Raw genomic sequence first — 144,179 nt, 5'->3', positions numbered from 1 at the left:
GCCTGCACAGGTCTGGTGACTGGCTTAGCCCAAGTGATTCCCTCCTTTGTTCGTTTATTTTCTTGACTGTTTGCACAACATAGTTGTCCATGGTGTTTGCGGGCAAAGCAGCAGGTTTCTTTTTAGACATCGTCTATATATATAGCGCTGTTAACAAACAACACAGGGACGACAACAGAGTCTTACTTGTGGGCGCGTCTCTGATGGAACAGGGGGTCGAGCCCTGCCCCTGCCTCCTCCTGCCGATGAGGGCCGTAGAGGGCCCGCCCTTTGCCCGGACTTCTCCCGGGCGGCTCCCGCGCGCGACTCGCGGGTGCGAGGGGCGTTCCGTTCTTTCAAGCGCCTCCGGGCGCTCGTGCGGCGTCACTTCCGCCGCCGGGGCACCTGGGAGTTGTAGTCTGGTCGGGCGCTGGAGCGCTATGGTGCTGAACGCTGGTAGCGCTAGCCGTTTCCCTCACGGCGTTGGTAGGGCGCTGGAGCGCTAGAATGCTGAGCGCTGGCAAGCTGTCTGCTGTACTCGATGGCCGTTCACCTCACGGCTTGTGAAGATGTCCCGCCGGAGCTCTGGGCGCTCCGTTCTTTCAAGCGCCTCCGGGCGATCGTGCGGCGTCACTTCCGCCGCCGGGGCACCTGGGAGTTGTAGTCTGGTCGGGCGCTGGAGCGCTATGGTGCTGAACGCTGGTAGCGCTAGCCGTTTCCCTCACGGCGTTGGTAGGGCGCTGGAGCGCTAGAATGCTGAGCGCTGGCAAGCTGTCTGCTGTACTCGATGGCCGTTCACCTCACGGCTTGTGAAGATGTCCCCATTCAAACAATGGATAAACATGTTTATTTTAGGTTTAATTCAGGAAAAAGCAAACACTCATAGAGAATGCAGGTTTATGTAAAGCTTGCAACATATGCAAATCAGTCTTGATCCTGCGCTCAATGGGAGCAGTCCAGCCCAAACTGCCAGGCCAGGTCCTCCCTGGACTGGAAACAAGCATCCTAGATCCGGTTTCGGGTTTTCAGCCCTCATCAGCCAGGATAGCTTGATTCCAGTGGCATGGAGAGCACAAGACCCACGTCTGGACATACCAGTCCCACTCGGGATGACAAAAGCAAAAAGAACAAGATGGACAGAATGCAGAACAATGTCATACATTCACATCAGTACAGAGATCTGGACCTAAATCCATTGTTTTTTTCTCACCATGCCATTCCAGTTTGGACCCAGCCATATGCAAATCAGTCTTGACCCTGCGCCCAATGGGACCAGTCCAACCCAAACTGCCAGGTCATATGTATTCAAGTGTACTTTCATTCGAGAAGTGAACACAAAGCAGTACCCACTGAACTATCCACATAAAATATTGCTCTTTGATATGCATGGTACACGTTCTTTGCAGCACGCATATTACCCCTCTGCACTACCTTAGATGAGTTAAACAGCCACTAGACAAAACACACTCCCATCTCTCTCCAGCAGGTACATTGATCACCAAAGTTATCTTGACACTTGTATTGTTGACCAAAACTTGCTGAATATACAAAGAACTTTGCTGTGTTTTTAAAACTCCTGCACTTGTACAAAACCGGTCCCCCCAAATTAAACTGGCCCCTACCCTTCCAGTAGCCCTGGGAAACGCATGATGCCTGGAACGGCCAGCCCGGCATAGTTATTTTTTTCAATGCAATACTGCAGATATGTATACTTATTAGATATAAACGTCATGGATCACTGTTAGTGTAAGATACAGAGTCTTCCTGAATATCCTTTGAATTGGGTTCCTGCATGAATGACACACATGAGCATGTTTGGTACACAAAAGAAGGTATCTGGGTAGACCTCTGAGGTAAGCACATTAATGTTATTCATAAGGACCCTCACACAGGACCACTTACCCTTTTGATCTTCCTGTACAATTCCTGCCTGTGCTTAACTATGCATAATCTTTTGGCAGATGTTTTAAAGTTTGCACCTTTAACATAATCTTTCTAACAAGCAATATAATGTTTTTAACTTCTAGCCAATTTTGGAAATTTTTTAGGGCCATGCCGAACAGAACAGAAGTAAAGGCAGAATGCATTCATGGCATCTGCAGTCCTGTGACTTTGAGTTGAAGAGAAGTTGTATTGTGCAGAGATGGGTTTGGGTCCAGGCCGGGGAAACTCCAGCCGAACCCTTACTGAGGCAGAGGTTCCTGTTTTGTGCCAGAGGTTAAGCTCTCCTCTTGCTGGTTCAGAGACACGCTTGCCATAAGTGGATTGGAAGCAGCGTGACCCAGACGGTGCCTTGTCAAGGCAGAGGATCACCCAGCTCTTTAGAGTAGGAGCCATGTGTTCTGCCTCTTCGTGACCTTTCTACTAGTCCCAGATTTGGCGGCACTGTCTAGTCCCAAGTCTCTTGTGTTATTCAATGTGTTTCCAGTTTAGGGCGCACAGGTACTCAGTTCAGTGTAGTCAGTTTGTTAAAATAAACTAGTTTGTGTGCCTGTAGAAAGAAGGGAAGGGAGAGGAGGTTGTGGGCACTCCAGACTAGGGTGGCCAACTGGCATGGGTGCAAATTCAGGATGGTGAGTGTAAGAGTTCAGGACAAGGGGTCAAAATTCAGGACAAAAATTTGGGGCAACAGGTATGTTTTGCAGACACATCAGTAGATGTCATGCAATAGTATATAAATAAATAGACAAGTCACTTCTCCTGCCCTGTCACTTTCTCCTGCCCGGTCACTTCTCCTACCCTGTTACCGCTCCTTCCCTGTCATTTCTCCTGCCCAGTCACTTCCCCTGCCCAGTCACTTCCCCTACCCCGTCACTGCTCCTGCCCGTTCACTGCTCCTGCTTGTTCACTGCTCCTGCTCGTTCACTGCTCCTGTCTGCTCACTATCCGCTCACTGCTCCCGTCCGCTCACTGCTCCTGTCCGCTCACTGCTCCCGTCTGCTCACTGCTCCTGCCCGTTCAGTGCTCCTGCCCGTTCACTGCTCCTTTTCTGTCGCTTCTCCTGTACTGCCACTGCTCCTGACCCGTCACCTCTCCTGCCCAGTCGCCTCTCCTGCCCAGTTGCCTCTCCTGCCCAGTTGCCTCTCCTGCTCAGTCGCCTCTACTGCTCAGTCGCCTCTACTGCCCAGTCGCCTCTACTGCCCAGTCGCCTCTACTGCCCAGTCGCCTCTCCGGCCCAGTCGCCTCTCCGGCCCAGTCACCTCTCCGGCCCAGTCAACTCTCCGGCCCAGTACATTTTCAGGGCCAGTCAACTCTCCGGCCCAGTCAACTCTCCTGCCCAGTCACCTGTTCTTTCCCATCACTGCTCCTGCCCAGTTCACTCTGTGTACAACATTGACAAATTACACAAGGTGGCAAGTTCCCCACAGTACTCTGCTTGGGGAAAGCTCTGTAATCACTAACTAGGATTTTATTTATTTTTATTATTTTGAGTTTTATATAGCGCTGGCATGACACACTCACATCGGCTTGTTCTGGAGCATCTTAGATTTCCCAAACTTCCCCGCACACTCACAGGGGCTCGGGCTGGAGTACCTCTGGTGTACACGAGTCTTATGGCAAACTCACATAGACTTGCAATTCAGCACTTCGGATTTACACAAATCTCATGGCACACTAGTGCTTAATTTGAGCCGGTGGTTGCCGGCACTTATTTTTGGGCACCAAAGAGCAAGAGACTGAAAAACAAACAAAGCAGAAAGACAGAGGAAGAAAATGACAAAAAACCCACCATAAAGGGAGAAAGCAGGAGTGTGTAAGGATGAGATAAAGGGACAGTTAGTGTCTGGCAGCAGAATAAAGAGGCCTGAGGTGTTTCAAGACCACGCATCCTTGGCATTCAGTTCGCTGATATTTAATTGCACCGGCCGCGGGGTTCAGAGCAAAGTTTTGGGCACAGGCACTTATTCTATTACAAATTAAGCACTGTGGCACACCCAGGGGGCTTAAACTGGAGCTTTTCAAAATGACAGAGATGTTATGGCACACTCGCAGAGACTTGCAACAGAGCACCTCAAATGTGCGCGCATTCCATGGAGAACTCGCCAAGGTTTGCACTGGTAAAACTCTGATTTACATGGGTATTATGGCATGCTCTTGCCGACTTGCACTGTGGCACCTCAGATTTACACAGATCTCATAGCACAAACACTTATCCTGGAGCACCCCCAATTTGCACGGATCGTATGGCAGACTCACAGAGATTTACACTGGGGCATCTCTAGACTGCACTGACCCTGTGACAGACTCACAGAGATTTTCACTGGGGCATCTCCAGACTGCACTGACTCTGTGGCAGACTCACAGAGATTTACTCTGGAACATCCCCAGATTGCACAGATCGTATGGCCGACTCACAAATTACTATGGAGCATCCCCAGTTTGCAAGGATCGTATGGCCGACTCACAGAGATTTACTATGGAGCATCCCCAGTTTGCACAGATCGTATGGCAGACTCACAGAGATTTACTATGAAGCATCCCCAGTTTGCACGGATCGTATGGCAGACTCACAGAGATTTACTATGAAGCATCCCCAGTTTGCACAGATCGTATGGCAGACTCACAGAGATTTACTATGAAGCATCCCCAGTTTGCACGGATCGTATGGCAGACTCATAGAGATTTACTATGGGGCATCCCCAGTTTGCACAGATCGTATGGCAGACTCACAGAGATTTACTATGAAGCATCCCCAGTTTGCACAGATCGTATGGCACACTCACAGAGATTTACACTGGGCATCTCTAGATTGCACAGACCCTATGGCCCACTGACAGAGGCGTGCACTGTCCGGAGCACTTCATATTTACACAACTCTAATGGAGAACTCACCAGACTTGCACTGGTACAACTCGGTTTTACACAGCTCTTATGGCAAACTCACACTCGGCATCCTCTGGCGCTACTCCGGAGATATCTATTGTCTCGTGGGTGCAACAATTATATGACTATGGTAAAAGCAAGCTGAGCACCTTCTTAAAGTTTGAGAATAATTTATCACAAAAGTGAACTCTATTTCAGAAATGTTGCAGTGAGAAAACAAAGGGATCCCGATAAAAGTCAACAAAGAGCTCAGAAGCCCTAGAGAGCAGTCCCCTCCGATGACTTCTGTGCGAAGTCCAGAGGTACACCCCTGTATCACACTCTCTGTTACTGTGTTTGCGCAGGACTTTAACTTCAGGTTTAGACATTTGAAGTGGGATAAAACAAAGGAGAGCTGGATTACTGTTGCGGCTATCGATCACTTTTGGGCATTTTCACCAATGCAATTACCACCAGCAAAAGTCTGGGGGTAGTGGATGATGATTGTATGCACTTTTAACCAAAGGGAGCTCAATTGATTCACAGTGAGAGACAGTGAAGATGTTGATACTTCTCCAAGCCATAAAGCAGCTAAAAACTATTCAGTTCCAAGAGCAGCGCTATACGAGTGCAAGTTCCTTCCACCCTTCATCATTCATTTATTCATAAGAGGGACGCGAGACGGCTGGGGGCGGAGGCACACATACATAGATCGAGTTAAATGAAGATAAAGAGGTAGCCATAGAGAGGGGCAGTGCGAGAGAGAAGCAGAAGAGAGAGAAAAGAAAAGAGAGAGGGAATAACAGGAGTTCTAAAGCTACAGGGGCGGAGCGGGGAAGAGCGCTATGGGATAATAAAAAAACTCAAACAGAACGACAGAGATAATTAAACAATGAAAGAAAGAGATGTGGAGAGGGAAGAAGGAGACTGAGAGAACGACAGATGGAAAGAAAAAGACAGAGTCCGAAAAACGATTCAAGAAATAGGGTTTAGTTGTCTATAAACAGGGACACTTGCAATTATGTGGCTAAAGAAGACCAAACTTGGCCACAGCCGGCATATTCTATGGCTGTATTATTTACAGCATAATCCTTTTCAAGGCAGTAATACTAAGTGAGCAAAGGGTGCGCTTTATTTGTAGCAGCTCAGCACTTGTATGGAGGGATTCACAGTTGAAAGGTGAGCAGTCAACCCTACCAAGCGTTTTCATCCTTTTGAGGTAGAAATTTTTTTCTTTGAAAAGTGCTAATTATGCAGCATATTGTGCATCATGTGACAAGTGGGGCAAACAGATAATTAAGCAGAAAACACCATGGTCGTGGAATCACTCATTCTAGTGGCCTGTGGTAAAAGAGACAGAGGCAGCAGCTAAAATCGCCCAATAATTGCAGAGACAGACAGGAAGTCTGCGAGAGGGTGCGTGACAGAGAGGACGAATAGCAGATTCTATAGACAGAGTGACAGACAGAGAGAGCGCAAAGGGGGGAGATGGCTTAAGCAGAAGATACTATAAACGGAGACAAGCTGACCTAGAGAGAGATTCCGGGTCCCCGGACTGCGCCAGGGCCGGGTGGGCACAGAGCAGTCCAAGCGCCTGAACCCACAGAGCCAGCCACCAACACATCTGACCACTAATCCAGCCTCCTAGGCTTGCAGACTCACCTGACCTGAGGGCTGGGCCTGGCCAGCAGTTAAGCTTCAGAGGTCGGTAGGCGCGAGCGGGCCGGCCGGGCAGGGAGCAGAAGCAGAAAGCAGGAGCAGGGCAGGGCAAGGGGGGGAGGGAGGGAGAGCACCCAGATTGCCGCTTTCTTTGTACGCCTGAGTGAATGTTGTTACTGTCTGAATATGTACGTGTGTAGTGGTTGGATATTGAATCTATGTCTGGTAGAATGAGTGAATGATTTGTGTGCCCTCTTCCATTTGTCGTCGTGTTCTTGGGCTAATGATGTGAGTTTGATTAATGTTTTCTCAAAAAATATTTTTTTACAATAAACAAGGGGGACCCACTTAATGGCTTTGGACCATGGGTATCGACTATTTAAAAAGAACAACGGTCCTAAGCCTAGAACAATTTCTGAAAAAAATAATAACATATAGACCACAATCGGACAATATGTACAGTTTTCTTATACCCAGCCGGGCAAAGAATTTATTTTGGGATTATATGACAAGAAGTCAATTTATACGTTACATTATCATATCAAACATGTTAGTGTTTGAAGTAAGGCACAAGCCTGTGCCGTACTCAGCAGGATAGAAAAAGTTGTGAGAAAAGGGTGCAGAAGAAAGAACAGTTTACATCATGCAAAAGAAGGGTTGAGCAAGACTTGGTACTGCTTTCAGATTCAAATTGGCAGTATTCCCTTTAGTAGAGCATACAAAAACGAATAATAATGACAAAAATGTATGTCTACATAACAGTGTCGACGGCGTTTCGATCCCGTGCTCTAAAATAAAGGGATCATCATCAGGACTTAATATATGCCTGGAATATCATAGAACAATTGAGCCTGTAAAGAAAAACAGGAGAAAACAGAGAGGCAAAAAATATTTTTTAGAACGCTACTCTGTGTTTGAAAATAATACAAGAGGTCAACTTAGTCATGCTCTAACTGACATGCAATTCGCAATCGCAGTGCGGTGAATAGTGTTTGGTTGCTGGTGGTGATAAGGTCAGATCGTTGTGGCTGGGATGTGCCTATTTCGTGAAAGGCAGTCATTTCTGTGAGCGTGAAGAAATGACGGCTTGTGTGTGTAGCAGCTACCGGCAATTCGGATTCAATAAAAGGTTTGTGACGATAGTGGAGGAGTGCAAGACTTAAAATTAGGCGTGATCCGGCTTAAGGTTAACAGTATAACGCGCCGACATACCAGGGACCGGGTTTGCAGAGGCGCTTTCAATTTTCCAATGGCCACAATGTACGTGGTCCACTCAATGCGTCGTGTGATAAACTTCAGGAAACTGTGAACAGATATGGTAATAGTTATAAATGAGACCCATGCGAGTTCGGGTTTCAAGCCTACTGTTAGATCGGCTCTTACCAAGATTATTCGGTGTCCTGGGATGGCTGCCCAGTGTGGAACACCAATTAGAGGAGATTTCGTTGAGGGAACAATCTGCAGGTAAAAAGTGGAATTAACATTATGCGGGATTGAATGGATGCAACAGTGGGTGGGGGCGGAACCATTCTCACCTTGGAGGGGGATAAGTTAACCCTTGACAGCGTCAGGCAGTTGCGCTAATCAGCTGAATTGGGTTGAGTGAGCGCCTGGTTTTGGCGTTCTCACCCGATTTCCAGTAAATCCGTGGCGGCGGTCGGGAAAGATGCACGATCCGCTGTGGTTAACCAGAAAGAATCAGTTTAGGGTGTGCCCACGGTCTCGCCGTGTACGGGGCGAAAAACGCGGGACAGGGGACCAATTCTTACCTCGCAGAATGGACAGGATGTCGGTACATCGGTTCCTTGCAAGTGATGCTGCTTCCATCTCGGAAAGCGTGCAGCCGAGGCTTTGAGGGAGTGCGGTCACGAGACGATGGTCATGTGATCGCGAGTGGATTGTGGCGGCCATCTTGGAGTGGGGAAGGTGAGGGGATAAAAAACGGCGCTGTGAGTTCGTGCCTAGGGGGTGAACGTGCAAAAATACATTTTCACCAACACATCACTGGCGGGGCACAATATACTATATACAGAATGGTTATGAACACCCATGTTCGTTGTTTACAACAGAAGCTTGACGAGGTCTTTAGCGACCAAGTTAGTTGAGTTTAAAATCAAAGCAGATTTGTCCAGTCCTCACTCCTGTTCAGGCCAGTCCTGATAGTATTGAATTGAATGATGGATTTAAGTTCCTCTCTGTTCATAATTTGGACAAGATTCCCACCTCTTTGTGGGAGTTTGATGGATTTCAAGATGGTCCACTTGATGTCATCTGCTGTGTGGTTCATCTCTGTGAAGTGTTCCACCATGGGAGCGTTCGGCGTGTTACATCTTATCCTACTCCGATGTTGGCTGATTCGTGTCTTGGCCTTTTGACTGGTCTGGCCTATATACATTTTCTTACATGGGCAGAAAATAGCGTAAATAACATTACAGGTGTTACAGTTTGTAAACGATTTCATTTCAAAATTTACCCCATTGTGACTGATATTCCTGGTTTCAATTGTGAAATCGCAAACAATGCAGTGCCCACATTTGACATGACCCCTCAGTGGTGGTAGCCCCCAGTTAGAGTCAAGAGTGGTGCGGGGGGTAGGGGTCGGTAAGGCTGCCCTCACCAGGTGATCTTTCAGATTTTTGTTTTTTCTGAATGCGAAAAGGGGTCTCTCTAGGTTAAGGATTCCAGCATTTATGGTGGCCCAGTGCTTAAGGATTGATTTTCTGATTTTATTAGACACGGGGCAAAATGTGGTCACACATGCGATTCTGTCTTTATTCTCTTTTGGCTTTGGTGTCAGTAGGACATCACGTGGACAGTACCAAGCCCTTTTTGAAGCTGCCTTAACTAATCTTCTCGGATAACCACGCATTTTCAGTTTGTTTGATAAGATTGTGGCTTCCCTGAAGTAGTCAGTTTTATTGGAGCAGTTACGCCTTATTCGTAGGAACTGCGAGTAGGGTAACGAATCTTTTAGCGCTCTAGGGCGACAGCTGTTGTAGCTGAGCAGAGTGTTACGCTCAGTTGGCTTCCTGTAAGGGCGCGTTAGTAATTCGCCTTCATGACAGTATATTGTCAGGTCAAGAAAAGCTATTTGGGATTTGTCATGGGTCAGAGTGAAAGTTAGGTCCGCACAATTGTTATTCAACCAGTGAAGAAACAGGTTCAGTATGTCAGTATCATGGTTCCAAATAAAAAAAAATGTCGTCTATATAACGACGCCATAGGGAAATACCTGCAAAGAATGGGTTGCTGTTATGTAGGATGACCCCAGTCTCCAATGCATTCATGAATAGAATGGCTAGGTTGGGGGCAAAAATAGCCCCCATGGAAGTCCCCTTAATTTGTTGGTAATATGAGCCTTCAAATGAGAAAAAATTCTTTGAGAGGCATAGTTCAAGCAGTTGGAGAATGAACAGGCTTAGACCCTGTGTGGGCGAGGTCGTGTGTCTAAGATTTTCTGGATCACTAATAAGGCAGCTGTTTGCGGAATATTGGTGTAAAGAGATTCTACATCTAGGGTGCATAGTGTGTTGATGGTGGGATCGAAGGGATGGTGTTCTATCAGATTGATCATTGCCATGCTGTCCCTGACGTAGCAAGCAGTATTGGGAACAAATTCTTTAATGAAGAAGTCCACGTATGCCCCCAAAGGTTCCAAGATCGACCCACAAGCTGACACAATGGGTCTACCTGGTGGTCGGTCAATGTTCTTGTGGACTTTGGGTAGGGTGTAGATTACAGGTGTGCGGGGACTTTTTACGTTCAGGAAACAGTGTTCCTTTTTGCTGAGGAACCCTTCGTTTCTGGCCTTGGTGGTAAGTTACATAATAGTGGCTTGGATCTCCTTGGTTGGATTCCCTGGGAGACGTTGATAGTGGTCAGTGTTGCCGAGTTGTCTGAGGACCTCTGTTCTATAGGCGTCAATGTCTTGGAGGACAATCCCGCCCCCTTTATCCGCACTCTTAATTATGAGTGAAGAATTTGTTTTCAATGTGTCAATTGCCTCTCTTTCTGATTTGGAGATATTGTATGGTATGTAGAGTTTCTTTTTCTCTAGTTCTGCCAGATCATTTATGACCAGTTTTTCAAAGGTCATAATTTCCAATGGGATCATGCTGGCAGTAGGTAGGAAAGTGGAGGGGGGGTGAAAGGGGGTGTTCGAGCTACTCATGGGTGAAGGGTGTAGCTGAAAAAAGGCTTTGAGGCGAATAAGCCTGAAGAATTTCAGTAATTCTGCCTGTAGGTCCATAAAATTCGGACGAACAGTTGGTACAAATGAGAGACCCTTTTTAAGGAGCTCTAGTTCTGGGCCACACAAATTGTGTTGAGACAAATTGAAAATAGGGATTACCTCGGTTGGAGGTTCAATGTTGTGCGCACATTCTACCATTGGTAGAAATTGTTGCGGATCTTCCGCTCGCCATGCGCGTTGAACCAGCGCTGTGGTTTCTTCACCTTCCCTCGTTGGGGGGTGTTCGGTTGGCCTCGGGATAAAAAATTAGATTGTGCCCCGCCTCCTCGTCTTGAGTTACTTCCACCCTCCCCAGGGTCCGAACTATCGGAAGAGTCTCCTGATGTCTCTGAAAAGCCCACAAGATTCTGTCGCTTATTGTATCCCCCCCAAGGTCTTGTGTTGGGGTTGAAATGAGGTTTATTTGTCTAAAAGTCTTTCTGTAGATACGGGTAGGTATTTTCTATATTGTAAGATTTTATATCCTTCTTTATTTTGTTCGACTTTTTATTCTGTTCGATTCTATGAAATTCTGCTACAGTTTTGTCCACTTGTTCCAATAGTTTTTTACATTCAGCGGACGGGTCGGTATCGTTTATTTGTTTAAGAACCTCTGCTATTTCTTTCTCAAGGGATTCTAATGTCTCTGTGGCAATATCAATTCCCAATGCGAGCCAATGCCTCGAGCATGTTGTTCCAATGTAGCTGAAATTTGTTGTGTACTTAGGGTTGTCTGTGAAGATTCCCGGGATATTGCGAACCTGAAGGCCTAAAGGAATAACCTCTGCTTTTAGATAATCTGTGAGCATAAGAACCATTAGTTGAAGACGAACCTGTTTCTTCCTAAGTTTTTCCAATTGATCAGGTAAGGAACTACTGGTCGAGGACGGGACATCTGGGGTCTCTGATAGTAGAGATGGTTTTGTACATAGGTGTTTGATATAGTCCGCAGTATAGAGTGGGACATGGGTTGACATTCCTTAAGGGAAAAGAGATAAAGGATATAGATTGCAAGAAAAGAAGATAGGCGTCCTAAGGACACTAGGGTGGCCTTCCTCGGTGTCCGAGGTGTAAGGATTTTGAAGGAACCCCTGCAATCCACCGATTGCGCTCAAGTTTTACAATAAACAAGGGGGACCCACTTAATGGCTTTGGACCATGGGTATCGACTATTTAAAAAGAACAACGGTCCTAAGCCTAGAACAATTTCTGAAAAAAATAATAACATATAGACCACAATCGGACAATATGTACAGTTTTCTTATACCCAGCCGGGCAAAGAATTTATTTTGGGATTATATGACAAGAAGTCAATTTATACGTTACATTATCATATCAAACATGTTAGTGTTTGAAGTAAGGCACAAGCCTGTGCCGTACTCAGCAGGATAGAAAAAGTTGTGAGAAAAGGGTGCAGAAGAAAGAACAGTTTACATCAGGCAAAAGAAGGGTTGAGCAAGACTTGGTACTGCTTTCAGATTCAAATTGGCAGTATTCCCTTTAGTAGAGCATACAAAAACGAATAATAATGACAAAAATGTATGTCTACATAACAGTGTCGACGGCGTTTCGATCCCGTGCTCTAAAATAAAGGGATCATCATCAGGACTTAATATATGCCTGGAATATCATAGAACAATTGAGCCTGTAAAGAAAAACAGGAGAAAACAGAGAGGCAAAAAATATTTTTTAGAACGCTACTCTGTGTTTGAAAATAATACAAGAGGTCAACTTAGTCATACTCTAACTGACATGCAATTCGCAATCGCAGTGCGGTGAATAGTGTTTGGTTGCTGGTGGTGATAAGGTCAGATCGTTGTGGCTGGGATGTGCCTATTTCGTGAAAGGCAGTCATTTCTGTGAGCGTGAAGAAATGACGGCTTGTGTGTGTAGCAGCTACCGGCAATTCGGATTCAATAAAAGGTTTGTGACGATAGTGGAGGAGTGCAAGACTTAAAATTAGGCGTGATCCGGCTTAAGGTTAACAGTATAACGCGCCGACATACCAGGGAACGGGTTTGCAGAGGCGCTTTCAATTTTCCAATGGCCACAATGTACGTGGTCCACTCAATGCGTCGTGTGATAAACTTCAGGAAACTGTGAACAGATATGGTAATAGTTATAAATGAGACCCATGCGAGTTCGGGTTTCAAGCCTACTGTTAGATCGTCTCTTACCAAGATTATTCGGTGTCCTGGGATGGCTGCCCAGTGTGGAACACCAATTAGAGGAGATTTCGTTGAGGGAACAATCTGCAGGTAAAAAGTGGAATTAACATTATGCGGGATTGAATGGATGCAACAGTGGGTGGGGGCGGAACCATTCTCACCTTGGAGGGGGATAAGTTAACCCTTGACAGCGTCAGGCAGTTGCGCTAATCAGCTGAATTGGGTAATCTACACCCTACCCAAAGTCCACAAGAACATTGACCGACCACCAGGTAGACCCATTGTGTCAGCTTGTGGGTCGATCTTGGAACCTTTGGGGGCATACGTGGACTTCTTCATTAAAGAATTTGTTCCCAATACTGCTTGCTACGTCAGGGACAGCATGGCAATGATCAATCTGATAGAACACCATCCCTTCGATCCCACCATCAACACACTATGCACCCTAGATGTAGAATCTCTTTACACCAATATTCCGCAAACAGCTGCCTTATTAGTGATCCAGAAAATCTTAGACACACGACCTCGCCCACACAGGGTCCCAAGCTTGTTCATTCTCCAACTGCTTGAACTATGCCTCTCAAAGAATTTTTTCTCATTTGAAGGCTCATATTACCAACAAATTAAGGGGACTTCCATGGGGGCTATTTTTGCCCCCAACCTAGCCATTCTATTCATGGATGCATTGGAGACTGGGGTCATCCTACATAACAGCAACCCATTCTTTGCAGGTATTTCCCTATGGCGTCGTTACATAGACGACATTTTTTTAATTTGGAACCATGATACTGACATACTGAACCTGTTTCTTCACTGGTTGAATAACAATTGTGCGGACCTAACTTTCACTCTGACCCATGACAAATCCCAAATAGCTTTTCTTGACCTGACAATATACTGTCATGAAGGCGAATTACTAACGCGCCCTTACAGGAAGCCAACTGAGCGTAACACTCTGCTCAGCTACAACAGCTGTCACCCTAGAGCGCTAAAAGATTTGTTACCCTACTCGCAGTTCCTACGAATAAGGCGTAACTGCTCCAATAAAACTGACTACTTCAGGGAAGCCACAATCTTATCAAACAAACTGAAAATGCGTTGTTATCCGAGAAGATTAGTTAAGGCAGCTTCAAAAAGGGCTTGGTACTGTCCACGTGATGTCCTACTGACACCAAAGCCAAAAGAGAATAAAGACAGAATCGCATGTGTGACCACATTTTGCCCCGTGTCTAATAAAATCAGAAAATCAATCCTTAAGCACTGGGCCACCATAAATGCTGGAATCCTTAACCTAGAGAGACCCCTTTTCGCATTCAGAAAAAACAAAAATCTGAAAGATCACCTGGTGAGGGCAGCCTTACCGACCCCATCCCCCGCACCACTCTTGACTCTAACTGGGGGCTACCACCACTGAGGGGTCATGTCAAATGTGGGCACTGCATTGTTTGCGATTTCACAATTGAAACCAGGAATATCAGTCACAATGGGGTAAATTTTGAAATGAAATCGTTTACAAACTGTAACACCTGTAATGTTATTTACGCTATTTTCTGCCCATGTAAGAAAATGTATATAGGCCAGACCAGTCAAAAGGCCAAGACACGAATCAGCCAACATCGGAGTAGGATAAGATGTAACACGCCGAACGCTCCCATGGTGGAACACTTCACAGAGATGAACCACACAGCAGATGACATCAAGTGGACCATCTTGAAATCCATCAAACTCCCACAAAGAGGTGGGAATCTTGTCCAAATTATGAACAGAGAGGATTTTAAATCCATCATTCAATTCAATACTATCAGGACTGGCCTGAACAGGAGTGAGGACTGGACAAATCTGCTTTGATTTTAAACTCAACTAACTTGGTCGCTAAAGACCTCGTCAAGCTTCTGTTGTAAACAACGAACATGGGTGTTCATAACCATTCTGTATATAGTATATTGTGCCCCGCCAGTGATGTGTTGGTGAAAATGTATTTTTGCACGTTCACCCCCTAGGCACGAACTCACAGCGCCGTTTTTTATCCCCTCACCTTCCCCACTCCAAGATGGCCGCCACAATCCACTCGCGATCACATGACCATCGTCACGTGACCGCACTCCCTCAAAGCCTCGGCTGCACGCTTTCTGAGATGGAAGCAGCATCACTTGCAAGGAACCGATGTACCGACATCCTGTCCATTCTGCGAGGTAAGAATTCGTCCCCTGTCCCGCGTTTTTCGCCCCGTACACGGCGAGACCGTGGGCACACCCTAAACTGATTCTTTCTGGTTAACCACAGCGGATCGTGCATCTTTCCCGACCGCCGCCACGGATTTACTGGAAATCGGGTGAGAACGCCAAAACCAGGCGCTCACTCAACCCAATTCAGCTGATTAGCGCAACTGCCTGACGCTGTCAAGGGTTAACTTATCCCCCTCCAAGGTGAGAATGGTTCCGCCCCCACCCACTGTTGCATCCATTCAATCCCGCATAATGTTAATTCCACTTTTTACCTGCAGATTGTTCCCTCAACGAAATCTCCTCTAATTGGTGTTCCACACTGGGCAGCCATCCCAGGACACCGAATAATCTTGGTAAGAGCCGATCTAACAGTAGGCTTGAAACCCGAACTCGCATGGGTCTCATTTATAACTATTACCATATCTGTTCACAGTTTCCTGAAGTTTATCACACGACGCATTGAGTGGACCACGTACATTGTGGCCATTGGAAAATTGAAAGCGCCTCTGCAAACCCGTTCCCTGGTATGTCGGCGCGTTATACTGTTAACCTTAAGCCGGATCACGCCTAATTTTAAGTCTTGCACTCCTCCACTATCGTCATAAACCTTTTATTGAATCCGAATTGCCGGTAGCTGCTACACACACAAGCCGTCATTTCTTCACGCTCACAGAAATGACTGCCTTTCACGAAATAGGCACATCCCAGCCACAACGATCTGACCTTATCACCACCAGCAACCAAACACTATTCACCGCACTGCGATTGCGAATTGCATGTCAGTTAGAGTATGACTAAGTTGACCTCTTGTATTATTTTCAAACACAGAGTAGCGTTCTAAAAAATATTTTTTGCCTCTCTGTTTTCTCCTGTTTTTCTTTACAGGCTCAATTGTTCTATGATATTCCAGGCATATATTAAGTCCTGATGATGATCCCTTTATTTTAGAGCACGGGATCGAAACGCCGTCGACACTGTTATGTAGACATACATTTTTGTCATTATTATTCGTTTTTGTATGCTCTACTAAAGGGAATACTGCCAATTTGAATCTGAAAGCAGTACCAAGTCTTGCTCAACCCTTCTTTTGCCTGATCTAAACTGTTCTTTCTTCTGCACCCTTTTCTCACAACTTTTTCTATCCTGCTGAGTACGGCACAGGCTTGTGCCTTACTTCAAACACTAACATGTTTGATATGATAATGTAACGTATAAATTGACTTCTTGTCATATAATCCCAAAATAAATTCTTTGCCCGGCTGGGTATAAGAAAACTGTACATATTGTCCGATTGTGGTCTATATGTTATTTTTTTCAGAAATTGTTCTAGGCTTAGGACCGTTGTTCTTTTTAAATTCTCAAAAAATATGACATTTTATACACTAATGAGATAACTTAATGAAGTATGTTTCGATCTGTACTATTTATTTTTGATATACATTACTTATGAGAATATAAATAAAACTAATAAAACAATATAAATAATCTACTGAAAAATTATTAACTGTTCTGTGGGCTTGTTTTGTTTTGTTTGAATATGGGAGCTTAATTGGCCCCTTTAAATTTGTGGGAACTCCCCTTTCCATCTTGTTCGAGAACACCCAGATACCAGAGATACCTCATGCAGATCTCACTGGCATATGCTAACGGCAGGCAGCAGGCGGGCGCATTGTCATTCCAAAGGCGATAATCAGCCTCAATCAGCCTCAATGGAATGACAATGGGCCTGCCCGCATTCTGTGCTAGCTCAGGGAGGGGCTGCTGCATCCTCTGGAGTTTAACAGAGAAGTGCGAGCAGCCCCTGGAAGCTGAAAAAAAAGTTAGAGGTTTAAGTAGGACTATTCTTGCCGTCCGTCCCGGGATGCTTTTTTTAAAAGAAAGAAGTAGGGGAACGGACTGAAATAATTTTCAGAAGTAGGGGCACGCCGTGCCCTTCCGTCCCCTTCTACCGCTGGTGTGGGGCACAGCCCGATTCAGTCGCGGCTTCGTGGCTGCAGAGAGGCGCTGCACTGTAGTCGCTGGGGGATGTAAACGACTTCTCAGGCACGTCCCTTATCTACCCCCACGAATGACACGGGTGCAAGATTAGCGGCCCACTCTCGTCGCCAGTGTAGTGTTGGGCCTCAGGCCCACATACTGATAAATGACGGACTCCGACACTGCTTAGTTGGATGCGATAACTGGCCTCGAGCACGTGCACCCGGGCCCTTTTATTAGCGGGGTCACGTCACTCGTGACATCCGTGATGGATGGGTGTGGGGGTGCAGTGTGCCCAGCCCTCGAGGGAGTGGCTGGAATACCAACTTCCTGCGGGACACTAGAACGTGTCTCGCAGGATACTACAACCTGCATATATGACATTTGATGTTCAATGAAGCGCTGTCAATGACTACGATTAAACTTTGCTCACAGTTTTCCTCAACTATCCTTTAGGATAAAAACTTGTCTTGGGTGTTTCTCAAAATCCCGCTCTGGTTCTATTTCGGAGGGGCTTTGAAATGTGGTCAGCCAGAATGAATCAGGGTTTACTTCGTATTCAATTTTCACAGCTGACACTAAGTCATATTCAGCCTCCTATTTTTAACTCTCGTCTAATGGATGTCCCTAGATCCCTGCAGACTCCTGTATTTGGCTGCGATGTCTTTCTTCAACTCAACAACTAAAGAGATCAGTCGCATCGAGGACTGATCTTAATCACATCACTGAAAAACAAACCAACAGTGCCATCTACTGGCCTAACAAGCTAAATTAAAATAAAATAATATCTCTACATCGTAATTAAAATAATGAAATGTGAAAATACATTTTTACATAACATTACACTTTCCTAAATTATTGAATATGTTCATAAATCAACATCCCGTTCCAAATTATTTTATTATAATTGCACTTGCATTTAGGATTAATTATTAACATTTTACACTTACCTCTGGTTTAGTAAGTCGTGGTTCGTGTACAGGAGTGGTCGTGGTTCTGGTAAAGGTCGTGGTTAAGGATTCGTTGTTTAATACACTCGTTGTTAAGGATTCGTTGCTCACTGGGTTACCTTAAAGCTGCCCCATGGGACTTTACGAAGATCACGCCAGTGGTTGCAGCTCGCCTGTGCAGGTCAAGAATACATATATTCCCATACCTTGACAAAATGTGGGTGAAGGTGCCTTTTCGAGTCTCTGAGCACTTGCAGAAAACAATGGGCTTTCCATCAATAAGTCCAGGTCCCATCGTCACCTTCACAGAGGCTTTCCTTTATCAGTGTGATCTTGGAAGCAGTCACCTTGAAAGTGTCTCCACCTCTGCAGTGAGTCCGGGACATTCAGGCTACGATCTTAGGGCCAGATGTACGACCCTTTTTTGCACTAGCAAATTTGAGATCAGCCCGTTTGCGACCACAAAAAAGGGTAATGGTATGTACTTACACTTTTGCGAGTCACTGATTTGCAAAATATCATTTGCGACGCTCGCTATTAGGAAGGGGTGTCCCTTCCAAATAGTGTTTGCGACGCTCGCCATTAGGGAGGGGTGTCCCTTCCTAATAGCGAGACTCAATGCCATGAACTATTGTTTTGCATCCGCTTTTGTGGCAGCTAAACACTCGCAGTTTACCACCTACTTCAAGTAGGTGGTAAACCACTCGCAAACAGGAAGGGGTCCACTGGGGACCCCTTCCCCTTTGTGGGTGCATGAGAACATATTTTTTAAGAGCAGGCAGTGGTCAGAGGGACCATTGCGTGCCCTTAAAAAATGAAACTGAAAAGTTTCATTTTTCTGTTTTAAATGCAGCCCATTTTCTTTAAGGAAAACAGGCTGCATTAAAAAAAACTGCTTTATTTAAAAAGCAGTCCCAGACATGGTGGTCTGCTGACCTCAGCAGGCCACCATCCCTGGGAGTGCTAGCCATTTCCAATGGGGTCGCAAATTGCGCTTGCCTCATAAATATTAATGAGGCAGGCAATTTGCGACACCATTGTGAATTGGTAACAGTATCTGTGACACTGTTGTACATTGTATTTGTGAGCTGAGAGTCGCAAGTTGCGAGTCACAAATCGCGCAATTTGTGAGTTGCATACTGTAAGGGTCGTAAATCTGGCCCCTGATGTTTGGGGTGAGAGCTGCTGTTCCTAATGGTACATCAAACCCAGACACTGTGGAGATAGTAAAATCGGCTATATTAGAGGTATGTGTGTACCCCTGCCTAAGTGGTAAAAAACTTGAGATATTTGGGGAATGTTTTTATCTCTAACTTAAACTGGGATCAACTTTTAGTATCCCGGGTGCTACAAACTTTAAGAGTCATTGAGAGGTTGTTTCGATTTGAGGCCAAACTTGGCCATAAGCCTGTTGCAGAGCTGATAACCCTGTACAAATCAAAATGTCTGTCAGGACCAACTAACGGTGCAGGAGTGTGGGGATATCAAAAGAGTACCCAGGTTCAAATAATTGAGAACACATTTTTGAAGAGACTCTTATTTATTCCGTCAAGCTCCCCAACATCATTTTGCCACTTGGAAGTGGGCATGGATTATATTAGAGACCAAATACACATGGCACCTCTGCTATTATGGGGGAACATTTGGTCCTCAGAGGAACTTCATTTTTCTAGACTTATCCTAAAAGATTGTATGAATTTAGACAATGCAATAGCAGTCCCTTGGTTACGCTATGTTAAACAAACTTTTTATAAGATAGGATTAGAAGATTTTTATGATAAGCCTGAGCGTATACTGCCAAACATGAAAATGTCCATAAAAGAAGCTTTTGAATCTGAGCTGCCAAACGTAAAGGCCTGTTTATGAGCTGGTTTGCGCTGCTCTTGCACCATGCAACGTGATGCAAGAGCGGCGCAGATCTTATATGTAATGTATAAAGCCACACAAGGCCACTTTGCGTGGCCCCGGTGGCTCCGTAATCTGGAGTAAGGCAAGACAGCGTAAATCACTGCAATGCCTTACTCTTCTCTGGAAAGGCGTTCCATCCTACACAACTCCCATGGTTTTTGAAGCATCCCCAGATTTACCAGAACTGGTAACCCCGGGGATGAGCCAAAGAGATACACCTGCATAGGTGAGGTGCAACGAGGAGAAATATCTTGATTTCCCCTCGTTACTTCCTCTTTCTATGTCTTCTGCTTTTTGCAGCACACATAGAAAGAGGAATATGCCTCTCAGGATTGCTTTTGTGCAGGAAGGTGCCCCTTCCTGCACAAATACAATCCTGTATGCAATGCAGGCACCCTCACACCATGGTGCATTGGTGCTAGGCAGCCAAAAAGGCACCAGCGCAGGGGAAAAGCCAGGAATGTATCGTATTGCCTTCAATACAGCGCACTACTGCCCTGTCCCTGTCACGCAGCGCAGCAAGGTGACTTGCTGCAATGCGTGACATTCCCGTGATTAGGCCCCTAAATATATAACTCTAAGAACAAGTCATGGCACAAGATTTTTTCCTGATTTAATAAGTTATTGATGAACACTTCTAGATTTTTCCTGATTCCATCACCGTCCTCTCTATGCAGGGCATCTTGGCACTGGAATGTGCAATCCCAAATGTGCACACTAGAAAGTTTAGTCTTTGTAGCTATTAAAGTAAGGCAAAGAGGATGGGCTATGGAGCAGATGTGTCATTTTGGTCGTGGGGCACTGGAGGCAGCTGGAGGTTGGAAGACATGCAAAAGAAGTCAAGACCAGGGCCAGACAGGCCATAGCGGGCATAAGGCGTTTCCCTGGGTGGCTGAAGGGACGGTCCGGTTTGTAGTGGTGGGGGTCCATTTTGATTTTGATTGCCGGTTTTGCAGCGGTGCTGTAAAATGTAAGTCCAGTACTTGTATAGCGCACAAATCACCCCTGAAGGGGTATCGCGGCGCTGGGGGCCGTTGAGAAGATTAAGCGAGCTATTGCCCAGAGTCGCATGGTGCTGGGCAGACCCCAGCTGCCGCAGTCGGGGATCGAACCGTGATCCCCAGCGTCAGTTGCCCTGGCCGCGGCGCCACACCTCTCCCCAGTAACAAAGGAAGCAGTGCTTCCTACTTGCATTCCACTGCCCCCTCCCATGGGGCTGGTCTGACAAAATTGCCAGGGCTGCTTTGTTTTCTCAGTCCAGCCGTGGCCAAGATGGAGCATCAGAACACTGGCGTGACCACCCTTGAGGCAGCGCGCTCATGAGAGGTGTCTGAGGGTACCTCTTGAACCTGAACAGGGGGCGCACTGTACCACTAAAGCGCTGCTTTTGGCAGGTGCCCCTGGCTGCTGACGAGGGCTGTGGTGTGGACTCAGCGGACAGCGTGGGGTGAGGTCCAAAGAGCTGGGGGCAGCAGGGTGCAGGACTGCTGGTGAAGCAGAGGTTGCCTGATTGAAGACCCAGGTAACACGCAGGGTTCAGATCCTGCCCTGACAGAGCCTTATATCCCGATTACCAACAGAGCCTCAGGCTTCAGACAGGGCCATTGGTTACATTACTGGTTTTCGGTCCCATGGCAAGAGAGCCACGTGGAAGATGCAGCGGAGTAGCCCAAAACTGGGGCGTCCTTGGGCAAAGCCTTGATTCTGTCAGCATCAAGAGGTCTGTAGCCCTCGTCAAAGGACATTTAGAAGTGGACATCTAACCAGAGGCCTCTTTGGTCTTGATAGTTTGCAATTACAGAAAAGTGAGGGAGGGTTCCAGAAAAATGCGTTGAAGGCTGCCCCCTGGATGCCTCTATGGTAACAAGAAGGTATCATGGACGAGGGCAAAAAGCGGCCATTTTAAAGTCCGCACAGTCCCAGCCATGATCTGCATTGAATCACAGGTCAAATGGCTAGAGGACGAGTCCCATGCGCCCAATGTCTTGACTGCTTAGGGTACAGAAGCGTACTGCAAGTAAAGAAGCCTTACTTGGATCCAGAAGTTTTTGAACTCAGAGGTTCCCCAACCAACCAACCAAGCAGGCTAGGCGCCAAAAGCTGCAAATCAATAAAAAAAAAACGGAAAAAACCCCAAAGAACAAAAAAACAGGCATTGGCAAAACCACTAGGTCTTGCGTTTGGCTGCCACTGTAGACCTTTTGCCTTAGTCAATACGTTTTGCCAGTGCTGTGCTTAGTTATAAGAAATACCCAGAACCATGACTCAGCTCTGTAATTCAGAGAGAGAGATATACAAACAAAATCCCTCCTTCCAAAAAGCAGATCAGGGCACAAGGCGGGGGTTCCAAGAGTTCAATTGTTTTAAATCAGCATGACGCGTTTCGGCGAGCGTGCCTTTCTCAAATGCTTATGACATATGTATATATATATATATATATACACTTTGCTATTTACTACACCACTTCGCACTGCTGTTTTTATCCCTGCATTACGGATGTATGCCTATGTAGTGAACACACTTCTACATCCCAGCAACGCAAGGGCACCCATTTCATATATCGGCGATACACAACCAGCACTGCACAAGGGTGTCTAGCACTACAATGGAGTAGTATACGGTGCATGTGTCACATGATGATATTTACTGCAGCCATGGAAGTTGCAGCTGTGCATCTTTGGATCATGCACAGAACCATGCAAAGCGCACTGGTATCGATGCCAACAGTGGTGGAAGACACACTGTGCTCGGGCCTATGCCTGCACCGCCATTCCCAGCTGTGTCCAATCACTCTGTCAGCATGGCATGGAGTGCAGGTCAGTGCCTTGCACACCTCCTGACACTTCTAAGTATTTTGAGCAGCTGATTATGCACAGGGCACCCATTGCTATATATGCTAGCCCTGCGCAGGTTCTGTGGTGCGCAGCTGCATCATGCCACCAATGCCAACATCAGTATTGATGACTTGATAAACCCTTCATGAACTACTGGCACATTCCCCATCAGAGGCTTGTTCCAGGAGCTGTTAATTCATCTGGGATGAGTGAAGGTTCAACACCCACATTCAAGAGCTGAGCGGCTTTTTTTCTTATATATTTTTATTGGGATTGTGGTACAATAGAAGGACATAAAAAAAGATTCATACAATATTACAGAAATGATCATAGCTCACACCATAAGGTTAATATAATTACACATGATCTGCAATAAAATCTGAACAGGGGGGGAATAAAAAGTTAGTGATAAAAAACATTACAGTAGAAAAACATTACAGTAGAAAAAGCCCATCCATCTTACGGCAGCAACTGGGTGCCAAAAAGTACCCAAAATTCAAGACACCTCATACTCTAGCCGCCCTCCAGTTTGTAACTGGGGCCCAGAGGCGGTCACCCATCTCACGTTTCCTGATTCCTTTCAATTCATAGAGACATGACTCAATATTATGAATCCCCAACAATCTGGAGAGCCACATCTGGAAGGACGGGGCAGCCGCATCCTTCCAGCCTGCGGAAATCAGGATCCGGAGCACTGCTACTGATATAAAAACTAAAGCCTCTTCATCCTTCCCCAGGCTCATCTTTGGATCGGTGCCGAGCAACATCAATTTAGGGGATAGATCGATGACATGACCTAGCAGCCCCTCCCAGAATTTCATTATCTCACTCTTGATAGAATCCAGCCGATTGCAATGAGAGAACATATGCACTATATCTGCTTGACCTTTGTTGCATCTGGGGCAGCTATAACTTTCCCTTAATCCCCATGCAAATAGCTTTGCCGGTGTATGGTATAAATTAAATATAGTTTTAAAATGTTGCGCCCGAAGATTGGAAGCTCTAAATACCTGTTTATTCAATAAGAGGGCCAGGGCCAGGTCCAGATCCACGTCTGGATCCCCCAGTTTTAAAGCCCAATTAGATTCCATCTTCTCAATGTCATCCTGAATTCTCTCAACTAAGCAATTATAGACAATCTTGATCTTTTTACAGCTTCTTACTAATATCTCAATCAAGGGGAAGTCAACCGTAGACAGCACCCTGGGTCTTAAAGCCCCCAAAGTGCGAGCTATTTGGCCATATAAGAGCCAGTGGTTCCCTGGGATGCAAAATCTATCCTGCAATATCTCGAACTCCAATATCTTATCGCCCTCCAAGATGTCTCCCAAGGTATTGATCCCCATTCCCTTCCAAGTCTGAAAGTTTCTATTGGTTTTGAATTGTACAAATGTAGGTAAGGGTTCAATTTTGGGACATTGAAGAATTTCAGGATAGATTTCCAAGCCAGCCAAGCGGCGTACAAAGTCTTTAAACGTGCTTTCTTATAGAATCGCGGTTCTATCTCGCAAAGCAGAAGACCAGGTGCCTTGCCACCCAACAACATCCTAAAAATCGGGGGCGGACTCTGTCCATCTACAGCCTCGGTCCCTATGTCGATATCAGACTGAACTAGAAAAGACATTTGAATCAAGAGGCAGGACCAATGATATAATCTTAAATTCGGGAGGGCCATCCCACCCTTTTCCCTTGGAAGCGACATGAGGTTGGTAGAACGCCTAATCCTACCGTATTGCCAAACAAATCTTATAAAGGTGGATTTCAAATTTTTCATTATTTTATCCTCTATTAATAATGGAATTGCACGAAACAGATACAGCACTCTGGGAAACATTAGCATTTTTAGGGCGTTCACCCTTCCTACCAAAGAAAGATGCAACACATCTATTCTCCTGAGTTCTGTTTCTTTATAAGTGTGGGGGGGTAATTCTTCTCGACTATTCTTTCCACCGATGCGTTAATCTTGACCCCTAAGTACGTGGCAGAGTCCACAAATCGATAATCAGATTTAATAATGTTCTAAGAGCATATGATCTGTGTTTTGTTTTCATTTATTAGGTAACCAGACTCCATGCCGAAAACTGTGGCCATCTTTCCCAAAATAGGGAGAGCCTGCTGTGGATTGGTGGTAATCACAGCAAGATCATCGGCGTACGCCAAAATTTTGTTAGAATAGCCGTTATATATCACCGGAGTTATGATAGGGCATGCTAATATCTCCTGGATAAGAGGGTCAATGTACAGGGCAAAGAGAATAGGGGAGCAAGGGCAGCCCTGACGCGTCCCTCTCTTGATGTTGATTACCTCCGATTTCTCACCCATAACCATTACCCTTGCTACCGGATCAACGTACATTGCCCTAAGACCTCCAATAATTTTAGGGCCAAAACCTCTCCCAGCCAAAACATCCCAGAGAAAGCTCCAAGCGATGCGGTCAAAGGCTTTCTCTGCGTCGGGCAGGATCATGGCTATCTCTCCCTCCGCGGCAGCCTGGGCGTCAAACAATGCTAGTGCCCTATTTATATGGTCTGTTGTTCCCCGACCAGGGACAAACCCATGCTACCACGGGGATACGAGACTGCCAATGACCCTGCTCAACCTTTTAGCCCAAATTTTGGAATATAGTTTTGTATCTCAATTTATCAGTGTTATAGGGCGGTAAGATCCTGGTTTTTCCATCGGTTTCCCCTTATGGAAAATTATGATGTTTGTTTCTTTCCAGGAATCCGGAACCACCCATGAATACAAAACCCCGTTAAATAGGTCTACTAAGAGTGGGGAAATTTCGGCTTCAATAGCTTTGTAGACTTCAAGGGGGATCCCGTCTGGGCCTGACGCCTTTCCCGGGGCTAATTCCAGCAATGCTGCTATGACCTCGTTTGATGTAATATCCTTATCTAATTCCTCTTTGATTGCTTCATTCAGTTGAGGGCCCCTATCTCGGCATTCCTCCCCCGGTTTTCTACCTGGCGTTTCATATTCATAAAGCCTCTGGTCGAAATTCTCAAAAACCCTGATAATATCTTTCACTTCGGTGTACTCGTTCCCATCTTCTTTAATAGGGGCAATAAGATTCTTAGCCTTTTCCTGCCTTAACCGGAGGGCAAGAGCTCTCCCTGCTTGCTCCCCGGTTTCATATCTTTTGGCCCTAGCGGTCTGGAACTCCCCTATAGCCTTCTGGGTAACCTCCTTTTGGAGTGCTGCTTTCACTGCTAAGAGTACATTTTGGCTCTCAATGCTCTCCCCTCCAGTGGCTATATCCCTTACATGCTGTTCTTCCGCTCTCCCAAGTTTCATCATTAAGGCGTCCACCTCACCCCTATCTCCCCTTCTAAGCCTTGCAGAACAGCTGATGGTCTCCCCCCTTAAGGCCGCCTTGAATGTTTCCCATACCATGTTCCGAGAGGTGCTGTATCTGTTAGCTGCAAAAAACTCTGTAACCCATTTTTTAAGGTGGTCAGTAAACCTTTTATCGGCAAGTAATTTTTTCTCAAAGGACCAGGGATTTCTTTTCCTTTCCATGCTACCCCAATCATAAGATAGTATTAGAGGGTTATGATCTGAGACTAATCTGGGGAGTTTTATGATACCAGCTTTTAATAATTCGGATGACGAGATAAGGAAATAGTCCAACTTCGTATATCTCTGGGCTGGGTTGGAGAAATATGTACAGCCAACATTCAGAGGTAGTTTGACCCCCCCATAAGTCCTGCAAACCATGAGAGCACATAAGGGCCTGTACTGACCGAAAAACCTTAGGTTTCCGCCCAGCATATGGTGTTGAATTACCCCAGTCGGCCGAAATATTTAAGTCCCCTGCTACTATTAGAGGAACGGGCCACCCAACTAGTTCTACTTCGATAAAATCAAACATCTCAGGATCGTCCTGGTTTGAGCCATAAGTTACACAAAGTGTAAAACCCAATTCCAATTCTACTATTGCCCATCTTCCATTACTATCTGCTTTTACTTTCTTTGCTTTTCCCAAGGATGTTCGAATTAAAATTGCGACTCCCCGGATTGTTGAAGTCTGTGTCGAGCATGCAACTAATTCAAAACCACTAAAGAGAAGTTGCTTACGTTTGGCCTAAGGAAGGTGGGTCTCCTGTATACACAGGATGTCAATTCTCTCGTGCTTCACCAGATAGGCCAGTCCCTGCCTTTTCTTCCAGTCGTTCAGACCCCCCCATATTAATAGTACAGATTCTAATGTTTGCCATTACGTTGAGCTAAAATGTCAAAAAATTGATCCTTAATCATCTTGTTTTTCATCATACAGTTACCTTGTCCTACACTGTACCACTTCCCTTTTCCCCCACACCCCAACCACTCTACCCCCACCACCCTCCACCCCACCCCCCACCCCCCAGAAGCCCCTCAACCCCCCCCCACTCTCCCTACTCTGTGAGGCGCTCAGACCTGGTCTGTGCGTGTGATGGAGCGCGGTGACAGCAGTGAGGACTGAATTATACTTAATCAATTATCTTACTCTAGTGAGGAGCCCTCGAAAAACATATTATGATAACACCAAAGAATATGCAGATCAGACATTGTCATGGGGCTACCCTGCCGCCATTCAGTTATCATCAACCCCCCCTCAGCCGTCCGACAAGCCCTATCTAAATACATCTAAATACATAGAGAATCTAAGTATTCTTTCGCCTTGATTTCTGAGGAGAAGAACAGAGTCTTTCCGTTATTGATAACTTTTAGCTGTGCCGGGTTTATCAGGAAGGCCTGCAAGTTTTTGTCCTGTAAGGGCTTTATCATTCCTCTTAGCCGCCATCGTCTCTCCACCGTAGTGTGGCAGAAATCCGCCTGACGAAGAATGAAATCCCTTCACTACTCCGTCTTGCATTTGGTATTGCCAGATCCGATACAGCTTGACTCAAAATAACATTTCCAAAAAAGATCAGGACTGCCCTGGGCTTGTACCCCTCCTTGGTGTTTCTTCTCATTTTGAAGGGAGTACGATGGACTCTTTGCACCTCAGTAGACCAATTCCATCCACTCAACTCGGGAAATGCATGTCTAAATAACTTTATAATTAGGCTTTCCTGTTTTCAGTTTCTATTTTTGGTAAATTCTGGTGGTGTTTTTTCAGTGTTTTCCAGTGATTTCAATACCTTAAAAAAACAGTGGTTATCAGTGGTTACCCATTTTCGCTCCATTAAAAACAACAGAAACTGTGTTTTTCCGGTGTTAACTAACGTTTTGCTTTTATTATTGCTTGCTTTCTGCACTGATAATGCATGACATATATAAAGTGTACCACAGTGTAAGTGAGGTCCAAATAAGTTTTTACAGATCAAACTTATTGTAGTACACCATAAAATACCTTCTTCAATGAGTCTTTCATAATGCACACTCACTCTTTCCTTCCCATGTATCTGTGAAAAGTCCCTCTCAACATTGACGGATGCACAATTGTTTCACAGGAAGGAGCCTGTGTTCCAAACCATCGAACCAGGGCCGCAGCAGGCTGTGGCCAGATGATGGCTCAGACCAGGGCACATGGGAAGGGTTCGTCCACAGCAGAGGCAAGGAGAGGCCCTCAGTGAGGACCATACGGCTGCCCTACTGTAGTGACAGCTCTTGTGCATGTTTTACCAAATGTATTTGCTCCCGAATTCTCAATTCACATCTTGATTGCAGTAACATTATTACTGCGGGGCCCTATCCCTCAAAGTTAACGCCCAACTGTAGATTAGGGCCTCAGTAGGGTCTGTCTACACCATGCACCTCTACCAACCCTGCGGTCATACACAACAGAGTAGCTTCTTACTCGACCAACCAGAAAGCACCTTGGGTCCTCTACAAGGTATAGGAGAGCACTACGGCAGCACGATTGCAGTGACATGCTGAATTTGTAAGAGCAATATCAGCATATGCCTCTTAACGTTCATTAACTTTGTAGAGCTGCTGCCAGACTGGTAAGATCACAGCATAGTGCTACCTGACTCTGAATACCAGTCCTGGGCAGCTCTTGGAGCGCAGCAGCCAAAAAGACCAATCAGCAAATTATGCCTGATGATGCTGACAGAGTAGCTACACCACACAAGGCCTAGTTGGATCCCTAGTCTGTCTGCTTTTCTGACACATTCCAGCTGGAGACCACTTCCCCAATATAGGGCCTGAGGGTACGCCAAGTGTCAAAGTACTGTGCAGAGCAACATTATATGATCTCTCCATTACTGGGTTGGTACGATCACAATCTAGTACCACCTGACTTAAAATCATTGTTCCTGATAGAGCTGAGACAGGAGTGTAGTCAGCATAAAAAACACCCACTCTATGCACAGGCCCACAAGTGAGGCACCAGCTATCTTGAACAAACATCTAGTCTGCTAGCTTTTATGTTGCCTGGTGGCAACAGAAAGGCTGCTTGTTCCAGGAATGGGCCCTGATAAAGGCTGGTCAAGGAAGAGGGTTGACAAAGATCCGACCCTAGTTGCCAGGAGTGCGTATGAGCTGAAAATGGATAATAAATTCTGAGTTGTTCAGTGCAGGGAGCTCCAAAGAGATGCAAGGCACTGTGCCAACATATATAGATGCAAGGTACACCATTAGTGGATATAAGCACTCTGCCAACAGATAAAAAGTGTAGCAGCATATGAAAGGTGCATCGTTACGACACCTCGTTTGTTGATGACAGATGATGGAGTGGTTTATCATCTGTAGCAGCCACCCCGTCCTCTCAAGGAACGAGTCAAGTACTGCCTTCTGCCGTCTTGGTGGTGACTGCTGGAGGGTGGACATCATCACTCATACACTTTATCACTGTGGCCTTTTGAGAACCACTTGATGGGGATTCTGAAATGCTACTTTGGGCCAGAAAGTAACAAGTGCTCTTTCAAAAAACTAGCCCGCTTTGCCCAGATTCAGTTCACCCACTGAGCCTTCCTTCTTCCCCTCTCCTATTTATGCAGCTTTCTGGAGAGATTTGCCTTCGGTAAGTAAAAGTGCAGTTAAAGGAAATGTAAATGTGTGGGGGAGGGGCTGTGGCCTTTCTTCCTAAGTTGTGCTAAGCAGCCAGGCAGTTAATTTTACAATTGTTAAAAGGCACTGATCCACCTTTCTGTTAAAGGAAGATGGAAGGTTTGTGCTCCCAGCGCTACTCAGGGATAGCATGGGAGACAGAATTTTGAAACCAAACTGTGTACATAAGGGCAAAATGTGCATGTGAAATGGGTTCACCATTGTGGCTTGACAGCCACCTGCCCCATAATGCCCTTCCTTTAAGCAATAAAGCAACCCTTTTGTGACTTTGCCTATATTTGAATGTACCCCTTTTCTGTGCCCTTATATAGAATGTGCCGCTTTTGAGGTTTTCTCTTGAGCTATGACACAGTTAGCTTTGTGCTCTGCTTGCGTGTTATAAAGATCTTCTTTTGGGGTTGCCAGTATATTGTTTAGCACTCCTCTTAAGACCTGGCCAAATTTCACAACTACATACATGCCAACATTTTAGGACAGGGATGTGGGAGATTTAAAATAAAAAAATCGGGAGAATGAAAATTCTCCTTTGACTTCTATTGTGGAAAAAGCAATTTCAGGCGGGAGACAGCTAAAATAAAGCCATTTTTGGCTTGCAAAATCGGTAGTCTCCCGCCTACATCTGGTCTATTGGCATGTATGCAACTAACCCCCCAATTGTTATTTACATGGATATTGTGAGGTACTCCCTTTTGTGACGTGCCTCGATGCTACAATGCTCCCTTAGTGACTTGCTTATATATTGCACTACACCACTATTTTCTGATTTGCGTGTTTATTTTATTTTTTTGCTATAGGGATTCACTTCTCTGCTGTGCTTGTATGTTTCAGAAAAGGGGGTGGTGATGAACAGAGTGTCTGAATTAAGCAGACCACTCTTACCCAGTCCAAGGATCAGGGCTTGATGCATCACCGTTATTTATCTCACTGCACCATCCCAGCTCAGAACCTGGCTATATGCAAATCAGTCTGTCCCTGGCCCAGTGCATCATGGGAACAGGGCAGACTAAACTACCAAGCCAATTCTTCACCAGAAAGGAGACAAGCTACCGGGAACCGGTTTCTGGCATTTCAGCCGTCTTCGGCCCGGCTTGCTTGAATCCTGATGGTGCAGTGAGAAAGGGACTCATGTCTGAGTATACCCTGCCACACCTATAGTGGCCAAAAACGATTCAGAAAAGGGGGTGGTGATGAACAGAGTGTCTGAATTAAGCAGACCACTCTTACCCAGTCCAAGGATCAGGGCTTGATGCATCACTGTTATTTATCTCACTGCACCATCCCAGCTCAGAACCTGGCTATATGCTAATCAGTCTGTCCCTGGCCCAGTGCATCATGGGAACAGGGCAGACTAAACTACCAAGCCAATTCTTCACCAGAAAGGAGACAAGCTACCGGGGACCGGTTTCTGGCATTTCAGCCGTCTTCGGCCCGGCTTGCTTGAATCCTGATGGTGCAGTGAGAAAGGGACTCATGTCTGAGTATACCCTGCCACACCTATAGTGGCCAAAAACGATTCAGAAAAGGGGGTGGTGATGAACAGAGTGTCTGAATTAAGCAGACCACTCTTACCCAGTCCAAGGATCAGGGCTTGATGCATCACCGTTATTTATCTCACTGCACCATCCCAGCTCAGAACCTGGCTATATGCAAATCAGTCTGTCCCTGGCCCAGTGCATCATGGGAACAGGGCAGACTAAACTACCAAGCCAATTCTTCACCAGAAAGGAGACAAGCTACCGGGGACCGGTTTCTGGCATTTCAGCCGTCTTCGGCCTGGCTTGCTTGAATCCTGATGGTGCAGTGAGAAAGGGACTCATGTCTGAGTATACCCTGCCACACCTATAGTGGCCAAAAACGATTCAGAAAAGGGGTGGTGATGAACAGAGTGTCTGAATTAAGCAGACCACTCTTACCCAGTCCAAGGATCAGGGCTTGATGCATCACCGTTATTTATCTCACTGCACCATCCCAGCTCAGCAAATATATGCTATATGCAAATCAGTCTGTCCCTGGCCCAGTGCATCATGGGAACAGGGCAGACTAAACTACCAAGCCAATTCTTCACCATAAAGGAGACAAGCTACCGGGGACCGGTTTCTGGCATTTCAGCCGTCTTCGGCCCGGCTTGCTTGAATCCTGATGATGCAGTGAGAAAGGGACTCATGTCTGAGTATACCCTGCCACACCTATAGTGGCCAAAAACGATTCAGAAAAGGGGGTGGTGATGAACAGAGTGTCTGAATTAAGCAGACCACTCTTACCCAGTCCAAGGATCAGGGCTTGATGCATCACCGTTATTTATCTCACTGCACCATCCCAGCTCAGAACCTGGCTATATGCAAATCAGTCTGTCCCTGGCCCAGTGCATCATGGGAACAGGGCAGACTAAACTACCAAGCCAATTCTTCACCAGAAAGGAGACAAGCTACCGGGGACCGGTTTCTGGCATTTCAGCCGTCTTCGGCCCGGCTTGCTTGAATCCTGATGGTGCAGTGAGAAAGGGACTCATGTCTGAGTATACCCTGCCACACCTATAGCTTGTTTCCTTCCCAGTATAAGAATTGGCTTGGTAGTTTGGTCTGCCCTGTTCCCATGATGCAGTGGGCCAGGGTCAGACTAATTTGCATATAGCCATGTTCTGAGCTGGGATGGTGCAGTGAGCTAAAAAACGGTGATGGATCAAGCCCTGATCTTTGGACTGGGTAAGAGTGGTCTGCTTAATTCAGACACTCTGTTCATCACCACCCCTTTTCTGAATCATTTTTGTCCACCATAAGCGTGGAAGGGTATACTCAGATGTGAGTTCCTAGCTCATTGCACCATCAGGATTCAAGCAAGCCGGGCCGAAGACGGCTGAAATGCCAGAAACCGGTCCCCGGTAGCTTGTTTCCTTCCCAGTATAAGAATTGGCTTGGTAGTTTGGTCTGCCCTGTTCCCATGATGCAGTGGGCCAGGGTCAGACTAATTTGCATATAGCCATGTTCTGAGCTGGGATGGTGCAGTGAGCTAAAAAACGGTGATGGATCAAGCCCTGATCTTTGGACTGGGTAAGAGTGGTCTGCTTAATTCAGACACTCTGTTCATCACCACCCCCTTTTCTGAATCATTTTTGCCCACCATAAGCGTGGAAGGGTATACTCAGATGTGAGTCCCTAGCTCATTGCACCATCAGGATTCAAGCAAGCCGGGCCGAAGACGGCTGAAATGCCAGAAACCGGTCCCCGGTAGCTTGTTTCCTTCCCAGTATAAGAATTGGCTTGGTAGTTTGGTCTGCCCTGTTCCCATGATGCAGTGGGCCAGGGTCAGACTAATTTGCATATAGCCATGTTCTGAGCTGGGATGGTGCAGTGAGCTAAAAAACGGTGATGGATCAAGCCCTGATCTTTGGACTGGGTAAGAGTGGTCTGCTTAATTCAGACACTCTGTTCATCACCACCCCCTTTTCTGAATCATTTTTGCCCACCATAAGCGTGGAAGGGTATACTCAGATGTGAGTCCCTAGCTCATTGCACCATCAGGATTCAAGCAAGCCGGGCCGAAGACGGCTGAAATGCCAGAAACCGGTCCCCGGTAGCTTGTTTCCTTCCCAGTATAAGAATTGGCTTGGTAGTTTGGTCTGCCCTGTTCCCATGATGCAGTGGGCCAGGGTCAGACTAATTTGCATATAGCCATGTTCTGAGCTGGGATGGTGCAGTGAGCTAAAAAACGGTGATGGATCAAGCCCTGATCTTTGGACTGGGTAAGAGTGGTCTGCTTAATTCAGACACTCTGTTCATCACCACCCCCTTTTCTGAATCATTTTTGTCCACCATAAGCGTGGAAGGGTATACTCAGATGTGAGTCCCTAGCTCATTGCACCATCAGGATTCAAGCAAGCCGGGCCGAAGACGGCTGAAATGCCAGAAACCGGTCCCCGGTAGCTTGTTTCCTTCCCAGTATAAGAATTGGCTTGGCAGTTTGGTCTGCCCTGTTCCCATGATGCAGTGGGCCAGGGTCAGACTAATTTGCATATAGCCATGTTCTGAGCTGGGATGGTGCAGTGAGCTAAAAAACGGTGATGGATCAAGCCCTGATCTTTGGACTGGGTAAGAGTGGTCTGCTTAATTCAGACACTCTGTTCATCACCACCCCCTTTTCTGAATCACGTGCTTGTATGTTTGGCTTGTTTCTATAGTCTGAGGCCAATGTGGCTGCCTGCTTAATATGGCCCTGAGGACGGCTCAAGGTACTGTAGAATGTACAGATGTCAACTGAAATTTACCCAAGCTCTGCCTGCACATGTTATTAATGTTTCCTAACCTCAGGTTTATATTCACGCGGGAAAAACAGGAAATGTTTATATTGAATTGTATTTATTTGAGAGGCAGGGAATAAAAACAAAATACAAAGAATGTTGAAATACTGAGCCAACCAGTATTAACAAACACGGTAAACCCTCCTTCTTGTAAAACGTACATACGATTGATGAAATGCTGAGCTAACCATTACTAACTAAAACATAAACAAAGCTTCTTGCCGAGCAATCAAATAACAGTTATACTAATTTCAAAGTTCATTCAAATGTAGTTGAAAATACAAGTCCGTTTGCAATCCAATTTCAAATCAGACACCAAAGTCCTGAAGTACGTTGATCCTTATTTTATTTCAAGATTCCGTATTTCTCAGTTCAAGACATACTCTGCAGCCAACACGTGTTTCGTTGGGCATCAATCATATGCCTAATCAACTTCCTCAGGGCTTCAAGCCAAAAACAATAGGAACATAGTATAACACACCTACTACGATAAACTATTTGCAGTTTATCAGGAAATTATACTTTTAAATAAATCACCACCAAAGTGAAAGAAAAGACATAGATCCCATAATTAGTGACAATAAATCAAAAGTTAACATTGATGTGACTCCCGGTGTCTGTATCTAAAGTTTGACAAAACGTTCGGGTATTTAGCCAAATAAACAGTTCATAAATGTTCAGATATAAGTTACCTACGTTCAGTAATTTTTCTTCTCTATTTATTTCTTCTTGAGGTTGTAATTCATAAAGTTGAAACTGTATCTGGAATGATATAAGGGAGCTCTTAGCTCTGACCCAACAACTCGCGCCCAACAAAAGGATGGGGGAAACTAAGTATTCTACTTACTGTTATTTTATTTTAGCCGTCCATATTTGTCAATATCAAAATTATAATCTTTAGAATTTCCGTAACCACTCTAGAGTCTGTAAATAATATAAATATATATATTTTACTGATCATCTCCTATTGTCAGATAAAATTATCCCGACTATAAAATTCTGTTGTTATTTCACAGAACCTCCGGTCCCTGCGTATGCGCAATCGATATAATTGTAAAGTGCTAAAGTTAACAACCAAACCGCATCATGTATAAATTCTCGTCTAAACTCTAGTTTGTAAGCAACTAGCTCAACTTGCGGTTTGCACAAAGACATCAGTGTAATACATACATAGATTCTCGTCTAAGCTCTAGTTTGTAAATAGCTTGCTCAACTTGCAGTTTGCATAAAGTAATTAACGTAATACAATGCTCAAGAGCGATCCGTCCAAATGGTCCCACCAATCATTAAGTATAAGTCTAAGACATCTAATAGTCTTCCCTTCAACAGAAACCCTCATTTTAGCAATTACGAACTGAAAGCGTTTTACCTTTCGAGTATTCAACACCCGAATGTCAATATCTCATCCTTTATATTCGTCCTTCAAAATCACAGGTGTCAGCATCTATCAAAGAAAACCCAGTAAGTCGATACCTTGAGTGTTAATTTACCCAATCCTAACCACTATCTGGTTATAACTCACCAAATTCCTCAATACAGTCCTGTATGTAATCGTATTCCTCGGCACAGTCCTTCCGTGTTCGGGTAGCTGGTGTTTGTAATCGCCGCCATCTTACTTATGTATCCTTTGTTTGAGACGGATTCACATAAAGTAATTATAACTTTAGTTACTCCGAAACGAGTACGATTGTGTGCATATTAAAATAAAACCGTAGTATAGACATTTTACATCAACTCTAAAATATTTGACGACACGTTTTAAATGCGGACAATTTTCCATAATATTATCAGATCACTGATATTTATGTGTCTGAAATAGTAATTATTCCGAAAATAAGAATAAGGTTAATAAACTTGTATTTATCAGTAAGTCCGCCTCGGGTTACAAGAAATCTATAAAAAGTTCGGCGTATTTTATCGCCGCCATCTTGGAACGGGCAAGAAATACACAGAAAGTCTATTGAATCTGCATACTATCGTATGTCATTAATCATTTCCTACTGCCGAGTATAAAGGCAGTGGGCACGGATGTTCACTATATATATATGTCTTTTTCAAGTAATGGCGCGCACAAGTAACAAACAGGGTCCATCTACTCCCTACTTATATTGTTTCACATAAGTCCCCTCTCACCTAAAAGGGCACGAGTAGCAGCACCAGATCAGTGAGCGCCCCACATCATTCCATTGTATAATAGCTGACACACATATTTCTTTAACAATGGTAGATTGGGACATCGCGTAAGCGTTTGAAGCACCCATATTTCTAATTACAATGATTTTAAAACAGGTATTCTGCAACACATTCTTAATCAATAGAGTGAAAACAGGGGATACTAGTTTCACATTCTACAGTTATTCAGAATAACAACATAGTCCAAGATATTACTGTTCTCCCAAATAGTACTGTAGTTCTGTATCCACATTAAGTCCTTCTTCTACAGCTCGAAGGACCATAATCCATCTCGCCTCTCTCCGTCTTAATTTTAACAACCTGTTGCCCCCCGTCTATCCAAAACCACATGTTCAATACCATGATAAAAGAATTTATGATTCTTAGAGTCATTACTATTTTGGATGGAGTGTGAGGCAATAGGGTACCTTGTATCTCCACTTTTCAATGCCCGGTAATGTTCCACCATTCGATCTTTAAGTCTTCTCACTGTACTTCCTACATAGATTTTACCACAAAGGCAGGCAATTACATAAATTACAAATGTTGTTTCACAATTGATAAAGGTATCAATGTAAAATGTACCTGTATTGTTGTATTCAAACTTGTGTACTTTTTTCATTGCCCACCAACAAGAGCTACAATTGCCACAATGATAAAAGCCCTTTTGGCGAGCTCGCAGCCAATCAATTTGACTTGTTTGTATCATAGGTTTAGGATAGCTTGGACTAACAATATTAGCAATAGTCATCCCTTTCCTATATGTGACACTTGGTTTGTCTGTTAAGAAAGGTTTCAAATCTTTGTCAGAACATAACATATACCAGTATTTCCGCATAATATTAAAGAGTTTATGACTCCCTTTACCAAAATTAGTAATCATTCTGATTTTTCTTAGATGCATCATTCCTAACATTAGGTCTCAATGTAACGTCTCTTTTTAATTTCTGAACTCTGTTAACAGCCTTATTGTTCACATCACTCGAGTATCCTCTGTTTTTAAATCTATTAACCATATCTTGTATGTTTACATGAAAATCCACTTCCTTAGAACAGTTCCTTCTTGCTCTGATCATTTCCCCATAGGGGATGGAATTAATTTGACTTTTAGGGTGACAACTATCTGCTCGTAGTAAAGCATTACAACTAGTCTCTTTGCGAAACATACGACTGCATAGTCTGTTATCTTCCACAAAAAGTTGAATATCTAAAAAAGTCAATTTTTCTTTATCATAATGAGTAGTAAACGACATATTCAGATTGTTAGTGTTAAGATACATGAAAAAAGACTCCAACTCCTCTGAAGTACCTCTCCAAAATAACAGGCAGTCATCAATGAATCTACCCCAGTAATATATGTGATCTATCCACTGACGTCCTTTGGGGCCCCAAATCCACTCCGCCTCCAATCTCCCCATGAAGAGGTTCGCGAAGGACGGAGCAAATTTGGACCCCATCGCAGTACCAAGTTTTTGTTTATACCAGGTAGATTCAAATAAAAAATAGTTGTTTTCCAGTACCATCCTTGTCATCTCAAGTAACATGGATGTATGATCGAAATACTCAGCTGGTCTATTGTTTAAAAAACTTTCAATAGCTTGAATTCCCAACTCGTGGTCAATATTAGAGTATAAGGATACTACATCTAATGTAGCCATAATCATGTCACTATCCCAGCCTACGTCGTTCATGATGTTAAGCACATGTTTGGTGTCCTCAATATGAGAGGGTAAGTTTTGAACAAATGGTCTCAAGTATGAATCAACAAATTGCGACAATTTCTCAGTGGGCCCTCCAATGCCCGATATTATCGGTCTACCAGGTGGATTTTGTCGATTCTTGTGTACTTTTGTTAGACAGTACATACACAGAGCTCTGGGTGATTGTATTTTAAGGTATAAGTACTCATCATAATATAATAAGCATCTGTCATACCAATCCTTAAGTCTCATATTAATTTTATTTTTGACCATCTCCAAAGGATTAACACTTATTTTCTCATAGTATCTTCTATCTCCCAATTGAGATAATATTTCATCATTATAATCTTTGCGATTCATAACAACAATGTTGCCACCCTTATCTGCATTACATATAATAAGGTCTGGGTGATCAGTCAATTTATGTAGTGCCTCCCTTTCATCTGTCTTTAAATTGTCTGATAGGATTTTCTTTTGATATTTTTCTCTTTTAATCATATTATCAATCTCCATAGTCACAGATTTATAGAAAGCATCTACAACATTACCAGCTGACAGCTGTGGTGTCCATTTAGATTTCTCTTTAAATCCACTTCGAGATGCCAATTCTGGATTAATCTCTAAGTCTCTCAAAAGTGTACTCATTGTTATTGAATCTTCTTCAGATTCAGTAAGAAACAATAATAGTTTGGTATCATAAAGTTCTTGGATAGTAATGTCACTCAGTACAGGTTTATTAGTAGATGTCACCATAACATTATCTTGTTTTGCAAAAAACTTTTTAAGTTTCAACAGTCGAACACATTTATACAAACCAATTTTAGTGAGATACCAATCTATACTCTTAGTAGGACAATATCCAAGGCCCTTCTTTAGTACACTGTTCATGCTCTCAGACAATTCGATGGATGAAAGGTTAATCACTTCAATTTCATTAGTACCCGTATTCACTTCCTCCAAGACCTCAATCTCTCTCTCATCCCTGGGACTGCTTCTCCTGCGTCTGCCACGGCTCCCTCTCCTTGTCTTCCTGTTTGGATATTCCCATATCTCCCTCCTGTATCTCAATTTCCTTTCCTGATTCTCTGGACTTCTACTAAAAAATTATTGTTAGTCATATCACCACTAGGGACATTGGAAGCCTCAGTATTGTCTCCATCGGTAGATAAACTACTGGATGATGTATTTACAGCTGAACTTAAGGGTGTCATAGTTTTCTTATTTCCTTGCCCTTTTGTAAATAGATAGTCAAATTTAAGAGCAAAAGTAAATACCCTACCTGCTGTGTAATCTTGTTCGTCCCTCTTAAGTTTACGTGCCTTTCTACTTTTTATATCAGCTTGTAAATTTGTCAATATCTCATCCAACATATTGTAATTTTTAACACTAGCTTCTGGTAAGTTCAGTTGTTCAATTTCATCCTCACAGGCTTGTATTTCTATCAGTAGTTTAGCTATCTTGCGCTCTGCATTATCAATTAGTATTCTCATCAGGTTACATATACTAGTAGTTAACTCATGCTCCCACTTGTCCAGTAAATCTGCTTCCAAATCCTCATAGGTTGGAATAATCGTAGATCTTAAACCTCTAGGGATACAATTCAAGGTTAAATATTGTTTAAGCGTTACTGCATCCCACCACTTATTAAGTTCTGCTTTTTTGAGTTTCTCCAGTCTAACAAATTTGGCTCTAAGACCCTCCTGTTTTGTTTGTGTAGTGGAGGCCACTGCTACATTAATAGAGGAGCCAGTACTAAGGTTCTTGAACAAATCCAAAGCTTCTTGTTCTCGGTTCATTATTATTCAAAAGCCTAATGCGGCAGCCCAACCCAAAATTTAATATAAGAAGACAGGTAACAGGGTAAAGAGGGCGCACTGCAAGGAGTTTGGCTTATGTAAAGATGCACAGATCACAGCAGATGCTCAAGGCAAGACAAGGAAGGTCACCTCACTCCCCCAATATTCCCTGAACAAAGTTCAGGGTGTAAAAATTAAACAAAGCTTCTTGCCGAGCAATCAAATAACAGTTATACTAATTTCAAAGTTCATTCAAATGTAGTTGAAAATACAAGTCCGTTTGCAAACCAATTTCAAATCAGACACCAAAGTCCTGAAGTACGTTGATCCTTATTTTAAAACATGCTTTGCCTTCCTGGAAGATATAGATAGACTGCTGAAATGCTGATCCCACGACGCATAACAAAAAGGACCCATCCATACTGCAAGACGAGCATAAGCAGCTGAAAGGTTGAGCCATTTCTAACCATTTAATTACGTTGCACCACCCACAAGACGCACTAGTGCTTCAGCTGTCTTTGCCTCGAGCCAGCAGCCAACAGAAGTATCCTGGCCAGTGAGGCGAGGGCTGTCTTAAATTATCTGAATAATTTAATGACCTGGTCACCTTCACATAAGGTTGCATTCCTCTGTGTAACATGAGCCCCAATTTCAGTAAATGCCCCAAGGGATTAACTGAACCGAAGCCAACGTGCTGGGTACGGTCCCTTTCCTAACACCAACACATAGCCAGCAGCAGCGATTCCAAATTAACTATAATTTGAGAAATAACCTAAGAGATTACATGCTGCACAAAAACAAAAGAAGAGTAGTGAATACCATTGTTGCACCAACAAAGAAATAGAGTGGTTTCCATTTGTAACAGAGCCAGCAGTCAGGGGTTCAATTAAGTACTTTTCCTCAGTTGTGAAAGTTGAAGACTTTTCTCCCAGGAGCGAATGGACCCCCTGGAGGGCTAAAGGAGCCTCTCATAAAAAAAAACGGGGGCAGGAGAGGTGGAGAGTCGACTGCACAGCTAGAAGCACTGTCATATAGATGCTGCTTTTCTATATACTGTGTTAAGTTAGCATGAGTTTATTAAGTGTTTAAACGACATATTTTCCTTTGGCTTCAGTTTGCACACAACACATAATTGTTATTGTAGCTTTCAACCTAGACGAAAGATGTGATTTATTTGAGAATAATATGTTATTGCTCTGATATCAGTCGTGCTTGGTACACTGTCTGAACAGTGAGTGCTGAACCCTCTAAGAATAACCTAACACAAGGTTGCTGGGAGCTCTGATCCTCTCACCACTAGACATAGCACAAATACAATTGCTGCCAACATTGGGCTCTAAGCGGGTTTAAGATAGAGTTACTGAGAATGCAAAAACACACTTGATGGTGCTTCGCATGCAGAGAGCTGGTAGCTGATGATGTGATCCTCTCCTCCTGACATTTAGAGGTATGGGCCCGCCCTGCTAAAACCCAAATGAGACCTTCTTAGATATAATATAGTATGCTAAATAGGGAGCGCGAAAAATAGGTGATACAAATTTCTATTGATTTTTGCATTATAATATGCTATCACCGTTTGCTTATTATTGATTAGTGACTATGCTGATAACTCTGATTTTTATAATATGTCTTCTTGTATTATATAAGATACTGCGTTTGAGAACCTTGCATTGAATAATAAATATTTCAAAATTGCACGTGTCCTCTTTTACTCCACGTTCTGGTTTGAAATGATTATAGAGCGAAAGAGTGTTCATGTGTTCCAAGATACCTGAGGTAACCTAAGTTCATGTTCTGGTTTGTCTAAGTCATTGGCAGTTTGTTATGACCAATGAGACACTGTAGCTAGCTCGGTAAGGGGATTTTGGATACTGAGGTGAGTTTTGGGTCACCCTAATTCACTGAGGTTCCTGATCTCTATGCACAGTTCTATAAGAGAACGGAATCCCTGCTACAGCACTCCAATTAAGTGACTAGATAGCAGGGCTGAATTGTGATCAAGGCGCCTACTGCAGTGATCTGTGTGCATCCGGCCCGATTCGAGTTACGGGAAAGCATAGATTTTCTTTTGCCAAAGGTGACTAATCAGCGTTGGACGGGAGTGAGATGGTGGGCAGGAAAGCTACAGACACTGGGAGGGAGAGCGTAGGACAGGAGCGGGATGGTGAGCAGGAAAGCTACGGACACTGGGAGGGGGGCCGGATGAGAGCAAGCATGGCCACGGATAGCAGGAGGAGGGGGGGAAGAGAGCAAAGAACACCATGAACAGCGGGAGGAGGGTGAGATCATATGTTGGAATTACCGATGCTAGCTTGGATGCTGTTTTGTACTGCTTTGACTCCCCGAGTGGCCAAGCAGTGCAACAAATGTAAAAAATCATCAATACTCGGTTTAAACAGAGTCCCCTGATTTCCAGCCGTTAGGGTAATATCGGGCACGGTCGGTTTAAACCGAATCCCAGACAGTCTATTTATAATATATGCCCTGATGTCGGACCCTTCGCGCCCTCCAGGATTCCAAGTACTCTCAGATTGTTCCTGCGTTGCATGTTTTCCATTTCCTCAAGCTTCCAGTGAATGTCGGCCATTTGCGCACTTTGTGAATTGACTTTAGAGACGGCCTCAGCCACTTCGGTTTCCGTTGAAACAATCCTGTCCTCTAGATACGCCACTCTATCGCCAGTGTTAGTGCAGGCCTTTGACAGCTTCCTGACTACGCCCTGCATCTTTTTCATGGCTACATGAGCTTTCTGATTATCTCTCCGGGTTTCTTCTCTGTGAGCGATGATTTCCTGGTGTATTGTCTCTAAAAGTGACATCTGAGCAAACTCCAACCCGGGGCTGCCCTGCAGAGGCATATCGGAGGAATGATCCCAACTTAACTCATGCTGGGCAGCAGCCGACACCTTACTCGCTGCTCCTGAAGCTTTTAAGGCAGTGGCTGGTTGATCCGGCTCGGGGTCACTCTCGGAGTCTAAATAAGAAGAGCATACCTCCTCATCCTCGGACCACTCTACACCGTCCGAGGCCGAGAAAAAAGCCTCACTTGGGGCACTCTCCTTCCCATCCCCAGTCCCAACTCTCATAATTGTCAAATCATTGCACTGTACATCTACCTCTCCCAGGATTTCCTGATTTATAGTCTCCAGAGCTGCTCCCAAACAGTTATCTAAAGTAGCGTGTACCAGTTCCTGGGCACCACCTGATTGCGGCTCAACAATAGTATGCTCGTCAATATGACCCGGGGGCGCCTCCTCCTCATTTGGGGTTATGCCGGTGGTCCCACGGACCCCACCATTTATAGCTGCCTCCTCCTCCTCTTGTAATTCATCTCCCTGCGGCACTGTATCTAAAGCTGGGAGGAGTGCCGAGGAGAGAGGGGGGCCACCACCGTCAGCGCTGCCGTGATGAGTCTCCGCATTTACTACTTTTGCTGCATCAGCCTCCCTTATGGTACGCCCCTCCACCTTTGGAACATCTTCAGCCCCCTTCTCCTTACCGGACTTAGCGAACAGGTCAGCAATCGATACGGTCGCCAAACGGGTCCGGGCACCGGTGTGCTGCTGCTGCGGTTGTTTTTTCTTGGCGCGCTCCTCCGCTGGGGGTGTTTGTGCTCCGGTGGACTCCACCATGCCTTCCTCCCGTTGCGGCTGTTGCTTCCATCTCACCGTTGCGGTTTTCAAAGCTGGATTCACTTTAGGGGCCATATCCTTAGATAGTGTAGAGCTTTTCCACAAAGTGCAGCAGGCTCTATTCTGCCATCCAAGCTGCCGCTTCCCGCAGGTCTCCACGCCGGATCTCAAACCGGGTTTTCGAGCGGCCTCTGAGCTCCTCAGCCGCAAGCACCGCGGACCCTTGCTCCACCCTCCTGCCGAGTCACGTTGCCTCCACCTGGGCAGAAAGATGGTGAGAGCGTCCGCTAGGTCCCGCAACAGCTGTTTTGCCAATCCGCGGCAGGACAACACAGTTTGCATAACTCCAAGAAAGGCTCCGGTTAAAACGTAGTAGTTTTTTGCCAGCAATAAAGCGGTAACAGGGCGGCAAGTCCCAGGCCGTGTCTAATGCTTCTGGGCTCCACTCCAACACATCCTCACTGTTCTGCCGCTTCGACCGCAACTAAGCGGCCGCCATCTTGCCTCGCAAACACCGAGCTGAGCGGTGCTTAGTGGCACAGGTCTCACTGCGATGCCAAAAGCCTGCTGCCATGTGTGTGAATATCAGTGACACACAATATACAAATAGGAGCTGCCACAGGGGTGAAAAGAGCTCACAGCACACACAGGTGTGGACAGAGTGCATCTGCAAAGGGATAGTGATCAATCACGACTCAGGGATGCATATGAGCAACCGGCGTTCTCTGCTACTCTCGGATGGTGCTGTAGGCAACACTGCATACTGTCTCTGTGAAAAAAGGAGCAATGAAGCCTGACAGCCCGTCACTACTTCTTACCGCTACATACAGCCTGTCTGTGGAGAACATGGACACTATGGCAGGGTCTTTGGGAATCTCTGCAGCTCCTGAACCTAACAGTATCACTACAGTGGGAGTCTGGGGTGCAGGAAACACCTCTATCTGCTTATTAGATTCACTGTGTTCGGACCTTGTGAAATAAAACGGCCTGTACTTTCTCTCTGATTCACAGGTAACTCCGACATCTGCAGCTGGGCTGTAGCCTACACTCCATCTCTGTCCCACCACACAGTAGTGTGACTCTGGAACACAGCACAGCTGTTAGAAATTGGATTTTTAGTCGGCGAGTGCATGAGCCAAAGTCAGGTAGTCACCACCTCTCTTGTCAGGATAAGAGAGTTACACTCCTACTCACCCCCTTGGTAGCTTGGCACGAGCAGTCAGGCTTATCTTAGAGGCAGTGGGTAAAGCATTTGCACATAATCAACAGTAATACAGTGTTAGCACTACAAAATAACACCACACTAGTGTAGAAAAATATCCAATATGTTTATATACTTAAGACAAGACCGAATACGATAAAAAATTCACAATACAATACTTAAAAATCTTCGGTTATCAAAATATGCTTGAAAAACAGTTCCTTGATGTCGATAGCTCCGTCCGGGGCTATCACGGCGTCGTGAGCAAACAGATCCACACAGTTCTGCCTGATCACGTGTCGCAGGCCAGCTATGGTGTCGGAAAGACCCGCAAACAGTACCTATTAGAAATGCAGGGCATCGGTGACCTCTCGTTGAGTTTCCGAAAGCATGATGTCCACAGGCGTCGGTTCCGGAGGTCGGAGCAGGAATAGCCGGGGCCCTCCAAGTCACACGTGTTGCAGATTGAACTCCAATGTTGAAGTCAGAGCGCTGGCAGGCGTTGGGTGCTGCGGTGCGAAGTGCAGCGGTACGGCCTGCGGTGCCCTAAGGTCGCGGTGCGAGCAGCGACTCAGTGGTGGCGTCAGATGGCCTAGTTGGTGAGACCAGGGTCGCAGTGCAAAGTGAATGCGGTGCTCGTTGTGCTGGCAGATCGAGGTGCAAGCAGCAGTGTCGTCGTTGCTGAAGCGCTGTCGTCAGCTGACAAACTGGAGTCGATGGCCCCGGTGGGCCAAGGCTGCAGTGCGGGATGAGGGCGGTGCCCTCGAACCATGATGCAAGCAGCGGCATAGATTTCGGCGGCGTCGGGGATACCAAGGCGTCGTCATGAAGCGAGGCGGTGCGGAGCGAGCAGCAGCTCGGTGACGGCGTCAGCAGGCGTCATTGGTGAGACCAGGGTAGCGGTGTGGCGTTGCCCTCTGCAGTGCCTTCAGCACACTGAGTCGGCAGGGGTTGCTTTTCTCCTTTTGCAGCCCAAAGCACACAGTCCCCAGTGCTGAGGCCAGAAGAGCTTGATGTCTTTGCTGTTCCTGAGACTTCTTGAGCAGGGAGCAAGCTCTACCTCAAGCCCTTGGAGAAACTCACAAAGTAGAATGCAGAAAGTTCAGTTCAGTCCAGTCCAGTCCAGTCCTTTCACTGCCCAAGACAGAAGCCTACACTGCAGACCAACTCAGCAAAGTGGTAATTCCTTCTCACAGCTTCTCCGGCTCTTCTTCTTGGTAGTCTTCTTGGTCCAAAAGAGTTCTGAAGTTCAGGGGTCTGGGCCCCACTATTTATATCCCAAAATCCTTTGATCTCTTAGGCAGAAAGTGTCTGTGCCCAGCCAGAACCAGTGTTGCCTTCTTTGGTGTGACTTCCTGGCAGGAGCTGGAGACAGCATTGTCAGAGGCAGACCAGGCCCTTTGAGGTGCAAGGAAATCTCCTCCCCCTTCCTCAATTGCAGCCCAGGTCTATTCAGCCCTTTTCTGACCCACCTAGACTATCTGGAGCCACTCCTGCTCCCCAGCCTTCTGTCATCCAAAACCCAGACAGGCAATCCACATTCCAGCAGAGGTACACAGGATAACTGAGCAAGAGAATACCTACTTTCTAAAAGTGGCGTTTTCAAACACAGAATGTAAAAATCACCTTCACTAAAAGATGCATCTTTAGATTCTGAGTTCCGGCATACTAAACTTTATTTTCCTACCTAATTCCCCTGGCCAGTTATGTTTATAAGATGTTATACACAAACTCCCCATTTTGTCCTATGGAGAACAGTTAGCCTTGCAATAGTGAAATATGAAATTGGCTGTAATTCACTAGGACATGCCACACACACCGGCCATGTCCTACCTTTCACATACACTGCACCCTGCCCACAGGGGTACCCTGGGCCTACCTTAGGGGTGCTTGACGTGTAAGAAAAGGGAAGGTTAGGGACTGGCAAGTGTGTGCACTGGCCAAGTCGACATGGCAGTTACAAACTGCGCGCCGACTCTGCAATGGCAGGTCTTAGTTACCTTTTCAGAGCTACTCACGTGGGTGGCACAATCAGAGCTGCAGCATTTGATTAACAGGTCATGGCACACTCAGTGCACTTTACTAGGGACTAACAAAAAAATCAGATATCCAATCATGGAAACACCAATCCATAACACAATTTACACAGAAAGCGTAAGCACTTTAGCACTGATTAGCTGTGTTAAAGTGCCCAGTGGTAAAGTGCCTAGAGTCCTAAAACACAAACAGGTCTGGAATAAATAGGAGGAAGAAGCAAAACGTTTGGGAATAACCCTGCAAAAAGGGCCATTTCCAACTACAGGTATGTATCTGGGAAACATAACACATTTAGGCCTTGAAGTTGTAATATTAGGGGACACATTCATTCATTAGAATTTTAATAGGTTTACAGTTCTGGGGGTTGGTTCCCCTTTTTGTATCTCTCCCCTGCCCACACCTGATTTCCCGCCCTGTTAACCCAGCATATTCTTCAGGGCAGCTGGTGGGTTGTAGCAATATATCTTAAGATGGCAAAGTGTTGATGGGTAATTAATGTTTTCAAGTCTCTTTCTCTGATGGGGATATTTGAGCCATATACTTGGTTTTCTATTTTTGGACCACAAAAGGAATTGAAACAAAAGTAGTGGGGGCTCACTCCACCCCGCCCGACCCTCTTCAATATTATCATGAATTGTGGCTTCTAGAGCACAGTCCCAAGCAGCCTCACTACCATCACATCGGGAAAAACAATTAACCTTTCTCTTGGGACCTCTCAGGGGTAAATGTGGAACTTCCAATATCACTAATATTACAATATTTTATATAATTGAACTCTCTCATTGATTACCCTCTCTCAAACACTGCTGACTTCCTAACACAGTGTTTGATTATGTACTGCCCACCATTGTTTGCGATCGAAATCAACTCATTATTATTAAAAATAATAATTTAAAAAGTCACTAATTAAAAATGCGTTTATTCTATAAAACAGCACAAACTGACTTGAAGGCTGGAGAAGCTCAGGTTTTAAATGTAGGAAAACGCATTGGCTGAACACTGAATACAGACAGTAGGCTCAAAGAATGTATCCTGCATTAGGGAATAGCAAAGTAACACAGCACCTCTAGGGGTGTGTAGTGTTTTGTTGTTTAAAATCGAGGCCATGGCACAATGATACTTGTTAGTGATGCAACATGGTTTGTGCACTAACAAGGCATAGCAGATCAGAAAAAAATGGCCTTTTATAGTGGAGAACTAGCTAACAGCCGCTCTGGTAACTTACCATAGGCACCTTTAGAAATGCAAGGTGCACTACAAGAACATGGGCATTATTAAGGTTAATCGGTGTAACTACATGCCTTTGGTTGCTTGAAATTGGTGTACCTTGCGGTAGAGTACTTTCCAGGAACTTCTTCACTGGGCTACGCATATCAACCACTTCAGTCCCATTTGCCGCGTGGCCGTAGAGTACATTCCAGGACCTTCTTCACTGGGCTACGCATATCAACCACTTCAGTCCCATTTGCTGCGTGGCGGTAGAGTACATTTGAGGACCTTCTTCACTGGGCTATGCAGATCAACCACTGTAGTTCTATTTGTCGCTTTGCGACTATGCATATCAACCACGGTAGTTCTATTTGCAGGCTGCTTCTTCTTCATGTTTATTTTTTTATCATGCTATACACAATAAGAGAAGAACACTTTAGAGCTTGGAGAGAAGAAAGATAGTGGGAAATTATGTTCGAGAATAATGTTCGGTGGTTGCACCTGGCTGAGAGAATAGAATAGCCTTTAATGCAAAATACAGCACAGAAGAAAGAAAAAAAATATTATTGTGTAAAGACCCTGGTTGTTTTTTTTTAGTCTTCATGAAAAATTCTCAGAGAATTGGAATGTTTCGGCATCATCTATCATACACACTAAGTATGCTAAATGCTAAATCAATTTTTGATTCTCCTTTCGAAGTTCAACTTAAGTATCACTTTTAACACCAACAACCCAGTCCCATCCGTAGCATGGTCAGCCGGCCCCATTGTGCATCAGAGCCTCGCTAATGTGTAAAATATAAACTATATGGGGGTGCAATTAAGTTTGTTCACTGATACACTCTGGTTCAGAGAGTGATACCTAGGTAGCACGGTATATTGGATAATTCTTCAGAGTGATTATAGCTGTGCATGCAGGACATGGATTCAAAATATAAACTATGGCATAAACCACAGACCTGAAATGATTTCTGCTACATCTTATCACACGTCTTCTGGTGAGCCATCTGGTCACACCTTTGTTTCTCTTCATGAGGGTAACTAGGACACAACAGTTCGCTCAAGGTACTTCTTGTGTCTTCTACACAGCGCTTTAGCATCTAGATTATGCAGCTCTCTGCGAGTGCCAGAACCGTCCCAGGACAGTGGGAGTACTTGGTTAACTGACAGTGCTGGTTCCCTCCGCTGCCTCTTGGTCGATTGGTGCTGGAGAAGCAGCGGCCATCCCTCACCTTGCCATGAATGCATCACAAACCATGCAGGTTCTGAATGTCTCCATTGACAACAAATAAAACATCAGGACAGGTTTTCAAAGCAGGAGCCCTTCTTTCGTGCACGATCCACAACACCATGGGCTTGCCGTGTGGAAAGGGTGCAGGCAGTGGTGAAAAAGCTCTCTGGGAGGACTCCAATAACACATTGCTCATCCACCTTCCTTGATCTTCAACAAAGACCCTTGATAGCAACTCTGAGATGCTCCTTCTTCTGCCACCAGTTAAAACTGGCAACATTTCACATGATGCCCATGTCCACAAAGGAGATATAGCGGATATACCTTTACATTTTAGCACAGAGATTCCTAAATTTAAGCTATTGGCTCCTACCAGGAGACGGTGAGGATGACCAGCTGTCTTCAAACAAGTCAGCACCAATCACTTGGTTCCAAGGCTCATAACGCAAAGTGTAGTGTTCGTAGGAAGTTTGAATCATCTATGGGTTAAATTAGCCTTCATCACCCGAACCAGGAAAAGCACTGGTGGGCAGAATACACATGTTGTAGGCCCTATTCAAACAATAGGGTTTGAGATTCACTTTTGCATTTTTTATTTTGCTGCCTCTCACAGGATCCTCCAAGAAGACGCCTTTGGCCTGCTATATGCAGTCTATTGATGTTACAGACAGTTTCAAAACATTCCTGATTCCATGGAAATCTCTCACCATAGGGAGAAGAAAACATTATCAACTGCTGGACAACGCCAAAGAGCATGGATGACATCAAGACGTGATTAGCCTTAGGAAACAATATACAGTTAAATGGTCCACCAATTGTAGATTACAAAGATGAGGAGAAAGATGGCCACTGAAAGCATCATGTTCTTCCGATTTTCATGACGAAGCGCTTTCAACTCTTTTTCTGGAAAGCAAAGGGAAACAAGATACCAGTTCAGGTGCCAAATAAAGGTAGACTGCAGAGGATAAAATGTTTCCAACATGCGCGCACACACACACACACACACAGAAGCCAAATGTAATGCTGCCATCAAAGGTGACTAACTGCAAACACATCCGCTTACTGTCAAAAGCGTGGCTATTACAGCATTACATCATGTGGGATACGAAGACAAGAGAGTCAAGAAAGTATAGCAATATTAATTACAACTTACAGCAGTCAGGGCAGAGAACTCCGCACATAAAAAGATAAGCCTAACTCTGGAGTCTCTGCAGTCATAAAGTTACTATTAAATTGCAGATTTGTGAATACCGAAAAAGAGTAAACTTACACAAACCGGTTAGCTGAACTTTGTGAATCAGACCCGAAAAGTCTACATCTCTGACATTTCACCACAGTGCACAAGTTAAGCTATATTAGAGCTGTATTCACATAGGATCTTCCTAGATGTTTCATGATAGGAGGAGATTCCTTTTTATCAAAAAGAACATTTAAAATGAAAGAAATATTGCCATACCTAACAAAGACACACAAATATATAAACTGAGCCAGAGAAGCAAGGAGATTGGCTTGTATGGTAGCAACAGGAATGAATAGGTCAGTGTCGTGAATGGTCTCAGTGTAAGAGGCTGTCCGAGCAACTGGTGGCTGCTTTGTTGAAAATACATTTTGGCATCAACAGGTGTTTTGGCGTCATGCACTTTCTGAGCAACTGCCATGAAGGAAAACCTAGACAGACACCGGAAAAAATAGCAATGTTGTGGAAAGATGCTTTTGAGAGTCAGATACATAATTTTTCTTATGAGTAGCAGTAGCTGACCCTAGATACCAAGGTCATATATTTCACCCCCATTTTAAATGTGTAACTCATCCAAGTTTGACTAATAGAAACTCAACCAGACACAGAGAACCCATTACTAGACTAACTGAGTTTAAACATATAAAAAAGCCAGAAAAGCCCACTGAAAGGGAGATGGTCCTTACCTATGAACTCTGCACTGAATTACAGCTTTTAGATCTATCAGGGTGTTTGATACAGTCTCCCATCCTATTCTACAATGACTGAGTAACATCGGGATAGGTGGACCTGCCTTGGCATGGTTTGAGTCTTTTCTATCTGACAGAAGTCAGTCAGTCTTGATGCCCCCCTTTGCATCAAACCCTAAACTTTAAGATTTGGCATTCCTCAGGGCTCTGCCCTCAACCTTACACTACTTAATGCATACACATTTCCTCTGGCAGTTCCGATAGAATTGTTCAGGGTACAGGTTGTGTCCTATACTGAAGACACGCAAATCCTCCTTACATGGGATACTAAGACTCCCAATGTAGAGACAATATTTGAAGTGTGTCTGCCAATAGTATTCGAGTGGATGGACCAGAGTAATCTTTAATGCAACACCAGCAAGACTGACGTATTAGTCTCTAGCACCCCCCCACCATCCCGGAGTGGTGATTTAGTGGACCAGCTCTGCTCCGCACGCAACCTGGGTGTAAAATTCGACAACAAACGATCCTTTAGTCCCCAGGTTGACAATGTGGCAGGTGCATTCTTTGCCTTTCTTCTTTCTGAGAGAGTACATGTGAGAGGGGAGGATAGACATTCATAAAATAACAGGACAGAGCCTTCCAGAATTCCACTGTACAGACGGTCAATGGAGGAACAGAAAACATTGTGGATTTTCTCTGCAATACTTGAAAAATAGATGCTGGGCACATGCTCCAACAAAAGCAGCATGTTTTGTAAACCATTAAAAAAACACCGCTTTTTTTTTTTTGCAGTGGGTGTATGAACATGGAATTGTAAACATCAAAAAACAGCATTGGAATCCACATAAAAGAAATACAACACTGAAAACAGAAAACCCTAGTCATTCCATTTGTTTCCTATGTATAATTAATTTAGGTCTTGTGTTTGTTTATAAAAGAAAACCCTCTACCTCCAAAAGGACACCAAGGGCCTGATTTAGATCTCGGCAGATGGTGGGTTACTCCGTCATAACGGTGATGGATATCCAGTCAGCTGAAATATAAGTTCCATAGGATATAATGGGACTTGTATTTCGGCAGACCGTTACGATGCTGACAGAGTAACCCATCGGCCGAGATCTAAATCAGGCCATTACAAATGTGATCTAATCAAGCCATCTAGCCGTAGATTCCTCACCTTTAAATTTCTCATGTGTCGAACTGAATCTGGAAGATTTTTCTTCAAGCAAAACCCCCGAGCGCAGGTAGGTGGCATCAGGTGGCTCCGTGTGCATCATTGTGGTTGTCAGCGCTGATAGGGACGTCCACGTCACCTATAAAGACGCCACCACGGCGCGCAGATGTCAGTTATTTTTTTGCACAAAAAAAAGCGGTCAATCGCTAATTCATGAAGAGAGCTACCATCTGTCAGTTTTTTACATGATTTTTTGACATTTTGTTGGCCCCTTTATTTGCTGTGCAGGTATACAAGTAAAGAAAGACTTCATAGTTCAAACCTTGCGGTGTGTGTTGCCCCGCCATATCAGAACAAGCATTTGGTTTGTTTCTAGTGTCTGGACCGTGACCATAACTCTAAGTTGTGCTCTGACTGCCGGGCCATGGTCCCTAAAGCTGCTTGCGGCCCGTAAGGCGACACCACGTTGCAGGACTCCTCAGAGTTCACAGTCCCGGACGGGAGGAAGTTCCAGGCGTCCCAATTCCTTTTCGTCCCACTCGAAATTATCGGGACACTAATGTAAGAGGCACAAAAAGCACAAGAAGTCAAAACATTCTTCGACTTCTCCAGGTCAGTCTGCAGATGCAACAGAGGAGCCCCGGTGTTCAAGGCCTAGTTCTTTGGAACCTGCTCCTGTGTCGGCTCTGTGCCTCCCCGATTTTCCGGGAGCGGGAGCAAACCCTGCCCAACTTTGAGAATTTATGAGGCCATGCACCTTGTTTTTGGGTGGCCTGACCCCTCTGGCACTGTATTAAATGGGCCACTCTAGTGGTCGAGTATCACATGATGACCGTCAACTATCACCATCTTATACTTATTTTAGTGTGTTATTTTACCCTAGCCTTAATGTAGGATGGTCCTGCATATGCCTGCCTCTCTTCTGTCCTGTAATCTTGCTGTCTTTCAGTGGGAGCTGTCACGGAGTGGAACAGTCTTGCCAAGGGCAGAGCGTGTGGGATGTGCATTTGAAGGCATGAGAGGGGTGTGGAATGTACTTTTTGGTCTCAAAGTGCAGTATTGTGGCCGGTGGTGCACACATGCTTGGTATTGTACATTGAGGTATGAAGTATGTGATGCTATAAGCAGTTGTGCAGAAATGTCTATTGTATTGTGCATTGGTGAGAATTATGAGTTCTTACTATTGGCTTTGACATGGCCTCATGTCATTCTGCTTTCTGACTGTGCCTTGCTGCTGCATGCACAGTGGTGCTTGCAAGTTGTTTGGTTATTCACATTCACGGTCTTTCCGTTTTCCTAGCGATTTTTTAGGCCTCGCCTATTCTATCCCACAGGGACAAATAGGCGAGATTATAGTAAGCGGAAAAGAAAAGTCTACCTAGCTGCGGATCGCGTACAGTTCATGTGAGCCAGGCACGTGCACATCAGACACCATCGGCCTCAGCATCAGACTTCAAAGGAAGCCGCTCCCCCCCCGCCCCCCCCCCAAATCAGACTTCAAAAGGAAGCCGCTCCCCCATCAGACTTCAAAGGAAGCCACTCCCGCGCCATGCAATGCCGAGAGCTTGTTCTAGATCGGCGCTTTCCTGATATCAATTGTCCGTTTTACCTGAGCTTAGTTCATCCTCGCAGTAACGTGCTTTGACTAGCTAGTTGTCTTCTTGCTAACTTTTAGATCAGCAGTGGAGCTGCTGCATGCGATCTTCTTTTACTTCTAACATATTGACGGCCAACTTGTTTCCATTTTTTTGGGGGGATCCATTTCATGGCGAAGCAACTAAATAAAATAACCGCTGAGGTCTTTTAAATGGTGTGCGCGAAGATGACATACCCTGCTGGGGAAAATGGAAGCAATATATTGATAGAGCTTAATTTTCTTCTGTTTAAACACCAACTGTTGAATCCCACTCTAGATCCCAGAAATGTAATCACTACAGAGGCATTATTGCACAATTCACAGGATTCAAGTGCACACACTTCGATGCTTGAAGACAGTTTACTCAAAGAAATAGTGATGCTTTTTGCTCATGTGAACTTCAGAGTTTTTCTCAGGCCTGAGGCGTTGGAAAGTTTAATGCCTCACACTCCTTCATTGATCCTCTTTACACGGCCTTCCGCCATTTTGATTCCGAATACTCCAAACTGTTGCCATAAAGCTGTATATTTTGCGGCATTACTCTGCCACTTCAGGTAGACGCCTTCTCGGCCTGTTGTGCGTTTTTCACAGAACGTCCCACTCTCCGCTGATAATATACGAGGCAGTCCCTTATTCATGAGACCGTTCAGCATCCAGAGGACAGAATATAAAAGGCTAGGCTTGTGCAAGACATAAAAAAAAAAAAAAAAACACAGGCTGTCAATAAAAAGCCTGCCCATCTGTGGCGACTTCAGCAGGATTCGGCTGCCCACCCTCCTTAACATTAAAGCGAAGTGTCCTTCAGCGGCTATCTTCGTCTGTGTGGCCCATATGTTTCTCTGCTGATACTGTCCGGATTTTTACATCCATTGGCGAGGGTGTGTTGGAAAGAAATCGGTTTGATAAGGGCTGTTTATAACCTTGGCAAAGACCGAGCCTAAACAGACAGGAGCACATTTTCACTGAGCCGCTGATAACAGGCTGTTAGCTGGCTTATCACAAACGGGGAGAGATAGGTGCCAAAAAGGAGGAGATCTGCGAAGGCGCGGTAACGCAGTCACTGGCGCACGCACTTTACGACCCGGCGTGTTTTTAGGAGCCTGCGTGGCCTACGCCAATCTTCCTATATATTAACTATTAACATTTTTGCCCTGCATCCTGTGCGGAGATTCCCGGATTCTCCCTTGTCCGTTTTTAAACCAGGACCCATTCAAAGCAGTGTTTGGCAAAGGCCCTGTGATCAGATAGATTGTGGCCTAACGGCTAGAGCTGTCGACTTTGGAGCTATGGAACCAGGTTTGAGCCTCGGTGTCGGCTCAGCATCCTGTGATTCTGGGCAAATCACTTAATCACCCCGTGCCTACTAAAAATGAATGTGTCCTTGTGTAACGTAACTGGTGCTCCTGCAAAGTGCTCCAATACCTTTGGATCGAGTTTGCACTATATGAAGCTGCAAAAAATGACAATTGCTCTCTGCTAAGAGCGCACGTTGTGGATAACACCGTCTAGTTAGATAGAGCCTTACTGCTGTTAATTGCACTGCCCGCAAAAATGGAACAGAGCCAAAGGCGAGTGCACCTAATAAGAGAACGAGAAATTTACCGTTATTAATTCTCTGTATGCTTTAGCATTCACCCTAAGCTCACCAAACATTGGCAAAGAATAACACCTACTGCCTTTGTCAGGTTCAGTTCTCTTAAAATAATCCTAGAATGGAGACAAAGCAACAGTATTTAGTGCCAGTATTCTAAGCTTTCTGATTAGTTGAGTCAACATTGGCTTTCTGTAAAAAAAAAAATAAAAAAAAAATAATAATAACAATTTTGCATACAGACTAATGCTACAGTTTTCCAGTTTCTATATATGGCCATAACACGTGATGTTATCCAAATTAATTCTTCTTAATTTATCGACCTTTTAAGAATGAAATTCTCGGTTGGCCCTCCTAGCATTTAAACTCTTTCACCAGCAGTTCAGACATAGATGGTATCAGGAGGCACTTAACCCATGGAGCCATCTAGCTTGCTGGTGCAACTCCTGGAGCAGTTGGTGTTCTTCACACATATAAACCTGGAGAGAGAGGTTCCTCTTATGTTGCACAGTATCACTGCAAGTGCCATGAACCAAAGCTCTGCTATGTTGGCAGAAGCTGAAGGAAGTAGAGGGAGGGGATGTAAAGGGAAATATGTTTCAACAAAAATACGTATCTTGACAGTTCTAAGTGTCTGTAAAAGAGTTTACTTGTTGTGAGCTTGACTTTTGTGGGTGTGCCTGAATGTGGTTTTAGGCAAAGTGACCAGCTAATAGTGTTCTTTTAGACTCTCGCTATTGTGATTTTTTTTTCTTGGTCTGTCTAATTCCTTTAACCTCATTCTCTGTCTCATGCTTTTTAGGTCGAGCTTGCTCGACTTTTAGTAAAAGGGGATCTTAAAAGTGCAACCCAGCCTTTGCTTGCTGGCTGCAAGCTTGAGTGCACCTGCGGCCATCTGCCTTTCCTTTGTCATGGGTAAATAAGCGCCTCTCTCCGGGGACCCTTTCATGTCCGGCGAGCAGGCCAATGCACCCATGCTGTTGCAATAACAGGCTCATGTTTCACCCGGCCCTCGTACCACTACCGAGACAACTTAACTTTTCCAGAGTCACCATCCTTTAAATATGCTGTTTGTGTGCATGCATTTGTGCCCTGGCTTTTTTTCTGCTTGTGTAACAGGAATTTAGTAAATTATATTCACTCCTGGGCAAAGCACAAGCTGCGTCAGTTTATATAATAATAATATATATAATAAATAGGCAATAAGTTTTTTTTAAATGCTCCATTGGAAATATTCTATTATGTATCCCTTAGTTGACCTTTGCCTGATGACATTTTACCAGCCTTTTATTTTTAATTTAAAGTGAGAACAGTCAGTATCTACAGCTTGTGCGCAGATCAGGATACCTCGTTGCATTTCCACCTGCGCTATAAACGGATAACACCACCCCCCTCTCTGTGGGCTCGTGAATTTTTCATCCCACTGAAAGCACTAATGCTTAGGACTGCCAAAGAGACTCTTTTCCTCAGACCCTGCGCTTTGACAGCACCGGTGCTTGTGCTATAAAATCTATGTCATGTCAGCTGATCCATTTGAAATGATTAGTTGGTGGCGAGACTGGAGCTACTGTGTTTTCTCTTTCCCATAACAGTTTATTTTAAAAGTTCGGAACAGGCTCTTGTGACTTGGGGCCCAACACAGTTAATTAAGGAAGTGCAATGAATAAGTAATCTTAGATAAAGGACCTCCTTAACTCTCTTGTTAGACGGGACCTGGAGGGTCGGCCGAGGACAAGGGGAGAGGTCTCCGGGGAGAGCCGTCTCCAGCGATCGTACAGACAAGTAACTTCCCCCCCCCACAGAATAGGCACCACACAAGGATAAGATTTAACGTTTTTATAAGTAAACTTGAAGTACGGTAGGATGGTACAAGGAGGTCTGGACTCAGGGGTCCCCTCGATTCTAGTCTCTTGGATAGGAAAGGGGTAGCGGGACAGTCTTATTACCAATCTGGTAGGTACAATGAGATGGTGGATAGCTCTCAATCCTCGAGCTCGGCGTTCTTGAAGGACGGGTTGCGGCAGCGCCAGCAGATCCCGGAGTGGTCGAAGGTGGCAACGGGCCGCGGCAGCGCCAGCAGGTCCCGGCGAAGATGGTAGTTACAACGGATCGCGGCAGCGCCAGCAGGTCCCAACGACGATGGTAGTTACAACGGATCGCGGCAGCGCCAGCCGGTCCCAAGGAAGACGGTAGATTGCAGAGGGCCGCGGCAGCGCCAGCGGCAGGACGACAGTTCACAAGGAAGGGCTACGGCAGCGCCAGTAGTCCGTCAAGGATGAGTTCTTCTCGGTGTCTCTCGACTCCAGGATACAACTGCCTTCCTGCTCTGGAGCTGCCCCAGTTACAGGTCTGGCGCCCTTTGATGTCCGGACCCTCGCACTTGGAGGTCGGGAGGTCCGGGATGAGGGAGTCCAGACACCCAGCAGGGGGGTGGAGCCAGCGCCCGGGGAGGCTGGGGGCGATCGGCACCTGGCGGGGGAGAGCCATCGACACTTCTTTCTCCCATTGACCTGCCAAGTGGTCCGTTCACCTCCTGGGTGGATGGTGGTGCCGGGCTGTCGGGGCCTGGCCAGGCCCAGGGTTGGGGTCGAGCTGAGGCCACGCGGCCTCGTGGTGCAGTGTCTAAGATGGCGGCCGGGCTGGGCAATGGTGCTGGTGGGGGCCCGGGCCGGTAATACAGAGATGTCCGGGAGCAGGGGTCCCGTAGGGGACGGTTTGTGAGTCGCTTCTATGAATAGCACCTGGATAGCCGGTGTCCGGGCCCTGTCGTGCGGGGAGGGAGCGAGCCCTTCATGTGGCCTGTCCAACATGCGTCCCCCCCAGCTGAAGGCGAGGAGAGTCACCCATCTTCTTGGGGACTTTCCTCGTCGAGGCGGAAAAAGCGTGACAGGCCATCCGCGTTGGTGTGGTCTTGGCCAGGGCAGTGCTCCACAGTGAAGTCCATCCCCTGCAGGGAGATGGACCATCGCAACAGCTTGGGATTCTCCCCCCGCATTTGCATTAACCATTGCAGGGGGCGATGATCTGTCTGCACCCGGAAGTGGGTACCGAAGAGGTAGGGCCGGAGCTTCTTGAGGGCCCACACTACTGCGAAGGCCTCCCTCTCGATGGTGCTCCAGCGCTGTTCCCGGTCCAGTAGGCGTCTGCTGATGAAGGCTACTGGTTGGTCGACTCCCTCGGGATTCAGTTGGGAGAGGACGGCCCCAATGCCATGGTCGGAGGCATCAGTCTGGACGATGAACTCTCGGCTGTAGTCGGGAGCCTGGAGCACAGGGGCGGTGCACATGGCGGCCTTCAGCTTCTCGAAGGCCGCTTGACAGTCAGGAGTCCAGTTGACTCTTTTTGGCTGGTTCTTGGATGTAAGTGCCGTGAGGGGCCCTACCATGCTGCCATAGTCCTTCACAAACCGCCGGTAGTATCCGGTGAGCCCCAGGAAGGCTCGGACCTCGGTTTGGGTGATGGGTGGCTGCCAGGACTGGATGGCAGCGATCTTGAGCTGGAGGGGGGCCACCAGACCGCTCCCCACTTGGTGTCCGAGGTAGGTCACGGACCCCTGGCCAATCTGGCATTTGCTGGCCTTGATTGTGAGGCCGGCCTGTTGGAGGGCCTGCAGGACCTCTCGGAGGTGGTTGAGGTGGTCTGACCAGTGGCGGCTGTACACTGCGATATCGTCCAGGTAGGCGGCGCTGAAGTCTCCGAGGCCCGCCAATACCTGGTTCACCAGTCGCTGGAAAGTGGCGGGAGCATTTTTCATGCCAAATGGCATCACTTTGAACTGGTAGTGGCCATCCGGGGTGGAGAAAGCGGATCGTTCTTGGGCCCTGGGGGTGAGGCCGATCTGCCAGTACCCCGCTGTCAGGTCGAAGATGCTGAGGTAGCGGGCAGCCCCCATGCGGTCAATCAGCTCATCTGCTCGGGGAATGGGGTGAGCGTCGGTTCGGGTGACAGCGTTCAGCCCCCGATAGTCAACACAGAATCGGAGCTCAGGGGTGGTGCCGGGGGTAGCAGCTTTGGGGACCAGTACGACTGGGCTGGCCCAGGGGCTGTCCGAGGGTTCGATGACTCCGAGGGTGAGCATCTTGGAGACTTCGGCTTGGATGCCGGCATGTACCCGATCTGGCACGCGGTACACCCGATGTTTGATGGGGGGACTGTCCCCCGTGTCCACGTCGTGTAGGCACCAGGGGGTGACCCCTGGGGTGAGGGAAAAGAGAGCCGCGAACTGCAGCAGGAGCGCCAGACAGCCTTGGCGCTGCTCTGAGGTCAGGGCATCTGACAGCCGGACCCCGTCTACTGAACCATCCTTTTCACGTGTCCTCAGTAGGTCAGGGAGGGGCTCGGAGTCTTCTTCTGTCCCACTGTCGGTAGCCATCAATAGGCTGAGCTCCGAGCGCACAAAGTGAGGCTTGAGTCTGTTAGCGTGGAGGACCCGGAGGGGGTTCCGGGAAGATTCCATGTCGATGAGATAGGTGACGGGGCTCTTGCGTTCGACCACCTTGAAGGGCCCCGTCCACTTATCCTGCTGAGCACAAGGTTCGGTGGGGGACATCACCCAGACTTGCTGGCCAGGTACGAACTCTATGGAGGAGGCGTTCTGATCGTACCATTTTTTCATGTCCTCCTGACTGGCTTCAAGATTTGCTTTGGCGATTTCTCGGAACCGCCTGGTCTGATTGCGGAGGGTCAGGAGGTACTTGTAGACGTCTGGAGGGGTTTTCAGGGGGGGCCATCTCCCAACCTTCTTTGACTAGGCTGAGGGGCCCTCGAACAGGGTGCCCGTACAAGAGTTCGAAGGAGCTGAAGCCGAGGGACTTCTGAGGGACTTCTCGGTAGGCGAAGAGGAGGCACGGGAGAAGCACATCCCACTGGCGGCGGAGGGGCTCTTCTAACCCCATAATCATTCCCTTGAGTGTACGGTTGAACCGCTCAACCAGTTCGTTCCCCTGTGGGTGATAGGGGGTTGTGAATCGGTAGGTGACCCCGCACTGCTGCCAGAGGGATTTCATGTATTTCGAAATGAAGTTCGTGCCTCTGTCGCTGACGACTTCCCGGGGGAAGCCCACTCGAGAGAAGATCCCCATTAAGGCTCGGCCGACCACCGGTGCGGTTACAGTTCGAAGGGGGATGGCCTCGGGATAGCGGGTGGCATGGTCCACCAGTACCAGGATAAAACGATGTCCTTGTGCTGTTCGGGGGTCCAGGGGCCCCACAATGTCTATTCCCACTTTTTCGAACGGGGTAGTAACCACGGGAAAGGGCTGCAGGGGTGCCTTGAGTTTGCGGCCGCTCTTCCCGCTGGCCTGACAAGTGGGACAAGACCGGCAGTGGTTGAGCACGTCATTTCTCATTTTGGGCCAGTAAAAGTGGGTCACCAGGCGGTTGTAGGTTTTGTCCTGACCCAAGTGTCCGGCCAGGGGGACATCGTGGGCCAAGTTCAGCAGGAAGTCTCTAAAACGGAGGGGCACCACTAATACTCGACTGGCCCCCAGCTCGGCGATTCTCTGTTCACTGTACAATAGATCATTGTCCCAATAGATCCAGTGGGCCCCGGCGGTATCTCCCGCGCTCTGGACTAGGGCTTGTTGTCATAGTCCCTCGAGGGAGGGACATGTCTTCTGTTCTTGCCGGAATTGCTCCTGTGTGGGTCCCCCTTCTTGACGCCACTGGGCCAGGTCTGGGAGGTCCTGGGGCTGAATAAGTTCTTCTGGGGTTTGTTCTGGGGGGGGTCGACGGTGGCGGCGTTCCCCACTGGAGCGATCGGGGGAGGAGGTGCTGGCCATTCTGGTTCTTCTGGTCGGGGGATGGTGCGGGCCGCCATGGACCGGGTGGTTACGCACGCCCAGTCCGGAAGGCCCAACATCCCCAGGTGCTCTCTTCTTTCTACAGCGGCCCACGGGGAACTCTCGAGATCGTTCCCCAGGAGACAGTCCACGGGGGCATCATCACGGACCGTCACTTTCAGCATGCCGGATACTCCTCCCCACTCGAAGGGGACGCAAGCCATCCGGCACATGCTCTCTGAATTGTCGGCTGACCGGACGGGGCAGAGAATGTTCGGTATTATTTGCTCGGGGGTCACCAGGTGACAGCGGACGGCCGTCACACTGGCCCCGGTGTCACGTAGGGCTTCGGCCTTGCGCCCATTGATGCTCACCCACTGACTATACTTTCTGGTGTTGGCGGGTAGGGGAGCCCGCGGGACCATGTCTCTCCCCCCTAGGCACGCCAGGACCATGGCGGCCGGCTCCCACTCTTGTTGCTCGTGTTCGTACTCTTCCTGGTCCTCGGAGACTTGCTCTTCACCGAGGGCGGCGGCTGCTACCTGGCGGGGCCTCGGAGTCTGGTTCTGTGGACAGTTCGGGTCATTGGCGTAGTGACCGACTCGCTGGCATCGGTGACAGGTGACATTGGCTCTGAACCCCGGGCGCATCGGGGGGTTGCCCCTGTTGGCCGGGGGCGGGGTGCTGGTGGCGAGAGCGGCCGGGACGGTGTCTTTCCCCCGGCCCTGGCCTCCTCCTCCTCCTCGGGGGCGGTGGTGGCCTTGGTTGTTCCGGTTCTGCTCGTTCGGGCCACCCCGGCCCACTCGGGTGCTCTCCCATGGGTCAGCCTCGGCGGCGAGCTGCCGTGGATCTGTCATTTTACTGTCGAGGAGGTGCTGCCTGAGCTCGACAAAGCAGTTATTGGAGAGGTGCTCCCACACAACAAGGTTAAAAAGCTGCTCGTAGGTCGTTACGTTGCTCCCCTTGATCCACCCTTCGAGGGCTCGGCTGAAATAGTTCACATATTCCACCCAAGTGGTACCCGGGATTCGGGTGCAGTCGCGGAACCTCTGGCGGTACATTTCGAGTGTCAGCCCATATCGAGTGAGGAGGGCGGCCTTCATGTGGTCATAGGACGTCATTTGGTGATCCGGGAGCTGTAACAGGGCATCACGGCCTTCGTTGACGAACCTCCCCCATAGACCGGCTCCCCAGTCACTTCGATCGATCCGGTGGGAGGACATGGCGATCTCATAGGCCTTGAACCACTGTTGTATGTCGTCGTTTCGGTAGAACTCTCGGACGACATCTTTGGGAATGTGGACCTTTGATTCTGAAGTTCCTGGGGTGCGTGGTTGCTCGGTCACCCCCAGGTCCTTGCCTTGCTTACGTAGATCTATTTTGGCTAGTTTGCGCTCGTGTTCATATGCCAGTCTTTTCTCCTCAAGCTCTCTTTGTCTTTGTTTTTCCTCTCGCTCTTCTCGGAGCCGTAAGTGTTCTAGGTTCAGTTTTTGTTCCGCTAGTTTTAGCTCTCCGTCCAACTTGAGCCGTGCCAACTCTAATTCATGCAGTCTGGATTTCTCTCGCTCTTGGATCTCTTCCCGGGAGAGACCTGCCCTCTTTTCCTCGGGAGGAGCGGGGTCAGTTTCCGGGGCTTCGCTGTGTTGGTCCCGGGGACCAGCGGGGTTTACCTCCGCCCATGCTTCTAGGGCGTGTTTAAAGTCATCTTTTGTGCTCAGACCGGTGGTAGCAATGCCCAGTTCTATACAAAATTGTTTTAATTCTCGATGGTTGTATTCCTCCAGCTTGTCCATTTGGAATTTCTCTGCAGACCCGCTCTCTTGGGCCGGCATTGTGGTTTAGTCGTGGGGTGAGTTGCTTTCTGTACGATTACGCGTTGGTTCGGATCGCGCCGCTGGCCACCAATGTTAGACGGGACCTGGAGGGTCGGCCGAGGACAAGGGGAGAGGTCTTCGGGGAGAGCCGTCTCCAGCGATCGTACAGACAAGTAACTTCCCCCCCCCACAGAATAGGCACCACACAAGGATAAGATTTAACGTTTTTATAAGTAAACTTGAAGTACGGTAGGATGGTACAAGGAGGTCTGGACTCAGGGGTCCCCTCGTTTCTAGTCTCTTGGATAGGAAAGGGGTAGCGGGACAGTCTTATTACCAATCTGGTAGGTACAATGAGATGGTGGATAGCTCTCAATCCTCGAGCTCGGCGTTCTTGAAGGACGGGTTGCGGCAGCGCCAGCAGATCCCGGAGTGGTCGAAGGTGGCAACGGGCCGCGGCAGCGCCAGCAGGTCCCGGCGAAGATGGTAGTTACAACAGATCGCGGCAGCGCCAGCAGGTCCCAACGACGATGGTAGTTACAACGGATCGCGGCAGCGCCAGCCGGTCCCAAGGAAGACGGTAGATTGCAGAGGGCAGCGGCAGCGCCAGCGGCAGGACGACAGTTCACAAGGAAGGGCTACGGCAGCGCCAGTAGTCCGTCAAGGATGAGTTCTTCTCGGTGTCTCTCGACTCCAGGATACAACTGCCTTCCTGCTCTGGAGCTGCCCCAGTTATAGGTCTGGCGCCCTTTGATGTCCGGACCCTCGCACTTGGAGGTCGGGAGGTCCGGGATGAGGGAGTCCAGACACCCAGCAGGGGGGTGGAGCCAGCGCCCGGGGAGGCTGGGGGCGATCGGCACCTGGCGGGGGAGAGCCATCGACACTTCTTTCTCCCATTGACCTGCCAAGTGGTCCGTTCACCTCCTGGGTGGATGGTGGTGCCGGGCTGTCGGGGCCTGGCCAGGCCCAGGGTTGGGGTCGAGCTGAGGCCACGCGGCCTCGTGGTGCAGTGTCTAAGATGGCGGCCGGGCTGGGCAATGGTGCTGGTGGGGGCCCGGGCCGGTAATACAGAGATGTCCGGGAGCAGGGGTCCCGTAGGGGACGGTTTGTGAGTCGCTTCTGTGAGTAGCACCTGGATAGCCGGTGTCCGGGCCCTGTCGTGCGGGGAGGGAGCGAGCCCTTCATGTGGCCTGTCCAACATCTCTCTACACCCCCCTCTCAACACTCCCCCTCTCTCTCTCTACACCCCTCGCTCTACACCCCTCGCTCTACACCCCCCTCTCAACACCCTCCTCTCAACACCCTCCTCTCTAAACACCCCCTCTCTCTACACCCCTCCTCTCTCTACACCTCCATCTATCTATCACCCTCCCTCTATCGCCCTCCCTCCATCTATCTATCCCCCTCCCTCCGTCTATCTATCGCCCTCCCTCAGTCTATCTATCGCCCCCCCTCGGTCTATCCACCGCCCTCACTCCGTCTATCCACCGCCCTCACTCCGTCTATCCACCGCCCTCACTCCGTCTATCCACCGCCCTCACTCCGTCTATCGATCGCCCTCACTCCGTCTATCGATCGCCCTCACTCCGTCTATCGATCGCCCTCACTCCGTCTATCGATCGCCCTCACTCACTCCATCTATCGCCTTCCCTCACTCCATCTATCGCCCTCCCTCACTCCATCTATCGCCCTCCCTCACTCCATCTATCGCCCTCCCTCACTCCATCCATCGCCCTCCCTCACTCCATCTATCGCCCTCCCTCACTCCATCTATCGCGCCCTCCCTCACTCCATCTATCGCCCTCCTTCCCTCTATCGCCCTCCCTCCCTCCATCTATCGCCCTCCTTCACTCCATCTATCGCCCTCCCTCACTCCATCTATCGCCCTCCCTCACTCCATCTATCGCCCTCCCTCACTCCATCTATCGCCCTCCCTCACTCCATCTATCGCCCTCCCTCACTCCATCTATCGCCCTCCCTCACTCCATCTATCGCCCTCCCTCACTCCATCTATCGCCCTCACTCACTCCATCTATCGCCCTCCCTCACTCCATCTATCGCCCTCCCTCACTCCATCTATCGCCCTCCCTCACTCCATCTATCGCGCCCTCCCTCACTCCATCTATCGCCCTCCTTCCCTCTATCGCCCTCCCTCCCTCCATCTATCGCCCTCCTTCACTCCATCTATCGCCCTCCCTCACTCCATCTATCGCCCTCCCTCACTCCATCTATCGCCCTCCCTCACTCCATCTATCGCCCTCCCTCACTCCATCTATCGCCCTCCCTCACTCCGTCTATCGCCCTCACTCGGTCTATCTATCGCCCTCCCTCACTCCGTCTATCGCCCTCACTCGGTCTGTCTATCGCCCTCACTCGGTCTGTCTATCGCCCTCACTCGGTCTGTCTATCGCCCTCACTCGGTCTGTCTATCGCCCTCACTCGGTCTGTCTATCGCCCTCACTCGGCCTGTCTATCGCCCTCACTCGGCCTGTCTATCGCCCTCACTTCGCCTGTCTATCGCCCTCACTCGGCCTGTCTATCGCCCTCACTCGGTCTATCTATCGCCCTTACTCTATTGCATCACCACAGCATCACTCAGCACCACCACAACATCACTAGGCGCTACCACAGCATCACTGAACGGCACAGCATCACTCGTCGCCACCACAACATCACTCAGCGCCACCACAGCATCAATACTGTGCAACCATTCAACAACAACAACTGGTTCAAATATGTTCTCTCAAGGTTTCAAGCTTTATTACAAATGTCACAAAAAGATGTTAATATTTCACTTCTGTTCTTGGATTTTCGTCACAATAAAATACACTGAACATAATCTTCACAAAAGTTATTTACAAAAGTTTAAGCTATTTCCATTATAAATTACAATAACTTCTATTTAGGTATTAACCCCTTCGCTGCGGCGGCTATCCCGCCGCAGCGCTAAGGGGGCGGGGGGGCCGCGCGCCCATGCTGGTGACGGAACGGCTCCGTCACCAGCCGCGGCCACGCTGTGCTCATGACGGAGCGGTTCAGTCACGGCCCCGCCCGCTCAATGGAACGCTCAGCGCAGGCGCGGAATCCGGGCCGCGCAGGCATGCCGAGCGGGCCGTGACAGAACCGCTCCGTCATCAGCACAGCGCGACCGCGGCTGATGACGGAGCGGTTCCGTCACCAGCAGGGGAGGGGTTAATAATTAAAAAAAATAAAAGCCATTGTTATTTGTAATTTCAATACATCTAAGTCACGTAAATACAACACATATTGCATTACAAATGCTATAGGTGTCACATTTGCTAAAGTTAAAACTATTGGCATTGTAAATGACAAAGCTATTAATTTAGCTATTTTCAAAACCAACATATAAATACAAAATTTGACATTTACAATACCAATTGCTCAAACTTTCCTAATGCGAGGCCTATTGCATTGCAAATGCTAGTTTTGTTTAATGTACTCGAGACGTAAGAGCTCCTTACTGCCATGGGGATGCTTGCTCGGAACTTGGCCAGTTATGGTAAAATTCCTCTGGAGGTGGTCTTTTGCGAATCTTCTAGTGTGTTTATAGCTGAGGGTTGCAGACTGGGAAATCAGGAGTTTGGAATCAGAGTGAGGGCAAACATGTCTATCTCGGAGTGAACCCTGGTGGCGGAGCTTTGATCCCCGGCTATGTGAAGACTCTCTCCCTGAAAAGTACCCCACCTTGGGTGAGTGTTGGGTCTTGCTTCAGCCTAAGGGGGGTGTTGCAGTTAGGATCTGTTCTTTTTGTGAAAAGCAGATTCATTACATCTATGCCTTCGGGCCCGCGGGTTCGAAAGGGGCTCAATCGGGTTCCGTGCTGGCGGCTCCGGCCCCAGCGCCGATACCTGCCCCTACCCCTCCCCCATTCCTCACCCCTCCCCCATTCCTCTTCCCCCCCCCCCCCCCACCTAGATCCGGAATGGCGCCAGTAGTGCCAATGCGACCAACCCCGACGCTGGCCCAATGCCTATGCAATCGACGTTACCAGCGTCAACCGGCGGCGTCATCCCCATTATGATCCTAGATGACCCGGAGCCGGTGCTGTGTTGCCCGATGCGGATTCCGCTGCTGACAGGACCTACAGTTGTTTTCTGAGCATTATTCTGAAGGGCTAGCATTGGGAAAAGATTGGGAGGTGCCGCTGGACCCTAAAGAAGAACAGCTGGATGAGGAAATTGTCTGGTATGAGGAATTGTGTGAGGCCAGTGGATTGGATACTTCTCCAGATACTGGCATACCTTTCTCCCCCTGCTGTGGCTACCAAGGAGGAAGCATCTTATGGTGCGAGGGCTGGCTGAGGTCCTTGGCCTTCAACCTCCTACTGTGGCACTCAAAGTAAACAGCTTGACGGAGGTGCTACACATGTGATATTTTTTCCCTCTGAACACCGACTCCCGTTTACTGAAGCCGTCATGGGGGAAACAACCTTAACATCGCGGTCATTATACCGCAATGGCTTTACAACGCGGTTGTTACAACAACCGCGTTGTTACAATGCAATGCCATTACTACGCAAGTCATTACATCGACTTGCAATAGATGGCACTCTAACATAAGGAATAGTATAATTTACTATTCCAACACTTTCCCTACTGTTGCGTAGGCTGGAGTTGGAATAGTAAATGATACATTCCTAATGTTACGGCTCCAGCTACTGCAAGTCGATGTCATGACTTGCGTAGTAATGGCATCGCGTTGTAACAACACAGTCGTTGTTACGCCGTTGTAACAACTGCGTGGTTACATACCAACCTCCTGACCTCCTGGGCCAACGTCAACTAGACATGCAAGGTCATGAACTCCATACACTCAGGATCACCATCAGACCCCTGCCCACACCATGTATAAAACAAAGCAGACACAACAATCGCACCCCAACTACAGAAAGTCATCAACATCTCCTTCAAGACAGCGACCTTCCCGGAAAGCTGAAAGCATGCCGAAATCAACGCCCTCATCAAGAAGCCCAAGGCAAACCCCAAGGACCTCAAGAACTTCCAGCCTATCTCCCTGCTCCCCTCCCGGCGAAGGTCATCGAGAAAATAGTCAACATGCAACTGGCCCGCCACCTCGAGGACAGCAACATCTTAGACCCCTCCCAGTCTGGATTCCGACGAAACCACAGCACCGAGACTGCCCTCATCGCCGCCACAGACGACATCAGACGCCAACTTGACAACGGCGAAACATCAGCCCTCATCCTCCATGGACCTGTCGGCTGCCTTCGACACAGTCTGCCACCGCACACTAAAGACACGCCTTCAAGAGGCCGGAATCCAGGAGAAGGCCCTGAAATGGACCACGTCCTTCCTCTCCGGCAGAACCCAGAGAGTCCACCTCCCCCCCCATCAGACTCAAGGCCACCGACATCATCTGCGGCGTACCCCAGGGCTCATCCCTCAGCCCGACCCTGGTCAACGTCTACATGGCCCCCTCGCACAAGTGGCCCGCCAGCACAACCTAAACAGAATCTCCTTGGCGGACGACACCCAGCTCATCCTCTCCCTCACCAAGGACCCACACACCGCCAAAACCGGCCTCCACGAGGGCATGAAGGTTGTCGCCGATTGGATGAGGAACAGCCGTCTGAAACTGAACAAGACAGAGGTCCTCATCCTCGGCCCCATCCCCTCTGCCTGGGACGACTCTTGGTGGCCGACCACACTGGAACCAACACCCACGACCACGCACGCAACCTAGGATTCATCCTCAACTCCTCCCTCTCCATGTCGAAGCAGGTCAACGCCGTCTCCTCCTCCTGCTGCTACAACACCCTCTGCATGCTTCGCAGGATCTACAAGTGGATCCCGACCGAAACTAGAAAAACGGTGACCCAAGCCCTAGTCAGCAACAGGCTGGACTACGGCAACACACTACGCAGAAATCCCAGCCAAACACCTACGAAGACTACAACGCATCCAAAACGCCTCCGCCCGACTGATCCTCAACATCCCTCGCCGCAGCCACATCACCCCCCCACCTGAGAGACCTATTCTGGCTCCCCATCAACAAGAGGATCACCTTCAAACTCCTCATCCACGCACACAAAGCTCTCCACAACGCCGGACCAGCCTACCTGAACAGCAGGCTCAGCTTCCACACCCCCACCCGCCAGCTCCGCCCCGCCAGCCTCACCCTCGCCCTCTCGCATACAACGATCGACCTCCAGAGGAAGATCCTTCTCCTTCCTCGCCGCCAAGACTTGGAACACCCTCCCTACTCACCTACGGCAGACCCAAGACCTGCTCACCTTCAGAAGACTCCTCAAGACCTGGCTCTTCGAGCAGTAGTTGCAGCACCCCTCCCCTCCCCTAGCGCCTTGAGACCCTCACGGGTAAGTAGCACGCTCTACAAGTACTATGATTGATTGATACCGCGTAGTAAAAGTACGCATTGTAACATGCTATATTCTGTCACTGACATCCTACTGGGGACATGGTCCAAGTCCAGCACAGGGGATTCTGTGAATAGGACATTTGGACGCCACCACCACCCTGCTCCAGTCGACCCAAATTTCCTCACTACCCATCGTACCCCAGAGAGCTTTGTAGTCCAGGCATCTATGGCCCAGGGCAAGTTCCCTTCCACTCCACCAGATAGGGAATGCAAGAAGTTGGATAGTTGGGGCAAGAATTATTTTTCTTCCACCAGCCTTGCATTGCGGTCAGTGAATACTGCATGCTTATTGGGCTGTTATTTCCACACTGTGGGAAACAGTGCGAAAGTGCTGCCACAGGTCCCAGAAGAGGTCCGGGCCATACTTTCCTAAGCAGTGTCAGATGGGAGAGATGCAGCAAAACTTGTGATTTTATGTGATCTGAACACGACTGACTCACTGGGCAGAGCAATTCTTTCGATGGTGGCTGGCAGATGACAACGCCTGGTTGAGAACATCTGGCTTTTCTGAAGATGTTTAGACTCATGGACATATCCTTTTATGGCACTAGTCTCTTCTGAGACAAGGCGCTTGAGCGCTTTAAGGACTCGCGGACTATGGCCATGTTTTGACCGCTCAGTGGCCACACATCCACAGTCTGACTTTCAGCCATGCCAGCCCCACCCCAGCAACTGAGCCACGAAAGTTCAGCAATCGCTGAAGGGCCACGGCTCGTTTCGACCACATGGGTCAGGCAGCCAGAGGTCAGGTCAGACCACCACCCCACCAGCAGCTTCAGCCTCCAAATCTTCCTAGTCTTGCTCTTCCAGACCATAAGCGTCCAATGGGAGGAACGATCAGGAATTATCTTCATCACTGGCACACCATCCCATCGGACAGGTGGTTCTTTCAGATAATCCAAAGGAGCTACTCTCTCCCCTTCTAGAACACCCCTCCATTAATGCCTCCATCCTATGACTGGCTGATGGAGTATCATTTAATTTTACTCCGAGTGGAACTTGTGACTCTCTTGGTCAAGGGATCTATAGAGAGGGTTCCAGAGCCAGAAGTAGGCTGTGGTTGCTATTGGCGCTACTTTCTGGTCGCGAAAAAGACAAGCGCCTTCGTCTTATCCTATACCTCAACTACTTCCTCAAATAGGAAAAATTAAAGAAATTCACACTAGATCAGGTTGCTATTTTCACCCTTGAGGCGGAAGCCGGGGGTACACTGCGCTCTCTTGCGCGCTGCTCTCAGGAAACGCTGATTTCTTCTGTCATTGAATTAAGAATTACATATCTTTTAAAAATCTGTACATATTTTTAAATAGCGAGTTTTTATCTGTAGCCCCCACCTAGGAGCGAGAATTACATCGCCAAGGTTGTCTCTACTGCATGACACAGCGCCGCTGTTGCTAGGCGCTGGCCACTTCCCCTAGCAACTTGAGCCGCCATCTTGGGCTGGGGAAGGCTCGCGCTGCAGATCTCCGTCCCTCCCACCCTCCTCCCACTCCTTCAGATGTATTTAAACCACCGAACCGCCCGTCCGCGCAGCGGGCGCGCCGGCGGCACGCCGAAGGCGCGCCAAAGGCGGGCCCGTCTGCGCCCGTCCGCGCCTGGACCGGGCCCAGGGCCATTCCCCCTGGTTTTCATCCCTTGCCCCAGGAAGGACTTATACAGCTAATCAGCTTCGCCACTGGCGCCTCCCCCAAGACCAATCTTGCACTATATTCGATCCTAGCCTCCTTACTGGAAATTTACCTCACTGTTGTTCGAACTGCTCCGCATCAATACCCTTGTATCTGAAACACCCTCGATGTAACCCTAACAATACACGGAGCTCTTATTCAATTGCCCTTATTAATGTCCGATCGCTCGGCAAACACCGACAGGAAATATATTCGAACTAATAGAGGACAATAAACTAGATCTACTATTTTTGACAGAGACCTGGATGGACAGCGCGTCCGATCCAGACTTAGTTATTGCTGTTCCTCACGGCTTCTCTATTTACAGACTGGATAGACAACGCAAGAAAGGGGGTGGGATAGCAATCATTGCTCGCGATTCATATGCGGTAAGAACCAATGTGATACCGCTCCTTTCCTGTGAGGCTCTTCAATTTTCCATTAAACTAACTCCTTCGGTGAATTTTAAAGGCATCCTCCTCTATCGTCCACCAGGGCATAGGTCTGGATTCATTTCCGACATTGGGTCTGTTCTGGAAGTGTCTGCCCTTGATAGCTCATTCACCATCTTAGGTGACTTCAACTTTCACTTTGATAAAATTGAAGATAACGATACAGCTACCCTCCTGGCAGACCTGACAACCTTTGGCCTTTCCTCGCTGGTAAAGTTCCCTACTCACGAAGGAGGTCATATTCTTGATGGGATTTTTACTAATTTGGAGGACTTACATGTTACCAAAATATTCCCCCTCACCTGGTCAGATCACTATGTTGTAATGGCTTCATTTATCACCCATGATACCGGAGCACTTCTGGCAAGTGCCAGTCCTCGCCAGACGTATCTGGCCTGGAACGACATCGACAGCGACAGTCTAGAATCACTCCTGACCACCTCCAAACCACTCCTCCCACATGACCCAAATACTGCTATTACTCAATTTAATGAGTGGGTGGGATCAGCGACCTCCGCTTTGGTCCAGACCAAACAACGCTCTCGCAACAGATCCTCCCCGTCAGCCCCGTGGTACTCCGAGACCTTAAGAACACAGAAACAATTGTGTAGAAGGTACGAAAGGTGTTGGCGCAGAGACTATTCTGAAGAGGCCAAAACCAAGTACAAAGAAATGGTGACCAAATATAAAATAATGATAAGTGAGGCCAAGAACAAGTTTTACTGTGAAAGAATAGAACTCTCTAAAAACTCCAACAAGGCCTTGTATGAGACCACCAAACAGTTAGCAGGTGACTCGCCCAACTTACACCCTCCCCCCTCCCAACCACTTTGTGATGCGCTGGCAAAATTATTTTTTAATAAAGCTAGTGATATCTATGCAGCCTTCGCTAACGGTGTTAAAACCACTCCTAAAACCATCTCTGAGTTGGTTTGTATCCCCAGGACCAGCCTATCTCTCCTCCAGTTTGCGGAGGTTTCCACAGCCCAGATTAGGGATATTATGTCCTCCATTAAAGCAGGCTCCGCCCTTGACCCATGTCCTTTCAAAGTATTATCTTCAGTCACTGAAGTGGTTCTTCCTGTTATTACCACCATTTGTAACAACATGATTACCACAGGTACTTACCCACTTACTTTGAAAAAAACTCTAATAAGACCTTTGCTGAAAAAGCCAAATCTCGACATGGATGAACTTAAGAGCTATCGGCCCATTGCCAACCTCCCAGTCTTGGCGAAGATGGCCGAAAAGGCTTTGAATTTTCAACTCTCAGCCTTTATAGAGGAACATCACTTATTGGATGATTCCCAGTTTAGCTTTCGTCAATATCATGGGACGGAGACGGCCCTGATCAAGGCTGCGGAGGATATTAGAGCCATTCGGGATGCTGGGGGAACAGCAGTCCTTATACTGCTGGACCTCTCAGCAGCATTTGACACTGTCGATCATACCATCTTGATCGACCGTGTCGAAAGCATGGGCGTTCAGCAAAAGGCCAAGACTCTCCTGGCCTCCTTTTTGGCAGAAAGGACCCAGGTGGTTACCATAGGACCCTTCCAGTCTTCCACCCTATCACTGCCATGTGGAGTACCCCAAGGCTCATCCCTGAGTCCGGGCCCAGGGCCATTCCTGTGTCGGACCTTGCCAATATCATTCGAACCCATGGGATGAGCCTTACATCCTACGCTGACGATACCCAGCTGGTCCTTGCCATCAGGAATGATGGCCAAAAAAATTGCTGACGAATTCAATCTGGGCATGCAAGCCATAGGGAACTGGATGGCCTCCAATTGCCTGAAATTGAATTCTGATAAGTCCGAAGTAGTCATCTTCGGAAACTTGACCCCGGACCGGTCCTCCCGCTGGTGGCCGCTGTCTTTAGGTCCCCCCCCCACACCCGTAAGTAGAGTGAGGAATCTGGGAGTCATTTTTGATGACCGTCTTACCTTCCTCCCACATGCTAATCAGATCACCTCCTCTGCTTTTTATAAGTTACGACTTATAAAAAAAATTCTCCCCTTCCTTCCGGCCTCAGCAGGCAAAACCCTGATTACGTCCCTGGTATTGTCCACCTTGGACTATTGCAACGCCCTATTCCTGGATACACAAGAAAGAGTTCTCAATAAAATGCAAGCCATCCAAAATGCAGCTGCCAGGCTTTTGGGAGGTGTCCCCAAATTTCACTCAGTGTCAGGAACCATCAGAGAACTCCATTGGCTTTCTATCAGGAATAGAACAAAATTCAAAACCCTTTGCATTGTTTACAAAGCCTTGCATAACCAGGGACCAGCCTTTCTTACTCAAAATCTTATTCCCTTAGATCCTTGCGATCTTCTAACTTACATGAGTCAGTGGTACCCCGTACCAAACGGGTGTCATGGGGTGACAGAAGATTCCTCGTATCAGCACCCAAACTCTGGAATACTCTACCACTGGCCATTAAAACCAGTTCGTCTCTTTGGTCTTTTCGAAAGCAACTTAAAACCTGGCTTTTTAATCAGTGATCCCCCTCCCCTTTTTGGCTGAATACGGCAGATATTTTAGCGCCGAGATGCCCAAGGGCCTTAGTTCGCGCTTTAGAAGTGCTATAAATAAATAAATAATAAATATCTGCCCTGGACCAGGGAGACTTATGGTAGCATTGAACTTGCAGGACACCAACTTCCACTTTCATGTCATGCCTGCCCATCGTCACTAACTGCCGTTTAAGGTAGGCCACAAGCATTTTCAGTTCACAGTGCTCCCTTCCGGAAGTACCAACTCCCCTCGTGTGTTCAACAAGGTGATGGCGATGGTCGCAGATCATCTACGCAGATCAGGGGTGCCAGTCTTCCACTATCTTGACGACTGGCTAGTGAAGGCAGACTCGCCCCAGGCTGTTGTTTCCCACCACAAGACTACAGCAAGCCTCCTGCATTCGCTGCAGTTCACTATCAACGTACAGAAGTCACACCTGACTCCCTCTCAGATGTTCCTTTTCATCTGAGCCGTTTTGGACTCAGTGTAGTTTGTGGCCTATCCTCCCGAACGGTGAGTCCAGGATATTCAAGATATGATTACAATATTTCAGCATCTATCCTGGACTTTGGTGAGAATGGCTTGGAGGCTGCTGTGCCTCATGGCTTCCTTTACCCTGCTGGTGACATATGCAATCTGGCATATGCAGGCTCTTCAGTAGGACCTGAAGTTCCAGTGGGCGCACCATCAGTGGAAATCGGACCCACATGGTACTGATTCAGACCCTTATCCCTTCCCCAACCAGATCTCACTGTAATAACATATGTGTCAATCCTGGGATGAGGCAGCCATCTGGGAGAGGTGCAGATCAGAGGACTCTGGCAGAATTTAGACACTACATCAACATTCTGGAGCTCTAAGTGATCTGTTTGGCATTGAAAGCCTTTGCACCCTCCACCAAGGGATGGCTAGTGCAGGTGTTGAAGGGCAACACCTGCACTGGTACTGCAACAAACAGGGCGGGCGGGTTTGTGGACCATTTGTTAAGAGGCCCTGCGTCTCTTGACATGGTTCGAACAGCATAGCATATCTCTGGTGGTTCAACACCGGCAGGTTCTCTGTATGCCAGGGTAGACTAACTCAGACATTGAAGCCAACCAGATCACGAAAGGAGTTTCAATCCAGAGGTGGCGCAACGTCTCTTCCACAGTGGGGAGAGCCTTGGTTAGATCTGTTCACCTACGTTGAGAACGCGCAATCTCAGCAACTTTGCACGCTGGATCTTCCAAGACAGCTCTTACTTGGATATGCTTTACATCTCGAGTGGAGCTCAGGCCACCTATATGCCTTTGCCCCATACCACTCCTGTCCAGAGTTCTCAAGAAGATCAGGATTGACTGGGCCCAAGTTATTCTTGTGGCTCCGGACTGGCATGTAGAGTCTGGTATCCCGAGCTTCTTCAAATGAGCAATGATTCTCCGATCAGGCTGCCTCTTGAGGAAGAGCTTCTGTCGGAGCAGCAGGGGAGGGTCCTCCGCCCGAATCGGTCAACTCTACGCCTTCTTGTGTGGAGATTTAGCAGCAGCAGTTCATAGCATTAGACCTTCCACCAGAAGTTTGTAATGTTATTTTGGTAGCCAGGTGTCTCTCCGCCAAGACGGTGTACACGTGCCAATGGAACAAAATTGTAATATATTGTACAGAAAAGTCTATTGACAACTGTTAGAAATGAGAGTCTCTAGCTGTAAGAGGTAGGTACCTTTGTCCAAGTAGTGACCCTTCATCTTAGTCAGGGCAAGAGAGTTACACTCCTACAATAACCCCTGCTCACCCCCTTGGTAGCTTGACGTGAGCAGTCAGGTTTATCTCTGAGGCAGTGTGTAAAGCATTTGCACATAACCAACAGTGAAAACACTACAAAAGGACACCACATCAGTTTTGGGAAATATGCAATTTTTTTATATATCCAAAACAATAAGAATCCAACATAAAGTACTTAAAAATAGCACAAGTACCTCAAACACACAGTTCGTATGAGTCGGTAGCTTCATCTGGGGCTACCTCGATGCTGAAAACAAGAGTCGAACAGTTCCTGTTGACCGCTTTGGTATGGGCCAGCGAAAGCGTGGACAGACTTGGTAACAGTACCTTTCTCGTTGCGGCTGGCACATTGGTGTGAGCCGGTCGTGGCAACCGTCGCGTTGCAAAATGGAAGCAGTGCAGGGTGTAGTGCCCTCTCTAAGCGGTGCAGCCAGCCGCTCGGTGGCAATCGCCCAGATGGTATCGGTGAGACCAAGGCTTACGGTGCAGGGCGAGGAAGTGCTCAATGTGATGCAAGCGACAGAGCCAGTTAGCAGGAGCTGGCGTTGGTCGGCCCAGACGGCTGTGTGGGACGAGGAGTTGCGTTGTGAAACTTACGAGCGGTGCCCCCAGCCACGATGTAGTCACGCGGTCAAAGTCAGCAGCAGCGATGGCAGTGAGGCCAGGATGGTGAGGTGAAGCAAGACGGTGCGGAGTGTGGTGCCCACAGGTCATGGTGGTGGCGGTCGTCAGTGAGAACAGGGTTGCGGTGCGAGATATGGACAGTGCCTCCGGAACACAGCACCAGCAACAGAACCAGTTGCGTTTCCCTTCTTTGTTGCAAATGAAACAGCTGTTCCAGAAGCGGTTCCCAGAGGTTGGTGAAGTCTTCACAGTCCCTGAGACTTCAGAACAGGAGGCAAGCTCTACTTCAGGCCCTTGGAGATATGCAGCACAAGTAAAGAAGGTTCAGTCCTGTCCTTTCACTGCCCAAGGCAGAAGCAGTAACTGCAGGCTAACGCAACAAAGCAACAACACAGCAAAGGGGCAGTACTCCTCCTGGCAGCTCGTCCAGCTCTTTTACTTGGCAGGTTCCTTGATTCCAGCGAGTTCTTAAGTTCTGTGCCCCAATATTTGTACTCAAAATCCCTTTGTTCTCTCAGGCCGAGAGTGTCTGTGCTTAGTCCAGTTCTGTTCCCTCTGGCCCAGCTTCCTGGCAGGAGATGGAGACAGCATTGTGCAAGGCAGACCAGGCCCACTCAGGTGAAAGGATATCTCCTCCCACTACTCTAAATACAGCCCAGGTCTATTCAGCCCAGCCCTGACTCATCTAGGAAAGGCAGGACACACCTCAGTGGCTGTCTGAAGAGAATGTACATCCCCAGCCCCTGTCACTACAAAGCCAGACAGTCAATTCACAAACCCAGCAGAGGTACGCAGGATGGCTAAGCAAGAAAATACCTACTTTCTAAAAAGTGGTATTTTCAAAACACAGAACATAAAAATCATCTTTACTAAAAGATGCATTTTTACATTCTGAGTCCAGGTATACTAAACTCCATTTCCCTATCGTGTCCCAATAGGCAGTTATGCTTATAAAATGTTATAAGTAAAACTCCCATTCTTTCCTATGGGACAGATAGTCTTGCAGTGGAGAAAAACGAAATACACTGTAATTCACCACAAAGGACATGTCCTACCTTTAACATACACAGCACCCTGCCCACAGGGGTACCTTGGGCCTACCTCAGGGGTGACATATGTAAGAAAAGGGAAGGCTAGGGCTCGGCACTTGCCAGGTCGACATGGCAGTTACAAACTGCAAGCAGACCCTACAGTGGCAGGACTGAGATACCTTTTCAGGGGTACTCATGTGGGTGCTTTTCAGGGGTACTCATGTGGGTGGCACAATCAGTGCTGCCGGCCCACTAGTGAAATGAAATGAAATGAAATGAAATGAAATGAAAATAAATTTATTGAGCGCGATTGCTGCCCGGGGGCGTCCAAGCGCTAAGTTGTGCTGAGGCGGAGAGACCAGGGACGGAGGAATTAAGACACGAAGGATTTAGCGAACAGTAGTGTCTTCAAGTTTTTCCGGAATGAAAGCAGATTTGGATTCGATCGGAGTGAGAGGGGAAGAGCGTTCCAGAGTTTGGCAGTGTTTAGAGAGAACAGCCTACCACCCGACCTGGCTCTCTTCACTCTGGGAACAACAGCAAGAAAGGCTTCCATCGACCTAAGGTTCCTGTTTGGGTGATAGGGGGTTACAAGGTCGTTGTTAATGGGTGGGCCTGTTTTCCAAAAGGCGTGATGTGCCATGCATAACGCCTTGAATGCTACTCTCTGCCTCACTGGCAGCCAGTGGAGACTCTTCAGAGCAGGTCTGGCTGACTGGGATCGTGGAATCTGTAGCAGGGTGCGAGCTGCACAGTTTTGCACGATCTGTAACTTCCGGAGGGTCATTTCAGGAGCCCCAACATACAGGGCATTATTCGAGTCCAGACGAGACTGAATGAGGCCTTGTACCGCCACCTTTCTAGCTTCTAACGGTAGAAGTGGAAGGATCTTTCTGAGAATTCTTAGTAGGCCAAAGCATGTGGCGGACAACTTCGTGGCCTGGGTGGTAAACGAGAGTTTGTTATCCAGCCACACACCTAGGCTCTTCACACTTTCCTTGGGGGTGGGGGTGGGACCCAGAGTACAGGGCCATAGAGAGGTGAAAGGTACTGGGGGGGTTGGGCCTAGGAGCATTAGCTCCGTCTTGTCCCCATTCAGTTTTAGGGAGGAGGAGGTCATCCATCCCTTGACATCCTCTAAGCATTTTAGCAGATCTGTCGGGCATTGCCTGTTGTTGCTAGCGGCCAGTGAGACTACTAGTTGAGTGTCGTCGGCGTATGACACAATTTTGATGCCATACGGTTCGACGACACTCGCCAGCGGCCTCATGTATACGTTGAACAGCACAGGGCTCAGGGAAGACCCCTGTGGTACTCCGCAGCTGAGGGTTTTCCTGGAGGACATTGTCTCGCCATCAAAGATCCGAAAGGATCTCTCCGACAGGAAAGACTCAAACCACCTTAGTGCGTCGCCAGATACTCCGATGTCATGGAGACGGTTCAGCAAGGTGTTATGGCTGACCGTATCGAATGCGGCACTTAGATCAAGGAGGATCACTGCCACTGATCCCCCCTGATCCAGTACCCTTCGAGATTCTTCTGTGACTGCTAGCAAGGCGGTTTCAGTACCGTGCTTTGGTCTAAAGCCTGTCTGCGATGTATGTAGCAGAGAATGGTTCTCCAGGAACTGAACGAGTTGGGCGTTTACAAACTTCTCCAGGACCTTGCTGACCCAAGGGAGAAGTGAGATGGGGCGATAGCTAGCGTTATCATCAGGATCTAGGCTAGGTTTTTTTAGCAGCGCCCGCACCATGGCTTGCTTCCATGTCGTGGGGACTACGCATGCAGAGATGGACGAGTTGAGAAGTTCCAGCATTATTGGCAAGGTAGTTTTAGATGCCTGCAGCAGGACATCTGGGGGGGCGGGGTCACATGGGGAGCCTGATTTAACTTGGCGTGCCACCTTATCTAAGGTGTCGAGATCCAGAAGAGGGAAGTGCTCAAGGGAGGGCTGCTCGGGATGAAGGTGCGATCTAGGAAGAGGTGAGGCAGTCGCGTCCCGGTTTGTAGCTACTGATGGGAATGTAGAGTAGATTTTTACAACTTTGTCATGAAAAAAGTTAGCAAGCTCATTACATTGGTCCTGGGTTTTATTGGGCGGGGTTGCTGTATTGGGGTCAGGCCCTGGCACACTCAGTGCACTTTACTAGGGGCTTACCAGTAAATCAAATATGCCAATCATGGAAACACCAATACATAACAATTTACTACAGGAGCACTTGCACTGCAACACTGAACAGCAGTGAGAAAGTGTGCAGAGACACTAAACCAGCAAAAACAGAGTCAAAACCAGGAGGTCAGAAAGCAAAAAGACTGGGGAAACATGTCATGTCTAACAACCCTCTTTCTGCTTCCCTTTCTGATGTTTTGCTTTTTGTTTCAACCCTTGTCCAGCAGGGCTCTGCTCTAGGCACCCTGAAATGGTAGATGTCTGCGGTCCTGATGCTGCTTGACCAACCCTCTTTATTAAAGTCACTCAGTGTACATAGATTCCTGAAAGGCCTTGTACATATGTTCCCACCTTCTCCCTTTATTATGCCTCAGTGGGACCTTAATTTGGTTCTCATTTTCCTCATGTGTGCTCCTTTCGAGCCCCTGCACAACTGCCCGGTCTGGCAGCTCGACTTTAAAACAGCCTTTTTAGTGGCAATCACATCTGCTAGAAGGGTGAGTGAGCTGCAGGCTCTATCATTCAAGCCCCCTTCTTGACAATATTCCCTGACAAATTGGTGCTTCTTACTACAGCATCTATCCTTCTGAACGTGGTGACACCTTTTCAAGTGGGACAATTGGTCACTTTCCCACTTTCTACGCTGCTCTACAATCCTCTAAAGAAGAGGAGCGACTCCACCTTCTGGATGCAAAATGAACATTGTCGTTCTACCTTGACCGGATTAAAGATTTCTGGGTGGACGACCAACTCTTCGCGGGGTATGTTGGTGAGAAGAAAGGTCGGGCGGTGCAGAAACTGACAATTGCTCTGGCAAAGAAGCAGCCTCCTGAGGCTTAAGAGCTCATTCCACCAGTACTTAAACAGAGACCACTGCTCTAGCACGTGGAGTCCCAGTACTCGATATCTGCTAGGCAGCGGCATGGGCACCTCTGCACATGTGCACCAAACACTACTGCCTGGATAGTCCTGTCCACAGGGACGGGTACTTTAGCCGTTTGGTACTGCAGGACTTCTTAGCTTAGAACTTGTCCACAGCCCTCCACCGGGGATGGTATTGCGCGAGTATCTATTCAAAAGTAAGGAATCAGTGGCTAGATGTCTCTCTCAGATGGTCAAGTTACTTACCATCGGCAATGCCTTATCTGGTAGAGACATAATCTAGCTGTAGATTTCTTACTGACCCACTCTTCTACCCACACTGCGGACACGTTTCTAGGTCTAAGTTGTTATTTTTCAGGGCCCTAGTATTTTCAAACACACCAATGGCAGTACTCTTCTTGGCTCTGCATTTCTGGCATGGAAAGTTATGAAAAGTAACTAATGTCAGCGTACCAAGGTGGCACCTTTATTGGGGACACAGACGTCACTAATACCGCTGATAAAGTCACACGGATCCGACTGACGCCACCTACCGGCACTCAGGGGTATTGTTCAAAGGAAAATCCTCCGGATCCAGTCTGACATCGGGAAGATTCAAAGGTAAGGAAGCAAGCTCGGAACAACTTGCCACTATCTCTCAGTTTGACAGAATCGGAAGGCATTTTTCGACGCAATTTAAAAACCTGGCTGTTCACCTCCCTTTACTTGCTGAGTGTTCTGTATGGTTCTATACTGCTCGCAGCGCCGGGACAACCCAGTTGGGGGTAGCTGTGCGCTTTATAAGATTCTAAATAAATAAATAAAATACATCTGCGGCTAGATTACGTCTCTACCAGATAAGGCATTATAACTTTGCTTTTGTGCCAGACACACACAGTTTGAATTAATCACGCATGGTCGGAGCGGCAATGTTCGGACGGGTCCTGGCCGTCATGAGCACATGGCTACCGTGACTCATGACGGCCAGGAGCCGTCCTGAGCATGGAACCAGTTAAAAGTTCAGGGTGATTTCCTGGATCAGGACTTCATTAAAAGTTGAGTGGTCACTGTTTTATCAGGTCATAAAATGACTCATACAAGCAATAGTTTAGCGACCAATTTTTAGTCACCATGCTAATGACAACAAACAACTGATTTAAAATACAGTTATCCTTCAGCACAGATAAAACCATGCCTCCCAAAGAACCCCATATCCATTAGGTTGTGCTACATTACCATAGTTTAGACTCTCAACTCAAGGGCTTTCGGGAAGATATCCCGAAACCCGGGCCATGTCTCGGGTCTAGAGATCTTAACAACAAGTACTTACTTGCACCTACTGAAGTGAACCACTTACAAACCTTATGTACCAGAATCCTTAGGGGCGATCCGGAGGAGGGCTAGCGGTGTGCAGTCCATTGCGGTTGTTTCTACAAATGGGCTCCCTTGAGCCTTTAAGCTGACGAGCTTCTGGACGACGCACCTGCGTGCCGGTTGGGCATCGAGGCCTTTGACGGTTGCTTGGCGGCCTTCTTTTCCACCCCAACTACGTTCTCTACTGACGAGGGAAGATATCCCGAAACCCGGGCCATGTCTCGGGTCTAGAGATCTTCACAACAACAAGTACTTACTTGCATCTACTGAGGTGAACCACTTACGAACCTTATGTATCAGAATCCTTAGGGGCGATCTGGAGGAGGGGCTAGCGGTGTGCGGTCCATTGCGGTTGTGACGCAGACGCAGTGCCCAGGACGGCTTCCGGCCGTCATGAGTCACAGTAGTCATGTGCTCATGACGGCCGGGAGTCGTCCGAAATCCGCCCACTGATTAATCCGTCCGCACAGGGGGGGGTGGGGGGGTGTTGGATTAATCACGCATGGTCGGAGCTGCAACATTCGGACTGGTCCCGGCCGTCATGAGCACATGGCTACCGTGACTCATGACGGCCGGGAGCCGTCCTGAGCATGGAACCAGTTAAAAGTTCAGGGTGATTTCCTGGATCAGGACTTCATTAAAAGTTGAGTGGTCACTGTTTTATCAGGTCATAAAATGACTCATGCAAGCAATAGTTTAGCGACCAATTTTTAGTCATCATGCTAATAACAACAAAAAACTGATTTAAAATACAGTTATCCTTCAGGACAGACAAAACCATGCCTCCCAAAGAACCCCAAATCCATTAGGTTGTGCTACCTTACCATAGTTTGAGACTCTTGACTCAAGGGCTTTTTTTTCTTTCTCCAATTTGTTTCTGAAAAAATAAACAGAAGAAGAGGTTCTGTCAAGTCCTTGTCCTTTCATAAAATAATGCTACTTAAGCACGCAGAAGGTAAAGTCCACTGTTACAATTCAGGCAGCCTTCCTTTATTTGCTCATGCTATACTAACAAAGATCATTAATTTAGAACTTTCCTAAATATTTAATTAAATGTTTGGAATCGGAGGTTTTATGGTAGTATGGTGCTGAAAGAAACACAGCGAGGAAATTGCAGAGGAGTCAACTCCCAGAAGCAAAACTCACCACCTTTTTATGAAAGGAAGGGTGAGTGGGAGGAAAACAGCACTGTACTGGAAGCTAGTCATATTTTATCTCTTTACACACACAAGGTTCTACATGCAGAGAAGAAGTAGGTAGTTTCAATTTAATGACCCTGTGTAGGCATGTTGGCTGACGTTATGTTATATTCAATTTATATAGCGCACATTCACCAACAGGTTTCTTGGCGCTGGGTTAAGAGGCCCTCGTCTAGTCCGGTTCTTAGCTACATGCTTGTGACAATAGCCATGTTTTTAGCATCCTTCTAAAACATGTAGTTTTCTGCTAGTCTGATTACATTTGGGAGTGTATTCCAGACATGGGGACCAAGAACTGAAAAACTTGTTCCTCCCAATCTCTTTCGTATAAATCTCGGCACCATTAAGAGGTTCATTTGGGCTGACATGAGATTGCGCTTCAGGGTGTAGCTCTGGATTCTTGCAGATATGTGCCTAGGACTTATGTTGTGGAGTGATTTGAAGATAATACAGCACGTTTTAAATATGGTCCGTTGAGCCACCAGGAGCCAGTGTAGCTTCTTCATCAGTAGCTTAATATGGCAGAGTCTCGGTTGTTAGAAGACAATTCCTGCTGCTTGATTTTGTACCATTTGAAATCTTATGGTTGAGGCCTTTAGGGAGTCCCAGGCAGAGGGTGTTTGCAGAGTCAATTCTTGATGTGACTAGTGCAATGAGGATTTTGACAGTTGCTTCCAACTAGCTCACTGTGCCACTGGATTTCAAGCTAGCCTGGCTGATATGGGGTAATGCCCCAAAACCGGTCCCAGGATGCTCGATCCTGGTCCAGGGAGGACCTGGCTTAGCAGTTCAGGCTGGACTGTTCCAATAAGGAACAGGGTTTACACTGATTTGCATATGGCTGGCTCCAAACTGGGGTGTCGTGGTGAGCAAAAGAATGATGGATTAAACCCAGATCCTTGTGACTAGGGGTGAATGTTTACATTGTTCAGCATTCTGTCGATCAATTGTTTCTTTTGCATTTGTCGCCCTAAGTGGGGAGGGTATGCCCAGGCGTGGGTCCCGTGCTCACTGCGCCACTGGATTCAAGCTTGCCAGGCTGATGAGGGGTGATGCCCCGAAACCGGTCCCAGGATGCTCGATTCTGCTCCAGGGAGGACCTGGCTAGGCAGTTCGGGCTGAGGTTCCGCGACAATCCTAATGGTGTTTTTTGCTCGTTCGAATATGGACGAGTTTGGTATCTATGAACCGCAAATGACGAGTTTAGTGGGTGTACGCGTTTTCGCTACGCTGCCTTGAACCGTTCGTCTTATTCGTGGGTTTCTCCATCTGAACCCACGGGTTCCATTTTAGATACGGCATCCATTTTGTCTCTTGCCCTCAATTAGCCAGCGAACGGACACTGTCCGCTTTGTGACCCTGGGATTCCCAAGCTCTTGCGGAAGACACGTGTTCCTTTGAGGATGTCTTTATGACGAGGGGGATGATACTGCAAAGGCAGATGGCTCCGCTCGAGGCTCATCTTGCCGTGCCAGTCTATTCTTCCAGCCGTGCATGCATTAGGCACGAATCCTTTGATCCTGCAATCATGCTTCCGATATTGCCCCCTTACACTCTTTTTCAATCTGTTGTCTATCCTTTTCTTCCCTGCACCTGTTTCTGTCTTTTCTCTTAACTCGTTTACAGCCAGAATGGAATGTACTCAATGATGGGATAACGTACTTTAACAGTTGGGAACCGGCGATGCTACTGTAATTATGTTGCGGGCTCCTGAATACATGAAATCAACCCTTTTGAAGTTTTCTGTGGGAACTGAGTTGTAACCTTTTGTTCACCATGTTGTGCTATGACTAAAATATGTATAAAAGGAGCGATCCACTGTTGCAATTCGAAGCAGTCTCTCAGAACCTACACGTAGTGTACTTCTTGCGATTACTGTATCCCTGCAGTAAATAAACCTTGATCTTTGACGCCGAAGGAAGTGTCCCGTGTCTCTGTGATTTGTACGCCGGAACAGGTATGAATGAATGAATGAATGAATGAATGAATGAATGAATGAATAACTTTTATTGTGTGGTTGTCGCCGGAACAGGTAACCCACGAAGGTTTCAGGTGTTGTCCCCTGGCACCGCTGGGCCTTAGAATAGCCCAGTCCTTCAGTTGGCGCCCAATGTGGGGCGACATCAGCGGTACCGGTCCAAAGCCCGACGATCATGAGGAACTTCGTGTGAAATCTCTGAGGGAAGGTGCACCCCGCTTCATCAATCCTGTTGTCGAAATAAGTGGCCCGAAGACTTTTCCCGCGAAGATTCCCGCCTCCTGACGGCTACGACGGACTGATGCCCTGACTGTCGACCTGTTTTGGCGCCTGGCGTAGTCCTTTGTACGGCGAGACGATAGACGGGCCTTCCTGGTGACGCCATTGTTCTTTCAGTTAAGTATTCGTGGGTCGCTCCCAGAAGCCTTGGTTGTTGTTGTTGAAACGTGGTTGTTTGCATGGTTCCATTGCATTTGTGGTTCTTAGTTGTTGGGTTTTATTTTGACGATTGCAATTGCCAAAAACCGAGGGTCTTGCATTTTTGCGAGGACATCGTAATTCGATAACCCTTGAAGTTTGTAAACTCGGTTAGTGTGCACGATGCCTGGCCGTAGTACTTTGTTTGGTTTCCTCAAATGTTGCGGTACGGATTCCCGATTGGAGGACTCATGTCCGATACCTCCAGTTGGAACTCCAATTTATGAGCTCTATAGTCGCCACGGAGTAGGCCCTATCGTATATAATGAATATTGGATCCGCTACACTAAAGATGATGGTGCCCTTAGTTGGCCACCCCATGGTAGTTTTGAAACTGCAATTTTAGATAATCTTGAAGCTAAATTGTTTAAAAAGAAAGCTAGGCCGGCCATGTTTGATTCCTTTCGGTTATGGCGCAAAGAGGCCAAGCAGAAAGAAATCAAGCAGATTAAGAAAAATAAGAGAGAAGGTATCATTACGGTGATGAGAAATGCTGAGCAGTTTCAGCGAGACAAAGAAGAGAAGGAAAAGGAAGTTTTTGCTAGACTGCAACACATGGCGGTGGATAAGTGTTATCCTGTTTTACCGTCGAGTTCTGATAAGAAGGGAGAAGAAGCGGTAGTACCCTTTGTTGTCCTATCTATTGAAATCACCACCTCCATATGCACAGGATACTACAGCCCCTGTGGTTCCTCCTGTTCCTCAACCTGTTGTTCCGGCAGCTGCTGGTCAGCCAGTCGCTGGTCCTGTTCCTCCGAATCCTCTTGTTCCTCAAGCTGTCCCTGCTCCCTTACCTGCCCTTTTTCCTACTGCTCCACTGCCTATACCTTCTCAATCTATTGCTCCCGTTACTTCTGCTCTCTTGACTACTCCTACTGCTCCTACGTTCAGTCCTCATGTTGTTGCCCCAGTACTTCTCTCCTCTTCTCCTTCTCTCCGTAGTCGCATACCTAATGCTGTGGCTAATCTTTACTCTCCACTGTTCGGACCGATACTTGGGTCCGATGTTTCTGATGTCTCTCAGAGACTAAGTCAAATTCCTGGTGGTAGGGAGAGTGAGACGTTAGTGAAAATGACGCGTAAATGGATTAGGTATCCCGCTAGGTACACCCCGCGCATAGTTTTTGAGACGTTCTCTCAATTTAATGAGCCCACACAAAGATTCGTGTTTGAGGAAATGTGTAAGTCCTTACGAGAGGAGTGGGATAATGATGAGGTAGACAATGTACCGCCCGAAATGACTGAACTTCAGAATCAGTTTTCGAACGGTATGATTGTGGGTGGTAATGTTCGACGTGCTGTAGAGCGTCTTTTGTCCTTTCGATCTACAGTACAACCTCGAGCATTGTTTAATGACGAAACTGAGGAGTGGATGGCACAACCTGGTCAGTATCCCATGCGAGAAGTTCCTCCAGTGTGGATGCCAGGTAATCCTGCTGCTAACCCTGCCATTTTGCCACAGTTCCAGAGAGTATGGATACACCTCCCATGGAAGCGGTCGGAAGTTTTGCAGGTGAAGCAATCTTTGCCTGACCCCCGCAAAAACCCGGCAGGTTATTATAAGGAGTTGTCCCAATTAGTGGATGCTACTATTATGAACCTTGCCGATAGCGACATGTTGTTCGGTAACGTAGTACCTCAACCAATTTGGGCAAAATCCGTCAAGAGAATCACGTAGCTGAGTTAGGCGGTGATTGGGCTGCTCTTGCGGCGGCTGACGGACGACAAATTGGTGGGGCTAAGCCTGAACAGCTCATTACGGATCTACCCCAGAGGATCTTTACACTTATGAAGACACTTATGCCAGCAATGAGAGTTAACTGGCATAAACTGTCTGCGTGCAAGCAAAAGAAAGACGAGTGTCTCCGATTTCTTTACCAGATTTGAGGAGGCATTCATCGATCATAGTGGTCAGGATATGAGCACTGAGGGAGGTCAGCGACTGTTTGTTGACAAATTTGTATCGAATTTGCTGCCTGAACTAAGCAACAAATTGAAAAACTCAGAAAGTTCGTGGGCTGTTTCTACCTCTGCTCAAATATTAGCCACGGCTCAATATTACGAAAACAGAGAAAAGGAAGAAAGTGATCGTGCAGATAAGAAAACGAAGGAGCTTAAAACTAAGGTTTTGTTGCAGCAAGCGTATCCTCCGCGCTCGAATCAAAATGACTCACAGCAGCAAAAATCGATCGCAATCTCAGTCTTCTAGGACGCAGTCGCGTACTGACTCCTCTACACCGAGATCTATGCTTGGATATAATCAATGTGCATATTGTAGGGGTGAGGGCCATTTGAAGTTTAATTGTCCGGTTTTACGTGACCGAAATAATGGTGTTTCGGCTCGAGGAGGTCGTAGTGGTCCTCAACAAGCGTCACGTGGTAGAGGTCGCGGTGTCACTCAAAATCAGAATGAGCGTTCTACCACTTCATCAGATTCGAACAATTGCTTTGATCAGCGTGATTCATCGTCTGGTAGATCCGCACAGTATCATGTGGACGACTATTACGTCGAGCATGATATCGATGCTGGCGGTAATTACTAGGACAGCCACAGACAAAGAGAGGGAGTAGTATCAGTTCCGGTTGATCAGAGAGGGCCTTACGTCGCAGTTACCACATCGGGCGTAGTTGAGCCTTTTCTGTTGGACACTGGTGCAGCGAAAAGTTCCATCATGCATTCAAAACTCCCTGGCGCACCTTTGTCTGGCTTAACGAATGTTTCCGTTGGATTCTCTGGCGCCCCGGTTAGCAATCCAGTTTCTAGCCCTTTGCCCCTTACAATTGGGCCTCGTGAGCTAGAAGCTCCTTTGATTTTAACTACTGGGTGTGGTGAGAATCTTTTGGGCCTGGATTTGTTGAAAAGGTTGTATGCGACTCTGTATTGTTCTCCTGCGGGAGTGGAGCTTACATTAGGTCAGAGAGTGATCTCTCCTATGTACTTGTCAACCGATAAGTTCCCACCGGAATTGAGTTCTCTTCCTGAGTCTTTGTGGGCAACAGGTCCCAATGACGTGGGCCTGCTGGACATATCACCTTATGTCGTCCAATTGAAATCGAATGTGCGATTACCACGTATTCCCCAGTATCGTATCTCTCTTGATGGTGAACGAGCGCTGTTAGCGATCATTTATGACTTGATCAAGAAGGATGTTATTGAGGAAACTCGGGGAAATGTGTGTAATAGTCCTGTGTTACCTATTTTGAAACGAACTGATCCATCTAAACCTCCTGTGTACCGTTTTGTTATTGATTTAAGAGAGGTAAATAAAATTGTGATTCCACAATTTCCTGTGGTGCCTGACATTACGGCTTTACTGACTCCGATTCCAGCCTCTGCCTCCTGGTTCTCGGTGATCGATCTGAAGAATGCTTTCTTTAGCATTCCCATTGCTGAGGAAAGCAGAGATCTATTTGGCTTCTCATTAGGAGGTCGCAGCTTTAGATTTAAACGCGCTCCTCAGGGCTACTGTGAGAGTCCATCGATCTACAGCCAAGCTCTTAAGAGTCAACTTGACGCGTTTGTGTTACCAGCTGGTGCGGCCTTGATTCAGTATGTTGATGACTTGCTAGTGGCTGCTGACACTAAAGAGATTTGCAAAACTGCTACAGTATCGCTGTTACACCATCTATGTGACTTACATCACAAGGTGTCACCTTCTAAGCTACAATATTGTTGTCAAGAAGTAACCTATCTAGGTCACTTATTGTCAAAGGAGGGAAGAAGGTTGACCCCAGAAAGAATTGCAGAGATCGCTCGAATGACTGTGCCAACAACTCAGAGAGATGTGCGTGCCTTTCTAGGTATCACGTCATACTGCAGGCAATGGATTCCAAATTTTTCATTGCTAGCGAAGCCATTGGTAGCCCTCACGTGCAAGGATGTTCCGACTCCTTTGCCATGGACTGAAGAGTGTCAGAAAAGTTTTTCTGAATTACGTGATGCGTTTTGTTCGGCTCCTGTGTTAGGTACCCCTGATTACAGTAAGCCGTTTACACTATACGTTCACGAGAGAGAGGGTTCTGCGTTAAGTGTCTTGACGCAACAATTTGGCGGTAAGCAGCGTCCATGTGCATATTTTTCCTCGACCTTGGACCCAGTAGCTAGAGCATTGCCGAGTTGTCTGAGAGCGACAGCGGCAGCTGCGGTGTCCATCCGGCAATCTGCAGGCCTGGTCATGGATAATATGCTTACGGTGATGGTTCCGCATGCAGTTGACACTCTCTTGAATCGGACGAAAACTCAACACTTGACGAGCGCAAGGTTGTCTGGTTATGAGTTGACGCTTTTGGCAAGTCATATACAAATTAAGCGCTGTAATGTGCTGAATCCGGCGACATTGTTGCCGACTAGTATGGAATCAGATGATGTACCACCACATGATTGTTATCTACGAACTGAGGAAGAAACGAAGGGTCATGTTGACCTAAAAAACACTCCATTGGCAGATCCCGATGGTACTCTGTATGTTGATGGTTCATGTTTTAAGTTGCCGAATGGTGATGTGACGACTGCGTATGCTGTGGTGACGTGGAGTACGGTTGTGGAAACTGCGAGATTGAGTCAGAATTCAGCACAAGCGGCAGAGTTGATTGTGTTGACAAGAGCGTGTGTTTTGTCTAAGGGAAAGCGAGTGAATGTGTTTACAGATAGTCAATATGCGTTTGGCGTTGCACATAGCTTTGGTCGTTTGTGGAGAGAAAGAGGATTTATGACATCGCATGGTACGAAGATCCAAAACGGTCAGCTCGTGAACGATCTTTTGGCCGCACTTACGTTGCCTAAGCAGGTGGCAATCATTAAATGCAGCGCGCACCGAAAGGTTACGGATGATGTTGGTCGTGGTAATGCGTTTGCGGATGAGATTGCTAAGGAAACAGCTAAGAATCTTGCAACCCGAATGTACGTTACGAGTTCAGTAAGGTGGCCTGCAGAGACTGGTATGTGTGAGGACACTGTTGAGAGCGTGAAAGCGATTCAGAATGAGGCCACTGAAACTGAAAGGACTAAGTGGAAAGAAAGCACGGGAAAGTTAGATGCGCATGGATGTTGGGTTGATTTGTCAGAATGTCAGAGGTGGATGTTACCGGATGCATATGTGCTAGCCGTTGTGACTATGGCTCACGGCTTGTCACATATTAGCGCGAAAGGTATATGTAAATTGCTGTCCCCTGTATGGAAGAATGATGGTATTGCTAAATGTGCTGAGAGAGTGGTCAAAAATTGTATGGTATGTATGATGTATAATCCTGGAAAGGGCACCCCCACTCCACCTGGCCATTTTGCTCCTCCTACATGTCCCTTTGAGGTTATCCAATTGGACTTCATCCATATGGAGAGATGCAATAACCTGAAATACGTTTTAGTTGTGGTTTGCGCGTTCTCCAGATGGATTGAGGCCTATCCTCTTAAAGACAATACTGCCCTGTCCACAGCAAAAGTCCTACTGAAGGAATACTTTCCTCGGTATGGAATGCCACGGATTGTATGGTCGGATAACGGAAGTGAGTTTGTGGGGAGTGTGATGAAGAGTGTGTGTAAGGGCCTTGGAATTGAACAAAAATTCCATAGCGCCAATCATCCCCAGTCAGCAGGTTTAGTGGAAGGGTACAATGGTACTCTGAAGCTGAAACTTGCTAGGATTCAAGCTACGACTGGTCTGTCATGGCCTGATGCCTTGCCTCTAGCTCTCTTGTCGACCAGGGCGACTGTGCACTCTCGAGTAGGGCTTAGCCCATATGAGATTGTGTTCGGCCGTCCTGCGAACATTTGGGGAGTCCCGAGGCCTAAGGCCTTTGATAGTCTCGAATATCCAATGTTAATTGATTATCTTCATGATCTGACTGCTAAACTGAGGTTAATTCATCAACAGGTCTTTGAAGCTCTACCGGCACAGACAGAGGGTCCTGGACATCGGCTCCAACCGGGTGACTGGGTGGTCACCCGCAACTTTGGGAGAAAGCGTAACTTGTAGCCGAGATTTGTGGGTCCCTTCCAAGTCCTGCTGGCTACAAGGACTGCAGTTCGGTTGGAAGGCAGAAAGAATTAGGTGCACGCCACCCACACCAAGAAAGTCCTGATCCCTTTACCAGCAGATTCTTGGGTGAGAACTGGTATTGCCGCAACGGAAACAGAGACCCCTCTACGTTTTGTGCCGTTTAGTTATGCTCAACCTGTAGGGGACAATTCATTGCAGCCAGATACATCTGTTGAATCGTCAGCATTGGAGAATTCAAGGTCTGAACTATCATCAGAACGATCGAATACTGCTTTGCCATCTGAACAATTATTTGAAGAACAGACTCGACCTGGGAGAAGTCGATATTTCCTTAGTTCTCGTGACAAAGACTAATAAAAGAAATCCTTTTTGTTTTTCCTTTTGAATTCACATTACCCCCTTATTGTTGCCACGAACATTATGAACAATTGCATCCTCTATTAATTTTTCAGTTCTTTTTCATGTGTGTTCCTTTTTTTCACAGCTAGGAGATTTGCATTAAAATTGAATGTCTGTTTAAGAAAACCTTTCATCCGGGTTGACCGTTGGGCCGTGCGGGTACTTCCTTCTGTTTAGCAGGTTCCTGACACTAGGTCGGTTACTTTTGTCGATTCCTGGGAATTGATAATCGCTACTCAGAACGAAGTGCGTCAAGAACGTTACGGACGGTTTTTAGAGGATGGAGTTCTCTAAGCTGTCGGAAGTCGAGAGGATGTCAACTCAAAGGTCGAAATTGCATAGGGTTGTACGAACAAAATGCTTTCTGTTTCAGGTATTCCTGCTATTTCTGACTGTTTCTATGCTATTGGTGGGTGGAGTGTATTTTGGAATACAGTCGTTATTACCTTCCACTTCACCTACTTCTTCTCCTGAACTGGATTCTATTCCCACGGTTTCTCCACATTCCTTTCATCCTCTGCCCCAACATGAACAGGTTAGACGTGCGGAATTCATGAACAACTCCTTTGTCCAACTCCTACATCAGCATCAGTTGGTGATGAATACTACCAACTGTTGGGTGTGTGGATTAATGCCACATACCATGGATAGGGGTATTCCATATTTGGTTCTTCCTTACAGCTCCCAGGGGTCAGCTCGAGCATTCCAAACTATGTTCCGTAGTGCACTAGATTCCTACCCCCATCGAGAGCCACGCTCTGCAGATCCTGGTCCCGGCCCGTACCACAAGACTTTGGCAAGAGCGATTGTTGACTTAGATAGAGATATTTTTGATGCATCGCTTATTCCAGAGGAAGAGGTGCGAGCATACAAGGATCTGAGTGAGGCTGAGTATAGCAGGTCAGTGGGTGATAGACAGCCCATCTCGGTAATTTCTGCTTGCAAGGGCTTGGTCGAAATCCGCGAGCTCAGCTTGGGAAGAGCGCTTGCACTGAAACATATGTTTTACCAATGCTCTCTTCCCCTGTATTCCTGACTGCCAAGGGTACCTACTTTGTATGTTATGATCGCGCATATACATGGTTGCCCCGTGACTTCTCGGGCACCTGTTACATTGCGAATCTGTTGCCACCGACTTTCACAGTTGCCTCGGAATATCACAAGACTAGAGTTGTGAGAGGCGTTATTAGCAAAGAGGACACTGCCGGTCAAGAAGCAGGAGACTTCTTTAAGGGTTTCCTGCCGTTTTGGGGACCTATGGTTAATAGTAGGAACCTGAGACAGCTGACTCGTGTGGTAGAGTCGACTGCTAATATAACTGCAAGTGCCCTTGGTAATCTGACGGCCGAGCTTCAGGCGGATAGACTTATGACGTTGCAGAACCGTATGGTTTTAGACGTTGTACTTGCAGATAGAGTTGGTGTGTGCAAGGTGATCCATTCGAGTTGCTGTATTTTCATTCCTGACAACGCTCCAACTGTATATCAAGCTATCTCGAAGTTGCATAAGATCTCCGAGTCCATACACGTGGACGTAGGTGATTGGACGCTACTCGGATGGTTTTGGGGCCTAATGTCGACGTGGGGTTGGAAGATTCTGAGGATCATCGGGGTTGTTGTGACGTTCCTGTTCACGTGTTGTCTTTACGTGCAGTGTGGTCCTGCCTTATGTGGCCTCTGTGCTACAACGTGTATAAGACGGCCATCTGTTACCAAAGAAGCATTGATGGATAGAATAATGTTGCAGCAACATCTGAATGATCTGATGAATATCGAGAATGATTCTGATATCGACTAGTGCTTGCCTACATGAGGGCAAAAGGAGCGTCTGAGGTTCCGCGACAATCCTAATGGTGTTTTTTTACTCGTTCGAATATGGACGAGTTTGGTATCTATGAACCGCAAATGACGAGTTTAGTGGGTGTACGCGTTTTCGCTACGCTGCTTTGAACCGTTCGTCTTATTCGTGGGTTTCTCCATCTGAACCCACGGGTTTCATTTTAGATACGGCATCCATTTTGTCTCTTGCCCTCAAGTAGCCAGCGAACGGACACTGTCCGCTTCGTGACACTGGGATTCCCAAGCTCTTGCGGAAGACACGTGTTCCTTTGAGGATGTCTTTATGACGAGGGGGATGACACTGCAAAGGCAGATGGCTCCGCTCGAGGCTCATCTTGCCGTGCCAGTCTATTGTTCCAGCCGTGCATGCATTAGGCATGAATCCTTTGATCCTGCAATCGTGCTTCCGATATTGCCCCCTTACACTCTTTTTCAATCTGGTGTCTATCCTTTTCTTCCCTGCACCTGTTTCTGTCTTTTCTCTTAACTCGTTTACAGCCAGAATGGAATGTACTTAATGATGGGATAACGTACTTTTATAGTTGGGAACCGGCGATGCTACTGTAATGATGTTCCGGGCTCCTGAATACATGAAAGCAACCCTTTTGAAGTTTACTGTGGGAACTGAGTTGTAACCTTTTGTTCACCATGTTGTGCTATGACTAAAATATGTATAAAAGGAGCGATCCACTGTTGCAATTCGAAGCAGTCTCTCAGAACCTACACGTAGTGTACTTCTTGCGATTACTGTATCCCTGCAGTAAATAAACCTTGATCTTTGACGCCGAAGGAAGTGTCCCGTGTCTCTGTGATTTGTACGCCGGAACAGGTAACCCACGAAGGTTTCAGGTGTTGTCCCCTGGCACCGCTGGGCCTTAGAATAGCCCAGTCCTTCAGGGCTGGACTGTTCCAGTAAGGAAAAGGGTCTAGACTGATTTGCACACGGCTGGGTGCAAACTGGGGTGGCGTGGTGAGCAAAAGAATGATGGATTAAACCAGATCCTTGTGACTGGGGGTGAATGTTTTCATAGATCAGCATTCCGACCACCAATTGTTTATATTGCTTTTATTGTAATAGCATGCCTACTTGCCCATCTGATGAAATAGACTTTATAACTTCTTGTTCCCCAAGAGATACCAGCATGTCTCAGGCGATAGATATTCCCCAATCCGGGAGGAGGTGGGGTCGTTTCTTCGTAAATCATGTTATATATAGTACATGGATACAGAAACCTCTTCAATACCAATTAAGTCTGCTGCTAAAGTACACAAAAGAATTATATCTCCCAGTACCTTCCCTCTTCAGACAGCTCGTCTTTCCGCAACTTCACGTCTACATTTTCCAGGTTCTGCCTACAAGCAGTCAGTTTCTCTTCCAGGCCGTCAATCTGGAACACATAACAGAAGTAGAATTGAATGGCAAATTGTTCTCGCTAGTGAAACAAATACGCAGAAGTTATGCAATGACCAGTGATGGAGCGGACTTTCAGAATAAAAGCACGCTGTAATGAAACTCCCATAATTTTAATTTACTAGTGAGTGTTGTATGTTTTGCACGTTTTTGTACTAACACAACCTAGAATAATGTGCACCTACACGAACACGCGGGTTTAATTATTTGTGCTCTTCTCATGTTTGTCATTTCATTTTAAATAATACATTTACTTTGTCTTTCGTTTTGTTGAACATTAATTGCGGCTGTTTCAAGTAATAGCATGTGCTTTCTTTTAAATGTGAGTTTGTTTATGTTGTGTCATCTCATGTGTTTGTGCTATGTTTATCTTTTGTACGCAAAGCTAGGTAACATAGACTAATGGGTTAATATTAGCAAAGGGGGTAGGAAACAGAATAATTATCATTTCTTGAATTAATTATTGTCTTGTGTTTCCTTGCATAATAGACTCATGCTAAAAGAGGCCTGTGGCCGGTTTCAAAAATGGATGCCCGAAGTCCTGTCAAAGTTGGGCCTTGTACAGCAGCTATGAAAGTGGAAATATTTTCTACAATAATTCTTTGAAAGTGGCTCGTAAAACAAGGCTGTGTGGAAGTAATGAAAGGACATTTGATTCAGCTTTCATGGTCAAGGACAGGATGTGCAGCGGCGGAAAAGCTAGGACGGAGGAAGCATTAGTTGATTTTGCCTAATGTTGCGATTCCTGGAAAAGCCTGTGACACTCTTAGTCTATGAACAATGCAGCTCTTGAAGAAACGTGACTTTTGCTATGCGAAAGACAAATGACATCGGATGATGTCTCTAGTCCAATCGTGTTTCGTGTTGCTCGAATATTTGTATTCTTTTAGTTAGTTTTAGATAGGAAAAAGGTATAAAAATTGCCCCCTTGCAAGGAGCACTGCTGGTTTGTTCCTGTGCTCCAGAGATGCTGTTGGACTTTCGTTTCACGTAAGATCCATTAAGACTTTACTTTTTCCCTTTAGGTTTTCTTTAGCTAAGTTAGGGAAATAGGGCTTAGGGAATTTACTTAAATGTTTGAGCACTTATCATGGGGAGTTTGGTTTGAGCTGACAGTCAAATGGTGTCTTTCTAATAAATAATTTGCCTAATAAAATTGCTAATAAAAGAATTTACGCTTTAAAATGCATTTTGCCCTTTAATAAAGTTAATAAAATAGATTTTGAAATGACAAGCTGGTCTTGTTTGTTTCCTTGAGTTACCATTAGTTAATCCATTGCCTATGATAGTGACTTAATTAAATGTATTATAAAGCGTTTCTGATTAATTAGGTCATATGATTCAGTTGGTCAATTCATTTCTCTGTCATTTATGGGCCTAGTGTTTGATTTATGAATTATGGTGAGTATCCTGGTGTAGAGTTGTACATATGAGACTGAATTTCCTTTGGCCCGCTGGATCAAATTCTTGGTAGCAGAGTTTGGTTACTATGGTAACTGACATGTTACATGGTAATTACATAGGATACATGTTTAACACATGTTAAGTTTTGTCTAGTTGTTATTTGTTGTTGAAAGGTTTTTCCAGCAGTGTGAAAATCCTATGTGCCGGCCGGCAGAGTAGTGTGACAGGTGAAGTAACACAGTTCATTTGTTTCGTTTCAAATTAGTGGAACAGAAAAATCACTAAGTGTTGTGGACGTACAACATAACTTTTGGGAATTAGGAATGACAGATTGCATGAATAGTGAGGTTTGCCTATGAAATCGTAGCTCTGAGTATAGGGACTAGGTGCCCGTTTTAAAACTCGTTGCGAAAAGAGTAGTAGGATTTTTTCCGAGCTTGTGTGAAGGGTGAGGTAGCGTTGTCTATTCTTACTGGTGTTTCTGGATTTCTATTGGTTGGTTAAAGTCCTGCTGAAGATTTCATGTTTGCATGAATCGGTTTCCTGTATGCAAGTTGTAAAATAGTTTTTGTGAAAATAGCGTCGTCCATTTCACGAGAGTGGATTCTTGAATGTTTGGTAAAACTATCACTTTATTAGCGAAACGGACATATGGTTTGTTTTTACCTAGTTATTAACTGAAATCCATTGTTTTAAAATGGCGCTGTGAAAATATTTTGTAAAGGAGGGGTGAGTTTACGGAGTGACACTGATACGCGCAGCTTCACTGCAGCGGCAGTATACGTCACAGAGTTCGTGCTGCGATTGGTCGACATACGTCGCAGCGAGCGCGCTGATTGGTTCACATGACCAAAACGAGCTGTTAGCTGATTGGTCATTTCTGAAAACTGGTTTCTCATTGGTTGAGCAAGGTAGTGACGTAGCTTAACCTGATTGGCTTGTTGGTGAGATTCGCGCACGGATTGGTCAGAGTAGCGGAACAGAAAAATATTTACGATCTTTTCTGAATTGTACGGAATAGTTTAAAAACATGAGTTATTGGAATAAAGAAGAGAAAAAGCCTTCATGGTTTCAGAAAATTAAAAATGTATTCAATCCTGACAAGAAAATTGAAGTGCGAGGTGGAAAATTACTTCATAAGTATAAAACACCTGCAGCATATATGGAAGGAGAATATGGTTATCATACTGTTCTCTGGTTTGAAAATTGGATGCAATATACTAAAAATGATGGTGTTTTAGCCTGGCCAGAAGATGGATCATTTAATGTTAAAGTTTTAAGAAACTTAATAGATAAAATGATGGCTCTTTCACCAAGACTCAGACCCACTCAATTTGAAGCTTTAGTTGAATGGGAAGTTGAAATGATGGAACTTGAGCGAGAAAATTGGGGAAAACCGAGAGGCATAGATAGGGAAACCCACCAAGATAAAGTGCGTTGTTGGAGGAAAGGAGACATGTATTAGGTATTATATCCGGTTTTAGAAATGGTTATAGAAACGGGTCAAAAGAATTCTCAGAAAAAGGGTCAAATTGATCAAGAATTAGATGATGCAGTTTTAGAGGATATGTTAAATAGTCCTCCACCTTATCAGCCAGGTTGTTCACATTCTACCCCAAGGAGTCTTCCAGGTATTTCTCCTAGTGCACCTAGGGAGGTTGAGGATTCACCCAGATTTATGAGATTACCGGAAAGGGCGAGAAGCAAAACAATTACCCCAAGAGAGAATTCTAATTCAAGAAATAATTTCCCGAGAAAAGATAAAAGAACAGAGTTGCCTGGAGATATACCAAATATTACAGAATATTTTAAAGCAAAGGGAGAATTCATTCAACAGTTAACAAAAGGCATGGAAGCAGTGACAGTTCCAGTTACAATTGGTCCTGTTGTACCAGTTTTTGATCAGAATGAAAATAGACATTCTGTTATAGCAAATCCCTTAAATGCAGAAATTCAAAAGGTGGCTGAAAAATTTTATTCTGAGTTAACAGAAATTCATAAAGATAAAACAATGCCAAATTTAACTTTAAATCAAGGTTTGTCAAATGTCACACCATCAGCTGCAGAATCAGAATCTGGTTCTATAAATAGAACAGATTTAACACAAGTTCCTGAGTCTAAACAACTTTATGTTGCAAAATTAAAAGCAGATTTAGAAGAATTAATTATTGGCACAATTGGCACTGACTGTTTGAAGCAATATCAGGATGATGAACTGCTATTCATTTGTAAAAGCATTCAGCGGAAAACTAAAATAAATATGAACAGTTTGAAGAAGTGGCTGCTGAATTGGAAATAGATTTAACTCGCCAGAAGCAAATTGCAGAAGCATTATAGAGTGGATTTTTCTGAAAAGGATATAGAGAACCTAAATACTACAGGCAGAATTTCTCATATAAAATAATTAATTGTCTTTCTAAAAAGATTGGGAGATTTAAGTAAATGGAGAGTTAAGTGGACAAAGAAAAGAGTAGAAGAAAAGAGACAGAGGAGAAGTCTTTGGTGAGTTTCCAATGAGGGAAATAGCTGGTGGGGGTTATGTTCATGTTCCATGGACAAGACAGGATATCCTACTCTTTACAAATGATTTTACTCGGCTGAGAGAAAAGCCGGTGGAATGGTACCGTCAAGTTGACAGATTCAATAAGGTCTCAAAAGTTCTGTGGATTGATCTTGATGGTTTCTTTGACATTGTAGTCCCGTCAGATCTTTGGACAGAATGTAAAATTTCTGTTAGCTGGCCCAAGGAGGAACCGCAGCGACATAAAGTAACAGGCGCTCCTTCAGACATTGTCATGGATTTCTATGACAAAGTAATTGTTTGGCTGAAAGACAAAATTCCTGCAAAAGAAGTAGATTGGGTAAAATAGACAGAACAAATCAAGAACCAAAAGATTCAGTTCATTCCTTTTATGAAAGGTTACTGCTGGTATTTAAACAATACAGTGGCTATGAAAAATTCAGTGAAAGTGACATGAGCCATTTCATATACAGGTTTGTTTATGGCCTGAGACCTGAGATAGGGGATATGATTAGAACAGGAATTGTCGGTTGGCAATCACTCTCAGTTGATGACATCCTGAGAAAGGCAAAATACTGCAGTGATGAGTTAGATGCAAAGCAGAAGAAACTCAAGGAAAAGGCAATGTGGGCACAAGTGAAGGTAGCTGAACAACAGATAGCAACAGCAGAATCCAGGGAAGTTCAAAGGGAACTTTTCAAATAAGCCAAAATTTAATATAAATATTGAAGAACTAAAACAAAAGCTACCCTGTTTTAATTGCGGCGAAATTGGACAATGGGAGCGTGAGTGTAAAAATCCGCCCAGAAATGTTAAAAATTCATCATTGAATCCACAGATGCAGAGTGAGGTAAATCAGCAGCAACAGCTTCAGCGACAGTTAAATGAAATAAGTCAGCAGCAACAGCTACAGCGACAGTTAGTGAATCAGCAGAACCAGTTGAATCAGCAGAGCCAAATTCCACAGCCACCCTTGCCAAATTGCATGAATACACAGAGTTACAGTCCAGAGACGGGTTTCTGCGGAGCTGAACAGGTAAAAAGATCACAAAAAGCAAATGTGTCAAATGTCTATCAACAATTTTGGCTAAAAGAAAATGAGAGCAGTGACTCAGAGGATTACTCATGACGGTGCCTGAGGGAGGAAGAAGAGTGTGTGCTTGGAGCCACTCTCGAGGTAGATCAATCAGGTCCATTTGTAAATGGTAAAGTGAATGATAAAGATATCACGTTTCTGGTGGACACTGGTGCTACCCGTTCTACTGTTAGATCAGTGGAAATTGAAAATCTTCCTCTCTCGGGTGATTCTATCCAGGTAGTTGGTGTAGCTAATCAGCAGATTAAAACAAACCCGACAAACCCAGTTGATGTAGAAGTTGGAAATTACAAAGACAAACACAGAGTGTTGTCTGTAACAGAAAGTCCTGTTAATCTTTTAGGTCAGGATCTGTTATGCAAGATGAATTGTAAAATGTATTGTTCACCAGAGGGTATTGAGCTTCAAACTTTAGAAGATGGTTTGTACAAATTGACACTGCTAATGGTTGACGAAGAAAATAAAATGTTTCCTGCTTTTGATAAAAATAACTTACCTGAGGAACTGAAAGAGACAGTAAATCCGAAAATTTGGGATCTAACTGGTGATGAAATGGGTTTAATGAAACATGTAGACCCAGTAAAAATTACTGTGAGACAGGGAATAGATTTTCCTAACATTCCCCAGTATAAAATGAAGCCAGAAACTATAGAGGGTGTCATTCCTGTGATTGAAAAATTCATTAAGCAAGGTGTATTGAGAGAAATTGAGAGCAGCCCATGTAATTCACCGATTATGGGTATTAAAAAGCCAAACGGAACGTACAGAATAGTTCAGGATCTGAGAAAGGTTAATAAGATAGTTGTTCCTTGCTGTCCAGTTGTACCAAATTCAGCGGTAATTCTATATCAGATTCCGCATGATGCAGAATGGTACACAGTCATTGACCTGTGTAATGCCTTCTTTACGGTTCCACTGCATGCAGATAGCCAGCAAATTTTTGTGTTTCGGTTCCAGGATCGCATATTAGCATGGCGTCGTATCCCTCAAGGGTATACTGAGAGTCCATCTATCTTTAATCAGTTGTTAAAAAGATCCCTGGAAGATTTAAGATTACCTGGAGAATCAACATTGGTCCAGTATATAGATGACCTCCTAATTGCAGGAAAAACAAGAGAAAATTGTGTGACTGACACCATTACACTTTTGAATCGTTTAGCAGATGACTGGCATAAAGTGTCACCTGCAAAACTACAGTTTTGCAAACAAGAGGTTAAATATCTTGGTCACAGAATTGCAAAGGGAATTAGACAAGTGACAATTGAGAGAATAAAAATGATTCGAGCAATACAACCACCAACAACTCAAAGACAGATCAGGATGTTTCTAGGAATGGTTGGTTATTGTCGCCAATGGATTTGTGGGTTTTCAGTAATTGCAAAACCTTTGCAAAGGTTAACAAAGGCAGACATAAAAGACCCGATTGTACTGACAAAAACAGAATTGGAGGCTTTAGAAAAGCTAAAGAAAAGTCTCTGTGAAGCACCAGCATTGGGTATGCCTGATTATGATAAGGAATTTGAGCTGTACTGCAGTGAAAGGGAGGGTTGTGCATTGTCAGTTCTCATTCAGAAACATGGGAAAACGAGAAAACCTATAGCTTACTTTTCAGCTGTTCTCGACCCTGTTGCTAAAGCATTGCCAGGTTGCTTAAAAGCAGTGGCTGCAACAAGTGTAAGCCTTGAGCAAAGTGAAGGAATTATAATGGGGTTTCCTGTAAAAGTCTATGTACTCATTCAGTTGAAACACTTCTTACCAGAAGCAAAACACAGCACCTGTCAAGTAACAGACTGACTAAATATGAGAAAGTTATTCTGGGATCAGATAATGTATCAATTGCGAGATGTCTTAATCTCAATCCAGCTACACTTTTACCAGATAATGTGGTTCCTGAAAATGACAATGAAACTGATGATGTTGATCATGAGTGTTTGAATGTTTTGGAATACTGTACTAAACCCAGAAAAGACATTAAGGATGTGCCTTTACCAGAGTCAGACATTGTTTACTTTGTTGATGGCACCCGTTTAAGAACAGATGAAGGCATTTTGAGAGCAGCTTATTCAGTCTGTACAGTTTCTGAAATAATTGAGGGTTCAACTCTTGAAGGAATTCGTTCAGCACAAGTGGCAGAATTAGTTTTGTTTAATTCGTGCCTGTGAAAAAGCAGCAGGGAAAAAGGTTACCATAGTGACTGATAGTCAATATGGATATGGCGTAGTCCATGACTATGGTCAGCTCTGGTCTCAGAGAGGTTATTTAACCTCTGCAGGGACTCCAATCAGGAATGCAAAATTGATCAAAAGACTGATTGATGGCATTCAGTTACCAGAAAAAATAGCTGTGGTTAAATGGGGAGCGCACAAAAAGGGACAAGATTACATTACTAAAGGAAATGCCTTTGCAGATAAAACTGCACGATACTGTGCGAAAAATAATCTTTCACTAAATCGGGAAAAGGATAGTGACCATGTAATGAACTCTCTCATGCTAATATCTGTGGTAGAAACATGGCAGGGAGTAAAAGACATACAGGATGAAGCAGATGATGAGGAGAAAAACACATGGCTCAAAGAAGGTTGTAGACAGCAAGAGGAAGATGGAATTTGGGTTTACAAAGATGGTAGACCTGTTATGCCCAATTGCATGATTGCTGACATGGCAAGGATGTACCATGGACCAGGTCACTTAGGAAGAGACACAATGATCAGACAGTTCAGGGAAACTTGGTATAATCCAAAATTTAGGGTTATTGCAGAGTCACTTTGCCAACGTTGTTTGATCTGTCAGCAAATCAATCCTAACAGAAAAACTGTTGTAAGCATGGGAACCATAGGACGGGAGGGTGGTCCTTTTACTAGATTGTAATTGGATCTCATTGACATGCCACCACATAACAGACTTATGTATGTTCTAGTTATTGTCTGTTTGTTTTCAAGATGGGTAGAAGCGTTCCCAACTCGTCATAATGATTCAATTACTGTGGCAAAATTGCTTTTAAGGGAGATCATACCTAGATATGGTTTTCCAGTAACTATTGAAAGTGATCGTGGCACACATTTTGAAAACAGACTGATTAAATTAATTTGTGAAGCATTTGGCATTAAACAAAAGTTACACTGTACTTACAGACCAGAAGCATCAGGTGTCGTAGACCAATTCAATGGCACAATCAAAAACAGAATTTCAAAAATGTGTTTAGCTACAGGAATAAAATGGACAGATGCACTTCCACTTGTTTTAATGTCTTTGAGAAGCACTCCAGATAAGAAAACAGGTCCTAGCCCTCAAGACATACTAATGGGAAGAGTAATGAGGCAGGCTTATGTTCCAGTTGGAAAGTTGTTAGCAATAAATGATAGTGCAATCTCAGACTATTGTAAGCAGCTCTCTGACGTCGTAACTTCTGTATTCCATCAGGTGGGAACAGATGTGATTTCAAAGGAAAAGGAGCAGGCTCATGATCTTTTGCCAGGAGATTGGGTCAGAACAAAGGTTCATCGAAGGAGGAACAGTGTTATATCCTGCTCTTCCTCTCTCCTTGTGCTCTTCCTCTCTCTTTGTCCCTCCTTAGTGTTAGTGTCTGCTTGTCGATGTAATGTCTCTGTGATGTCATCCAGGATTCTACCTGTTGCTGTTCAAGGGATTTATCAGTTACCTGGAGGCTGAGCAGGAAGTTATCTGCTCCCGGTGGGGTTTCTTACCATATTACATTCCTACTTGAATGCTGTACCTGACTATCTAATCCCAAGAATAAATATACTACATGAACATTACAACAAGGACTCTTCATCTTATTTTACTGAATTTAACACTGGCGACGAGGTAAAAAAGGACCCATTTAAAAGAAAAAGGACTTCATTGAATTTAAAAAGGACATCATTGCAACCAAAGACAAGAAGAGAAACATTTAAAATTACTTTCCTGCGTCTGGGTGCCCCACCGGTGTCTTGTTCCAACGGACAGTCTCAACCCAGAGCATTGGAATAACCTTTGCTGAAGTAATACAACTACTGAATCATCTGGCACTAGAGCAAACTTAAAGGTCTCCCTGTTTTCATCTAGTGAGTAGGCGTTTTACGTGAGTAACGTTGCTGCTGCTGTCGGTCCTAGGTGTGCCTGTGCTACTTCTGCAACCTCCTGTTTAAATGAAAGTGTGCTTGTGCTATTTCTGGAATCTGCTGTTTAAAAGATTGTCAGCTCACTTTGTGACTTCAGTTTATTGCCTGCGCAACTTGTGCCAACCTGCTGTTTAAAGGTCTCCTGTTTACAAAAGCGCTACTAACTGAGACCGTTACAACCTGCAATTAAAAGTAAAGTCTGCCTGCATCAATCTGTGTGAACTCCATGTTTCGGTACCTTGGAGGTTGTGCACTAGCAGTTTGAGTGAAGAGACGGCTATTCTACTTTGTTATTTGGCTTGCCGTGTGGCCTACGCTGAGACCTGATGCCTATTTCTGCCAACCACGTCCTGAGCATACTCTGCTAACTGTGCTGGAATTCACATGCCACCGCTTGGCTCTACACCATTTGGGAGTCTGTCTACATTCCTGACTTCGAGAATTGGAACTTGATCTGCACACCATTAACTTCTGACATTACACTACATTTGGATCTGTAACCGGGGTGAGAGATCGCTCACCGGTGTTTGCTGTTTCATGATTTATTTATTTATTAATTTATTTATTTATTTCCCTTGGAAAAAATTGTGTTCTGCAACAAGGTACTGTTTGATTTTCTTTACATTTTCTCAAGGACATTTCTACAGAGCTGTTTATCTCTCCCTTCATTCAAATGACAACGGTGACTACTTTTATTATTTTGATTTGTTATGTTTAAGATGTTGTGAACAATTTTGCATATTTCCTAATTTATGCAATGTGTAGTTTGCGCTGTAATTTACCCTTGAGTGCATTTCTTCTAAGTACTGTGGTGTGCTAAATATTGATTTATATGCTCAATGCTTAGAATTCTGTTTCTAGGTTATGTATGTATGCTGTTACATGTTCTTTTCTGTATGAATTTGCAAGTGATGCATTTTGAAATAATTTATTCTATTATTGCCTACTTTACTGGAGCCACGTTAGTGCTCAACCTTTGTTGAGGTGCTCATTTGCTTTCATTTTGGTGATGATTTGTAGGCGTTATGCTTATTGGGGTCATTTATGTGCTCAACTATGTTGAGGTGCTCCAGTTTGTTTTCATTCTTAGTGATGATGAGATAGAGTGATGCTCAATTTTGATGTTTATTTCTGTTATGAATCACTTTATAGTGCTCTATTGTTAGAGGTGTTCATGTGCTTGCTATTAGAAGCCATAGGGGCTCAATTTTATTGTCATTTCAGATGAACCACTTATAGTGCTCTATGGTTAGAGGAGTTCATCTATTTACTGTCAGGAGCCACAGGGCTCAGTTTTATTGCTGATTTTCTGTTACTGTGAGGAGCTGCATGGTCTCAGTTTTATTCTATTGATAGAGAAGTTGTGCATTTTCTGTGAAGAGCCGTTTTGTTATGAACCACTTTTACTGTGCTCTATGTTTAGAGGAGTTCATGTATTTACTTTGAGGAGTTGGGCTCATTTTATTGTGCTTTATTTTGGAGGAATCGAAAATATTCGAATTTGAGGAGTTGATATTTCATTTTCTATCTACGGTACTGAGCCATACTGTACCTTTGCTCATTTGTTTTGAGATGTTCAGTTTTCATTTAATTTAAGCTTACATTCTTTTGTTAGCTTACGGTGCTTGTACAACCTTTGTACATGTGCCCCTTTGATATTACCTCTTCTTTCCATCTTGTTGAATAGGGTGTTTATTTCTGGTGCATATATGTTCTTTCTTTCTTCTGCCTTTCTGCTTCTGCCATCTTCTGTTTCATCTTATCCATTTTTTAATTAAAGGAGGGAGGTGTGTTATATCCTGCTCTTCCTCTCTCCTTGTGCTCTTCCTCTCTCTTTGTCCCTCCTTAGTGTTAGTGTCTGCTTGTCTATGTCATGTCTCTGTGATGTCATCCAGGATTCTACCTGTTGCTGTTCAAGGGATTTATCAGTTACCTGGAGGCTGAGCAGGAAGTTATCTGCTCCCGGTGGGGTTTCTTACCATATTACATTCCTACTTGAATGCTGTACCTGACTATCTAATCCCAAGAATAAATATACTACATGAACATTACAACAAGGACTCTTCATCTTATTTTACTGAATTTAACAAACAGTTTGGTACCCAGGTGGCAGAAAGCAAGACAAGTAATTTTAGTTACAACAAATGCTGTGAAGTGCAGGGGTCTAAAAAGGTGGGTGCATGCAAGCCATACCCTTCGTGTACCTGCACCTGATATTCCTGACGAAGATAGTGACGAGACTACAGCAGATTCAGATTCAGAAGAAAAACCTGAAAATCCAGATTCTGAAGATCGACAGGGAAGTCGATATCTGGAGAACTCAGAACTAAATAAAGCATCAAATGAAAAAGATCTAGACATCGTTGTTGATTCAGAAAATGATGAAGATGCTCTAGAAAAGGGGTCTGAAAAAGAAACTGTGCCAAAAGAGATTAAAGATCAGGAAAGTATTGAAAAGCAGATCGAAAGCTCTGAAAGCAGGAACGGAAATTCTGGAACTGGGAAGTTAGAAGTAATTCCGGAGGAAGAGGATGAATTGCCAAGTACCAGCTACAGAGATGTTGTTCCTAACGGAGTGAAGCTGCCGAGTAAAGAAGTTCCTAGATACAGTATTGAAATCTCTGAAACTGATTCGGATGACAGTGATGAGGAGTCTAAGATAAGAAGATTCAGAAAAAGAGCTTGGAAAGCTGAATGTAATGAAATTGAGCCTAAAAAGAAACTTTTGAGAAAAGGTGATATCTGGCCAAAAGAAGACTTGAAATTCAAACTAGTGAATAGATCGAAAGAACAAGTTAACGAAATTTCAAGTCAGAAAAGTGATTCAGGCAGAAAAGAGCAAGCTGGAAAGAAAATTGAAGTAATTACTAGAAAAAGCAAGAGACCATTGAAGCCAAATCACAAGTACAAATCTCCAGAGTGGGCCTACATCTCGATTCCACCAGTAGTTGAGGTTAGCAGTAGCAGTCAGGAAGATTTGGAAGAAAATAGTGACAACGATTAAGGTTTCGTTTTCTTTAAGTTGAGGTTTGCTTTTGGCATAAGGCTGAAGAAATTGTGGTAGGTGATACAAGGTCGAAGAAATTGTGTTAGCTGGATACTTTTTATGGACGCAAGGTCGAAGAAAAGCTGTTAGAGTGTTAAAAAATAAAAAAATAAAAAGGGAGGGTGTGTTACATGAAACAAGGTACATATTTTTTTTTTAGAAGGGAACAGAAAATCACAAAAAACATAATGAACATCACAGAAGTTGAAAGCATAGTGAAAGAAACTAAAATCATATCTACGAGATTGCAAGACCAATAGAGCAAATCGGCTCGCGATTTGTCAACCACCACTACGGACAACATCCTCAGCCCAGACTCAGCAGACGACACCAAGCACCCCACAACCCGGGAATGGGCGGTATGATATAACCCATACCGCTGAGTGTTAACAATAAGGGCCAGTGGACTGAACAAGCAAAATAAAACCCCCATGAATATCCGTCAAGACACTGTAGGTGCCACGAAGTACAATGTGCCACCAGACAACAAGTAACTAGCTTCGTGAATCGAGGGGCAAATGTGAGCCGCACGAGCATCCATGCGCTGTCAATTGCTGCGAAGGATCCGCTCTTGCTCTAGCCCACCCCAGTTGGCGTGTTAAGATGAAGTGACTGGGATGGCGTGTCCTGAGCCAGTTTCGCAATGTATTGGCGATATGGACCCCAAGTCTGTTGGGCGGGAAGAAGTTGGGAGTTGTTCCGAATATTCCACACTATTCACATTGCAGTATGCCACACTCCCAAGCCACGAGGTGATCGTAGGGGCGTGTCTTGCGCACCAGAGCAGTGCCACCTCTCTTTTGGCCAAGAGGAGGCAGATGGACGCCAATTTGCGACGCTTGCGGGGGAAATTTGCAACATAGCCCAGCAGCGCAATTTCCGGTGTAACGGTTAACGGCAAACTCAACATTTCACCCAATATCCTGTGAACCTCTACCCAGTAAGTGTGTAGTCTCGGACAAGTCCAAGACAGGTGCGCGAAGTCCGCCTGCGGGGCGTTACATTTGGGGCAGACGTGGGGTCTATTGGCATCGATTCTGTGAGCAAGCGCCGGTGTGTGATACATCCTTCGCAGGAATTTAAAGTGTATGAGCTTGTGTCTACTATTCATGGATACATCCCTGGTCATAGCACAACATGCCTCCCACTGGTCGTCAGAAATCTGTGTACCCAGATCATGCTCCCATGCAGCGCGTACCACCCCGTCTGACGTTGGAAGAGAGGACAAGCACAACTTATAGAGTTTGGACACCACTTGCGCCCCAGAATTGTTTTGTATAAGGAATGTAAGTGCGGGATTGTCTTCAGGTGGAAGGGGGAATGTGGGAAATACAGCTCGTAACATCGCGCAGAGTCTCGTGAGATTGAAAGCATCCATGAATGTTCGGTCAGTGAAGCGGGGGTCCTCTGTCATAGAGAAAGCATGACCATCAGGGAACAAGTCACCGATCTTGAGTATCTGGAATTTGGACAGCGTACGACGGACCACCGATTCGCCCGTGATGGGGAGCCAGTGCGGGTTGGGTAAAGGAAGGGCAGAGGAGTACAGTGTGTCAATGTGTAGTAATCGCCTAATCTTGTCCCAAGCCCAGGCCGTTGTGGTCAGCGGGTGTATGTCATGAGGGTCCCGTGGGAGACCCTTGGGGAGGACTGTGTTATGGGCCACTGGGAGCGCCGCATCAGCCTCTGGTCTCAAATGTGGAATTCTGGCATCCGGATGAAACCAAGGATGGGCGTACGAACATTGTGCAACCAAGTAGTAGAGATAGAAATCCGGGACCCCTCTCATACGGTAGTGTAAGTGTGCGCCAGGCTATGCGTGGGTTTTTACCGCCCCACACCCAGCCGTAACAGGGCAGTGCGTAGTTGTGTAAAAAAAACATTGGTTAGAGGGATCGGGATGTTATCGAAAAGGTACAAAAACCGGGGGAGAACTACCATCTTGACGATGGCGATCCGGCCAACCATAGACAGAGGGAGACGGAGCCATCTGTCGGTATTATCCTCCAAAAAATCCAGGGCCTGTCCGTAGTTCAGACGAATAATGGACACTATGTCAAGGTGTATATGGATCCCTAGGTATTTGACAGAGTCCTCGCACCACTCCAGTGGGAGGGAGCATGGCCACCGTGTGGTGGCGGGGTTGAGCGGAAACAGTTGCGATTTGTGCCAGTTGACTTTGAGGCCCGAGTATTCGCCAAATCGAGCAATCTCTGACAACAAGGGCTGCAGGTTGGCCTCCGGGGTACGGACATATAGGACCATATCGTCCGCATAGAGCGGGACCAAGAGAGGGCCGGTGTGGAATTGGAGCCCCCTGTGGAGATGTTTCTCCTGGAAGTGTCGCACCAGGGGGTCCATCGCAAGGATGAAAAGAAGTAGGGATAGGGGGCATCCCTGTCGGGTGCCTCTGGAGAGTGTGAATTTAATCGAATGCAAACCGTGGGTGCAGTGTACAGCAGCTCCACCGTTGCTACAAACATTGCGGGCATGCCCATCCTCCGCATCACTTCCAAAAAAAAAAAAAAATGGCCACTCCAGAGTGTCGAATGCTTTTTCGGCGTCTAAAAATACAGCGGCCGCCGGAGTGGAGGGGTCGATCCTATGTAGGACCGAGAAAAGTGTACGGAGATTCAGGGAGGTAGACCTGTGAGGGACAAAGCCGGACTGAGCCAGTGAAACAATGGTATCCACTAGCAGTGCTAGCCGCATCGCCAGGACCTTGGCCAAAATCTTGTAATCGAGATTAAGGAGCGACAGCGGACGATAGGAGCTACATACCGAGGGGTCGCGACCCGGTTTGGGCAGCAAAACAATGACTGCTTCTCGGAGCGTGGGGGGGGGAGAACACCAGACTCCAGAGCCTCAGCATACACTTCTACAAGTCTGGGCACCAACTCCTCCCTGTATTCTTTGTAAAAGTCGGCCGTGAAGCCATCAAGACCAGGCGCCGAGGAGCCCCTCAAGGAGTCAATGGCTTCAATGATAGGGTCCGGTGTGATGGGATGGGCCAGAAAGTCTTGCATGTATTTCTCTAAATATACCATGGCAATTTCATTAATATACGACCCCGGGTATCGGCAATCCTCCAGAAGGGCAGACGTGTAAAGGTGGCGGTAGTAAGCCAAAAAGGTATCGCAAATAGCGGGGGTGGAAAAATGGCGCTCGTCTTGTGCATCAAGTATGTCAGTGATGTATGCAGCTTGCCGCGGCGGGCGGAGCATCTGAGCCAATAATCTGCCCGGCCGGTCCCCTTCACCGTATTGGCGTGCCGTGTGGTACTTGCCCAGAAACCGCAACTCTCTGTCCGCGGTTTCCCTGAACTCTAGAAGTAGCTCGAGACGCCGAGCTTCGCGTCTCGGCGAAGGGTCCGCGAGGATCTCACTTTCCACCGTTAATAGCTCGGTCTCTATTCGGCTCAGAGTGGCACGAATCTCACGTAGCGCCCCAACATGCTTGGTGATGCAAACCCCCCTAATGGTGGCCTTGAACCCCTCCCACAACGTGGCCCAAGTGGTCACAGAGCCAGTGTTGATGTCAAAATAATCCTCAATGGCAGTACGGATCTCCTCATTTTAATCATTGTAGTTTGGTTAATTTTAGCATTCATCTTTCCTTTTGGCATTAATAGGGAGGATTACAAGGTGAATATGACAAGCAAAGCTGAATCTAAACAAGCTGATCATGATGTTGTAGGCAAAATTAATAGAGTAATTGAGCATAAACCAGAAATCCATCAGGACAGATCTGTTGGAGATTTTTCTACTAATTCTTTTTCCAGACTCCTATTGGAGTATGTAAGAGTCATGGATGTTAAGGATTGTTACGTGTGTGTTAAGCTTCCTACTTCAGTTTCTGAAGGGGTCAAGTATAATATGCTTCCCTTTACTTATGGAATAACATGTAGTGTTATATCAAGCTTGTTCTATCAAACAGGCCGACTGGAGTAGTATTACTCAGATTTTGATGAGATTTTTGCTAACTTAAAAATTGTGCATAGTCTTAATAAAGTTAGGCCTGCTAAGCAGATGAGGGAATTCTTCCTGGTAACAAATGAACTCACCTATGAGTACGCTTACAAGAATAATTTAACTTGCAAAATGAGAGATGAAGAAAGATCTTTCCTTGATCAGGTTGAGGAGAGGAGAGCGATTTATAAAAGGAAAAGATCTTTCCTTGATCAGGTTGAGGAGAGGAGGGCAATTTATAAAAGGAATGAAATGCTGAAACAAACTAAATCCAAGTTTTGGCAAATCGAGGACGAGAAGCTTAATGGTGAAAATAGATATGCTGCTATTCACATAGATGATCCAGTTAGTGGAAAGCTTTGCATTAGAAGAGATAACACGCTTTACGACAATTATTTTGTCGGTGCTAGTCAATGTGAAGACACTTACCGAATTGTAGGGGGATGGGGATTTCAAGGTGGTAAAGACCCAATTTTCCCAGGAATCTATTTTGTTTGTGGGAACAAAGCATATTTCAGTCTTCCTGACCATTGGTATGGTACATGTTACCTTGGTCTTGTCTTTCCTAAGATTTTCCATGTTGACAGAAATTGAGAAGGTTCATTCGAAATTGGTAAACACCTGAATAGGTTTAAAAGAGAAAGCTTTTCTGAGATCATGGGAGATATATTTGGTGCCATAATTACTATGGTAGGAATTACCTTGAATTCAATTAAAATCAGAAAGGTTTCCACAATTGTTGACAGATTGTCCACTGATACTGCAGGTGGTTTTCAGTTGGTTAATACTGAGCTCATTGCTACCAGAAGCATGGTTATGCAAAACCGGCTTGCGTTTGACATCCTTCTAGCAAAAGAGGGAGGAGTCTGTGGGATTTTGCATGTTCAGCACTGCTGCACATATATCCCAGACAAGAGTCAGAACATAGAATTATTGATCAAGAATATTACAGAATTTCACTCAGAAATAGAACCCATGGAAAGTGACAGTTTTTCTGAACGTTTAGCGAAGCGATTTGGGGCAATAAAAGAGTGGTTTGCAGACATTGGCAGTTCAATCATTGGCAAAGTGCTTTACCCTGTAATAATCATTGTTAAAGTGACACTTTTGTTAAAAATCAGTTGCATGATTCACAAGAGAAAGAAACATGTGAGGTAAAAAAGAAGGATTTATAAACTCAGAAAAGCTCAGGAGAAGGAGATAGAAATGGATGAATTCTGCAGGGCTCAATATGAGAGTTCCAGACAGACTGATGAAACAGGAGTTTATAATTACTAACACAGAGAGAGATCATTATATGACATTACTAAGAGTAAAATTTGGAATAAATGTTTGGGTTTGTTTGGTGATTTATAAATCACCAGATGAGGGTGGAGCGGACTTTCAGAATAAATTCTGAATAAAAGCATGCTGTAATGAAACTCCCATAATTTTAATTTACTAATGAGTGTTGTATGTTTTGCACGTTTTTGTACTAACACAGCCTAGAATAATGTGCACCTACACGAACACGCGGGTTAAATTATTTGTGCTCTTGTCATGTTTTGTCATTTCATTTTAAATAATACATTTACTTTGTCTTTCGTTTTGTTGAACATTAATTGCGGCTGTTTCAAGTAATAGCATGTGCTTTCTTTTAAATGTGCTTTTGTTTATGTTGTGTCATCTCATGTGTTTGTGCTATGTTTATCTTTTGTACGCAAAGCTAGGTAACATAGACTAATGGGTTAATATTAGCAAAGGGGGTAGGAAACAGAATAATTATCATTTCTTGAATTAATTATTGTCTTGTGTTTCCTTGCATACTAGACTCATGCTAAAAGAGGCCTGTGGCCTGTTTCTAAAATGGATGCCCGAAGTCCTGTCAAAGTTGGGCCTTGTACAGCAGCTATGAAAGTGGAAATATTTTCTACAATAATTCTTTGAAAGTGGCTCGTAAAACAAGGCTGTGTGGAAGTAATGAAAGGACATTTGATTCAGCTTTCATGGTCAAGGACAGGATGTGCAGCGGCGGAAAAGCTTGGACGGAGGAAGCATTAGTTGATTTTGCCTAATGTTGCGATTTCTGGAAAAGCCTGTGACACTCTTAGTCTATGAACAATGCCGCTCTTGAAGAAACGTGACTTTTGCTATGCGAAAGACAAATGACATCGAATGATGTCTCTAGTCCAATCGTGTTTCGTGTTGCTCGAATATTTGTATTCTTTTAGTTAGTTTTAGATAGGAAAAAGGTATAAAAATTGCCCCCTTGCAAGGAGCACTGCTGGTTTGTTCCTGTGCTCCAGAGATGCTGTTGGACTTTCGTTTCACGTAAGATCCATTAAGACTTTACTTTTTCCCTTTAGGTTTTCTTTAGCTAAGTTAGGGAAATAAGGCTTAGGGAATTTACTTAAATGTTTGAGCACTTATCATGGGGAGTTTGGTTTGAGCTGACAGTCAAATGGTGTCTTTCTAATAAATATTTTTGCTTAATAAAATTGCTAATAAAAGAATTTACGCTTTAAAATGCATTTTGCCCTTTAATAAAGTTAATAAAATAGATTTTGAAATGACAAGCTGGTCTTGTTTGTTTCCTTGAGTTACCATTAGTTAATCCATTGCCTATGATAGTGACTTAATTAAATGTATTATAAAGGGTTTCTGATTAATTCGGTCATATGATTCAGTTGGTCAATTCATGTCTCTGTCATTTATGGGCCTAGTGTTTGATTTATGAATTATGGTGAGTATCCTGGTGTAGAGTTGTACATATGAGACTGAATTTCCTTTGGCCAGCTGGATCACCAGCAGTTGCCATCTCTGTGCTAGAACCGTACTAGAACCTTCATCGGCCTGGTCGCCCCCACGCTCCTCGTGTCTCCTGCTCCTGTGCCCTACATGCCTCCTGCTGCCTGTGCCTGCCTGCTCGCCTAAGACGTCTGCTCCCTCATCCAGCGCCCCAGCCGCCGCAGGGCCGCCCGCCAAGCCTGCACTCGTTTTCCCGCCGCTGCCTGCCTGCGGCCCCGCCACCCCCGCCAGCCGATAGGCTTCCACGCTCCCGCCTCCCAGCGGACCCTCCCTCCCGGCTCCCTTCTTATGACGCCCCCAGAGCGACCGCGCAGCGGACGCGCGCAGCGGGAGCGCCGATTGTCGATTGTGCGCCAAAGGTAAGCCCGTCTGCGCCCGTCAGTGCCTGGACCGCGCCCAGTGCCAGGACCCCTGGCTCCTGCCGACACCAGACCACCCGCCGGACCTACGACGCCGCAGAACTCTACGCACTCAACGCCGGTAGAATCCCGGGCTGCTTTCGAGCCACCCCGAGACGCAACCAAGGACCCTTCTGCTGCCACTCCTGCAAGTTAACCTGCAACCGGACCTGCACTACACCAGCACCGACCAAGCCGAGCACCAGCAGCAACCACCTCAAGTGCATCCTGCTCAACACCCGCTCCATCCACAGACACGCCGTCGAGCTCTGGAACCTGCTCGACACCACAGCCCCAGACGTCGCCTTCCTCACGGAAACCGGGATGAACGCCTCCTCAGCGACCGACATCGCCATCGCCATCCCGGACGGCTACAAGATCATCCGGAGGGCCCGCGTCAACCAGACAGGAGGAGGCATCGCCATCATCCACAGGAACTCCATCCGCATCACAACCAAGACCGACGACACCCTCGCACCCGCCGAACACCTGCACTTCCAGATTCACATCAACCCCAAGACCACCCTCAGAGGCACCCTCATCTACAGACCCCCAGGACCACGCACACAATTCAGCGAAGACAACGCCGACTTCATCAGCCCGCACGCCCTCCCCTGACTACATCCTCCTCAGGGACCTCAACTTCCACCTGGAGAACAACAACGACCGCAACACCACCACCCTGCTGGACAACCTCGCCAACCTCGGTCTCAAGCAGATGGTGACCACCCCCACCCACTACGCCGGACACACACTCGACCCCGTGTTCTCATCCAGCAAGGACATCGCCTTCAGCCACGCCACCGGACTCCACTGGACGGACCACAGCTGCGTCCACTTCAGCTTCAGAAGGACCACGATCCACCACCACCAGCAACAGGTTGCACGCAGAAGCTGGAACAAGATCACAGCCGACCAGCTCGCGACTTCCCTGAGCATGAACCCTCCCACCAGCGCAACGAACCCAAGCCAGGCGGCCACCAACCTCGCGAAGTGGATCAGCAACTGCGCAGACGACCTCGCCCCTCTGAAGACCCCGCCTAGCAGACCCGGCAGCAAGAAAGCCCCATGGTTCACCGACGAACTCAAGAGCTCCAAGAAGAACTGCCGAGCCCTCGAGAAAGCCTGGCGGAGAGACCCAACACCGAACAACATGACTGCCCTCAAGCTCGCCACTCGAAAACACCACCAACTGATCCACGCAACCAAGAAAACCGCATTCAAGGAACGACTGGACAACAACGCCCACAACAGCAAGGAACTCTTCAACATCGTTAAAGAGCTCTCCAACCCCAACGCCGGAAACAACGACATCACCCCTTCACAAGACCTCTGCAACTCCCTCGCCTCCTACTTCCACAACAAGATCGCGGACATACACAACAGCTTCAGCACTCAACCGACGCACGCCACGCCTGAACCACCGCCCCCCACCACCACCCTCCGCGCCTGGACCCCGATCAGCACCGAAGACACCTTCCGCACGATGAACTCCATCCACTCCGGATCTCCGACCGACCCCTGCCCTCACCACGTCTTCAACAAGGCCGACGCTGTCATCGCACCCCACCTGTGGGACATCATCAACACCTCCTTCGACACCGCTACCTTCCCGGAGAGCTGGAAGCACGCCGAACTCAGCGCTCTACTAAAGAAGCCATCAGCCGACCCCACCGACCTCAAGAACTACCGCCCCATCTCGCTGCTCCCGTTTCCTGCAAAAGTCATCGAGAAGACCGTCAACAAGCAGCTGGCCGCCTTCCTCGAGACAAACGGATCCCTCGACCTCTCGCAGTCTGGCTTCCGGGCCAACCACAGCACCGAGACCGCACTGATCGCAGCCACCAATGACATGCGAGCCCTGCTCGACAACGGAGAAACAGCGGCCCTCATCCTCCTAGACCTCTCCGCGGCCTTCGAGACTGTCTGCCACCGTACCCTAGTACAGCGCCTCAGCAACGTCGGAATCCAGGAGAAGGCACTGGAATGGATCACCTCGTTCCTCGCCGGAAGGACACAGAGAGTCCGCCTCCCCCCGTTCAGATCAGAAGCCACCAAAGTCATCTGCGGCGTTCCTCAAGGCTGCTTGCTCAGCCCAACCCTCTTCAACGTCTACATGAGCCCCCTCGCAGCCATCGCACGCCAACACAACCTCAACATCATCTCCTACGCCGACGACACCCAGCTGATCCTCTCCCTCACCAACGACCCCGCCACCGCCAGAGCCAACCTACAGAAAGGGATGACAGACGTAGCCAAGTGGATGATGAACAGCCGCCTGAAACTGAACTCAGACAAGACAGAAGTCCTCATCCTGGGATCTTCATCGTCCGCCTGGGACGACTCCTGGTGGCCCCCCGCCCTGGGCATCGCACCCAAACCAACAGACCACGCACGCAACCTGGGCTTCATCCTGGACTCCTCCCTCTCCATGACCAGACAAGTCAACACCGTCTCCTCGTCGTGCTTCAACATCCTGCGCATGCTACGTAAGATCTTCCGGTGGATCCCCACCGAGACCAGGAAGACGGTCACCCAGGCCCTCGTCACCAGCCGTCTGGACTACGGCAACTCCCTCTACGGAACCACCACCAAACTCCAGAAGAGACTCCAGCGGATTCAGAACGCCACAGCACAACTCATCCTGGACATCCCTTGTCGCAGCCACATCTCCGGACACCTGAGAGATCTGCACTGGCTCCCGGTCAACAAGAGCATCACCTTCCGTCTCCTCACCCACGCACACAAAGCCCTACACAACCAAGGCCCAGGATACCTCAACAGCCGCCTCAACTTCTACGCTCCCACACGCCAACTTCGATCGACCGGCCACGCCCTCGCCGCCGTCCCCCGCATCCGAAGAGCCACCACAGGGGGACGGTCCTTCTCCTACCTCGCCGCCAAGACTTGGAACTCCCTCCCGACCCACCTCCGCCTGACCCAAGACCACCTCTCCTTCAGGAAGCAGCTCAAGACCTGGCTGTTCGAGCAGTAGCGGATCCCCCTTCCCCTAGCGCCTTGAGACCCTCCGGATGAGTAGTGCGCTATATAAATGCTCTGATTGATTGACTTTTTACAATGGCCTGGATAGTATCAATCAGTCAATCAACTGGTATATCTCAGAAGAGTACGGAGAGGGAGGAAGGGGGAATGATATAGGGGGAAGGTTCCGGGAGCAGGCATAGAGGGCTAGTGCAATCTATGCAGAGGTAGGAGCAATACAGACACTTTCATTGCGTGCTAACAAGCAAAAGAAGTGGAAAAGAAAAGTAAGATTAAAGGAGAAGTGCTCCAGGAGGTAGGACAGCCACAAGAATATAGAGAAGAGCAATCCAATAGCGAGGCGCAGATAGGCAAGCACGTTATCTAATCATGCCATGCCTAGCGATGGGCTGACCCACAGCCCCTTCTGTAGTCCTGAATACGAGGCTTTCTGCGACCAACAGCTGAAGCAGTCTGTAGCAAGACTGCAAAGAATTCCCAAAATCACCCAGGTGAACATTTAACACCAAATTTGCCCTAGCCAGATGTCACTGATTCACCCCACCCACATGTCACGGTTTGTGTAAACGCCCCACTGCTCAAGTTTGAGAAGGAATGGACAGCTATGATGATGTCATAAATAGCAGCATGTGTTGTAATGGACCTCTCATGCTGTATGCCAGGCAATCTGCATGCGAGGACGTCGAGCATCTTCCAAAGAGTGCTAGCCCATGCTCGCTTTTATTTTGTGCACTAGATTACAAGGCATGGTCTGGGCTGACCCCTCACCTCCCGAGCCACGCTCTGCTTCTCCTTCTTGCTCCTCGCCATCTCCACGGTGCTGGGGCTGGGCTCACTCTGCTCTGCACCGCTCCAGGCTCCGGAGTAACACGTGTGCGGAAGACATGCCTGCTCTGCTCTCATTGGTCGCTCCGAGTTCTTATCCGACGCTCTCGTTCCTCATTGGACCACTCTTTGCCGCAGCCATGTTTGTTCGGGTCGTCGACACAAACAAGCGGCCATGTTTGTTGAGGTATTTATCCGTAGAGGCACGTATCATTCTAGCGACCGTATTGTTAATGTCAAAAGCGTCACGAATACACCGACTTCAACAACTGGCCACTGAGTGGCGCTGTTGATCCATTACACGGATGTTAGTTTGGATTAAATTGAACACTTAAACAAAGAGCAGATGTTACATCCAGCGGCCCTTTCTTTCATACTAAAGCGTGGCAAAGACAGCCTTGCCAGCCAGAGCAGAGTATCATCCCTTCAACATATCGACGCTCAGAGACACGCTTAAAAGGAGGGATTCGAAATCACTTGCGGCAACTCCGCGATCAACATTCACTATGTTCGCAAAACCTGTGACAGACGCATGTAGGCAATTTCACGCAGAATGCCGCCAAGACTCGACAGGACACCTTTAAAAACATTTCCACATTTCGAGATACAAGCCCTTCATATCAACGGGAGTGAGGGCCTTTAATTGGTCTGGTCACACGGCGCAGAGGATGTGGCATAACGGCAAGACGTGCCCACATTGGAACTGCGGAAACAGGATCTAGTTCCAGCGTCAGCTCAACATCCTGTGATTCTGGACAAAACATTTAATCTACCCGTGCCCCAAAAACATGAATGTGTCATTGTGTGTAGTCATGCATACATGTCAATAGACCCGATCCAGACGGGAGAGTCACGATTTTATATTTGAAGTCTTCAAATGGCCTTAATTTGACTGTCTACCTCCTGAAATTTCCTCAGCTTCAATAGAAGTTAATGGGGGAAATATAGATTTTCCATTTGTTTTTATTCTCCTCTTCTAAAATGTTAGAATGCATCACTGTATCTCGTGTGAAGCGCTCCAATATCTTCAGGTCAAGTTCGCGCTATATAAAACTGCAACAAAAAAGATGCCCAGGTGGACAGGGTTGTACGCTTTTTTTGGTAAGCATCGTGACATGCAGGTAATTATCGAAACGGAGGCAAACGTTATATTCATTTGTTAAACTGTATCAGAGCAGACACTCATGGCGGAGTGAGCCTTCAGACACCTGCTCTACTCCTTGACTTCGCTAGGAGGCGACAACATCGCAGTGAACACGTTTTCTTACTTTCGGTAAAACTCTTTCTGGGGGATACTTGGTCTAATTGCAGTTTATTCACCTCTTGTCCCCCCCCCCCCGGTTGGCTAAGGAACGGCTGATAGCAATAGCTACTACACGTTGGCAGGTGGCGCCACTGGACTCCATGGTGCCCTTGCTCTGACTCCGGAAGTGATGCTGTGGAGCCTTATATAGGTACCACCCCAGCACAATGACATCAGTTTACTTTTGAGCTCTTGTGCGCCCTCAGACAAAGATCATCCATGACAAAATGGGACAGTGACAGGTGCGAGAAGTAACTTGGGACCTTGGAGCCCACCCCAGAGAACGTGAGGGGTTAGGGGGGAGGGCAGTGAGGAATCTCCAGCTAGATAGAGTATGCATCAGAAAGAGTGCCACTTTCTGAATGAAGAGTGTACTTACACCAGGAAGTCCTGCAGGACGGAGCAGATGAAATGGCCTTCCTTGTGGACTTGCCAAGGCTGTAGTGCCTGGTGATAGTTTGTACAGACACCCACATTAGGTGACCAGAATTTTAAAGCCAAAAAAACGGGACATTTCACAAAAATAGAAGGACTGCAATTTTACTTCAAGCGAGCGTACAAAAGGACAGCGCCCCTCAGCAGAGAATTAAAGAACAGGCAGTTAGAGCATACATAAAATGTCATTTTTAATCCCAGGAGCTTGCCTATTAATTAAATTGCTTTCTTGAAACAACTGCTAACTATTCCGGCTTTGTAAAACATAAAAAGCACCTCCCACAGTTTTAAGTCGACCCTCTCTAAAAACCAGGACATGAGCTAAGTTTCCTGAAATCTGCCGGGACAGCTGGTGAAAAACTGGGACCCTCTTGGCAAATCCGGGACGCCTGGTCGCCCTACCCACACACGAGTCCACCACTGGGGCACCTCTTGCCAGTGCTGTTGTGCCAGCCTTGGCTCTGATTGAATGAGGCCAAGCACTCCCATGAGGACCATTTTTGGCCAGGGCCATGCTTTGTCCTTCTTAGCACCACCAAAGGCGATACAAATCTGGTCATACACCAGCAGCTCGTTCGCACATTTGATGCAATAACCCTAGAGGTGATCCAGCATCTTCTAGGGATGACGTGGAGGGAAACAAGCATGGAGAAGGATGGACTGTCCCACAGGAAAAGAGGACCGCCCTTTTGGCAAAATGTAAGCATACGTTCAAAGTATCAATCTAGCCAGTAAAAGAGTTAACACCGATTTCAAAGATAGTGCCTGTAGACTAGTCTGCTAACATACGGCACAGGAGTATTTTCGACCAGAACTCCATCTTGATTGTCACGAATGTGAGAGAACTGGGCATCGGCCTGAAGGATTCACCCATGAAAAACATAAGGACCACATTAAGGTCCTATTGAGGCATAATGAAGGGTTCGAGGGAAACATATGTGAGACCCTTCATAAAACGCACTGCAATTGATGACTTGAATAACAAAGGTTGATCAAGAATACTTCGAAAAATTTAGAGGGCAGAAAAATACCCTTTAACAGTGCCCAATACCTCACTCTCTATTGCGTAACACATTTGGCAGAACTCGTTCTCTGTGGTGGCGAAAAAATACAACTAAGGCACATCACACTGGGCAGAAATGCCACGAGCAACCTCTGAGTGTCTGCTGAACTTGTCCATCCAGGCATTCAGCGAACCTGTCAAATTATTTGCCATTAGGGACACCCCCTGAAGGTCCAGCCATTTCCAGAAAGGCATTATCTAGACCCTATTCTGCCCTGCCCATTGTAGTACCAAATGTCAATCATGTTGTCCATTAATACCTTAACTAACGTTCACTTAATGGATAGGAGAAAGGCCTTCGAAGCCAATCAGATACCATGAAGCTCAAACATGCTCATGAGTGCCTTTGCCCCACAGGTAACCAGAGGCCCATGAGCCCCACCTCTCCGAGATGGCTGCCCCAAACAAGAGATTATGCATCCATCATTACTGTGAGCTCTGGGTGGAGTAGTGTACGATAACCACCACTGAAGATGCTGTCTGATAGGCCACACCAGTGCTGAGCTCACTGCAGACAGAGGTCCCACTGTATGCTCCACATATGCAAACGGACTCTTGGGACAAGCAGGATGCAGAAGGCCAAAAAATCATCTCAGAAGCATCAGTGTGGGAGCCTTGGACTGAGCCTGAAACACCAGGAACACGACCTAAAATGCCAGGACTCACTGCAGGGATGTATGGACCTTGAATGACCATTATGGTCTCTATAAAGGGAATCCTTGGCACAGGCTGCAAGTGGGATTGTGGGTTGGTGATGGAAAACCCCAAGGATGACAGCACTCCTAGATGTTGAGTCTAAATACTGTGCCATGCAAAACGTAATGGGCAACCCAAACAACCCTTGAGGGCTTTGGCAGAAGTAAATGATAGGGTACAAATGCCTTCTAGGGATTTATTTAAGTATTATAGTTAGAATTATTAATATATGAAGATTATAAGGTCAAGTGAATGAATACCTTAGGTGGTGGTTAATTCCAGCTGTTTGATACCTTAATTAAGTGGTGTTTGCAAATCACAAGGTCAAAAACTTTTTTTAAAATATGATCCAAATCATCAATGTAGAAATATACAGAGCAAATACAAATAAAAACAAAGAGCGGGTGTATGTAGAAAAATATTCAATTTTATCTTATTAAAAAAAGGGTACTTTTGTAACCATTATACAAAAAATGTGACAGAGAGGTTGCAAAGTCAATTAAGAGCCTTCACTGTGACATTTATAGACACCTTTCTTCTTACTAATAATAAAAACAAATTATAGAAGAAAAGGTATTGGACAACGTTTCGGTCTCTACGTTGATATACACAAGACCATCTTCAGGACAATAGTCTTTGTTAATGTTGACCCCTTAATAAGGCAGCAGAAAAGCATTTGTAATTTAAGCTTTCTGAACGGCGTTGCAACAACTTCAATGAAGCAATAAAGTGGCGCTGTCGAAAGGATGTTTCACAGTCTTATCAGGGTTAGGACTTTTTAAGACGTTTTAAACCAGCCGGGTTATGTCACAGAAAGACCAACGTTGCTCAAGCCGAATCAAAGTAATGCAGTCAAGCTGCCGGCTTGTTTGTTGCCAGTGTTTCATACACGTTGTAAGTAGCGTAGAGACTGAACGGTGAGCCTTTTAATTTTGTGGCTCGTTCTTAAAATGATGTTAAATGTAGTATCTTGTCGTTCTTTAAACCATCAAGGTTCGTGCAGCATAGAAGTTTGCATACGTATGCAAACTTCTATGCTGCACAAACTCTTGATGGTTTAAAGAACGACAAGATACTACATTCAACACGAGCCACAAAATTGAAAGGCTCACCATTCAGTCGCTTACTTTTTAAAGAACCTCCCAGAATGGCGATAATCATATCCAATGCAGTTTGTGCAGCTACCATACTGAAGGAATGGAACATATAGTTTGTCTATGCCCCGTAATAGCAGCCTTAAACCCGGAGAACACGAAGTTGAATATCGGGTTAACAAAATTTGTCACTAAGGCGTTAAAACTGTTGGAAGTCATTGGTGCTGCTAACCACTCTCCACTATAGCAGCGCAGCACTCCATCTTTGGGTTCAGTAACAATTTTACGACCACCAATAAACTGCTGACCCAAACCTGGTCTTTGAGTCAAACATTAACTGACAAGAAGCTCTGCAGAGTTTTTTTTTTTGTGATATTTCTGTAATTTTTATTGTAGAAAAATATATATTTACATGGAGCATAAAATATACATGGGTGGAGGAAAGGGGAAAAAAGAAAAGGGGGTGAAAGAGAAATGAGGGGGAGAGAAGAAGAAAAGAAGAACGTCCGGGGGGGGGGGGGGGGGGGGAGAAGTTCGCTACCAGCTTCCAGTCTTATTGGGGATAGTCCGATTGCCAGTCTTTCAAGTTCTGCTTGTTGATGTGGTCCTCCGCCCCTTTGTGTTGCATGGTTGTCATCCTTGGTCCCACGCCCCGGAGGATAGAGAGGATAGAGAAGAGGTCGAAGAAGAAAAAAAGGAGCGTTGCAGGCTGGGTTTCACATCCCCTTCAATCACAACTATAGAAGACCGCGACCTCATCGACCTACTGCTGACAGCGGCAGTAAAAACAGTCCTAAGCAATTGGAAAGACACAGCGAAAGCCACGCCTAAAGCATGGCTTAACAGGATCACCTTCCTAGGAGGGGCTGACAACATTACAGCGACACACTCACCCAAAACACACAGGCAGTCAAATATGTGGGGTTCCCTAGACAACTACCTATCATCGCACAAACCCCCATAGGCGGCGAAGCTAGGCAATCAGCGAGCTCTGCAGAGTTTTAAGTAAAATGCTAATTTTGTAAATTTCTGTAATTTTACTTAGTATTTTTCTTAAGAATATGCTGCAAGTGGTTTTATATTGTATGGGTTTTAATTAACCAACAATAAAGTTCTTACTAGAACCGACAGATGCTTCACAACTGACTGTGGCGAGCCTGCCTTCACCAGCTGGTCATCAAGGTCTGGGAATACATGTATCCCCGATCAACGATCTACGGCCCTCACCATCAACTCGAGTCACGCCTGTGGGGCAGCAGAGAGGTAGAAGTGCTTGGACCTTGCCCAGTCTGCAGGAAGCATCTGTAAGACTGGAGGACATGCACATGAAAGTGCACATCAGCACATTTCGAGGATATAGTCAGAGTCCCCTGGATCCAGAGTGGAAAGAGCCAAGGCCAAAGTCAACAGCTTGAACTCATCCTGGCAAAGCAAGGCGTTCTAAGGTATGTTGTAAGAACGGAGGTGCACTCACTCTAAATAGCAATCAGCAATGCAGTATTGGTACCGTACAGGAATGGACTAACAACACAAAAGGGAAGCAAAGGGTGTATCCTTTATTCGAGGTGGGCCGCAGTTCAATCCGGTGAGACATCATGAGCGACCAGTAATGTTTGTTACACGCTTTCGAATCTATAGGCAGTTCGCTATCTTTAGATTTACATTGCACCTACATTTGTTGAGGGCATACGGTTAGAGGCTTAGGGTATTTCTCCAGTGTTAGCAGGGTTTAGATTCTCTGGACTACATTATCCATTAAGCACAGCTGGACTTTTTTTTGCCGACTTGGTGAGTCAGGGACTCTTTACAGCTGTATTGTAACCTTGCGCCCAGCTCGGTTTCCAGAAACAGGCGGAGCTAGAAGATGTGCGAGAGTTTTGCAAGTGCTGACATTGTTCCGAGGTATGTTTCGATCTGAGACACAGTATACTAGATTAGGGGGGAGTCTTGAGGTTTTTGCAGCCAGTACATAGTGTTCGTAATCGATTTCAGGCTCCGTAATCCTGTTTATTGACGGATGCGCGTGGTCTCCTGACACTTTCCTAAGCAGGTAGGAAGCCTTGTTGGCACGATTTTATTTCATTTTTGATGAGTTGTTCTTATTATCACATGTCTACACATATTATTTTTCCAGATACCATAAGCACTTCTGGTCCAGGAGTGGGTCCAAGACTTGTGGACAGTGATGTTTTCGCTTGAGACTTACTATGTGCTTTTTCATGCTAGGATCGATTAGTATAATATAGTCATCGAAATACTAGTTTACATAGGATTTCAGTAGAGTTACGATTTTTTTACTGATTTTTGATTGATTTTCTATTCTTTATTAGACATACTTTCTTCAGTGCAAAGAGATTGATTTTCATTCGAGGCTTGTGATTAGACAGTTTGCAGCGCAATCAGGTAGCAGTAAAGTCTGATCTTGCTTACGTCTGCATGTGTAAAAAGGGGGAGCACCTTGCATGGACACCTACAACTACCCTGAGTGTGTCACCGAATAGAGAACACTGCTTGGTAACCTTTTAGATCTTTTGCATGGATTCTAAGTAGTCCACATACCGCTCTTCTGGTTCTGCTGAATTCCCTCACCAATGAGCACACTTGTGACTTGTTGACCAAATCTATCACATAGGGAGACCCCCGTGCAATTCACATTCATTGATTTTGCAGAAAAGCAACGAACTACATGTTTTGTTTTCAACACATTTTTTTGACCCAGGAGATGGCCCCTGATGAAGGGAAATCCAATTCCCGAAATGCATTGGGCTCCGGATTCTCCGAAACTCAAAAGCACATAATTTATGAACAGTTTGGATTGTGAAGATTTTACACTACGCACATATACGCAATGATAAAACAAGTCGTTGTATACATGCACAAAAGCAATTGTAAATACATAAAGTAAGAGTATAGGTATGTACAATTTCAAACACTATGTATGCTGAAACAATGATGTAATTGTTCGACTTATATGCAGTTTGCGGAGATAAACAATTTATGAAAAGAAAGATATTGGTTTATTGGTTACATAAAACAGTTGTATACAGTGGCGTTGAAATGCAGATTTCCAGGGTACAGTGCGCACTGCTTGCAGACTGCGCTGTATCTCCAAAGTCAGGAGTTCAACAGCCAAAGGTCTCACATCGACCCGAGTCATCCATTTGTTTTGAAGCCAGAAATCCTGGGAGCAGCGCCCCTATCGCCTTCCAGGACTCTCGTTATGACCTGTTTGGGTAGTAGCCATAGCATGTACTGCACAGGGATAGAGACATGCTCTGATGGAGTCTGCATGCATGTACTGCACAGGGATGGAGGCATGCTCTGATGGAGTCTGCATGCATGTACTGCACAGGGATGGAGGCATGCTCTGATGGAGTCTGCATGCATGTACTGCACAGGGATGGAGGCATGCTCTGATGGAGTCTGCATGCATGTACTGTACAGGGATGGAGGCATGCTCTGATGAAGTCCGCATACGTGTACTGCACAGGGATGGAGGCATGCTCTGATGGAGTCTGCATACATGGACTGCACAGGGATGGATGCATGCTCTGATGGAGTCTGCATACGTGTACTGCACAGGGATGGAGGCATGCTCTGATGGAGTCTGCATACATGTACTGCACAGGGATGAAGGCATGCTCTGATGGAGTCTGCATACATGTACTGAACAAGGATGGAGGCATGCTCTGATGGAGTCTGCATACATGGACTGCACAGGGATAGAGGCATGCTCTGATGGAGTCTGCATACATGTACTGCACAGGGATGGAGGCATGCTCTGATGGAGTCTGCATACATGTACTGCACAGGGATGAAGGCATGCTCTGATGGAGTCTGCATACATGTACTGCACAGGGATGGAGGCATGCTCTGATGGAGTCTGCATACATGTACTGCACAGGGATGGAGGCATGCTCTGATGGAGTCTGCATACATGGACTGCACAGGGATGGAGGCATGCTCTGATGGAGTCTGCATGCATGTACTGCACAAGGATGGAGGCATGCTCTGATGGAGTCTGCATGCATGTACTGCACAGGGATGGAGGCATGCTCTGATGGAGTCTGCATGCATGTACTGCACAGGGATGGAGGCATGCTCTGATGGAGTCTGCATGCATGTACTGCACAGGGATGGAGGCATGCTCTGATGGAGTCTGCATACATGTACTGCACAGGGATGGAGGCATGCTCTGATGGAGTCTGCATACATGTACTGCACAGGGATGGAGGCATGCTCTGATGGAGTCTGCATGCATGGACTGCACAGGGATGGAGGCATGCTCTGATGGAGTCTGCATGCATGTACTGCACAAGGATGGAGGCATGCTCTGATGGAGTCTGCATACATGTACTGCACAGGGATGGAGGCATGCTCTGATGGAGTCTGCATGCATGGACTGCACAGGGATGGAGGCATGCTCTGATGGAGTCTGCATGCATGTACTGCACAGGGATGGAGGCATGCTCTGATGGAGTCTGCATACATGTACTGCACAGGGATGGAGGCATGCTCTGATGGAGTCTGCATACATGGACTGCACAGGGATGGAGGCATGCTCTGATGGAGTCTGCATGCATGTACTGCACAGGGATGGAGGCATGCTCTGATGGAGTCTGCATGCATGTACTGCACAAGGATGGAGGCATGCTCTGATGGAGTCTGCATGCATGATGGAGTCTGCATACATGTACTGCACAGGGATGGAGGCATGCTCTGATGGAGTCTGCATGCATGTACTGCACAGGGATGGAGGCATGCTCTGATGGAGTCTGCATGCATGTACTGCACAGGGATGGAGGCATGCTCTGATGGAGTCTGCATACATGTACTGCACAGGGATGGAGGCATGCTCTGATGGAGTCTGCATACATGGACTGCACAGGGATGGAGGCATGCTCTGATGGAGTCTGCATGCATGTACTGCACAAGGATGGAGGCATGCTCTGATGGAGTCTGCATACATGTACTGCACAGGGATGGAGGCATGCTCTGATGGAGTCTGCATACATGGACTGCACAGGGATGGAGGCATGCTCTGATGGAGTCTGCATGCATGCACTGCACAGGGATGGAGGCATGCTCTGATGGAGTCTGCATACATGCACTGCACAGGGATGGAGGCATGCTCTGATGGAGTCTGCATGCATGTACTGCACAGGGATGGAGGCATGCTCTGATGGAGTCTGCATGCATGTACTGCACAGGGATGGAGGCATGCTCTGATGGAGTCTGCATGCATGTACTGCACAGGGATGCAGGCATGCTCTGATGGAGTCTGCATGCATGCACTGCACAGGGATGGAGGCATGCTCTGATGGAGTCTGCATGCATGTACTGCACAGGGATGCAGGCATGCTCTGATGGAGTCTGCATGCATGTACTGCACAGGGATGGAGGCATGCTCTGATGGAGTCTGCATGCATGCACTGCACAGGGATGGAGGCATGCTCTGATGGAGTCTGCATGCATGCACTGCACAGGGATGCAGGCATGCTCTGATGGAGTCTGCATGCATGCACTGCACAGGGATGGAGGCATGCTCTGATGGAGTCTGCATGCATGCACTGCACAGGGATGGAGGCATGCTCTGATGGAGTCTGCATGCATGTACTGCACAGGGATGGAGGCATGCTCTGATGGAGTCTGCATGCATGCACTGCACAGGGATGGAGGCATGCTCTGATGGAGTCTGCATGCATGCACTGCACAGGGATGGAGGCATGCTCTGATGGAGTCTGCATGCATGCACTGCACAGGGATGGAGGCATGCTCTGATGGAGTCTGCATGCATGTACTGCACAGGGATGGAGGCATGCTCTGATGGAGTCTGCATGCATGTACTGCACAGGGATGGAGGCATGCTCTGATGGAGTCTGCATGCATGCACTGCACAGGGATGGAGGCATGCTCTGATGGAGTCTGCATGCATGCACTGCACAGGGATGGAGGCATGCTCTGATGGAGTCTGCATGCATGCACTGCACAGGGATGGAGGCATGCTCTGATGGAGTCTGCATGCATGCACTGCACAGGGATGGAGGCATGCTCTGATGGAGTCTGCATGCATGTACTGCACAGGGATGGAGGCATGCTCTGATGGAGTCTGCATGCATGTACTGCACAGGGCATGCTCTGATGGAGTCTGCATACAAAGGGTGAGATATTGAGGGTTGGTTGTGAAGGAAAGAGCATGACCTTGTTGAATGATCGGCCGCACCAGCTGGTGTGAAGTTACAGCACGCCAGCCGGACAGGAACAAACACATTCTGCCCTCTACCATGAACATGGGAGTGACGTCAAGGCAGCTTGGTGGCAACTGTGGCAGGAGAGGAGAAAGAAGAGGACTGTTGTCCCTGGTTTTTTCTATGGCCACCACCACACCCTCTTTAGCTACAAACGTGTGTGCTGGCTGCTGTAAGAGTTGAGGGGGCTGTCTCCAGCAAGAAGCTGCGGATAGCAAGTCCGAGGAGGAAGCCATAGCACAGCTTTCTTCGAAGTACCCCAATGCAGAATCTGACTTCTCTCTGAAAAGGCTAAGTCATCAAATGGGATGCCTGCACGTCCCCAGAAAACCCTGCATTGCATATCCAGACATGCTGCCTGATCTTGACACTGGTGCCCATGGCTCAGCCATTGAGTCCAGGCCAGCTGGCAATGATTTGTCTTCCTCCAGTCCGTCTTTGATTGTATGTGCAAACGTCTTTCTGAATTTGTTAGGGACGGCAGGTAATATTTCACTGGCCATATGCCGCAGTGCATACATTTAGCACCCCGTAAGGCAGACTCAATTCAGGAACCTTTATGCTAAACTGTCAGAGGAAAGGACTATTGCTGAATACATCTTCTACAGAAGCGCAGTAGGGGATGCGTTGAGATGAACCTTGCTGGCTGAAGCCTCTCACATCTATCTCTTTGGAGTAAGGGGTTGAGTGAAAAAGACCAGATCTCCAGAGGCAGACTGATGGGGAGTTGAGCATGTTTAAGACCACGCCTCCATGAGGGTTTCCAACAGGACCTCTGTAAGAGGCAGGAAGAGCTCAGGAGAAGCAGGCCACGGATACAAGATTCTTTCAATAAGTTTGCATTAGTCTCTTGTGTAGGTACCCGAAGATCCAACACTTTTGCTGCTCTACAGGCGCTCTCGTCAAAGGTGGGCCAATTCTTATTTCCATTCTCGCATCCATTCAAACAGAAGCCCTTGGTTGGTAAGTTCCAAGTAGGGACTGCTGATAGTGGCATCGTTTATGAAGTATGTTGATCAATATTTTTATTAACACTACATACAGCATAGCAGGCAGCCATCTTCCCATCACCATTTCTAAGGCATTATCTGTCTACAAAGTACATTTGTTCACAAGTTACCATGGGCGCATCTGTAATATCAATGCAGGGATGTCTTTACATGCTCGGTTACCATCCATGGCCGTCTCCTTCCTCACTGGTGGGCAACAGAGACGCCGGAGTGTAGGGAGGACTCATTGAAAAGTGTAGTATGAGAGGCAGAGAACAACAGAATTTCAAGACCACCTGGCACTGGGAAGATGCTGAGTTTGGCGGAACAGCAACAACCACGGTGGAACTCAATACAATATTATCAAATATTTCAGCTAAGTGGGCAGCAGTGGCTGCAGACCACAGACATGTCCATACATCTACCCTATTTGTTGGATTCACCACACCCCAACAAAGCCATTGTTTTCCCGTTATAGCAATGCCGATGTTCGATGCCTTTTGACATAGCTGGGTTATGAATAATAATAAGACTTGTTGGAAACATCTAGGAGACCAGACAATTGAATATTCATTAACATGTTTATATATACCCACAGGTTGATGGGCGGCGATTGCGATTATCCTCAGGGCATGTGTGACTAAAAAGTTGACGGCACCCCTCAATGGTGTGTTGCAGGTATGAATGCTGATAGCAACCACCTGGTAAATATGCCATTTCCTCAGGCTTTCATGTGTTAACCTTTGGGTAAAGCTGTAATTTACAGATTTGTGTGAGTTTTCACTGGTTGGCACCATCTTTCTTTTATCGATTGTCAATCACCACAGGCTATGCTTGAAGTACCAGTGAGGTGAAGATTGGTCCCCGAGCCCTGATGAAGTTGCCACAGGTAGAAACATGTCAGTCTCTCCTAATTGAAATGATCAAATACATGCCGTTCTTTTAATCCCAGTGTGCTCACGGCATTCAATAAAGTATGTATATTTGCAAGTGAGTCACACCTCATTGTAGCTTGCAGAAGCAATTTTCTTCTTTTTCTTCTTTCACGACGGGGTCCAGTTGGCAGAGAATGCCACAAGCACTTACAGTGCATTCTTGTACACGTAACTTTTTTCTTTTCTTCACTTCTAAAATTAGGCCACTATTTCTTTCTTTTTATGGTTAGGAAAGTTACCAATGATGATAGCGTGGGCAAACTGGTGAGTACCAACCAGCAGCTCCCTTGGTGATGCTTACGTGAGGTACTTTCTGACCTTTCCCATATTTTTTCTTCTTGGTCACATTTACAAGATAAAATGCCGCTTGATGTATTGACCAACTGTGTAAATTGAACCCTTGGATCCGGCAGTGACTGGCATTTTTTTAAGCCAGCCCCTGGGCAGAGATATTGCTAAAACTGCTCCTGGTATCCGTGAAAAATGTGTAAACAACTGAGTGTTCGTGAATAATCAGGTTTTATGTATTTGCTGTTTGAGTGGGGGGCGACCTGATTATTATTTCTCTTGTGCTCCTTTTTGTGTATGATCTATTATGTTGCACCCAAACTCTATTCCCAGGTATTTTATGTGTCGGGTTGCAATGCGAGACCTGATGAGCCTAGGACCTCTTTTGTGCAATGAATTTTTAATAGTTTTACTTCTGATTTGTCTTTGTTTAGTTTATAGCCGAGTGTTCCGAGAATATGTCTGTAGAGTGCATAAGGGCCTTGATTGAGGATCCAGGGTTCTATGTGACAATCAGAATGTCGTCTGCATAAGCGGCTAGTTTAACCTTTAATTCATTGAATTTTATCCCAGTGATTTGGGGATTTTGTTTCATGTCCAGTAGGAGTGGTTCAGGGACTAAAAGAAATGGGGAAGGGAAAAGTGGGTAGCCTCGTCTTTTACCTTGTTGAAGGGAGTGAGGTTCAGAGAGAGATTCTTTGATCACAATTCTCACTGAGGGTTTCGCATAAAGGACCATGACCATCTTTATAAATGGTTCACCAAGGTGAAAGGAATGCATGCATTGATTTAAAAATGACCAAGAAACCCTGTCAAACGCCTTCTCTGCATCTAGAGTTATGGCTACGGGTGATGTGTTGAGTATAGTTTGCATTTTCTAGGACGTGGCAGGTTGTAAGGGATCTTTCTCTTCTTTGGGGATAACTATAATGTTGGCTTCTGCCATTGAGTCTATTATACCACCTGAACTAGCGAAATTGTTGAATACCTTCAGCATGGTTGGTTGTAGTGATAGAGCGCGCAGGTCACCCGGGTCACAAATTTACCAATTTACCCCACGCACTGGGCCCTGACGTGGTAATAAGGACTGAGTTTGCGTGAACCGGGTGATTTCTTGCACGCCACTATGAGTAATTCGGGGGGTGACTCTTCACCACTTACTATTCATGTACCTGACTTACCACAGGCACATTACTCCTGACGGATCAGGAGCTAGCAGTGGATAGGTGACAAGATTCCTAAAGGGAGTAAAACTTTTCATATACCAAGTACATTTATCCACACTTTATACGGTAAATGACCACAGACACCTGATGAGTTTTCAAGATTTATAAAAGATTTCAGAATGAATATGTCAGAATGATAAGCCAAATACAAAGTAACACATCAATCAAAAAAGAACCAAAGCCACAATATAACTATGGATTAGGGCGAGGACCATTAGAGTAGGTGAGAACACTCTGGGGTAAGACACACTAAACCAAAACTATTCACAGAATTTATACTAGGGCAAGAGACTGGGACAGGATCTAGAACGTATATTCAAACTAAAACTACTTAGGCTATTCTTACTAAATTCACTGCAATCATGCTAAAGGGAAGGGAAAAAATGGAACACACTGATATAATACGACAATTCGATAATACCCTACAGGTGGGGAGAGAAGTGGAACAATTCTAAATAAACAATTGCATATATTGCGCATTCAAAGGTGACAGAGCAATATCACAGGCAAGAGTGCTTTATTAAGAGGAGGAGAGAGAGGGAGAGAGAGAGAGTAGGAAGTTGTAAACCCACAGATTATAATTACTTAGATAGGAATGAGGACTAACCCTGGCCACGGGTCAGTACAGGAGGACGGGGACAAGGACCCTCAAGAAATGGAATACCAGAATGCGAGCAGGTACAGCTCACGGACAGTCAGGACAGGATACCCCTCAGGTTTGGGTCAGGGCTGGGCTCACCAAGGTACGACCAACACTCACAGCTTCGGATGCAACGCCTGCGTTACCCCTCTCTGCAAGTAATCCGCCAGTAACCCCGATTGGGTTTTCGAATTTCCCCAGCAAAGTGCTTCGCCAGCACTTGGGACTAATTTCCACCCCTAGGGACTTGTGGAAAAGTATGGACAGAGTGCTCCGCAGCACTCTAGGTTAAGCACCTATAGAGTTCGTAGGGTCAGTGACAGGTCTGCTACTCGGACAAGTCGGACAAATTCTCTATGCTACACTAGGACAATTATACGGTTTGGGGACCCTTAGACCACCCACTAATGTTGCAAGTGACAATTTCCCACATTGTGATTGGTCAGGAGAGGTGACTTGGTCATTGTCACCTCCTAGAATTCAGTGTTCCCATCATTAATAATAAATTTTGCATACCCGCCCCTTGGGTTCACGTTCCCAGGCATAGGAATACAGAAGACAATGAGCGAAAGCATGTTACAGATACACTGTTGCATAGTCAAGGTGAAACGCCGCGTCTTCGAGGTGTGTTCTCAGGCGCATTGGGCTTCAGGAGCCAGCTGGCTGATTTCAGCTTCTGCGCAGAGGGGTTTTCCCCATATCACGTGGCAATGGTTCAGTAGAGCTTCATCATGGCGTAGCTCATGCACTCCCCGGCCCCCAGAGACGTGATACATGAAAAGTAAGCGAGAACAAATTAGAATCATACATAAAAATGATCACACTGTATACCGTGATGGATTTTAACACCCCTTATTTTATAACATCTATAATATTAAAGTTTAGTGCGAAAAGACAGATAGGCGAAAGCGGCGGTAGCAAGCAGAGAGCGTGGTGAGAGACAAGCGGCCATTTTTGCATCAGTGCGCATGAGCAATACAATCCCTCCAAAATGCGAGTGCGTCACATCACATGGGTATGACCGACGCATGCGCAGACTGGATTTCGGCTAAGCAGCCATTTCCTTAGTGCAAGCATTGTGAGGATGAAAAGACACACAGGCAAGCCTCTCGGGGACACCCGCGTGTTGGGAAAAAATGCTAAATAAATGACGGACAGTGGGGTTAATATGATTATACGTTAGGCGAGGTTCATGAGTGCGAGCAAGTCCCTTTACGTGCGAATCCTTGCTCCATCAATCCCCTCTTTGATGATATTTACTATCATCACTACATTAAGGAAACAGATGCCAATTTTCATTCTTCCATATCTTTCATCTCAATTTCGACAAATTTATTGTTGAGTTTTCTTTCGGCTTCTCTATGAGAGTGGTGATTCTTTACCTTCTTGTAGATTTGATCCCTCAATTCTTCTAATTCTAACTCATCAATATTTCTTTTCACTCCTCTCTTATTCACTGTATACCTCTTTTTACATTTTTGACATTTACAGCAGATGAATATGATCAGAACAACCACACCTATTCCAAGTATTGGCATCAGTATTTTCCACAGAAGATTTCTACCTAAGTTAGAAAAACAACTACCTATTGAGGAGAGACCTCCAGTCAGTCTCGTCCAGGCACTGTCAACCTCTAATGGTTTGAGCTCTTTTTCCAAATTCGTTATATTTCTTACATATCTTTTAAGTTCGATACTTTTGTCAGGTATATAGGTGCAACAATGTTGCGCCTTCAGCATTCTACAGACTCCGCCCTCTTTTGCCAATAAGGTATCAAGAGCAAGGCGATTCTGCAAAACCATTGATCTGATCGCAACCATTTCAGTATTGACCAGCAGGAATCCAGCAGCAGTGTCAGTAGATAACCGATCCACTACTGTAGACAGTTTGCAAATTCTGTGTGTGTTCAGAACTACCCCCATTCCAGGTATCAGTGCACTAAAAATATCACCTATGATTTCTCCTACACTCTCACGTTTACTACGCACTAAGCCATTAGTGTCTTCATCATTGCTTCCAGCAGCATTATTCACATGGTATATTTTCGGGAAAACAATGCCAAAGTAGCAGCTTCCATACCAGTGATCCGGCAATTTAAAATAAGCCTTGTTCCCACATATATAATATATTCCGGGAAACACAGGTTCTGACCCATTTTTGAAACCCCAACCTCCAATTACCTTATAATTATGTTCACACTCGCTGGAACCAATGAATACATTGTTATAATATTCTGTCCTTTCTCTATGGAGACAAAGTTTTCCTGTCCGTTCAAAATCCAGTAACAAAGCAGGATTAGCTTCGCCTTGTGAGGTGTTATCCATATGTTCTGCCCACCTAGGGACTCTATCCTTTTCGTCATTTGCCTTTTTCTGAAACTTTTCTCTCCTTCTGTCTGCCATCTTTATAAACATCTTTTCCTGCTCTTGCAAGGAACAGGTCAGATTAGCCTGTCGTGCTTCATTTAAGTCTGTCAGCTATAGTCAGGAAATATTCTCCCATATACCAGGTCACCTCACTTCTAATATGTACAAGGTTCAGGTGTCCCCTAATAGGGAGTTCGGAAAAGACTACGTCAGCATTTGAATAGTAGTACTGTAAAGTGCTTCTATAAAACAAGCTTGCCAATATACTACAGGAAATTCCGTACGTTAGGGGTAAGTGGTGATATGTCACACCTTCAGCTACAGAAGTGGGTAGCTTCATGCAGACATAACAATCTTCTATTTCCATAGCTTCTACATAATGCACTAATAAGTTAGCGAAAACATTTAAATGCGTCCTGTTTTTCATCTTGTGAAAGTGCAGTCCACCCTCATCTGATGCTTCTAATTTTGGTCGTGTGTGTTTCAAACTAACTGAGTTGTCACGTCGTTCTAAGCTTCGTGGTGTTTCTGCAGTCTGTACAATGTCTGTGTCTAATATTTCAGGTTCAGTAGGGGACAAGTTAGGATCTTTACTTATCATAAAAGGAATAAAAACTGTTAGTCCTATCCACATCACTATTAACATAGCTACACTACACAAGCATATCTTACAGCAAGTTTTACAACACCCAAATCTGGACCTTCCAGCTGCGCTTGAATCAGACATTTTAGCTTACAGGTGGCTTTTGCAACCCCTCTTTGTCTCCTGTCACCAAGGCTTCACTTGGTTTTGTCTCAAGGAGGGTCTTCGTCAGAGCTCCGATCAGTAATGGACTCTTCGTCACTTTTGCCACTGCGATTGGGCTCATCAATTTCTTCCAGCACCAGGTATGTCCATTCGGGGCTCCGATACAGTCTATTCTGTTTCTTCACTCTGTCGCTCTTTCTCAGAGACTTGCCTCGGGCTGCTTTTCTTTCACTTTCAGCCCTTTTACGGTCTTTCAGTTTTTCCTCGACTGTTTTTTTTCGGAGTCTTAGCCTTTTGACGTACCTGGGTGTACTTTTGCTTCTGTGACTTTCAGTGGTCGAGGACACTTGGCCTTCCTCGTGCACTCTTTTTATTTTTTCTTTGTGTTTGACAGAGTCTATTTCCCTTCCTGTCTGACTAGTTCCAGGTCTTTCATCTATCTCTTCTGCCTGGTCCTCAAACTGGCCCTGTTCAGGTTCGCTTTGTAGGTTTTCTTTGCTTTCAGGTGAACTGGATTCTGATTCCTGAACACGTTCATCTATTTCTATCTGTTCTGGTTCATGCACTTCGTTCTCTTCACTTTCTTCCGCATGAACTTCAACTTTGACCACTATCTGTCCCTTTCCAGACTCCGGAGTCTCAGGAGGAGTGTCGACGTCTTGATCTGTCCCTACTTGGCCTATTTCCTGATCAGGTGTGATGTGAGTCTCGTTGACCTGACCTTCGTCCTCTAGTTCTGTCTCACCTGGACTATCCCACTCACTGTCTAGGTAGGAATATTTCCTGGTTCGTATTGGATCATGAACCTGGTCGTCGGCGGGGTACCAATCAACGTCTCGACTTGTGCTCGGCAGTTCGATGCCAGTGAGATCCGGACTCTCTTCGGGAGTCTCCTCAGCGGTGCTGCCTTCAGCTTCAGTCGCGTTTTCTCCGGTTACCCGCTTTGTGTGGCTGGCATGGATCCACTTCGGTACACCAGCACACTTTACAGCAGTAGTGGTGACAAGGATCACTTGTCTTGGCTTTCCCCACTTTGGTCCAAGGCAACTCTTCCGGGTATGTTTCTTTAACACCACCCAATCACCTGGTCGTAGCTTATGTGCTGGAGTCTTGGGCCAGTCGTCAGCTGTCTCTCCAATCTGGTGGGAGATAGAACGCACTTGGTCACCCAGTTGCTTGCAGTATTCTAGCACCAAATCATCAGTAATGCTTAGCAGTTTGTGTCCAGGTACCCATGCTTGTCGCATCACTCTCCCCATTAATATCTCATGGGGGCTCAGGCCCGTTTTTCGATTTGGAATACTTCTCAGACTCATCAGCACAAGGGGCAAAGCTTCTGTCCAGTTCATTTTGGTGGAATCACACATCTTCGCCAATCTGGACTTGATCGTGCCATTTATCTGTTCAACCACCCCAGACGCCTCGGGATGGTAGGCACAATGCAGTCTTTGCTTCATTTTAAAGGCCTTACAGAGCTCTTCCAGGACATCGTTGGCAAAATGCCCACCTTGGTCTGTTTCAATCGTCTCAGGAATTCCATACCTAGGTATCAACTCCCTGAGCAATAATTTGGCTACCGTCAAGGCATCATTTTTCTTTGCTGGGTAAGCCTCCACCCACCGGGAAAACAGGCACACTATAACCAGGACATACCTATATCCCTTGCATCTGGGCATTGTTATAAAGTCCGCCTGCATCCTAACAAAGGGACCTACTGCCTTTCCGATGGTACTTTGTTCTACTACAGTCTTCTTTCCTGCATTGAATTGCTGACACACTAGGCACCTCTGGCAAAACCTTTCCGCCTGGTTCCTGAACCTTGAATTGTGGAATACCTTGTCAAACACACGACACATGGCGCCCCTTCCCATATGTGTTGGTTCATGTATCATCCTGTCCATGGGATCTATCAGGCTGTCGGGCAGCACAGGCACTCCATTTTTGTTTACCACCACACCGTCATTCCTCACTTTGCATTCATTCTCACTCCATCTACCTTTTTCTTCCCTGCCTGTTGATTGTTGTAAGTCTTTCAATTCATCCCACGTTGACACATTATCAAACAACATCAGTTGGCAGCTGTGTCCACCCCATAACCCAATTTGGAGGGACATTTGGTGTCGGGCACAAAACTGTGCGATTTGGTCAGCGTATCTGTTCCCGGCTGTCACATCATCATTTCCGGATCTGTGAGCCGCACACTTGACCACAGCCAATTCTTTGGGCAATTGAATAGCTTCCAGTAATTCTTGTACCACCTTTCCGTTTCTGATAGGGGTACCTGAGGAAGTCATGAATTCTCTTTGTAACCATAGTTGGCCGAAGTCATGAACAACCCCATAACAGTACTGACTGTCGGTATAAACAGTTATTCTTATGTTTTTACCCCGCCTACAGGCTCTTGTCAATGCGATGAGCTCTGCTACCTGTGCAGATTTTACTTTGCATAGATAAGAGGCTTCTATGGTGTTTGTCAATGTGACCACAGCATAGGCAGCACACAGACCTCCACTCTCATGTCTTAAACATGAGCCGTCCACAAAGATTGTAAGATCCCCATCAAGCAATGCTACTTCTCGGATGTCAGGACGGGGCTTAGTGCTGAACTCTGTTAGATCAATGCAGTTATGTTCCATTTCATCCTCGTCGTCTACGTCCAGAGGAACAGGTAACAGAGTTGCAGGGTTTAAGACATTGCACCGAGAAATTGTTACATTCTCAGCACCAATCAAAATTCTCTCATACTTAGTCAGCTGACTAGGTGTGAGATACTGGGTCTTGGTTCTTGTCAGTAGAATTACAACAGAATGTGGAACATATACGGTGACAGGATGTCCCATGACAATATTCTCACTCTGTTCTAGACTGATGCAAGTAGCAGCTACTGCTTTCAGACATCCGGGCAATCCAGCAGCCACCGGATCTAGAGTGGCCGAAAAATAGGCCACGGGACGCCTGACCAGTCCATGCTCCTGGGTCAGGACTGAGAGCGCACAATTTTCTCTGGTATCACAGAACAGTTCAAAGCGCTTGGAATAGTCAGGCATACCCAAGGCAGGAGCGGTACATAGACAATTTCGCAATGTTACCCAAGCGGACATGCTTTCACTGTCCCAACTGACTGGGTCTTCTACTCCTTTCTTGGTCATTCTTATCAAAGGTTTGGCTAGATTTGCGAATCCCACAATCCACTGCCTGCAGTACCCCACAACTCCTAGAAACATCCTCACCTCTTTCTGAGTTTGGGGTAGGTCCATTGCTTTAATTATCTTGATCCTTTCTGTGGTGACTTTTCGGATCCCTTTCTCTATCTGGTGCCCCAGATATTTTACTGAGTTTTTACAGAACTGTAATTTGTCAGGGGATACTTTATGTCCTCCCTTTCCTAGGTGATTCAGCAAGGCGATGGTGTCGGTGACACAGTCATTTTGAGTTTTAGATGCCACTAAAAGGTCATCTATGTACTGTACCAAAACGGACTCTCCGGGCAGTATTAGGGACTCAAGGCATTTCTTTAGGATCTGGTTGAAAATCGAAGGACTTTCAGTGTACCCTTGAGGGACACGATTCCAGACATAGATATGGCTGTCAAATTCAAAACTAAAAAGGAACTTGCTTTCTGGATGCAATGGGATGGAAAAGAATGCATGGCACAGGTCAATGACAGTGAACCATTCCGCATTCCAAGGAATCTGATATAAGATCACTGCAGGGTTGGGCACGATGGGGCAGCAAGGTACAACAATTTGGTTTACCTTGCGCAGGTCCTGCACTACTCTGTATTTTCCACTAGGCTTTTTAATCCCAATGATAGGCGAATTGCAGGGACTGCTCATTACTTCCTCTATGATTTCTGCTTCGAGCAACCTGGTAATTTCAATTGCGACTCCTGCTTTTACTTCTGCACTCATTTTGTACTGTCTTGTTCTGGGGTATACTGCATTTGTTTTTATTGCTATTTTAACTGGGTCCACGTTTGCCATTAAGCCTACATCTTTTCCCGTGAAATCCCACACTTCTGGTACCACTCTTAACTGGAGCTCTTCAGGCAAGTCTTCAACCGACAAGGGTCTAATGTCAGCGTCAGGTCTTACTAACATCAGTTTGTACAAACCATCTTCATCGGGGGTCTGAATTTCGACGCCCTTTGGTGAGCAAAAGATGGTGCAGTTCATTTTGCACAACAAATCGCGTCCTAACAGGTTCACAGGACTGGAATGACAGACCACAAATCTGTGCATTTCTTTAAAGTTTCCTATGGAGATTTCCATAGGCTCAGTTACTGGAGTACTTATTATTTGATTGGAGACACCCACTACTTGGATTGCTTCTCCCGAGAGGGGTAGGTTAGGAACATCCACTGTTCTCACAGTGGACCTGGTAGCACCAGTGTCCAACAGAAAGGTGACGTCTTTTCCTTCAACCTTTCCTTCAATGTATGGTCCAGTCTGGTCTACCAGTAAGGAGGCGCCAAGTACGCACTCCGTGTCCTCCCCTCTCAGGCCCCGTCAATCTTGTTCACCATAGAGGAACGTATCGTTCAACAAGTACTGTGGAATTGCTGCATTTCTCTCATTCTCTCCTTCCCATATTTCCGCCCTTTCATTCTGCTGGCCCTGATTCTTCTAATTCTGTCTAGGAGCGCGTGGTACTGGAGGTAGCTTTACCTGTTGCTGGTTCCTTTTCGTCCCCTCTTTCTGCACCTGTGAATTTAAACCATTTATAGGGGCATTACCGGCCTGTAGGTGCGGACACTCGTCTCTCCAATGCCCTATCTGGCCACACCCGTGGCAGGGGAATTTCTTCATAGCCTCTTCCCGACTCATTTTTACCCGGGGCTTCCCACCTCGCCCAGCGTTCGTATTCTGGGCATTATTATTAGAATTCAATTTACTTAACTGTTTTTCTTGCTGTTCGGCCAATTTCACTTGTGCCCACATCACTTTCTCCTTGAGGGCTTTCTTTTTATTCTCTATTTCATCTTCACAGTACTTGGCGTATTTTAGAACATCATCTATGGGCTTTCCCTGCCAACTGATTTTATTGTCTCGAATCCATTGTGATATTTCAGGCCTTAATCCTAGCACGAATCTGTAACTGAAATGGGTCATGTCCTTCATGTCCACATTATCAATTCCACTGTAAGTTTTGAATACTTGCAGTAACCTTTCATTAAAGGAGTGGACAGTTTCATCGCGTTCTTGGGTGGTTCTATCTATCCTGGTCCAATCTGTCTCTTTTGCGGGCACCTTTTTCTTGAGGTATTGTATGACTTGATCATACTTCCTCATTACTTCGGGTGAGGGGGCTCCGGTTTTGTCGTCCCTTGCATATTCCTCACTGGGCCAATCAATTTCAATTTTACACTCGGTCCATAAGTCTACGGGCACCACAATGTCGAAAAACCCATCCAGGTCTTTTAAAAGGCATTTCTGAACCTTTAGGAAGCGTTCGACCTGTCTGTACCAATCAACTGGCTTCTCCCGTAATTTCGTGAAGTCATTAGTAAATGACACAATATCCTGTCGGGACCAAGGGACATGGACATATTTTCCCCCCGGGACCTCTCTCATTGGACACAATTTTTCTGCGGGAGTTACTTCTTTTAGTACATATTCTGAAGCTTGGGATTTTGCTCTGCTGTCTTCCTTTTTCTTTGCCCACCGGGTTCTCCATTTCCCTACATCCCCCCATTTCTGTAAGAGTTTTAATAATTCTTTTATCTGGATCTGGTTTCCTACCACATTCAAGCTTTCTAAGTCTTTATCCGAAAAATCTACTCTGTATGGTTTCTGAAGGATTTTGGAGCGACTGACGTCTATTCCCATTTCTGTGGCGGTGTCCATTAATCTCTCATGGAGCAATCTAGCGTTCCGGGTAAGGTTTTTACTGATGAACAGTAACTCTTCTTCGCTGAAGGAGTTTAAGCGGTCTAATCCTACATTTCCAGCCATCATCTCTTCTATTTCTATCCTTAGTTTATAGATCTCTAATGGTCTGGATTGGGGAGTGGTCTCTTTCTCCAACTCTTTGGTCCATCTGTCTAATTCTTCTGGGGATACTACTGTGGCACTCCTAACCCCAGACGTACTTTCAATCAGAACCTCTTTTGCCCTACTCTGACTTCTTGCCCCTGGCATGCTAGTTCTAGGTTCCCTAATGGGCATATCCATCAGGACCACTGATTCGCACTCACTTTCTTGATCATCATCTATGAGTACTTCTCTTCTCGGGGGTGGGATGCTAGGAGTTGGCATTATGGGGGAGATAACAGGAGGACGAGGACTAGCCAGGTTATCCCTATAAAGAGGAATAGCGGGCCCAATGGTTACTGGGATAGTCAGGGAATCTGGATGGGGATGTATCTGGGCTATGGTCCGGACTAAATCATCTCGCTGCCTAGCCAGGGCTTCCTTCTCTTGTAAAGCCTTTCCTGCGGAATTGTCATGCAATACTTGGGGTACCAAGGGAGGGTAAATACTTGGGGCAGTTGGAGTAACCAATCGAGGTGGGCCTTCTCCAAACGGCTGATAATTAGGGACCGTGGATTTAGGTCTGCAAAACCCATTCCCTTCACTGGTTTTACTATCCGTACCCGTTCCATCTGTCTCGCTATCCCTCCGACATCTGGGATATTTGGCAAACGGGTTTGGTGAACTTAAAGGCTCTGACTCTGCTACATAGGGAGGTGGGTTTTTCATCAATAAATCTTCTAGGTGCTCATCTTCTGAGTCCCCTACGGGCATTGAGTGATGGGTTTTTTCTTTACTTTTTCCTTTCCCTTGTTCTAATACCCCCATCATTGGAAACAACCCTTCCACCATCATGCTTTGTCTCCAATGTTTCATTTTCTGCTCTTTGGTTTCTCTATGTACCCTTGGATACCATTTACTCACTCCTTTGTCCATCCGGGGTCTATCTCTTTCCAAAGCCTCAATTTCCCATTCTTCTAGGGCCTCGTATTGTGTTAATCTGGGTCTGGGATGTAATTCATTCATGCGGGTCCTTAAGTTAAACAGGATTCTGCCATTAAACGTACCATCAATAGGAAATGCTAGGACTCCATCATCTGCAGTATATTTTGCCCAATTCTCTAGCCATACACAGGTATGATACCCTTTTTCAAACATCATGAAGGAAGCAGGAGTATTCGGTGGAGGAATGATCACACCCTCCCTCGTTCTAATGGGCTTGTCTGTTTTAAAAAAATTCTTTACCTTGTCGGCAAATGACATTTTTCTTTTTATTCCATACATCATGTGCGGTCTACCTCGTATAATCTGTTCCTTATAGAAGCCTGAGTTTTGTGGATTAGGTAAGAACTCAGGATACCACATATGCCTTTCCAGGCTCGCTTCTAACTCGGCCTGATTAATTTTGTTTACTTTTGTGCTTCCAGTGCTAGCGCGACTCTTATTTTGTAGAAACCAATCAACACTGCGAATACAAAAAATCCTTATCCAATGGGTGCGCGGCCTTTCGCGAGACCAGGTCTCACGCTCCGGCACTCACCCCTCCCTTACAAATTCAGCTTCACTACACACCCGCTGTCCTGACCAATACCAGCGCGGCACGGAGTGACGTCAGAGCAGCCTTCCGACCGACTCCCTCCTTCACAAGGTAACGGAAACTTTTAACTTTTCCTAAAGTGCAAGTGCAAATCTTAGTTACTAACACACAACGTTCGCCACTGTGTCTGAGCGTCCTAAATATAAAGAAAAATTTTCTTTCACTACAAGTAAACCACTTCTGTCTACTTTTCATTCACTCCGGATAGACTTCTTTGCCTAACCTCTCACACGAGTAATATAGAACCTGTTATTCTTCTGACTCATCCACTTCTGTCTGGGATATGTACTGAGCCAGGATTTCACCAG

The 144,179-nt window shown here is 46.4% G+C and overlaps 1 protein-coding gene across 1 annotated transcript; it reads right to left on the bottom strand.

Moving 5' to 3' along the window:
• Positions 1-47,463: 47,463 nt before the first annotated feature.
• On the bottom strand, positions 47,464-118,349 carry CCDC167 (coiled-coil domain containing 167). The gene is made up of 4 exons (XM_086925900.1): positions 118,215-118,349; positions 94,985-95,079; positions 82,629-82,681; positions 47,464-49,906 (listed from the first exon to the last, which is right to left on the bottom strand). Exons 1-4 carry the CDS (start codon positions 118,347-118,349, stop codon positions 49,803-49,805), a joined length of 387 nt encoding a protein of 128 aa, XP_086782026.1. The 3' UTR covers positions 47,464-49,802.
• Positions 118,350-144,179: the final 25,830 nt, after the last annotated feature.

The sequence above is a fragment of the Lissotriton vulgaris genome, chromosome 6 (genome assembly GCF_964263255.1).
Source record: "Lissotriton vulgaris chromosome 6, aLisVul1.2, whole genome shotgun sequence".
NCBI lineage: Eukaryota > Metazoa > Chordata > Amphibia > Caudata > Salamandridae > Lissotriton > Lissotriton vulgaris.
This window is presented reverse-complemented; position numbering and strand designations above follow the sequence as displayed.

Coding starts and splice junctions, on each gene's coding strand:
- CCDC167 (XM_086925900.1), bottom strand. CDS start 118,349: ATGAGAGCAGAGCAGGCATGTCTTCCGCACACGTGTTACTCCGGAGCC. Junction 95,080..118,214: donor AGCAGAGCGTGGCTCGGGAG/GTGAGGGGTCAG, acceptor TATGTGTTCCAG/ATTGACGGCCTGGAAGAGAA. Junction 49,907..82,628: donor GTCAAGAGTCTCAAACTATG/GTAAGGTAGCAC, acceptor TTTGCTTTCCAG/AAAAAGAGTTGAAAGCGCTT.